General features: G+C 46.9%; 1 protein-coding gene and 1 long non-coding RNA gene across 3 annotated transcripts; one reads left to right on the top strand and one right to left on the bottom strand.

Annotated features, from left to right (window-relative positions):
* Positions 1 to 44,847: 44,847 nt before the first annotated feature.
* On the bottom strand, positions 44,848 to 61,541 carry Sall1 (spalt like transcription factor 1). Of its 2 annotated transcripts, none has more exons than XM_087900562.1 (4): positions 61,400 to 61,541; positions 59,729 to 59,821; positions 47,543 to 50,988; positions 44,848 to 46,426 (listed from the first exon to the last, which is right to left on the bottom strand). In XM_087900562.1, the coding sequence occupies exons 2-4, from the start codon at positions 59,802 to 59,804 to the stop codon at positions 45,986 to 45,988; spliced, it is 3,963 nt and encodes a 1,320-aa protein (XP_087756688.1). In that variant the 5' UTR covers positions 59,805 to 59,821; positions 61,400 to 61,541; the 3' UTR covers positions 44,848 to 45,985. The 2 variants fall into 2 exon arrangements, with proteins under 2 accessions (XP_087756688.1, XP_087756689.1); XM_087900563.1 differs by lacking the exon at positions 61,400 to 61,541 and adding an exon at positions 60,861 to 60,899.
* LOC125395406 (uncharacterized) lies at positions 60,593 to 117,940 on the top strand. Its single transcript, XR_015736022.1, has 3 exons — positions 60,593 to 60,736; positions 116,948 to 117,058; positions 117,733 to 117,940. It is a non-coding gene; the product is annotated as an uncharacterized LOC125395406 (long non-coding RNA).
* Positions 117,941 to 144,179: the final 26,239 nt, after the last annotated feature.

The raw sequence follows: 144,179 nt of genomic DNA on the forward strand, positions 1-144,179 counted from the left end.
GATAATGGTGGCTTCCCCTAGAAGCCCTGAGCCATTTAACCAGGCTGGCAGAAATCTTCCCCAGATAGACAGGCAGCATCCAGAATATCCAGACTACTTGTGGCCATCAGCCATAGCATCTAAACCAGGCCCACGTCCTCAAGACAGCTTGCCATTATGCTGGTTGTTAAATAATATCCTAAGTCACCAATATCAGGTAACTGCTTCATCCATCCAACCCACATCCACTGGCCGCCTACTTCCTTCCCTGGCCTGATATTTTTGCTTGTTAAAGATCTATTTATTTGTGGGTTTTCTATATGAGAGGTTTGCCTGTGTGTACATCTGTGTACCACGTGTGTGTGTACAGTGCCCATGGAGGCCAGGACAGAGCATCAGATCCTCTGGAACTGGAGTTACAGATGGCTGTAAGTAGCCATATGGGTGCTGAGACTCTAACCCAGTTCACTGCAAGAGCAGCCAGTGTATGAACGCACAAATGTGTGAGTGTGTAGACTCTAACCCAGTCCACTGCAAGAGCAGCCAGTGTATGAACGCACAAATGTGTGAGTGTGTAGAGTCTAACCCAGTCCACTGCAAGAGCAGCCAGTGTATAAATGCACATATGTGTGAGTGTGTAGACTCTAACCCAGTTCACTGCAAGAGCAGCCAGTGTATAAATGCATATATGTGTGAGTGTATAGACTCTAACCCAGTTCACTGCAAGAGCAGCCAGTGTATGGATGCATGTGTGTGCGTGTGTGTGTGTGTGTGTGTGTGTGTGTACATGCATGTGAAGATCCAAAGTTGCCATTTGGTATTGGATGTCTTCCTCCCTCCCTCTCCCTTTTATTTATTGAATCAGGACCTCTCAATTAAACTCTGCTCATTTATTCCACAAGTCTAGAAAGTCAACTTGTTCTAGAGGAATTGCCTGTCTGCCTCCTGGACTTGGATCACAGGCAGCTGTCATGCCTCCCCGGAGTTTTTTCTTGGGTTCTGAGAATCTGAGCTCCATGTCTCACACTTGCAGGACAAGTGTTTCTCCATGGAATGATCTCCCCAGGCCAAACTGTCACACAGGGACCCCTTATCTCTCCTTTCATATGCACATCCTGGCAAAATACCGTTTATGTGTCTGTGATCTGCTCAGCTGTGAACAGCGCTGTGCTGTGGAGCTTTCTGATGCTTTCTTTTCCACTAAACTTCATGTCTTTAAGATGGCTTATCCTGCTCTTACCATTGTATTGCTTGGCCTCTGGATCTGCAGCATTTTCTCATCAGGCTACCCGAGGGATGGGCAATCAGACCACCCTGCATCAGAAGCAATGCTGCCCTGAGCATCTGTGAGTCCACAATGACAAGGCCTCAGAGTATGTGGACTTCAGTCACCCTAGCAGACGGCCCTCGTGGGTGGCTGCCACCTACGGTCACAGGAAGTTTACAAGAAGTTCCCAAGGGCTGAAGAAATGGCTCAGTTGGCAAAGGCCTTGCTGCCAAATCAGAGAACCTGGGTTCCACCCCAGGGATCCACACAGTAGGAGTGAGCGCACCCCTGTAAGCTGCCCTCCCACCTCCCCACCTGCACCGAGGCACATGCGCCCAGGTGTGCTTGCTAGAAGATCTAATTTCCTGTATGCTGCAATTTCCTAAGCCAAACTCCAGAGGTACAGTGTGACAGCACACAACATGCACATACACACATGCACGCACGCACGCACACACGCGCGCACACACACACACACACACACACATGCGCACACACACACAAATAAATAAATAATTTTTCAGAAAGAACAAAACAAAGAAGAGACAGCCCTGTGGCGGGACTCATCCCAGGGCTGCTGGGTGACTGCCAACACTTGGTGTTTTCATCTCTTTTCTTTCCCAGTCTGGTGAGTGTGCAATGCGACTTGTTGCTTACATTTTTTTTTGTTTGTTTGGCCAGTGACTCAGAGTCCCATCATGCCTCCCATCAGTGGCAGGCTGTATGGGTTGCTGATTACCTGTGTTCACCAAGGTGCTGGATTTGGGTGTAGCTGATGCATCCCCAACAGATTCCCACCTGGGTCCAGCCCCTTTAGGCTTCCTCTCTGCTGGCCTCTCCCTCCCATGCTTTGAAATCACAAAACTGATCTCTTCCTATGGCCAGACACCTTTGTGCTTGCAGTTCTGCTTAGCATTCATGGCTTCCTGTATCTTCCTAAGTGGGTCCTGGTGGCTTCCTCTCTCCCTGGCAGGTGGAAAGTGCAGGAAGGTAGAAATGGACTCTCCTGCCTTTCCACCCCCAAGCAGGTGGTGTGGTGTCAGCGCCCAGTGGATGCTCAGTAGGTGCCTCCTACACCAATTCTCCTGACTGAGTGTCATCTGCTGATGGAGGGGTGACCACGCTTTTGACCGTCTGTGGATATGCGCTGACACTAGCCGAAACTCCAGGGGCAAGGTCACTGGGCGTCTCCCTTCAGTCAAAGGTAGAAATCATTCGCTGATCCAAAGCTTCAGACTCAACTGTTCTCCACGCAGCTCGCTTACCCACATGTGAGAGAAGTGAAAATGGATGAAAGAGAAGATTCTGGATCTTTACTCCGAGGATGGAGGGTGGTTGATTGCATCCCGTCACGGTGTGCCTACCTGTGTGTATTCCTGGTCACCCACCGCCACGGAATAACCAACCACTACAGAACGGTGCTTTAAAGCAATAGCTGTGACTAGTGATCTGCCATTTCCTGCATCGGGCAGGACAGCGTGGGAAGTGGGCTGGTTTGTGTTGCCCTCTCCCAGCGTCGGAGCTGGAATCAGCTTAGAGGAGGCATCTTCACTCATGTGCCTGCTGCCTACACCCTGGGACTAAAAACCGGGGCGCCTGGGTACCTCTTTGTCTAGTTGGTCTCTGCGCTGTGGTAACTTATAGTAACTGGCCCACACAGCTCCTCGGGAAGAGGTATAGAGAAAAAAGAAGCTAGCCTCTTAAGTCTTCCACCACTGGGGTTGTGAAAAAAAGTACTACTCAGGTTCGTGAGCAAGAGAAAACAGCCTGCATTTTGACAGCGAGTGTCAAAATTTGCGAGAGTATGTGGGATTTGAGGTATTACTACAGCCCTTCTTAGAAGATAGAATTGCCAGGACCTCCTAAGCCAAGTCCCAGAAAGAGGTGTGGCAGCATAGGCTTCAGAGATGAAGTCCTGTTCTGTCACGGAGGAGGCTGAGTCATGCCCAGGTACTTCAAATCTGTTTAGAGTAACTTTTATCGAATAGAATCCTTCTAGAAACTAAAATAAGAAGCAGATAACAGCAGAGACAAAAGCCGACACACGGCGCTTTGCCTTCTTTTGGCAATGGAGCTATGCCCGCCCCCAGGTGGGGACCCTGTCTCAAGGAGGAATGCAAGTTTCAGGACTGGGGTTTCCCCTTGGTTCCCCAGTTTGTGCCTCTTCCTGTTTGCATCCCATTGTATTAGCAGCTGACTAATTGAACTTAGCAGAGATGGATTGGGGAAATGGCCCTCCCTGCAGGAGCCGAGAGTAATGGTACCCGGGAGGGACAGGTAGGCAAAAAGAGAACAAACCCAGGCAATTTTCAGACATCTCCACTGTCCATTACTTTGTTCGCTTAAATAAACAAATAACCCCCAGGCAATCAGCAGCCAGCAGCCAGCAACTGCAGGAATGATTTCCTCTCATTCCCCTCAAAGGCCAATCGATGCTCCTTAATCGCAAGCCACATGCCTAGCCTACTCTGCACAAGCAGGGTCCCCATTGCATCCACTCTGCACAGCCTCTCCTGTCCTGCAGAAGTTCCAAAGGAGGAAGACGAGAGATGGGCTGACCAGTCCTGCCCAGTGGCTGGAGAATCATGTAGAAGATACAGATGAGTCAGCTGGCTGAAATGGAGGGGGAGGTGGGAACAGCTTCCTTCTGCTCTGGTCAGCAGTCTGGGCCATCAGGGTGGGAAAGAAAGAAAGAAAGAAAGAAAGAAAGAAAGAAAGAAAGAAAGAAAGAAAGAGGGGGAGGGGAGGGGAGGGGAGGGGAGGGGAGGGAAGGGGAAGGGAGGGGAGGGGAGGGGAAGGGAGGGGAGGGGAGGGGAGGGGAGGGGAGGGAAGGGAAGGGAAGGGAAGGGAAGGGAAGGGAAGGGAAGGAAAAAGAAAAAAAGCCACAAAAAGAATGACTAGGCTCCATGCTGACCCTTAGCAGGTGATCAAAAAATGAACATCATAGATGATTTGAACCCAGCATGACATGACTTGGCTGTGCTCCTCACTTCAGCTGTGCCCAACATTTGCACACCAAGAGCCTACCTTGGAGAGCATTTTAGGTTGCATTTTCTCAGATGCATGCTTAGCCCACTGGCACCATTTTGGATTATGTGCTCAGGGCACGGGTCACAGAGCAGTGGGGACCCTGGGGCAGGGGGATGGGCTTCCAGATGTTCTGGCAGAAGCTGCAGATAATCCCGTTTATCTGCTACAGCCTGAGAAGTTGGAGCTGTCCGATTCAGCAAGCCTCAGTTCCATGCCACTTCCTCAGTGTTGTCAAGGTTTGGGCCATGTTTAACACTGTGTACAATGTGTACATTTTTTTCATTGAATTGACTCACTTTAATTAGAAAAAAAGGGTGCATTTTTTTTTTTACAGAAAAAGTTGTATCACTGCCTGATCTAGAAATCCAATATTGCAGGCCATAAATAGACTCTGCCTATAAAAATCGGCACAATGGGAGTTCATGGTAGATTAGACACAAACCTTTTAGTCTGCTCATTTTTGAAACCTTCATAAGGCGACGGTTAAAGGATCAAAAACAAAGGCATAAGCCCACAGGACCAAAGGAGCAGAGGAGACAGACAGCAACTGACAGGTGTCAGGAAAATTTGAGGAACTGGGAAAAAATGGGTTCAGATCAATTGGAACCTAGATGTGGGAACAATGAAGCAAAGAGATGAGCTGGGCCATGAAGTGGTGCTGGGAAGGACCTGGGAAGAGGGGTCTTCAGGTAGGGCTGAACCCAGGAACACAGCAGAAAGTTCTAGTTAGAATCTGCCAGCTTTTTAGTTTTCCTCTCCCACCATGCCCAACCAGGGACCATCTTCCCCTCCACAGAAGTCCACAGGGTATCAGTTCTTCTACTATGGACAGCATTCTCTCTCTCTCTCTCTCTCTCTCTCTCTCTCTCTCTCTCTCTCTCACACACACACACACACACACACACGCACACTGTTAAAACTGAAGATACAGCTGAGTGGCTAATAATCCACGGTGTCTTGTGACCCGAATATCACAGTCACGGTCTTTGGGCAGTGAGAAGTTGGCCTAGGGATGGAAAATGGTGAGGCCAAAGACACTCGGGACACTATAAATTGTGCTAGACCTAGACAAGAAAAGGGATAAAATAGAAACACAGAACTATAAAAAGGAACACAGACAAAACAACAACAGTAAAACAAACACCAAAAACAAAAATCAAAACGAAACAAGAAAACTTAAAAGAAAGCAAAGAGAAAAAAAAGATAAGAAAATAAGTGAAGGTTAGAGAGAGGGCTCGATAGTTAGAGCACTAATTGCTCTTTTAGAAGACTGAGGTTTAGCTCCCACCATCCACATGGTGGCTCACAAACATCTGTAACTTCAGTTCTGTTGTCCTCTTTCGACATCCTTGGGCATCCAGACATGCACACGGTATACAGACACGCATGCGGGCAAGATAATCATACACAGAAACTAATCTACAACAATTTAAAAATGGAGAATTGTTTCAGGGCAGTTATCTTAGTAATAGACATGCTGGGCGGGAAAGGGATGCAGACAGAGGGAAATCTGTAAAGTTGCTGAGGACTTCGGTGTTCTGGATAATGGGGCCCACTGAATGCATACTGGAAGGAACGAAGAGCCATTTATACCAAGTGACATCACCACAAATAGAGAGAGAAGCCTAAACTCTTCCGAAGATAAACCCAAAAGCAACAACAACATCAACAAGAATCTAGGTCCATGTATACAGAATTCACAGTGAGGCCTGGGCCTTCTCAGCAGAACTAAAAGTCAAGTGAAGTAAGCCGCTGTTTTCCAATTTGCAGAGAAAATTACTGTAACATTTGAATTTTATAAATGGCCATAACTATTAGCCCAATGTAATGGGATAACAGAGTCCTTTTGTGAAGTATGTAAGATGTCAGAACTTTGCCTTCAAAGAACCCTCACTCAAAACCATTTCAAAGAACAAATGCTGAGAGCCGATGACATGAAGCCCAGGATAGGCGCTCCTGCCCAGGACGGCAGGAGAGGGAAGAGCCCACCGACAGCTGTGCTGGAGGCTTGGGCAGCATGGAGATCGGGTGGAGCAGTAGTTACGGGTAGCTCTAGGAGGGATGTCTCTTGAAAAAAAATAGGACTGACAGATTAACTGACGGGTGTGGCCAGGTGTAAAATTGAATTGAAAGCTTTTGGACAGAGCTACTGGGGGTGGGGGGTGTGAGAAGAGTCACCCAGACTAAGAAAGCTAAGCGAAGAGAGGCAGGAGTCGGCGAAGAATGACATTGGGGGGCACTACTCACGGAAGCCAAGAATCAGGTTTTCCCACTCATAACAACAAAAAAAATGGCAATAAAGCTCTGCGGGGAAGGCAGAAGGGGGTAGATGGAGGGTGGGACAGGACACGGCAGCCTCTCACTTATTGCTGCGTAGAAATATATAACGTGAAATTGTTGTATAGTAACACCAAGAAGCCAGAACCCAAGTACTGTCACTGAAGGAACAAATCAAAAGAAATTGCTAAGGGACTGGCGGCAGCTGCTTCAGAAGCTGGCACTCTGGGCCTGGAAGGGGAGCAAGGACAACTGTCTGCTGCAGGTGCATATTAACCCATGCTTATGTCCTCTTTTGATGCGATCTTTTAATGAGTTGAAATACGGTCAGCCTAGAAGAAAACTGTTGGCTTTTTAAATGAGTCTGCCATTTCTCCAGACCTCTGCGACTGAGCCTGTGTTCCACTCCACACTGGGAAAAGCAAGATGGCGAGGATACACAGAAACTCGCGGGCAGATGGTGGAGATGTGTTGAGAACCGGGAGGGTAGGTCAAAGAAGACCTGTGAATGCCAGGACTCACTAAGGATCGGCTGAGTCGGGCTTATGAGCCCAGGGTTTGTGGGGACAGCAAGGTGAGGATTTCGAAGGCGTGAGTTCTGAGGAATCTTCAGGGCACACCTAGCGATGCTTTCTTGGAAACTTGATGTGTCTTTGGGGAAGTTCTTGGAGTAAACCATCTGTGTGTGCTCTCTCTACCTGGGGTAGAATAGAAGAAGCAGTGTAATAAAGTGTCATGAATGGAATTGTTGACCGCACTCCGACAATTATTAGACTTAAAAACTGAAGAACACAGGCACTGTTGAACTTATTGCTCATTACGAGAGAGAGAGAGAGAGAGAGAGAGAGAGAGAGAGAGAGAGAGAGAATAATAAACTTTAAACAAATCTTTTATAAAAATCTTCATTTTTGTTTTTTTGCTTTGTTTTGTTTGTTTGTTTGTTTGTTTTTCAAGACAGGGTATCTCTGTAGCTTTGGAGCCTGTCCTGGAACTCAGTCTGTAGACCAGGCTGACCTTGACCTCACAGAGATTCGCCTGCCTCTGCCTCCCCAGAGCTGAGATTAAAGACCTCACCACCACCACACCCAGCAAAAATCAACATTTTTTTTAAGTTCACTGAAAAACACTGAATGGAAGCTACACAGTGGAAGACAAAGGCTGCCATGCAGCTCCCCACACTTAAACTGCACCAGACTGACTGCACCAGAACTGGGAAGCCAGCCACACCAGGGTTCCTGAGTCGCTATGCCTTCAGGGCTACAGTTAGATGCCTCTGCTTTCTCAGGGGCTGCTAGCCCATGCTCACAGTCCTGCTTTTAAAGTCCTTGCACCTGGAGGAGGCTGTGGGGAGAAACAACCTTTCTCCAAAAAGAACTTTCCTGTTGAACTGAAGAGGCTCATTTCTTTTTCAGATCCAATCTATGATCTAAATTCTGCCGCCCGTGTCTTTAGAGGCACATACCCTCCTCTTCTGTGTTCCCTAGAGAAAGCCTCCAAGGTCCCCACCTGCCCACTCCATCTCCCTTCCCTCCCAGACTATGTGGGTCAGGATAAAGCATACATCTGGTGGGACTTTTAAGCCATCTCTAACAATCAGTGAAGCAGGGCGGTTTCCAGAGAGTCACAACCACCAATCTCTAGGTGCCTCTCTGTCTGTCTGTCTGTCTGTCTGTCTGTCTCTCTCTCTCTCTCTGTGTGTATCTGTCTCTCTCTCTGTGTCTGTCTCTCTCTCTGTGTGTCTCTGTCTGTCTGTCTGTCTGTCTCTCTCTCTCTATTTAGGTCTAGGTCAAGAAACTAATAGCAAATGTTTCAAAAGTTCAATCCACCTACAATGACCAGAGAGAAAGGGTCTGGAGCAGCTCAGATGCTCTCTGTCATCGCTTGGAATAACTATATATATACACATTATATATGGATAAACAGCATATATATGTGTGTGTGTATATATATATATATATATTTGACACAGTGTTTCCTACACCAAGCAGGCCTTTTATTCTTCCCTTCTACCTTGGAGTGTTGGAATTACAGGTGTGCAACACCACGCTAGGTTTTACGTAGTGCTGGAGATCAAACCCAGGGCTTTCTGCAAGCTGAGCAAGCACTCTACCCACTGGGCTACTCTCCCAGCCCTAAAGCCTTGATGGAAAAACAGCCATGTCCACATTGGGAGGATGGACCAGGGTGGACAGAAACAATAAATCTGTAGCTTCGGGTAGTGCTATTGTGGCCTGGAAGTCCCCACAGGGCGGTGGCAACTTGTTCACCTCCTCGTCCCCACCCCCACGCCCCCATTCCCAGAACAAGACAGGAGATTTGTTACTGCTGATGTGTGGCCTGTCCCAATGAAGGGGGCTTTTCATTAACAAAGTAACGGGCGGTGTCATCTTCCCTTGGGTCGGAATCATTCACTATTTGCACAATGTGTTATTATTGTATTTTTAATTGAAATGTAAATTCTGGGAACACTCTGACCCAATTTACTCCCAGGGAGAAAAAAAAGGGCAAAATTCTCATTTTCAAGGCTCCAGAAGGCAAGTTAATGTTAGTAGTGATTAAGCTCCTCTTCCTCCCCTGCGATGGGGTGGGGGGCCGGATGGGACCTTCTTACCCGGGCACAATAGTAACATTACCCCATCCTCTGGGCGCATTTGATCGGGAAGGTAGCCGGCTTGACTCGCAGGGGAGGGGAGCTCACATACTTCCCTCAGTCATCCGTCCTGGGGTTCACACCTGGGCCAGGGAAATGGCCAGGGTATATCGATGGCGTTTCAGGTTTTAAATGAAAGTGATGACTGAAGCATGATTAAACGGTTGATTTCGAAGGGGGAGATCATTGTTCCATTTATTCCACAGAAACTCTCTTTGTGAAAAAAAACCAGAACCAACTGGAGACAGGGTGGCTCGGGGACTCGGTCGGTCGGTCCACACACATCACACACTCACACTCGTCTGACTGGAGTTTCTAGAGCTCACTCGAGAGCTCAAAGGGCAAGGAGTGTTTGCAGCAGAGTTTCCTTGCATAGCAGGGCGGGGAGGGCCCACCAGTGGGCAACAGCAACTGGGTGCCCACGAAGTGCCAAATAGTGGAGACTGGTCGCAAGGAAAACACGAAGTAAGCATTGTTATGTTTCCACCAAAGTTTCAGTGGTTGCTCAAAACTCACCTCCCCAGGGAGGTGTCCCCAACTGTCATGTCTGTCGAAGACACCCCCCACCAGACTCAGTCTCTGCTCTTGGTCCTGTTGATATTTTCCTCATGGTGTTGATGTTTACTGTTGGAGATTAGCTTACTGGTTTTTTTTTTTTTTTATGTCTCCTTCTGTAGCTCTACTCCCACTAGCTGATGGGGATTCCCAGGTCTCTGTCCCTGACTGCTGTGTCCTGCATTGTATGGTCATGCCATAGCCACCTGGCACCCCATAGGGACTAGCAAATATGTCTCAATCAGAAGGTGCAAGTGTCCAGGTGGTACAGAGTTCATCTGGCTCAGAAACCTGCCAGGTCCCCTCTTGTGCCGTTGATTCCACACACGTACAGTGTGTCACGGGGTGAAGAAACACAGGCGTGACCCAAGGACAGTGAGAGACAGAAGGCCCAGCCCTTGTTGCAATGTTCCAGACTAGGGCTCTCTGAGGACGGTCCCTCCTTCCTATCTCCGTGCGACACCTGAAATACCTGGAGACAGTTCCGGTTCTGCAGCTGGCGAGAGTTGCAGTTGCCATTCAAGAGTAGGAGGTAGGAGTTCAGCTAAGGACCTGACAACGCACAGGGTGGCTCCAAATGAGTCGTCCCGCTTGAAGAATCCACAATGCTAACTGTCAAGACATAGACTCCGATGGGAAGGGTATATGGAGTTCATTACAGAACCAAAGTTGGACTGATGGGCACACAAAACTCCAGTGTGGGTGGGCACTGCTGGAGGGGTGGGTGAGGGACCTAAGAAGGTGTCACTCCAGTGTGCACACGAATGTGATTTCTGTATGGCCGGGACCTCTCAGCTGTCAACCGAGGTAGGCAAACTCTGGTAGGAATTTCATGGCTCGCTCATTGTCTTGGAGAAGGGAAGGGTGACTAAGAACACAAGATCACCTAAAAGTCTTTGCTTAAGGAGCAGGTCCAAGTCCCTGGATAGAAAATCACTTTAGAATTGGGGGGAGGGAGTCTCATTCTTTCCTAAGTGGCGGAGGAAAAGAGGGCTGTGCTAATGGGGTTGCAAATACCACCCAGACAAAACTTTCTCCACCCCTCCATCTTAACATGGATCCACCTCTTTCCGGGAGGAAAGGGAGACAGGAGAAAGAAGAGCCACTCTCCCTGGCTTTTTGTGCGAATCAAGCAGGTTCTTTGTGAGTTCCTACCATAAGATGAAGATCAATTAATACAAATACAAGTCAGGGGATTGATGGACGACACCAAGCAGTGGATGGGACCGTGAGACTTTAAGCAAACGGCATAGCAAAGCCAGTTGACTTGCTTTCCGCTATTGGATCTGCCCCAGGTCAGATCTTCCAGGCAGGGTATGTGGTTTTCTTTTTAAAGTAACTTGGCGTTTTATAGCATCTTCTTATAGCACACAGACCAGACAGACGGCCAAGGCAGGAGTGTGGTGGGGCGGGATGAGCTAAGAAAGACGTGTGGAAGGTCTGGGTCTCCTCCTTCTCAGGACCCAAGGCTCCGATGCTGTGCGTTCACAAGCCAGGAACTGCTGTCAAGTTAAACCTGCCTCTGCCTTCTAGCAAGAGGACCCTTGGGCGTCAAAGGAAGGGCATTTTGGGTCTCTTTGGAGGATCACTTCCATTATCGTGTCTCATCCACATGGATTAAGACACAAGATCCTATTTTTGTAGACACTAAAGACAAACTAGAAAGCCCTGGAACTTTCTCTGCAGTCTAGAATCTGTCCATTCATGGAAAAGCCAGTTGGCAACAGACCTTAGTCCTGTGAGGATATGGATGGAGGGATCAGCCCTGCCACCCAGGAGCTCACACTAGAGCTGAAGCAGGGTACACAGATATCAAATGTTCCCTTTGGGCCACAATTACAAAGTGACTCCCATGGAGAAGTTGGAGAGCCGGTGGGAGGAGCTGCCACTTGTTCTTTCAACGGCCTTCTTGGAGGCCAGGCGGGATTTTCCGGGCCTGTCCTGAGGAACACGCTGAGGAACAATTATGCTTCAGGATGAGAAGAGCGTCTAACACAGAGGAGAGCAAGAGTCAGCCCCAGCTTTCCATGCACCTGCAGACCGCTTCAGGGAACGAGACTGCCGCCAACCCAGTCACTAGATCAGAGGTGGAGCGTCCTCCTGGCGTCCTCCATCTTCCTCATCTGCTCAGCACTGCTGGCCCTCCACCATCTCTACTTCCTGTTGCCTCCGTCCCCTGTGAAGCCTTGACTCAGGTTTCTGCCATGCCTGCCAGAGGACCCTCTCTGTCCTAGCTCATCTCCTGCGGGCAGCCGCGATTCCTTCCAGTGTAGTCTCCCAAGAGGAGTTTTCTGAAATCTTAGTCTGACTGTTAAGCCAGCTAGTGGTTATTTAGCGCCTACTGTATGCCTGGCTACAGTTTGAACATGCCTCCTCCCCTAACCTTGCAGCTGCCCTTTGGAATGAGTGCAACTTAACAGATAAGAGCTTAGAGACTGACGAAGGAGAGACAGGCACTCTTCAATGTGAGCAGGCTCTCAGCAAGCTAGGTGTTACCGCTGTGAAGAGACACCATGACCACGGCAGCCCCTGTAAAGGAAAGCATTTAATTTAGGTGGTTTACTGTTTAGTCCGTTATCATCAACATGGTGGGTGGCGTGCAGACAGACACAGTCCTGGAGAAGAAGCTTTGATTTCTACCTCTTGATCTGCAGGGAAGAGAAAGTGAACTGTGTCACAGGGTGTAGCTTGAACTTAGGAGACCTCAAAGCCCACCTCCACAGTGACACGCTTCTTCCAACAAGGCCACACCTACTCCAACAAAGCCACGCCTCCTAATAGTGCCACTCCCTAGGAGCTTATGGTGGCCAGTTCCATTCTAATAACCACAGGTGCCTTGGACCTCCGGTGCCTGTGGCCACAGTCTTAGCTTCTATCTCCTACTGCTGGCACGCTTGCAGTTTTTCCATGGATCCCTAGCACCTTCCAGAAGGAAGTCAGCCAGTTTCACTTCCTAGAGCTCTCGCCCTGCATCTTCCCCCACCGACCACCATGTTTCCGGGCCAGGCACCAGCCATTCTACAGCAGCGGGACTGACAAGCTGTGATCACAAAGAAACAGGCCAGCTTGGAGCATCCGCCATCTTCCACCCACCTCGTATCACCGTGCACAAATTTTAAGGTTTAAGGAGAACGCTGCCTTTTCCACGTTTCTCCTGACAGGCATACTGTCTGGAGGCCACCACAGCCTGCCAGGGGTCTGCCACCAGACTTGTCTGAAGCTGCCATTGTCATGACGCACTTGCTAAAACTCCTTGTCAGTTTTCCAGCTGCAGGGGCTAGGACTACTCTTTTGCTCAGCACTGGGTGGCAGATGGAGGGTCCCTAGTGACCGACTGTTGAGTTGAAGCGCTGCTTTGAATCATGTTTGGTGAGAATGTGTGCTCAACGGAAAGGTCCAGGGACTGCTCAAAAGTGGGCGGGGCAAGTGGGGAAGGGAGAGAAGGTGAAAATACACAAGTGGATGAACGTGGGTTATGACTGAATCCTAGGTTCCAAGGTATTAGTCTTAGGAGATGGGACCGTTACGGGTTTTCACTTAGATTATGAGAGTGGAGACTTCATATATGGAATCAGCGTCCTTAAAAGAGAGGCCAGAGAACCCCTTTATCCCTGCCACCATGTGCCAGCCTGGCCAAAAGGTACTATCCGTGGGCCAGGAAGTAAACCCTCAACAGATACCAACCCTGCTGGTGTTTTTACCTTGCACTTCCAGACTCGAGATTTGTAATCAACACATTTCTGTTAGTAAGCCATGAGTCCATGGTATTTTATCACAGCGCTAGAACAGACTAGGACAGTATCCCTAAAATATTACTAGCTAAGACATACACTAGGAATTAGGCTTGTTTGTGAAACCCAAGCCTTCCATACTTAAGCCTGACATCCCAATCACAGTTTCTTGCCGAATGTGCCACCATCTACACAGCGGTCAGGACTGCGGGCCAGGCTGACAGTTGCTGTACGGTCACTGAGCCACTTAGTATTTCCTGCCCTCTGTAAGGCCTGGCATCCTAGCCTGCCAGGAGCTAGCTCTGTGACCTCAGACATGTTCCCTCGCCTGTCTGTACTCAGCATCCTCATTTCAAATACAGATAATAAAAAAACCATCAACTCTTCTGAGTGTCCTTTACTGTAAGTGGAAAGTATGTTAGGGAAAGAGCCTAATATTGTGGTTACATGCAATATCATCGCCCATTTAGAGGGCCTTTGTTGGTGGTGGTGTTTTAAGATCTTCCTAATGCCCCTCCAATTAGCAGAGACCTTCCTAGAAACTGCAAGGGTTCGATGGAAAGTCAGGAAGTTCTATATTATATGCAAGAAACTATGTCTGCTCACAGATCTCTAGCCCAGCAATTAAAGTCAATCTCCTAGCTTGAAGACAAGCTGGCCAGCACCTCGTTTTCTTGCTGCAAGCTCAGGAATCACTGAGGACCCTCCATCTTGGGCAGAGAGCAAACTCAACACTGGATAACTCAGGATTAAAGACTATCAATAGCTTGTGACAGGCACTTCCTGAGCAGCTCGCCCTGGTCAAATAGCAGCAATCATTAAATATATGAGGTTCGCTCAATTTAATCTGTTCTTTTCATATAGATTGATTGGATCAGCAGAGCAATAGAACCAGGAGACAATTGACGTTTCTGCATCCTTTTCAGACAAGCTGGAGGGGGGAGGAGGCAGGGAGTCCTGTCCCGAAAACCCACCCAGCCGCACCCCACACTGTTCCCATCTGTAGAAGACTCAAAGTAGGCGCTCAGGGGTCCCCAGCTGGGGGACATTCAAAGGGACAGGGGCCTAATATATGTGCTTCTGTCTCTGAAATCTGACAGGGACACCACGGCAATCTCCTCTCCTCTCCTGTCCTCTCCCCACCAGGACCGGGCTGCTCAAAGAACAAATGATATGTAGACAGTCTTACAACCTTGAAAGCCAACAACCTGAGGAGTCCCCTCTACCCAGGTGTGTAGCAAATAGCACATGATCTTGGAGTCAACCTCAGATAGACAGTGGACTCTGGCAGGCTACACCAAAGTTTCTTAGTGGGCAAGTATGACTCATGTGTGTAATCTCCTTGTGAGACAGGAGGGTTGCCGGTGCCTACAGTCAGAGCTAAGGGATGAGATCCTATTAAAAAGAATAAAATAAGATTCTTGAGCTAGCGTATGCCTAGGAAGATGTAGCGTGGTAGGGGTTGCTTGAAAGACTTGTTGGAACAGGTGCAGCTAGGTTAGAGGGATCCCAGACAACCTCCATCACCTCCATGTTGGGGCAGCTTCTTGCCTGACTTTCCTGTGCTCATATGTCTCACAATTGGAAAGGACATGTCCCTGTGTCCCCTGGGCCGCTTCTGAAGGCTTATTTTGGGTGATGCAGAGATACTCAGCCTCTGAGGCCTAACTTGCACAGTGAGCAAAAGACTCCCTGATTTTCGGTTTTCTTTGAACACTGTGGAAACAAGCAGAAGGGCCCAGCTGGGGACTACTCAGTCTTTAACACAAAAGTGTCCCCAGGCTTAAGCCAGGTCTGTTTAACAAAGACAGTAGTCCTCACTGGGCAATGGTCTCTGGCTAGAATTTCAGGGTTATTTCATTTTTTCAGGGCTGACTTCCAGATTTTCTTCTTTTTGTAGCAAAGAAGGGACAAAGTCAACACATGCAAATAATGCAAACTTCCCTCTGGGGAACACTTATTAAAGTTAAAAGACAAGCATTCACTTAGACGTGTGACACGGTGACTCTCAACACGTGGGGCATGACCCTTTTGGGGGTTCCACAACCCTTTCATACCGGAGCCTAAGAGCACCTGCATATCAGATATTTACATTACAATTAGTAACAGTAACAGATTTACAGTTATGAAGTAACAATGGAATAATTGTGTGGTTGGGGGTCACCACAACATGAGGGACTGTATTAAAGGGTCACAGCATTAGGAAGCTTGAGAACTGCTCTATTAGGGGCTTGCTGCTCAGTGCTTACCTAGCTTGTCCAAGGCTCTAGGCTTGATCCTTGCACATGGAAAAAAGAAACCTCCTATGCAACCAATCGTTGTACATTTTATGAGTTCTTTGACCATATCTGAGATCTGGAAATCATGATTGGGAACTGTCATCCCTATGATACCTCCTCTCTGTTTCGTAGACAAGCAGAAAACTTCCCAAAGCAAGAAAGCTGTCAGCCTGAAGAGGATTTGGAGACTGTTGCCATCTCTCTTGGACTCAGTTTCCCAGTCTTTAAAATAGGTGTCTGTTGGGTAAAATCCTGTTTCAACTCTCCTAACTCTATGCCTCTGATGGTCTAGCTTCACTGAGATGTCCTGGACCCCAGCCTCACTTCTCCCCCACTGAGCCCTAGACCTCAAACACATTCCTCTCAGATTGGTCCCTGCCTCTTTTCTTCCATTTCTCCTTGTCCTGGTCCTGGGCTTATAGAACATTCTTTTTTTTTTTTTTTATAGAACATTCTTGTTGGATCCAAACATAAATACGTCTGAGACACAAACCTTACTGGGGTCTATGAGAGCTGCCATGGTCTGGTCTCCGTGGGTCTGCCTCTTCCATCTCTGCCTCTGCTTGCGCTACCCTTCTCTTGCCTTCACCTCTTAGCCCAGCCAAGCACTTTTGCTCACCCTGGAGGGATCCTTTCTCTCAGCATCACCTCTTCTGTGAGGCTTTCTCGATCAGCTCACGTCTTTAGGCTGAGACAGGCCTCACTCTGCTGAGCACCTGGGCCACTGTGGTTTTTGCTTTTATCGAATAGCATCATCTCTGAGTGTTCATTTCCCACACAAAAATCCCAGCTTCTTTGTGTGCCCAGTGGTCACTGCAGGGACCAGCATGGAGTGGGCTCTCAAGAATACATGACCAAGTCTTGAATGAACTCATGTACAAGTTACCTTTATCTCTATGTCATGGCTTATGTTCTCTCTCTCTCTCTCTCTCTCTCTCTCTCTCTCTCTCTCTCTCTCCCCTCACTTCACGGTCTTTCTCATTGTATCTCTCGGTCTCCACGGGCACTAGCATGTGAGAACATAGAATTTATCATCTAGTCTCATGCTGTATTAGTGACTTTTGCCTCACTGTGACGAAATACCTGACAGAGGGGACAAGGAAGGAGAGAGCTCTGCTGGTTCCTGGTCTCAGTTTCAGTCCAGCGCAGCAAGGAAGGTAGGGCGTTGGTCTCTGTCTGTGGAGAAGAAATTAGAGGTTATTTATATTATGGCAAATCAGGAAGCAGAGAGGGTACCAGAACCAGGCTAGGTGTAACCTTCAAAGCCCTAATTGTAGTTAGCGACTTACTTCCCCTGATTAGGTCCCACCTCGGAAAGGCTCCCCAACTTCCCCAGCTGGGGAAGAAGCTGTGGAAACGGGAACCTGAGGGGGATCTACAGATTCAGACCAAACAGGGTTCCTTCCAGGAGACCCTACGCTTCTGCCTCTCTCTCCCCCACTCTCCTCTGGGCAAACAGCCATTTTCGGAAGGGACTCATTCTTCAGAAGCTCCGGCAGAGCACGCAAAGCCCCCGGAACTCCACTGGTCCTATTTTGTGCCTTCCCCAGTCCGGTGCGTTTCTCCTTCCCTGTTAGGTCCTCCACCCCAGCCACATGGTGCCATGTGCTAGATCCAGGGATATATGGAGGAAAGAAGTGTCTATTTTGGTCTCTAGAAAGTCATGTGATTTTGCTTAAGTTCAATTTTAAAGCATGGAATATGACTGAACTTAATGTTAGTACTTAGGAAAAATGTTCACAGTAATTATAGATGAGGATACATATATGCAATTTATTTCAAATTTAGTAATACAAAAAAAATTCTGGATCCAAACGTAACTATTTATAACTTGGCCAGGAGAACTCTGAGAATCCCAGTTATTTCCCCAGAATAGGTTATTCTTCATTATTCTTATTTAAGCAATAATGCATGACAGAGCATGAATTATGGCATATTAATTCTCACCTAGCGTGCTATTAGGCTAACACTGACGGCCGGAGCTGTCAGTGCAACTAGGCATGAATTAATATCTAATAATTCCCCTGCTGAAATGTCTTATTGAGATTATTTTATTAGGAAAGGTTATTCCTTTCGAAATGTTTTTAGATGCTTGTTGGGGAAGGGGCTCTTAGACTGAGGGGGGGGGGATGTCGCAGCTTCTTACAACAGCCATTTCTGAAACTTCTGGCATCTTCAAAAACTACCTCTAGTGACATACACATTGTCTTCTGGAACCTGTCTCTAGCTGGGCGCGGTAAAGGCCCCCAGGAACAGGGAATGGACACCATCTTTTCTGCCTCAGCTTGAGCTGAGGCACAGCGGTAGAGTGCCTGCTGGAGTGCTCAATGCCCTGGGTTCCAGCCTTAGCACTGAGAGAAGGAAACCAGAAAAAGGAAATTCAGCCTGTGGTCATGAGCACAACACAGCCTGGTGCAAATGTAAGAAGTGAGATGCCAGCAACCCTTCCAGCACCAGCGAGGATGCCACCGTGGCATGGAGGAAGCCACCGTGGCATGGAGGAATGGGAGCCAGCGAGATCTGTATCTGAGGGACAGGATTCGAATCCTGACTACCACTTCCTAAGAGCAAACACCAATGAAGCCCAAGTAACTGAGCCCTCTCTAGCCCATACTTCTTCAGCAGAACCGTGTAGGAGACTTCAGGCAGCCCCCTGCCTCACAAGCCTGGTGTGGTACATAAAATTCAATTATCTGCAGTTCTGTGGTCTATCTCCCCATCCAAATATTCCCCTACTGAAGCGCTTCCTTTCTCCCTCCCTTCCCCTCCCTCCTTCCCCATCCCTCCTTTCTTCCCCTCCTCCTCTTTGCCCTCCTCTGTTGCGGATAGATGCCATAACAAGTCCTCCACCTTTGAACAGCACCCATAGCCTATTCCTTTACACTTACAGTGAAGTATCAGGAGGTCCCCACAGACGTCAGGAAGGTACCACCTCTACGCTCTTAGATTCCCTGGCATTGGGAGCAGCAGTGTGAAAAATAAACCTCTAATTTTCAGACATCCCCTGTTCTTGGATATTGTGAGACTGCAGCAGGGGAATGGACCTCCTTCAGTTTGAGTGCTTCCGGTGAGTTCTTTGTTTGTTCAGTTGGTGACAGAGCTGAATGTTCAAAGGAATCTGTAAACAGAAGTTCTCTAGAGTATACTTCCCCAGTACGAATTTAATAGTTCAGAACACTAGTAGATCAAAAGATGGGTTCATCCCTGAGCCCCAGTCCTTGTTTAGAAATCACTGTGTGGCCTTGAGCAAGAGTGTTTCCCTCTCTGGGCTTCAGTTCCCTTTTCAGTTAGAAGAGTTGCAGGCCATCTTGCTTGGGACCATACCTAAGCAAACCATGCCTAGTGGTGATGGGAGCTAATAGCAGCTTTACTCATGCCCCTCCAGGCTTAAGGCAGTGGTCATGTCCAGATGTGCTAATCACAGGCTCTGCTGGCTGGCCTAGTCCGTCTGGCACAGCACCTGCCAGGAAAACTGCATCAAGATGCCTTGCTGCAACACCTGCCCTACAAAGCTACCCACTGAGCCCTCCCCACAAGGCACAGATTCTGGCTTAGAACATGTGCACTAGCTTCCTACAGCAAGCGAGGGAAGAAGCCTGGGAGTGTGCGCTCTTTGGAGCCCAAGACATCTTTCTATTCCTCCCACAACTGGAAAGGCTCATAGGAGCTGACCGGGGGAGGTCTTTGTGTGTCCCACACTGCGGGCCCTCAGTATTAGGGTAGTTTTGCGCCCACGCGTGGGCAGACGCTGAGAGGTGCTATTGCCCCCATGCGCGGTACAACTCTTGGCTCTGGTCTTGGCAGTCTGCACAGCTGTGATTGGCCAGTGAGCACACCCAAGAGAGCTGCAGGGAGGGAACAGGCGTGATGAAGGCTGGGTGGGGACTGGTTGTTGTCGGGTGACCCGAGGTGGCCTGAGGCCACAAGCGAGCCAGACAGGTACACCACGCAGAGAGAGCTTGGGTATAGAGTTTATTAGTGAGTATTGGGAACAGCATAAGAATAAGGGGTTGGCGGGGAGGAGGGGACAGAAGAGAGAAAGAAAGAGAAGAGAGGAAGGAGAGAAGGGGAAGGGGAAAGAAGCAAAACCTGCCCCTCTAGAAGGACCTAGAGAGAGGAGGCTGGAGAAGAGGCAGGAGATCTGCTTGCTTGGGGAAGGGAGGAGGGAAAGGCGGGAATTGGGAGTGGGTGGGACTTATCTCTTAAAGGGACAGAGTACCCAGGTGACATGCCAGCCCAGCAGATCACACTGGTCATCTGCTGAACGCTGCTGGAAGGGCCACCTGCTTCCCCATGGTGAACTTCCCTGGAGCCTGCATCTCAGGGCTGATGACGATCTCCAATAAGTCCTTGAGGTCCTATCATCTGGAGCCTCCATTTCTGTTCTGGATTCTCACAGGACTTCCCGTTTGACTCAAAAGTTGCTAGTCTGTGTCTACTTTCCTCTGTAAACACCAAGAGACTCCAGTGTTCTTTTTGGAAGTCTGGGGGCTGCAGGAGTCTGAGCTTTACCCATCCTTGATCTGGCTCCACAGGAAGCTGCCTTGAGCTATGACAAGGCAAAACTCAGTCCTCCTAACTCCAGTGGCCCAGTCTTTACCTGTGAGACGGGTTTGGTTCAGTTCTGATCTTAAAAGTGCCGACTGGTGCCTCGGGCATGCACTCTTTGACACAGTCCAGAACCGAGCCTTGGGTTTAAGTTGACCTCGCGCTTTTGCAATGTGCACTCAGCTGAAGTGATTCTGATGATCCAGGAAGTCCAAGAATCTCTGTAAGAGAATGTCGTCCGCACCATCATTCAGGACCTCAGAAGAAGACAGACTTGGACGTTGATACATTTAGCTCATGTGTACTGAAAATGCACTTTTTAAAAGTACTGCCTTTGACATGGCATTTTTCTGGTGGGGCTTTTGGTTTGTTAAAATTCCTTGTCCGAGCAAATGCCTTTAATCCCAGCACTCAGGAGGCAGAGGCAGGCGGATCTCTGTGAGTTCGAGGCCAGCCTGGTCTACAGAGTGAGTTCCAGGACAGGCTCCAAAACTACACAGAGGTACCCTATCTCAAAACTAAATAAATAAGTAAATAAAATTTGTCTATTCATGTACAGCGAATCCAAATCCAAGACTGGCCCAACAGGAGGTGGCTAGGACTTTGCAGTTGTTAGACTACCTTCTTAAAAAGGTACGGTGTAGAGAAATCTGGCCTGCCTGGGTCTTGTTCTGGTCTCCAAATGGGGACTGTCAATGTCTTCTTCCCTGTCTGGAGGTACTGGGCTTCCAGGAGCGAGCCTCCTTGGTGGTATGTGTCCCCTCCGGTAAACAGCTGGACCCTCCTTGGCAGCTGCTGCCGATTAGTAAATTACAAGGTCAAGATTAAAAAAGAAATGACTAAAGAATAAAACCTTTAGTCGGGCAATTGGAAGTCAGGCTGGCACAATGAACACCTGTTGAGAAAGCCCATTATTAGGAGCTGGGGCTCCGGGTGGAGAGAGCGCTGCGAATTCATTTTGATTGCCTGGCAGAACTTTGCATAACAAATGATCTCCGACGGGGGTGTCCAGGGACTTGGGCTTGGGGGAGGGGGGCAGATTTCATTTCTAGCAAGGTAACATAAGCTCTGCCAGGACATTAAAATCTACCATTGACTGCCCTTGTCTGTAGCCCTCTGTTTGAAACAGATTGTGCATGCTAAGATTACCCTGTATTATGCTTCTGGGGGAAAAAACGTAACAATTGATATCAAAATCTTTTCAAAGAAGTTGAGAAAGCATGAGGTCAGAGACTCGTGACTCCGGGATTGTTAAATCATTTATTTATGTCTGTGTCTGTGTAAGTGGAGATTGGGGGATATGCTGTGTGTTTTAAGCAGCCTGTGTTTTAGTTTTCAAACACCACACACATACACACACAAACACACACACACACACACAACTAATACCTTTTTGTAAGAGAGGAATAGTGAAATAGATTTGTTAAAAGTGGATTCGCTTGCTGCTAGACGACCTTTGTACTTTGTAATGTCATCAGAAATGAAAAAAGTAAAAGTTAGGCATTAGCAATGCCGAGGTGCCGCGGACTAGATTGTGGGGGTGGGGCAGTGAATGTTCTGAATGCCGAGCAGTTTCATTCTTTCCTGAAAAGAAAGAGACTTCAACTCAAAGACATGGTGTCCTTCCTACCTGTCTGCCAGCCCCCCGATTAAATCTAGAAGCAGGCATCCCATCTGTTGGCCCAAATGAAAAGTGCAATATTCTACTAAGTACTTTCTATTATCGTTCAACTTAAAAGTTTCTTGGGAAAATGATCCTCGGTTCATTTGAAATTTGTCTGCCACACAAAAGGAAGCTCCCGAAAGCTTAATGCTGCTCAGCTAATAGACAGATGGTGAGCTGGCTCCAAGCGGTGTTCTCAACACCTGACCGGCCCTATCCCAGGGATGCTCATAGCAGTATTCCTACCCCAGGCATGTTCATAGTGGTATTCCTATTCCAGGGATGTTCATGTATTCCTACCCCAGGGATGATCATAGCAGTATCCCTATCTCAGGGATGTTCATAGTGGTATCTCTATCCCAGGAATGTTCATAGAGGTATTTCTACCCCAGGGATGTCCATATATTCCTACCCTAGGGATGATCATAGTGGTATCCCTATCTCAGGGATGTTCATAGCGGTAGACTCTTATTTGTTGAGTCAGAAAACCAAGAAATATCCCAAGAACAAGACCAAGAATATAAGCAAAATTAACTTAGAACTGCCGTGAATTTCTGTCTTACCATAGTCCAAATGACTGGCCTCATGAAAATATCTAATGCTGTTGAGGGGCCTGGGGGAGGAACCTTTAGACAGTACTGGTGGCATCGTGAATTGGTACAGTTCCTGTAGAAACCAGTTTTGGGGTTAAGGTTTCACCCCAGCCCCTGGCATTCATCTATCCAATGAGTCTGGAATATTTGGGTGGAAGTTCTATCCCAAGTCCCTTCCCCTGGGAGTTGCCTTAATCTAGACTCCACCCCCACGAAAGCCCACCAAATGATGACCCCTCCTCAGAGATGCTCAAGACCACTCCCATAGGGTATTTAAACCCAGAGACCAAACATGTAGTTTTCTGATCTTCCTGCCCAGTCTCATCTCTCAGGGACTGTAGTGTTGGTATCCATTAAACATGGACTTTTTCTAATTCGGTTTGACTTGGTCTGATTCGGTTGATTATGTCAGCGGAGAGATTTATTGGGGTGCAAAAACTTTTCAATCAGTACTAAGGCTCCTTAAAAAACTTCAGAATAACCTGTCAGATTACTGAGCTATCTCACACCTACAGACATACCAGAAGGAATCTAAGTCTGCTTCATTGAGATACTCGAGCATCCATGTTCGCCAAGACAGAGGAGCAGCCTCCGTGCCCTCCAGCCGATGAAGGGACAAAGAAAAGTATGAGGAATAGTAGTTTTTTTTACTCAGCCATAGTGAACAAAACTATGTCATCTGCAAGAAAATGGGTGGAGCTGGAGGTCATTGTGTTAAGTGAAGAAAGCCAGACTCACAGACTGATATCTTGTACTTCCATATGCAGAATCAAAATTTTTTTAAAAAGAAGACATTAAAGTGGGCAGAAGATTTGGGAAGAGGAAGAGGAGCAGTCTGATGAGGAGGCAAAGCACATGACCTACGTGTGTGAAAATGTCATGATGAATATGCACCAGCAAAAAGTAATAAATTAAAAACTATAAACTAAGTCTTGATTTTTTTTTTTTCTTTCTGTGAATAGGGGTGCTGAAAGTTACCGGTGGCAGTGTTTTTTCCCACTGACGTCACATTTTACTAAATGAATCAAATCCGTTTTTTTCAACCGGGTTGCAGCTTAGCCTCCAAATGTGAGCATCACACACACATTCCCCGCCCCACACTTCCAAGTCCCCAAGGGGGTGAAAGTTTGAAGTTGGGTTGTTCCTCTTTCTTGCCTTTGTTTTTTATAATCGAAACGATGGGATAACCCAGCTGAGGGCAAATCTACCCAGCTTGCTTGCAAATGCTCTCCCCGTGAGCACCTGCTTCGAAAAAGAATTCCAATTTCGGTACAATTCGGAAAGTCTTTGGGGGTTCCTCAGCGATATTAGATAATTGAATATAGCTTTCTCTGGTTGAGAAAAAAAAATCTCACACATGCAACCCCCCCCCACGCCCGCCCCGAACTCCCAACTCCCTCAGCGCACTAGTCAATTCTTATGACAAAGTTAATCTGGAGCGTGACTTATGGAGTCCCAGTGGGAGGTCACTGGGGCCGGTAAATATGTAAACAGGGCTTTTTCAGTTTCCGTTTCGCATGAATACAAAATAAACTGCGGCCCTCCGCACGCTGGAAAGTTCTTCCTTAAAGTTAATAAAATCTGTCAACTTCCATAAAGGCCAAGAGGAAGGGGGTCCACAGGTGCAGCCGGTCGGCCGAGGCTGGGGAAGTCGGGGCAGCTAATACAAAGCCCTGGGCACCGCGCGCCTCTTTCCATCAATTCTCATCAAGCGTTATTAGTCACCCGCCGCCTCGGAGGTGCGTCCGCGCTCGCCCCGCAGAAGCGACAATGACATTTGGCCGCGCTGCAGGTGCGGCTGTGTGTGGCCGCGGCCGAGTGGGGCCGCCTTTGTGGCGTTCTGGTTCTTTGATCTGGGCACAAAGGGCGGCGGAGCTGCAGCCCCTTAGCTTTCTGCTCGCAGCTCCGCCCGCGCGGGAGGGGACGAGCCGGGAGGAGTGGCAGGCTGAGAGAAGGGGCCTCGGGAGGAGGGGGAATCCATAATATTTATTTCAACAATAGCTTCAAATCTTTTTAAACATCATAAGAACACGGCTCATTAAGCCCACAACAGCCTTGAAATTGTATTATAAAACCGCAAAACAGAAATCAATACATTTGCTAGAAAGGAGGTAATGAAATATATTGAGTTGCCTGAGAAGTGGTTTGTATGAATCATAATATTATTATGTGCGCATCAATTCCATTCCAATACTTAAAGTTAACCAGCTAGCGAAGAGCACCCTGAACCCTCGTTAAACAAACTCTCTCTGCTACTCCCCCGGCCGGCGCATCCTGTAATAACCGAGGGAGGGGGCCAGATCAATGTTGCCCACCCTGGGCTTCAGCTGCTCTATTGCTTCCTGGCCTGATCAATACCGCCTCACAATGGCCCGGGGAAAGCCGGGGGCAGGCCCGGAACTTCAGGCTGGGGCTTCTATCCCCGAGCAACGCCACCGCCAGCTTCTCGAAGGGGCTCTGGCCAGCTGCTCAGCCCCTCCCAACCCAGCCCGCAGCTTCCGTCCTGCGCACCCCTCTGATCAGGAACTTCTGGTGTCTAGGCTTCCTCTACCCTACTAGGCGTGACGTTTCCAGTGGCCCTCAGCACCTGACACTTACCCCATTCAAGGGGTGATCTTCAACTTTTTTTTTCCTCCTTGCTTTTCTCTCGCAAATAGATACTGCTTTCTTCCTTGCAGCGGGCGAACTGAAACTGACCGCGTTTTTAGCCCTTCTCTTTACTTTTTCTCCCAAAGCAGGACCGGATTCTGGAAAGCTCTGTACAGGAGTCTGGAAGTCGCACGGTAACATGGTTAGAGGGTTGTGGGACCTAAAGCTTCTGCAAGTTGAGGAGGAGGTTCTTTGGAATAAGAACTGTTTGGCTTTTCTAAACTTAAAAAAAAAATAAAAGAGATCTTAGGAGGGCTCTAAAGATGGAGGTCTGGGAGCTGGAGCCTCTTTCGGGAATCTCACTCAATAGACAGTCAAAAACCACAAAAATAAAAATGTCCTATATACAAGCAACTCAAAAGAGCCTCCAAACCTAATAGCTGTCATTCGGTCTGGTTCTCTTGCTCGGGTGACCCTAGAGCTAGTAGGGTCAACCAGAGACAAGAAGAAAGTAGGAAGATCCAAAAGGGTTCAGCTTTGCAGAGGTAGCCAGTCAGCCCCCCACTCCCCCCCACCCCAGGGGGTTGTCTGAGGCTATAAGATAGGACTCCTCTTTGTCCATCCCCTGACTTCACCTGTGGCCCTCGCTCTGTGCATTGGAACCAAATGTTGAAGCAGGAGGAGCTGTGGGGTCCAGGGACACTGGCCACTTTATGAACACAATCACATATAAACGGACACACATGCACACAGAGACAAAGCCTCATCCATGCACAGAGGCACACACACACACAGCGAGGTCCAAGCTCTGGGACAAACTTTTGCCTCAGCGAACACCTCAAAAGTACAGCTGGAAGGCCCCAGACAATAGTTCCCTGCCTCTGCAAAACATTTGGTCATGTTTGGGGGGTATTTTGGGTTGGCATCACCTGGGAGGGAGGGAACAATTGATTTCTATCGGGTTCGGAAAAGGTACGCTAGTCAGGCACAGGGAAGCCCCATCCAACAGAACCAGTTTCAAATGACAAGTTGAGGGGTGGAAGTCAAGGCTGAAGCTGCACCCCACTGTTTTTTTTTTCATAGTTCACAATGTTATGATTACTGTTTCAACCCCAGTGGCTTTGACATTCTATCCAGAGAAGGGATCACTAACGCTGAGACCCGATGTTTCTCTTTTGCTCTTGCCTGCGACACAAGCTTTTACTTCAGCCTCTGTAGCTAACCATCTCACAACCATTGTCCCCGCTGTGGCTGTGGTTCCAGCCTGGGCTCTCGAGGCAGGGACACTTGTACACAATCTCTTTCAAATTCACTCTTACATGGCTGTTATTGCCCAGCTTGCTGGGGTTGGCTGTGGGGCTGACAGTCTACGGCTAATCCAGAATCACAGAAGAGACAGACATGGAGACTCGTTTCCCCATGCTACACCTCCCCACCCCTTCCCTTATTCCTCTTTCCCCACCTCCTTTTCCTTTCTTTTCCCTCCCTGTGGCCTGCTGTCTCCTGCCCCTCCCCCATGGCCTGCTGTCTCATGCCCCTCCCCCACTGCTTATCCCAGAATTGATCACTCCTGCCATCTTGCCTGCTTCTAGAGACAGACTTTGCAATGACCCGTTTCTGCTCTTCCTGGCTGAGAAAGAACAGGGGTCATACAGACAGCATGAACACCATGTCTTTGCTTGGAGAGGGAGTGCCGTTCTTACCACACAATCCCAGTTAGACACAATTCGCTGGCTGAGGCCAGTACTGGCCACCCATTGACCAGGCAGATGACTGAGTCACCTCAAAGCCCCAAAACTGGTTTATTTTGAACCCAGAACACTAAGTAATAGCCCCACATTTTTGCATGAGCTAAAACCTACGTAAAATGTCCTGGTTGTTTTGAGAACCAAACTAGGAAGTAATTGGTTCTGTGTTGGGTTTTTTTTTTTTCTCAGATTTTCTTTAAATAATTTTTTAACATTGTTTTCACGTCAGGCATGCACCCGAGGAATGAAACACGAAGAAAAACTTAGTACAAAATTCTCTGCACTGCAGTGCAGAAACGCCTACAAAAAATTAGCCCTGATGATTTAATTTTGAAACTTCAGAGGAAGAAGCTCAGTGACAAGAAAAAGGATTGCCCAGGCCTAACATATTAAACTAACTTAAACAAAATAACTCAATCATCCTGGGAGTTAGCATTTGCCATAATTTGGTTTATGGAACCAATATTGAGTAAGAAAGTCAAAATGATTTCTTTCTCTGTAAATTTTTTGGGGGTTTGTTTATAAATGCAGAGATTCCACCATAAAATACATGAGTTTTCTTTAAACCAAGCATGCAAAACATTAGGAATTCCTCCAAAATGGCAAGCAATTTATTCTTGTTTACTCTATTTATTGCCTCCAGGGTGTCCATAAAGTCTGGAAACATAGGCAAATATAAACAATGTGATCAAGGACATCTTCTGTCATAAAAAGCAGCTAATAATATCTAGATCCCCAAGCCTTGCGGACATATTTGATTATCTCTGTCGTATAGGCAGTGCATGTGAAAATCCAATTCACATTTCCCAGGTTATATTCAAATACACAGTGTAATTGGGAGTAAATATGTCTTCCTCTACATAATAATGGATTCCATTTGTGCAAAGTTTTCTGGAGGGCAGAGCAAATTGAAAATGGGTAGTACAGAAGATAGTTTTTTTGTGAAGCGAAGAATGATCGCGAAAATTGATGGTTTCTGACGTGGTTTTCACAAACTGGGATTTCTCCAAATCCAGACACAGGATGATGAGTTAATGAGGATGATGAAGATGAGGGTGGCAGTCCAAGTGCCTCGGCCTCTGTTGTGTGGCAGATGCTCAGCTGTAGACTCGACAGGGTTCATCTCAGCGGAAACACCTACCTGTTCTGCTTGGATCAGGGACGGCTGTAGGCACAGCGACAGAAAACAGCAATGCCCTCGTTTTGCTGGAGTTGAGTCTAGGCCTGGGAAGTCACTAGGGATGAAGTATGCCAGATCAGGAAGACTACAGAAAGAAAAACATCTTTAGGTTGTGTGACATTGTGTGGAATGTTCTTTCTTACTTCCCTTTAGTGTCAGACAAAATTTCTGTAGGTGCAAAAGTCCTAGAATGAATTCCTGTCAACTCCATTGTTAGGGAAGCTCTCTTAATTTCCAAGATTCCAAACTCACACATGCTGCCATCCAAAGATAAGAAAAGTGCTCGCCACAGGGGCTGGCCACTCTACTGGAGGCTTGGTCACACTGAAACTACTTGAAAGATACTTTTGGAGTGGGCTGGTAGTGGTGATGGACACCTTTAGTTCAAACACTTGCAAGGCAGACGTAGGCACATTTCTGGGAGTTCTAGGCCAACCTGGTCTACAGAGGGAGTTCCAGGATAGCCAAGGTTACACAGAGAAACCCTGTCTCAAACCCACCTCCTCAAAACAAAGGAAGAGAGAAAAATACAAAAAAAGAAACCTTTGAGCCACTTCCGAAGTTCTGGCCCAGAGTTGGACATCAGTCATATGCCTCCTTGGGATTTTTCATTCTTGAGAGTAATGGTGAGATCATCTTCATGTGGCATCTAAGGGACAGACAAATGTGCTTTGAGACGTTTTGAGTCAGTGATGATATTGATTGCATTAATAAGTCGGGACTTACAGAGCTGGGGTGAGTATTCTGTATTGGGCGGAGCGCTTGTCCCCATGTAGAATCTTATCCCCTCAGCCTCCCTTCTTGCCACTGACCCCACGCTCACCTGCTGCACATCAAACCATCTGAGAGTGAGTGTGAGCAAATCTTGTTTACCACACTGCCTGAGTTAGAGCCTACACACACATCCATACATGTGCGTGTACACACACATACACATACCCCTGTTGGGAGGGCCCAGGTCTGAGTACCTGCATGTTTTGGGGGCATCTGTGTTTGCAGATGTGTGTGTCTTGCCAATCACAGAAGGAATGGCTTGTCTTTCTACACCCCTGCAATTCTTGGAAGCATTCTATTTATTATTTTCAGCAACCGAAGCAATATTTTGATAGAAAATTGCAAAGGAAACAGTATTTGGGTACCAAAAGTTGTGGCTGGGAGCAGGAGGGAAAAGTCGCTATCATCTAGCAGAGAAATGACTGGCGTCCATCCCTGCAGCTCCTGCCCTGACTTCATAGCCAACATTCTTGTTCAGGTCCTAATGGCTGGTTTTAACTATTCTCCAGTCACAAGGCTCTGGCTTCTTGGCTCTTTGCTGCCCCCCCTCACCTTCTCTGAGGCATGCGTCATTAACTGATGCAGCTTGTTGGATGGCTTCTGTCCAGGAAGCAGTCTCTCCAGATTGCTCCACACAGGACTAGGGCTCTGGAGCAGAGGCAGGTAAAATGGGGAAGACAAAGCTGCCAACAAGCATTGCCTTCAGAGGCACAACATATACACATCCTGGCCTGAGTCTTCTGACTGAGCCCAGGACCAGGGCTCTCCGCTCCTCACCTGTGGAAGTAAAGAGTGCACCCCTCCGCTGTTAAAACCCAGAGCCCTACTTCTGATTTTGCTGAGTTTGACGACTAGACCCGACACCTCCTTGGGAAGGCTGGAGGTTTGATATTTTCACTATCTGAAATGCAGTTCCAAATATCTCCTAGTTACACGTCATCCACCATGAATCCAAGAAAGGCCATTAGCCTAAAGGGAAGGGATGGCAGATGTCCCCTCCTTGGTTGAGCAGGTGGTGTCGGGATCTTGTAAGGCGAATGTGGCGCCATCATAAATTGTCTCTATACCAATTTTGGTCTGCAAAGTTCAGGCAAAGCCTCAAAGATTTCAATCTGGGTTAGAGGGCATGTGGATTTCTCAACTGAGGGAAGGAGGCTGCTTCAGAGAATGCTGACTAGGGCGGGGTTCCCAGTACCTTCAGGCTCTGCAAAAATTAACCAAGATTGCATCTCCTCTCCTCAAGAAAACATTTGGGCTGGGGGCTGGGGACATGATTCCAATCACCCACATTTCACCAAAACCTCTCTTGGAATTTAGAAATTCTACTTCCATGCGGGCCAGAGCACTTCTCTGCCTGAAGGGAAAAATGCTTCCTGGGTTCAGGTAATTTCTCAGAGTTTGCGACACCCACTCTGCGTCTCAGCAGTTACAGGAAATCATGGCCCTAAAAGGAAGAGCTCTAGACATATTGCAAGTCCTCCCTGAAGCTTAATAGTTGCAAGACATCGCCAAACTGTGGCCTTGGCTCCCCGGTAGACCTACTGTCTAGAACCCTACCCTTGGTTCCTAGCACAGCAAAACAAACAAACAAACTGACTCTGCTTCCACTTTTTGTTATTCTGTTTAGGTAGCTGATCAAACAGGCATCATGGAGGTCAACCAGCTGTTTTCCCAGATTCCTGTGGCAGTCATTCTCGATCCCTGAGACCTGATTGTGAGGCAGAATCCCAGGGCAAAGTCCCGCAGGCTGGCGGCAGAGCGCTGATTGGAGTTTTGAATGGCTGTTGAATATTAACCCTGACACCGTCCTGGACAGTAAGTCTCTGGCCGGCACTGTTGACTTTGGGCTGGGCAGTCCCTTTAAACGGCCTGTGTCTTGGGAGGCTGGGCAGCATCCAGAGACTATCCTGTACCCATGTCCTCTCTAGTCATGACAGCCAAAATGTCTCTGGGTGTCTCCAATGCCTCTTCTGGGGTTAGTGTTAACCAGTTGAAAACTGTAGCTCTCTTCAAGGGGAAAAGCCACGTAGTAGTAGATATTTCTGCTCCTCTTGAGAGAGGACTCATGCAAAGAGTGTCTTTCTGAATATAAAGTAAAAGAAAAAAAGTACAACGTATTCTCACCATGTAACAAAATGTTAAACAGCCACTAAAAGTGTTTTAAAGACACTTTGGAGGCTCTACCCTGTGTGATGTGAATCAGGGCAAGACAATGTGGGCGCCACCTGTATTTCTGCATGATGTCCACATCTGAAAACACTAAAAATGTCCCCAAAGGTAAAAACACAACAATTAAAGCCATAGTCATTTCTGGGCAGTAGGCTAATGCAGTACGTACTTCCTTATTAAGCCTTTGTTTTTCCAAACGATTCACCTCACGGGCGTCTTGCATTGCACAACACCAGCTATTCCCAACCCTGGGCTGGGAAGCCGCACACTGCCCTCCTCCTCGGCTCTAAGTCTGGCTTCCTTCTGCACCTCACCGGAAGCAACCCCTGCTTCCCCATTCCTGTGACCATTCCGCTCATTAAACATTCACATCACCAGCTTCACTCTGGGGCTGAGGTCCCAAGGTCAGAATTGTTTACATACACCTTGCTTCTCAGTTGGAGCACTATTTCACTCACTCCTCCCTGACCCCAGCACTGCGCTGGCCTCCGGGGATTGGGACATTCAGTGATGGGAAACAGAGAGGGAGTCCCCATCCGTAGGAAGAAAAGGGTGAACCAATAGACAAAAGCAGTAAGTACAGACCATGAGGTAAGGCAGCTACAGTAAGAGAGCCGCGGAAGCAAACAGCAAAAACACGGAAAATACGAAACCAAACAGGTGTTGAAGCCGGTCACTGGGAGAGAGTTCAGCTTAATTAGGTTGGACGGCCATCCAAGGCCTGCCTCTCTTAGCAAAGGAGAAGTGAAGAGTGGAAAGACTTGTGGGAACAAACTGACAAAGCCTGAAGTGGCAATTTTGCAGACAAAGGGGACAGTAGTGAGGGATGGGATTGGGGTGTGGGTTGGGATTGGGGGTTGCCAAGAAGCAAGAGGTAACTTCCGGTTTCCTGTGTCGGGCTTGGGTTTAACCAGAAAGTGGCAGAAGTAAATCAGATTTTGGGGCCAGGGGCCCTGGGATCTGTCTTCAAGGTGATTCGGGATACTAGAAAATTGTCTTCCTAAACTAGTGAGACCAGCGTGCCAGACCGTATTTCATCAGTGGCACCTCAAGTGGTCTAATGTTGGGCAAAGTATGAGAAGTGCTGGCCTCAACCAGTTCATTGCACCTCGCAAAACAGTATGGACAATAGGCACGAGGGGACATACCTGTAATCCCTCATTCTTGATCTATAGAAGGGTCTCAAATTCAAGATCAGCCTGAGGTATAACGTGAGAATCTGTCTCAAAAAAACTAAACCCAAATTAAATATATACACTTAGAGGAGATGGGTACTATGTGATAAAAGATGACTGAACAACAAAATATCTAATTATACCATCTCTTTCCTCTGGGATGAGGGAGCCACGGTGTAGGAGACAAGTATAGCAACGGTTGTGTCCGTGGCTCTTTTCCGTGGACTGAATGAAGTATGGCCTCGAAATCTAGATGTGACTTTACAAAGGTTCATCTAGGGGGCAATAAATATAGAACTTTTCCTTTTTTTCTTTCTTTCTTTCTTTCTTCCTTCCTTCCTTCCTTCCTTCCTTTCTTTCTTTCTTTCTTTCATCTTTCCTTCCTTCCTTCCTTTCTTTTTTTTGTCTTTAGTTGTTTTGCTTTTTAAATAAAGGAAAATTCCAAGCCAGTACTCCTTTAATCCCAGCACTTGGGATGCAGAGGCAGGTGAATCTCTAAGTTTGAGGTCAACCTGGTCTACAGAGTGAGTTCCAGGACAACCAAAGTTACTCAGAAGAACCAGTCTCAAAAAATAAAATAAAACAAAAGAAAAAACAAAAGCAAACAAACAAAAACAAAAGAAAAAGAAAACAAGAAGGAAGAAAGGAAGAAAGAAAGTAAGAAAGAAAGAAAGAAAGAAAGAAAGAAAGAAAGAAAGAAAGGAATGTTCCTTATTAAAATAGCCTTTGTGAGCATGGTGGTTCACACTTTTAATCCCAGCACTGAGAAGACAGAGGTAGACACATATCTGTGAGTTTGAGACCAGCCTGGCCAATGTAGCGAGTTCTAGTACAACCAGAACTACATAGTGAGATCCTGTCTCAAAAGAAAGAAAGTAAGAAGGAAAAGATACTTATAAATATTTATGATGCTGAGTTAGTGCTCCACATTTTTAAAAACACATGTGTCCTGGGAGCTGATGAGAGAGCTCGGCAGGTAAATACAATTCCACCAGTCCTGAGTTTGATCCTCAGACTCGACTTGATGAAAGGAAAGAACTGAGCACTAATCCTCTGACCTCCACACTCATGCTCACCTTTGCCTACCCACTCTCAGCCCCCACCCCTGCAACCAAAATAAGTTTAAAATCCCCCCCGCCTCCCTCCCTCCCTCGTGTATCTGACTTCTCACCTTTCTATGTGCCAGCTGTTGCTGGTTTCAGGACAGATTCTGCCTCCTTCCATTCCTCAGGGAAAAGGCTGTGCGCCTCTGTCTATCCCGCGGGTCTCGCTACTCAGGTACTTCCTTCAGCTGACCCTTGGCTCCTAAGGGCCTTGTCCTTTGAAGCTCGTGGTCTGTGGTTTCTAGAAACCCTCTCTAATCCTGGAATAAACAGTGTGTTCCCTTCAGAGTGTTTCAGAAAGACCAAGAGTTAGAAAAGGTCCCATCTCCATCAGCACTCTGCTGTAAAAGGATGTGGGTCCATGAGGGCAGAGAACACAAGCCGGCGGATTTCGCCAAGCTTACCCCATGATGGTCAAGCCCACTGACCCATAAGCTCTCTCAGCTCTGTGTCACTCTCAAGGAGACCTAGAAAGGAATGGCTTGCTTCCTTTTCTCCGAGGAACAGAGAAAATCACTGTGTTACTTTTCTGCCTGTATTATCACTGAGAAATTTTCTGTGGAAGGATGCTACTAGTTCAGGGATGGCCTTGGTTGGCACAGTGGATGGCCTCACTGGCTTGCTCTGCTCCATGCTTAGGGTGTAGATGCTAGCATCTCTCAGCAGCCACCCGTGTCCTCAGCGTTCATCCCTGCCAGAGCAGCAGCTCGTACTTGGAGTCTGGGGGCCACTCCCCTGGGCAGTCTGCAGGACAGTAGGCATCAAGAGCTGGCTTGGAACCCCAGACAAAGCCCTGAGCAGGGGAGTTGTTGAATATTTGTCATTCCAGGATTGAGGAAGCTCTGTCCCAGGGTGTGGCCATACGCCAGTGTCCTTTACCTCCTTCTGGACTCTTCCCTGCATGGTTCAGACTTACACAGTGACCTCCGTAGTGTTGGCTGTTGTGAGCACCACCGGGGAGCAATCCTGACGCTTGCCAAACTGCCTGGTATTTAGGAAGTGTTTTCTGTTGCTATAGGAGAATTCCTGAGAATAGGTATTTTATGAGGAAAAAGGGTTATTAACCTTGAATAATGGCCCTCCAGGCTTGGAAGGTGCTCACATCTGACCAGCTGTCAGGGAAAGGCTTTGTGGTAGAAAGAAGAAGAGAAGTCAGAAAACAAGAGAAAGTCAAAGAAGTCACACTTCTGTCCTCTCTGTCTGTCTGTCTGTCTTTCTGACACCTGCTTTTGTGCAACGAATCCATTCTTGAGGCAACTGCATCCATCCCTTCGTGAGGGCAAATTCCCTACCACTCCAATGACTCTCAAAGGTCTCCGTACCCTGAGGACCTCACAATACCTTTATGGGGACTGAGGCCAACCTGTGTTTTCGGTGGGGACAAACCACTCCCAAATAATAACTCCTATTCTTTACTATTTGATGTAGCAAGGCGAGGGCTGAGGACAGACGGAAGGAAAGTAGGTAACAGGCGGGAGGGGAATTCTGGGTGGAACCTGCTCTTTCGCTGTGACCATGTGGATTCCCCCACATAGAAGGCCGGGCCTGGGTCTTGCACTGAAGAACACAGTTCTTCCTGGATTAATGCCCTTCTGTGGGAAGGTCGCCTGTTTATGTCTTTGTTGTGACTGAGCCTGAATCGAACCTTCTAAGGACAAAGATGATAGAAGTTTCTTGCCAGAGGAAAAGTGCAATTTCTGGAATAGCGATTTGACTATCCCCTGGAAGATACTAAGTTTGTAGAGAGAAATCTCAGATACTTCATATTTATTGGATGTCTTATTTGTGTGAAACAATGGCTTCCATTAGAACACTTCCATGTTTGATCGATACACCGCACTTTGATCGTGGTCACCCTCTCTTGCTCTCTTTTATTCCCTCTGCTCCTTCCATCGGTCCCTTTCTATTGCTATGTCTTCGAGATAAATCTAGATTACTCATGCAAGACAGATTGTACAGTATTTGCCTAAGTCCGACTTATTTTGCCCGATACGATTACCTACATTTCCATTCGTTTTCCTGCAAATGGCATTATTTCGTCTTCTGCATGGTTGAATCGTACTCTAGTATACTACCACATTTTATTTATCCTTTTTCCTAGTCTGAAACATCCTGAACATAATTCTTCCAAAAATGTATTATTATGTGAGGAAGGGGCTGCGCAGGCTCCGGTGAGGCCAGAAGACAGCTCTGTGGAGTCAGTTCTTTCCGCCCACCTTGACAAGGGTTCTGGGGATTAAACTCAGGTGAGCAGGCTCACACACTAAATGCCTTTGCCACTGAGTCATCTCCCCAGCCTAGAGCCTGAATATCACTATCCTGTGCTGTTTATTCGGACGCTCCAGGCAGATCTTAGAAAAGTGCCAATTCTCCAGACCTCAGTTTCTTAATCTGTGGTGAGGAATGGTGCCTCCAAGCGCTGCATCCCCTTCACCAGAGTCAGAGGAAACAGTTTTGAGAAGCGCAGCTTGGGGGCCCAGAGTGATCCCAACGAAAGGCCTGGCTTTAGGAGTCCTGTTCTTTTCTGAACATCTCCCTTCTGCAGGAAGCTGAGGCTCCGTCTGATTCCTCTCAAGGCAGCCTCATGCCATGAACGGCCTTGTTGATCTGTCAGGCAAGCTATCTTGGACAGTTTGGGGAGGAACTGTAGGAGTCCCGTAGGAGCAAGAAGCACTTAGCTCCCTCTGCCACACCTGTTGAGATGTGGGAAGCAGACAACACTCAACTGACTGAAAAATATCCCTGGAAACTAGAACGTTGGAACGAGACCTCCGAGTTTTAAGTGCTGGCGAGACTCTCACGTTTGTTAGCCAGGCTACAGGAGCCAAGTGAAACACTCAGTAGAGCGAGTGCCGGGAGTCTGCAGGCTGTGGCCGGCTCCCCAGGCACTTTTGGAGCTCTGAACATACTGCTTGTTTGGTTGGTAGAATCTACTGGAAGATTCCCCCAGGGTTCATCGCCCTTGGGCTTTTTCTCTCAGGTCCTAGAGACTGGACCTGACACCTGGACTTCTGTAACAGACAACGGGTGGTTGTGCCTAGGACCTTATTTGGAAGTAAGCTCTTTGCAGATGGAATTCAGTTGAAGGAGGTGTAGCTACTTCAACATGGCGGGTGTCTACCTAAGAGAAGAAGGTAAACACAAGCAGGGGAATAAAGGCTTGTCATATGGCGGTGTTGAGGCAGAGGTTAAAAGACCAGGTCTACAAGCCCTGAGGTGCCAAGTCTTTCTGGCATCAGCAGAGGCTGAGGAAGGCAGAGTAAATGCTCCCTCAGGGACGGTATGGCTCTGCCAATGTGAGTTCAGGCCGTGAGTCTCCAACCCAAGACAGCCCCACTGCTGTTTGACCTACTGTCAGTCTACAGTGGGGGAGCCGTGGATGGGCACACCTTGCCATGCCTCAAACTACCTGTTGGTGCTTTCCTGAGAGGCGGAGACTGAAGAGAAGATCAGGTCCTCCGGAATAAAGTCCTTGTCTCTCGAGGAGGCTGTTGGAGGATGTCTGTCACATCTGCTTGTGCAATGGCTGACATCCTGACATTCTGCCCACCGTGGCCACACAATCTTGGACATCCAGCTCCGGGAAACACAAACTAAATGAACTTGATAAACCTCCATTCTTACTGCTTCTTGTTTTTGTTGTTTTGTTTTGTTTTGTTTTGTTTGTTTGTTTTTTGGTTTTTTTGGGGGGGTTTGGACTGAGATCAAGGGTCAGTGTTGTTCGTGAGGGCTTGCCTCACACCCTGACCCCCCAAAATGCTCTCAGTTTTGGATATTCGGCTGTAGCAACAGCAAACAGATCATGACTTCCCCACCCTGCCAATCATCTCAGGGCCTGTCACATCCCATGGCCCATCCTAGACAAGGGACCCAACCCCACTCTCAGAATCCCCAAATTTCCTAAGCTTGAATGAATGACTCCCCTAGGCGTATTCTCGATTTTCCAGGACTGTTCAAATCTAGCTTTGGGTAACGGAGAAAGTGTGGATTGCAGAGATTGTTTTCACACAGAGTGGAGACACAGCAGCTGCGCGTGCCTGCAAGTGTTCCCCTCCCAGGGACAGCCGCTTGCGATGACTGGGTGGGTGGCTTGCAGCCTGAAAATACACAGGAGGAAAGAGGAGCTCGCGAGCAGGCACAGCCCCACACACTTCTAGCTAGCTGGAAGGATCATTTCCTACGTAATTTATCTCTAAATTTTAGTAAGGTTTCTGTGAATAGGCAATAATTCTCACATGCAAAAAAGCACCCCTGCACCCTAAAGGAAGATGCTGGAATTAGGGGGAGAAAGGGTCTTCCTAAGTAGTCCCAGCTGGCCTGGAATCCGGGATGCTACTGCCCCATCTCCCGCCTTCTGAGATGTCAAGCCGGCACCACTACACCCAACTGAACCTCTGCGTCTTCAGTCCTCCACCATGGGTCCCACTGAAATAGGAAGTTTCTTCCGTGGACAGGTGTTTGCAGAGCAGAGTGTTTGTTTGTGAGTCCTAGCGGAGTCTTTGCCGGATACTTAAACGCAGTGTAAGTAGGAAAAGTGAAAGTCAGACCAGGACGCTGACGTCTGATATCTCTCTGCGCCTGAGGTCTAACCAGGGAGGGACAGGCAGCAGGTTCCTTGGGAAGCTGTGTGACAAGGGAGACCAGCTCAGTCTTTAAGACCTCCATATGTGTTCTGGAGTCAGGGACTTTGAGTTCAAACAGTTGTCGCCTATCAAACGCGCGTCTTTAAGCACTTAACGTAAGCTCTCTTTGCATCAGTCTCCCCTTACCCACCGAACGGCTCTCCCACTCTATGGGATGACGTGTGGCATCACGTGGGTGCCACAGAGTCAAAGAGTTAATCCAAGTAAAATGTCTAGGGTGGTGACACTTGGAGCCACTGAACACATCTTACAGAGGGAGGTGACTTGTCAAGGATGTTGAGCAATCACTTCCAAAATCAACAGCATAAAACACTCTGGTGCCAGTGTCTGTGGTTGGCGGCTGCAGGGTGGGCTCGGCGAGGGAAGGCTTCTCCGAGGAACATTTTTCTCCTTTCCGAGGCTAGCTGGCACTGTGACTAGCAAAGGCACAAGAGCGCATGCCGAAACATGTCATGTCCTGAGGCCCAGGCTTGCAACCAGCACACCACAGCATCTACCTTCTCTCCTGGCCAAAGTAAGTTCCTTGAAACCTGGAGGCCACCAAGAAGCATGCATTACAGAGGGAAGGGCAGCATAGAGGGAGAGAAGAGCCATGGTAACTGACTTGTCCTTTAAGAAAGACTGCGTTGAGACTCCAGGCTGAGAAGCTGTACGCAGACCTGGAGTCTTCAGACTGACTTTGGTATCTCACTTCCGCTCTCAGATCTTAAGGGTTAAATCAAAGAAAGTCAAGCTCTGGACCTTAGATACCTATCCAGTCAAACAAGTTCCTTGCTCATCACTCAGTTCTGGAGATCAGGGAAGTGGACAGATGGGGTGGCGCATTCCTGAAAGCCTGTCTTTCAGGAGGCCAATGCACAAATTTTGTCAGTTTGAGACCAGCCTGGGCTACATAGCAAGACCTTATTTCAGAAGAACAAAAGTGGAAAAAGAGCAATTTAAGTGACTGTGTTAGAATCGTACATGCGGGCGTCCTCAGACAACCTTCCTATTGGAGCAGTGTCTTCTTTTCCTTCCCCCTTTGTGCAGTGCTGTGGGGGATCTGAACCCAGGGCCCCTGCAAGCTAGGCAAGCACTCCACCAGCCCAACCCTGCTGAGGAGTTGTCCCTAAGGGCCCTTCCCAGCATGCCTTTGAAGGACTTTCTGCAGTTAGGCATGGTAAACCCCACACGGAGTCCAGCGCCTGGGATGCTTAGAAATGGTAGGATTTGGAAGGGATGTTATCTTAGTTACCCAAGAGCTGGGCCCAATTACCAATGGGGGAGGGTTCTTAAAGGGACAGGGCAGCTCGCTGTGCAATTAAGCTTCCCGCCACTCACAGTTACTGTTCGCTCCTTTACAGTAGTGTGTGTTCAAGGAGAAATCCCCTTGACAACAGAATGATGTTAAAAACCTCCGAGTGGAAGCAGCCTGGGCAAGGAGAACATACACAGGACAGCACTGGAGTCCAGCTGATGGCCTCCTTCTTAGGGGCAGAGGAGAGCCTAGAAGATTCTGCCTACTGGACGAGTGACTGCAAGAGAATTTAGGGACCTTAGTCATCACTCCCCAAGTTCTGACGGCCAGCCCTTATTCTAACGTGTCAGCTGAAAAGCAGACAGAAGACCTTGTTGATGACCTTCTAACTTTTGTTGTATTTGCTTACCCCCTCCTTTACAGGGTCTCCCTGTGTAACACAGGGATGGCTTGTAAAGAGTGATCCTCCTGCCTCAGTCTTCCGAGTTCTGGGACTGTAGGCACGTATGACTGTACCTTGAGGCTTTAAAACGGTGTGTCTTTTAAACAAGGTCTCACTCTGCCACTGGCTTGGAATTTACAGCGATCCCCGTCTGCCTTCTGGGTGTCTGGATTACAGGGTCTGTGCCACCATGCTCGGCCCTTGAACATTTTTGTGCTAACGACCATACTAACAGATGTGATGTAGGGCACACATGTGTGCACACGGACACAGTTGAGACCAAAGCTTCAGGAGATAGTGTCCCATCCAAGCCAAACGCTGTGGCTTTGACGTCACCACATCCTGCATCACAATCGGGGTTGAGAAATCCTTGTCATTTCAAATGTGTGGGGTGCCTAGTAAGGAAGTAGGGATGAGGCCCAAGAAAACCTTTTTGATTCGCGTCTACAGCAAGTGGCAGTGGTGTAGGGGAAAATGCAGCCGACTGGCACAGCAGGGTGTGCTCGGGTTATTTTATTTGGGGCGTGTCACCGGCTTGAAAACGTCAGCTGTCCACCAGTTTCTCCTGTGCAGGATCACAAGATTGGTGGGGGAAACTGAAGCTTGTGCTTCCCATTCCTTAGGGAGTGGATCCACTAAAGCTTTAAAAGGGGCACCTAAAGCACTGAATTAGTAACTGGAGATGTTTCAGTAACAGGAGACCATGACAGTGGCAGGAATCCAGAGGGAAGCGATGGGTTGATGATGGCTGTCTCGCCTTGTATGGAACAGAGAGGGAGAAACCAAACTATTGTTCAGACCAACACCCAAGAATGCCCAGGCAGGCTTTCAAGCTAGGGACAGCTCTAGTTCCGTTGTTCTACTCACTGGTTTTTGATTTGTTTGCTTGTTTGTCCACATGGCTGTGTGAGGTTGTCGGATCCCCTAGAACTGGAGGTGCAGAGAGCTGTGAGTTGTCAGGAGAGCAGCCAGGGCGCTGAACCGCTGAGCCATCTCTTCAGCCCCCAAGTCGCTGCCTTTTGGACCTCAGTTTTATCATCTGTCAAATGGACTTTGGTGACTCAGATACAAGATGAGGCACTTAGAAGTGCAGACGTGCAGAAGTAACACCACAGGCCCATCAGGTCAGCCTTCCTTCTCCTGTTGTGAACATCGGGAATTAAGTGGCTGCAGTTAGTTCACAGGGGCCATCTAGGCCTCCTACCAAAGGGAGCCATGATTATGATCTGTGTCTCCAGTCTCATCATGCCCTGACAGACTTCTGTGTGAGGATTTAGCTGTGCTTCCTGAAGCTGGGAGGTCCCCTCTGCCTCCTACAAAGACAGACTTATGTGGAGCTTCTAAGTTTGTGATCTGTGCATCTACAAAGTCCTCCACAAAAAAAAACTAGGTAAAAGCCTGATCCTGGGGTTGCCCTCTTTGTGGAAAGTGTAGAGCCCTACACAGAGGAGTGCCTGTTCCTGGGGTGTCTATAAGATCCTCACGTTCACTACCCCAGTGTCCTGAGTCACAGAGGGCCCAGCCAAGACAACGACGCGTCTTCTACGCGTCTTTGTTAAAACTTAAGCTCAGAGGGCTGCAGAAACCCAGGGAAGCCAAATCATATGTTTAAACAGTTGAGAGGAAACCAGACTCAGTAAGGATCTAGGGCCCTGGATTTAGCCCGGGTTCATTTTTCTTCTCTGGGATTTCCTGTCCCTTTTCTGGATGTTTCTATCTACCCATGTTCCTTGGCAGTTGGTTTAAAGGCCATCGGCTCGGCAGTGAAAAAGAACGCTTTACTCAGACTTGGGCTTAGTTGTTAAACTATCAACCACTGCTGAATTGTGTGGATCTAAAGCTAGGTTTATAGACAAACACTCTCAGCCTCTGTCAATCTCATCTTTCAGTGGAAACAGAGGAAACTCTGGGACTAAGCTTAAAAGCACACCCACAACCAACAGCCACTTAGGGGGCAAGTCACCGGGACAGGGGGCTCCTTGGGGAAACAAAACAGAGGTGGATCCTTAAGAAATGTAAAATAAGTGAGCCCCAAATACGGCCTGCAGTTTTAGCCGGCTGTTAAAATTTAACAATATTTTAAAATGTAAATTATCTGGCATTCTCGACTGCACAGGATGGGGGGCAGCAAAGCAAGGGACAATGGGTTAGGAGGAGATAATTTACTTGGTGCTAACATTCCAGGAAGTTTGTGTTGATCTGGGCCTGCATGTTGTTTCTCTTTAGTGCAAATCTAAGCCTTTATCTTCCTATTACAGTGGAGAGGAGATTTTTCTACTTAGTCATTTTTACAGTTGGGATTTTTACCTCTTTCATCAAATAGAGCTGGTGAGATTGGCGGCTCTTAGGGCTGAGATGAAAATATTGGGAGGGCTCAGTGGGTCCTGTTTTGTTTATTCTAACAGTACAGTCTTTGATCTAAACATATTTCCTGGGGTCTGGACCAGATGACCTAATTCCTGTCTTATCCTTTTCCACCTTTTTTTGTGCATCTCAGATTGTTGCCTTTTCCGAGGGACCCTTTGAAATACACTTTATGTTTTTTTTCTCCCCGCTTCGGTACCCCCTCTGTCATTTGTTTCATTTGGGGTGGAGTGTGTAACTCCCAGCGAAGAACGCATGGCTTTGTTTTTCTAACAGAACTGCGAAGTTCTAATGGAGTGGGAGCCCTTTTCCTTTTTTCCTTTTATACTTCTCTTTCTTGACATTCTCAACACGCCAAAAGCAATAAGCAAATAACCTACTGCTAGAAGTCCATGTTAACTGCAAATCATTTCAGACTTTCTGTTTGAACACTTTTAGAAAGCAAATATATAACTTAAAAACGCTGTTGCCTCCCCATGCCCTAACAGCCGATTATAAATCTGAATTGGGAAGCCGGGATGTGAAAAGCCAAAGCCTGCTTCGGTAAATCTGTAAGGTCCTTCCTTCCATATCCCTGCGCTCTCCTCCTCGCTGGACCCCCCCACCCCCACCCCTCCACACACACACACACACACACACACACTTGAGGATCTTTAGGTAGCTTCCACCAGCAAGGGTGGTAACTTCTTTTTCTCCCCAAGTCGCTGTCAATCATCAACTGTTTTTCCAAGGGTGTTTTCCAGGAAGGGAGGCCCTTATTGGGGGAGGAGAGGAAGCAAGGCAGGGGGAAGGGGTGGAGGGAATCAAAAAGGAATAGCAGGGCAAGACCCTGACACAAGGGGTTAAGAAGCAGAAACAAGTCCTTAAAGTTGGTAAATTTTGGGCCGTTGGCACCGCTGAATTTTTGGGTATCTTCACCAACCACATTTTTAAAAATGTCACCAAAGTGAGTATTTTTAGTTTTAAAATTTTATGAACTTAAGTGTCTTTCCAGTCTGCAGCGACCTTTCTTAGTTCAGCCAACCTGGTTCCAAACAACCGGGTTGTCTCTCAAGTTCCAAAAGGTAAAAGAAAGCTTAGTGGCAGACTTGGAGATGGGTAAGGCACGCTCCCATCTTCTGCCGGGAACCCACCCAGTTGCTGGATGAATATCAAAGGCCAAGCATGTGTTTATCCCTGGGCTCTGCATTTTCTGGGTTTGGAATGGACGTAGAGGGAAATGGGGCAGATAGTGATCGATACATTAGAATGATAATCAATCGATATAGATAGGTCCGAACAAAAGGCGGGAGGAGGGGCGCAGGGGCGAAGGCCTAGGAGGCCTTCGAAAATCTGGCTGAACCCAAAGCTACTTTAGTTTGTCTTAACTTGCTTGCAGAAAACGCTAGAAGGGAGGTTCGAGGGCTAGGAGAAAAGCGCCCGCCCCTGCCCCCTCGCGGAAACTGCCATGCAGCCCTCTGGGAAGAGCACCGCAAGCGAAACTTGGGGACCGGGCGGGCCTGCAGCAACGTGGGAGCGCGGGCATAGTTGCCGCGCGGTGGCCGGGGAGGGTGGCAGAGGCGCTGTCACTGCCTGGCCCCTCACGGTGGCCACAGCCCGGGGATCGCCCCGACGTCCCCAGGCTTCCTGCTGGGGCCAGGAGCGCGGGGCCGGCCCCTTTTTTGCATGCGAGACCAGCGAGACCGTCGCCTATCGGCGACCGGGCATCTGACCTCTTCATTCGGTGACCACTCCTGTAGAAAAAAAAAGTCGCAGGCAGGGCAGCAAGATCCCGGGGATGAATGGGAGCCAAGGTGTCCGCACAGTACCCCTACTCTGCCCACTCCCTTTGGTTTGGGAGCCCCGTCCCGAGACGTCAGATCCAAGAACAGGGGCTTTCCCTAACTGCCGGTTGGACGCTGAAGCTGAGTTGGCGCTTTAAGCACCCTCGTGGTTTTCTGGGCTTTGGAGTCTAGGGACAAATAAGGGAACTTCTGTTGGGAGTCCTCACCTGGGCACAGTCAGGTTTAGTGAGATTCATCTCCTCCCTGAGACAAAGGAGTTCACTGGCCCCCCCCGTGCAGACAACTTCCACCCTTTCGACTGCTTCCCCTAAAATTGTGCTCAGAAGTAAAGCATGCCCCCAGAACAAAAGAGAGAAAGAAAGAAGACTCAGGTGAACTTGGGTGATAAAATGTTTCAAGTTGCTCTCACAGATCCGAATAATAGACTTTCTCTCTTTTAAATATGCATGTGCTTTTAAATGCCTAAAAGACTAATTAAATAAAAAAAAAATGTTGACCTCCTGGGTTGAGGCCCAGTTTCTGAGTCAGGTTATATAACCCTGCTGCATGGGGAATTCTCCAGCAATGTGGCTCTGAGTTGCCTGAAAAAAAACAGGCCACAGAATCAAGTGAAACGGAACTAGAATAGTTAAAGCTGAAATCTAAGTCCACAGATCACGTTGGAGGGAACTTACCTGTCAGGATGAGGTCTCCAACCACAGCTTAAAATTTCCCCCCTCTCTTGCGAGGTGGAATGGGAGAAAAGTGGAAACTAATACACATTTCCAAACAAGAAATGGATATTGAAGAAATAGGTAGATTTCCAGATCTCAAAAGCAAGCAAGCAGCCAAGCAAACAAGCAAGCAAGCAAACAAAAAAACAACGAAACGGGGGGGGGGGGGGGGGGACCTAAACCAAAACAAAATGCAGGCCCATGCATGCCCGTTTCTGTTATGCCTTTTACTATGTCTTATTTAGAGGAGATACTCGCTTACACACACAATTTACAGCTACCTGGGGAAATGTTAAACTACCTTTAGGGGCCTGGCTAAATGGAAATGCACTCTAAAAACACAGACACGGCATGTTGTTTTATCTGTTGCAAAAAAAAGGATGTATTTGATTACTTGAGCAAAATTACAGTATCTCTGCTGTTAGTAAGTATTAAATGTTAAAGAAATCAGAATCCCCCCCCCTCCAACTTTCCAAGAAAGTGCATGTAACAGTCCATTTTTTTTCTCCTTCCATACCTAATACAAAATAAACCAACACTATACTTGCTCTCGGTCGAGAAGCATTTGCTCTTGTAAGGAACATATGTACATTTGAATGAAAGTGATATTTCTTATTGTATATACAAGAGCATCGACATTTCTCCACTGAATGTTGTTCAAGATGCTATCGTTAGCAGCATTGTGAAATTCCAGCACACGTTTTTCTACTGTGAATATACCCTACAAGGCAAAAAAAGCTACGTCTCAGTTTCAACTACCAAAACAACACTTGTGTTTTTTTTTCTCTAAAGAATTCTGCGTGCTTATTACTGTACAGAAACTTATTAACATTGAAGACAACTCAAGTAAAAAGCACAATACGAATAGCAGTTCAAAACGGAAATGGTTAACTCTATAAAATAACAACAAAAAAAAGCAGGTTGAAGTTTAGAATAAAAATGAAAACAAAACCAAAAACAAACAACAAACAGACAAACAAAAAAACCCAACCCCTTCGAATGCTCAGCCTGTACTTAAAAGTCCTTCCCTTCAATCTGTTTGGAAAGATCAGACAATGTGGTGGCTGATAAAATTTCCCAGCAGGATCAAAGTGTACATTTATATACAGACTTTATTAGAGATCTACGCATCACGGAGGCATTGCATCAACACCAGATTCATATTAAACTGGATATAGAAAATAAGTTAATGCCAGATTAAGACCGCCTAGCAGGGCAACTTGTGATTGCCATAAATGTTACAGCAAGCTTACAGCACTCTAGTCCATTAGTATTTAGTCCAAAATACAGAAGACCAAAGTTAATGCTTGCATTCTGTTTGCAAAGCAAGGTTATAGCACTAATAAATAAGCTTTCTTAGAACTCTAGAGGTTGAATAAAGTACAAAAGAATGTCTTCATAGTGTAGTTCATAGTCCCAGGGGCCAGAAGGGAAGGGGCTGGGGCAGGAGGCAACCTCGGGCAGCATTCTGAGTGGAAATGCTCCGGCAACTTTAGCTCGTGACTATCTCTTTGCTGTCTTCCACGAAGCGGGTGAAGCGGAAGTTGGTTCCGTTCTCGCTGCTCGCCATTTTCTCCAAGCCGGCCAGAGGAGCGCTGGGTTCGGAATTCCCCAGTTTTTCCACGTTCCCTGTCAGCCCGCTGATAGGTGAGCTGCTCCCGCTGCCCAGGCTTCCAGGAATTGGAGGGATGCCACCGTTCTGAATCACAGAGATCTCGTTGGCCTTCATGGCCAACCCATTGGACAGTGCTGCCGTGTACTGGTTCCAAAAACTGGACGGATCCCCGCTTCCTGACCTCGTCGCCAGATCCTTCTGGAACATTTCTGGGAACTTGACAGGATTGCCCCCTAGAAAGGTCATGGGGCCATCCACGGAGAGCCTCCGGCCCCGGCGTGCTGGGGTACTGTTCCACATGTGTGTGCCCATGTGGACCTGCGGTTGTGGGTTGGGGATGAGAGAAGGGAAGAAAAAAAAAAAGAGTCAGAAGCTTAATAGCTGAATCTGTCTCAACTCATATCCCAAACCTCGACATAGCAAGTGGCTTAAATGTCTATTCTTATTATGTGACAGACAGGGGGAAAGGCACCAGGAACCATCCACTCCCAAGGTCTCGTAATAATGTGTTCGCTCTCTGCAGCCCTGGGCTGGCTCGCTCCTTCCTGGGCAAAGAAACCTTAGTTACTCTTTTTTTATTACCCGTATTTAGCTTGTAATGGCCTCAAGCAAGCCAGGCGGTCGCAGATCGCGCCTTTCTGGGTTAGAATTGTTATGTCCACTCTCATTGCGGTGCTAAGTATTGTATCTGACACCCTTTACCCTGTAAATGTCCTTCTCAGATGGGAAGAAAGTAGCCCGCACTGATTGCCCATTGGAGGGCCCGCACAGAGAGAGAAAACCCAGAAAGTAATTATTCATTTCACATTACTGGCAGCAACCTCCAGAGAAATACTCTGTCAACAGAAAAATGTACACAGCGAGAGTGTGCGACTGTTGCTCTAGAAGGAGCGTATTTGCTTTATTTCCAACACATATCAGTAGGAAGTGTCGTGTAATCAATTATCATAATGCCCATTAGCGGAGGAGTGAGGTTGCTGCTTCTAGAAAAACAAGCCAAGCTGGACTGCAGTTATGAAAAATAGCTGCATATGCCAAAGGAAGCCGTAATTATTAAGTGATATGGGCAGTATGCAGGCCACATGGAGGTCTTTAATCAATACCCCATGGCAACGCCAGGCTGTCTGATTTGGTAGGTAAAGCAATTCATTTGGTGCACTTAGCGAGACAGCAGAGAAAGGCTGCTACTTTGCTTAGGTACCAAATTACTCAAGGCGTGGTGACGTGCAGCGAGCTACAGGCTGCCCTTGTCCCTGCCATGATCCTGACCTATTAAGGCTCCTTCATATCCCCCCACCCCCCCCCCCTCCCATCAATTGCGGGTAGCAGGTCCCCTTTCCAGAACCTTCTCCCTGACTATGCAGCTGAGGGCTCCAGGAGCATGCAGCAGCCAAGGGCATGAGAAAGGGTGGTGGGCACAGGCAGAGCAGGTACCTTCAGATTGCCTTTTGTTGTGAATGCTCTTCCACAGATAGTGCAAGCAAAGGGCTTCTCTCCAGTGTGAGTTCTCTCATGGATCTGCAGGGCACTCGAGGAGGAGAAGGTTTTACCACACGTGTTACAATAGTGCTGTTTGGGAGTTCTCCGGGGCAGAGCTGGGAGTAGAACTGGGGATGTTGAAGAGGATGACAGAGGCCCCGAAGGGACGTGACCAGTGGGGGCATCCTTACTGTCCTGAGGAGAAACGTGCACGAAGCCGTTGACCTCTGTTTTGATGAGAGATGACAGTGAGTTGGCGGGAATCACCGCAGAGTTCTGATTGGGGCCGAGGCTGGAGCTGGGCTCGAAGAGCTGGGACGGCAGGTCTCGCATCTGATGTGTCAGCATGTGCTGCTTCAAATTACCCTTTGTGGAAAAGCCACGATTGCAAACTGTGCAAATGAACGGTCTCTCTTTGGTATGACTTCTGTAGTGAATGTCCAAGGCACTCTGACAAGCAAAGGTTTTGCCACAAATGTCGCAAGCAGTGTTTTTAAATTTACCCCGGTCTCTGAAAGGGAAGAGGATGCCAAGGGAGTCTTCTTTGATGATTTTCTCGGCATGACTCGAGGTCAAGTCCAACGCGCCCCCATTCACTGGGGTGGGAGACAGACCATTGGCAAACTCGCTCGGCCCCACTCTCTGTGGTTTCTCCTCCACACTGGGTGACTTGTGAAATTCTTGGGTGCTGTTGGATGGGGACAGAGCCTGCATGGAAGAGGTAGACTCGGAGATAGCCGGGCTGCCGGCACTCTGGCTCTCCACGTCGCCGCCCACGGAGGATGAGTCGTTGGTCAGCACATCCCCTTCCACCGACCCGTTCTCCACTGACTTTAAGCTGGCCTGCAGCTGCTCTGCCAGGCCAGCATTGATCATCTTCATCTGATTCTCCAAAGCAGCGATGCTCGAAATCTCGAGGGGCAGAGGCGAGGAGGACAGGCTGTCTTGGGAGGCATCAGCTGACTTGGGTGTGTCCGGGATGCTGCCCTCAGGACAATCTTCCATGTTCTCATCCGAGAAGTTGTCTAAGTCATCGAAATTTTTCTCATCAAAGGAGCCCGTGTCGGACTCCATGGACTCGGGGTAGTTGTCAGGAACAGGGGTGTTAGGGATCTGACCCCCCATGTGCATCCGAATGTGCTGCTGGAGGACCACTGCATTGGTGAACTTCTTCTGGCAGATTGGGCAAGAGTGCTGCACTCGGAGTGGGGGCATAGCCCGGTGGACACTGTAGTGGGTCTTCAGGTTGCCTTTCGTGGTGAAGGCCCGGCCACAGATCTTACATTTGAAGGGCCTCTCCCCGGTGTGCGTCCGGTAGTGCATTTTCAGGGCACTCTGACAGCTGAGGACCCGGTGGCAGATGATACACTCGTTGGGGTCTGTGGCCTTCTTGTCGATGTTCTCCACCAGTTGCTGCAGTTTGGATGTCTCTGAGGCCTGGGCTGAATCTAAGAGGCCCCCAAAAGGAAACTTGGCCTTGAACTGCTCAGACATGAGTGGTAACAAAGGGTTGGTGAAGGCAGCCCCTCCTGGGCCACCATCAGCTACTGGGGAACTCAGGGCACTGTTGCCTGCTGTTGGGACTGAGCCGGTGGCCACGCCAGCCTCTTCACTTTTTCCACTGAAAGGTGGCACAACAGACCCTTCGGTTTCCTCTGAGAGCCCACTTGGGTTTCTTGTGGCCAAATCAGGGGCCCCAGAGTCACTTTTGACTGAGCCTTGGGGGCTGGCTGCAGAATGGCTAATAGGGATGGGAGCTGGCTCCTCCGTCTTGATGAAGGGCGTGAGGCTTGGGAGGGTCGGGGGCAATGGCAGGCCAACGGAAGTGGTCAGAGTGGGCAGGACTGGCTTGGTGTCTAGCCAGCTGGTGGCCGGCTTCTCTGGGGGGATGGACATCCCGTAGGGGATGCCGGTACTCGTGGGGATGTTGTCCAAGTGCTCCGGTACGGGGTAGGGGTTCATCTGGATGTGGGGGTACTTCTCTTTGTGGCGTTGGAAGTGAACTTTCAGGTTGCCCTTCGTGGAGAACCTGTTCCCACAGATGTTGCACTTGAAGGGCCTCTCTCCGGTGTGGGAGCGCAAGTGGATTTGCAAGGCACTGTCACTCCCGAAGACCTTCGCGCAGAACCTGCACTTGTGTTTAAAGAATGCCTCATCTGAAGTACTTTTTGCTTCAAAGGCAGTGACATTTGGTGGCTTGCTTTTTCTTTGCTGGGCCAAGGCAGACAGGGAGTTTAAATCCTCTGCAGTTGTTCCAACGTTGGGCAAAGGGTTGGGGAAAACAGCGTTAGCTGGGGTCGGCTGAGGTAGAAGTGGGTTAGATGCAGGACTTAACAGACTGCTTATTGCGAATGCTGGTGACGATGACGCTGAGACTGCCGGGGAGCTGACATGGGAGGCACCAGCACTGGAAGCCACTTTCTCTGAGGATGGGGTAGGAACTGCCGCAGTCACTAGGCTCACGTTGGGAGAAGTGCCACTGCTGGGCGGGACGATGGTGCCGGAGCTGCTCTGAGGTAGCTGGACTGGGGGGAGCGGTTTCACACCGCTGATGCTGGCAGATTGGCTAGCAAGGCTCTGTGCTAATCCAGCTGCCGCCGCCAGCTGCTGAGACAAATGGGAACTTAGCGTGGACAAGGGGTTGGCCGATGTTCGTAAAGGACCTTGAGAAGGACTAGAAGATGCTGGCAGGTCTGCGTTCTGAGAAGCCAACAGCAGTATTTGGTGACGAATCTGCTCTATGAGCTGCAGCTGGTGGATCTGCTGCTGCTGCAGGGCCAGGAGCTGCTCCATGAGGGCTGGGATGGCCAGCTTGCCTCCGGAGGCCCCCCCACACCTCGCTTCCTGGGAGAACTGGGCCACTGCCACCTTGGTGCTCTGGAGATTCTCGATGATGACGTTGCTGTTGATCACCGAGAAGTTGCCCAGTGTTGTCAGGTCCCCGAGTTGAGGTAGAGAGGTTGTGATCGCTGAGGTACCCGTGGAGGAGCCGCTGAGGCAGCTTGGGGTGGTGATGTTGGTGACGCCGCCCAACGTGCTGCTGCTGCTGCTGCTGCTGCTGCTGCTGCTGCTGCTGCTGGTGACCACTGTGGCCTCCACCTCCATGGACTCTTCCCTGTCAAGTCCTTTGTGTTCTGAAAGGTCGCTGCAATCTTCTTGGTCTGTTCTGGCCACCGTGTCTTTCATCTGCTCATTAGGATTATTGAGAGACGGGCCAGGGGGGAAGGTTTTGGGTGGGGAGGCTGGACTTTCGTTGACGATCAGAACTACTTGATTCTTAGTGCAGTTCTTTTTGTGGAGCAGAAGATCTGAGAGCTCAAAGAATTCCGCGCAGCACCGGCCACAGACATGGGCATCCTTGCTCTTAGTGGGGCGACTTGGTTGACCCTTCTCTGTGTCCCCTATAAACATCAAAAGGTTCAGGGTTAAAAATGGCGCCAGGACAGGCTGTCAGCGATGACTTGAGAAAGAGAGAAGGGGCCGTAAATGTTTTCTGTCTACAAAGCTCCAAACGGAAGCCCCGGAAGTCAGGTAGTGTTACCTGGGCGTCGTGAGATTCCTATCCAGCAGGCATCGTGGATAGTTATGGCCTTTAGATAATTCATCAAAATATAAAATACCACGAAGGGAGGACACTGGTACATAATGAAATTCCATAGCGAAATATTGATTTCCAATATTTTATACACTGATTGTCTACTTGCCGGGAGAGGGTCCCTCAAGCAGGCTGAGGACTTATTAGGCTCTTGAGTTCCTGTCAGCCTTATTCATTCTCAACGGATGCAAAGATATCTGTGACAGTTTGTTCTGTCACTAAACTAATTTGTAGTCATTCAGCTTCCAATCAGTTGTTGACAAGAGGGAAAAATGCATACACATCACCTAGCTGGGGACCAACAACTCTAGAGTCACCTCAAAGCCCCTGCCTGGAACCTGAGCCCAGGCCGAGGAGTGATAGACACAGTACAATCACATCAGCAACAGACTACACACACACACACACACACACACACACACACACACACACACACACACACACACAAGAACACAGGCGCATAATCCTTCACAGGTCTGTCTGGTACCTATGTACCATCCCTACACACACATTTGTCTTTCAGATTCAGGAATGAGCCCTGGTGTTCATTCTCCTTGCCGAAGAATATATGTCACTGTGCTCCAAGTGGCGATGTTCTAAACGCCTCCTCGAAAGAGGCCTTTCTGTGAATAAAACCAGCCATGCCATCTCCAGTCCTGCTAAACAGGAGCCGAAGAAGAACGTGCTGAGAAGTGCTCCATCCTGAAGGAATCGTGCTTATAGGAGAGTTTGCCAATTCTTGCCTGAATGTCTTTAAAAACACTTTGTTCCTTACTGTTATCAGTTGCTTAAAAGGTTGTATCAAGCATATATATGTATATGAAAAGGTTTCATATATGAAAAGCCATCATTTAGATACACCACACACACACACATAAAAATTTAAAAATCCCTAGATTTCTTGTTTGTCTTCTCTGGTTGCTTGGATGTCTTCTCACTAAGACCCATTTGAAAATTAAACACCAAAATCTCCAGGTCCAAGCTAACATCCTATTCAAAGACAGGATGGCGTTTCCCCTTGTTTGCTCAGCATGGGGAACACCAACTTCTGTCATACAAATGGTGTGTGGTCATCTCCGAAGGCTATGGAAAAACTGTTGAATTCAAGGATTACCTCCCTGCATGCTTTTCTACCAAGCTGAATCAGATAATGGGTAGTTTCCATGGCTTCCAAATTGAATCTTCTAGAAAACTTGCAGGAGAAAAGAGGGGGAAAAAGGCAATTGCAGATATGAATACATACAAAATCAAAATGTTTCCTTTCCTCCTCAGTCAACTCTGTGTCCACTCAAAAGAGCCAGAGGTTACCTTTTTGGATTAAGCATCTAACAAGCTGGAAGAGTTTTGCATTTCAGAAAATACAATTAACACCTAAACAGTCACTTGTGAAAATTCCTTAACTCTATCTGCCAGGAGTGATGCGGAAGTCGATTAGGGCCTCTGGTGAAGTATGCTGAATGTATGCACACTCTCCTCACTGGGAGAGTTATTTTAGTAGCTAAGTTATACTTAATAAGCCAGCTTTCCTAATCCCCATCTTTAAATCTACACAGGGTTATAGTGCAAAATGCGTTAACAACACCAAACAAATCGCGGTTGTAGCAGAAAATACCGATAATGATCCAGTTTTAATTTAATGTTTAATCATCCTAATTGGCACCAGATTCCCATGCACACTGAAGGTGCTGTTTTAAGCACTTTCTGTCTCTCCTCCTGCCTTGAAATAATACAAACAAAATATTAAATGAAATTTGCTAAAGTTACACCCGCTTCACTTGGGACAAAAATGATGTGACAAAAATTCTGTTTAAAGCTTCGTATTTTGACAACTGATTTTAAATGATGCATCCATCTCAGATGCTTATTTTAAACTAGGAAATGCAATTCCTAATATATTCAACAGAAATGTTATTTCTTTCTCTTTGCACATTTCCATATGTAATGGCTATGTTTCCATCTACTTTTACAGCCAATTATGAAGGAACAAAAGCTATTCTGTTTGTTCACACATTTTCAACAAAATGCATTAAAACTATTATGTCAGCATGTTCTATTAAGCTCTGCATTCAGTGGAAAATACTTTTCAACCAGCTCACATTTATCAAAACATAAAGCCACTTTAAAACACAGTTTTGCTTGGTCAGCTGGGCTTAGACAAATAACGGCAGATTCAGAACTGAATAACTAGCAAGGGAAATCAGAAAACTGACTTCATCAATTGTGCACATTACAACGTGGTGGCTTCAAATATTTAGCACATCTGTGCTCACGGTTAAAGGGCATTTTAATTCTTTATAACTTGCAAGCATCTGATATTCTCATAATATATAGAAAAAAATAAGAGGAGGTTCCTTTGGGGGGCTTAATGGATTATTACTTGCCCGCACTGGGATTCTGCACTGGTGCCGCTTCAAGACTCATTTGAGAATTTTCAAGTTGTTCAACCTGAACATTTTTATATTTAGGATTATGCTAACAGGACGGAGAATAGAGACGCTTAAGGATAAGTGCCTGCTGGCTTCTAAGAGAGCGGAGACCCTGTCTAAAAGTTGGCCATATTTAAGCTTTGATTCTCACAATTTAGTAAGCTGACATTTGATCTCACTGTTCAATCAACTTGTTTAATTTCCTGATGTTTGTGAACATGCTGTCCCTCACCCCCCCAAATCCTGGTATCTATTTTTGAACTCTCTTTAGAAGCAGGTGTTGCTACACTCTAAAATGCCTAACTTTAAGCCCATCTGCATTGTGAACACAATTCCAGTGCAGCAGCTTAAAGAGAAAGAAGACAGGCCAGGAAACCAGCACCAATCTGGGGCTCCAACTGCTAAAAGAAATACTTTTAAGTTGTAATTAGATAGCAGGCAGACAGGCACGCTGACACACACACACACACACACACACACACACACACACACACGCACGCCTGTGTTTTAATTCATTTTTTTTCCTGATCCTATCCTCTGTTATCTTGTATCTCTCTCAATAATCTGTTAGACGGGATAGTAGCAACTGGTGACCTCATTATCCTAACTACAGTAGCCTTGTTCCTCCTATTGTGGTGAAAACTGCATTCCAGACCCTTTTCGATGGAGTTTGCATTCACATTCATTTTGTAATTCCAGTCAGGTAGGAACATTTACGAAGCAAGAGTTTTGTTTTTTTTTTTTCCCTCAGCAAACAGAAAAAGATGCTTAAAATTTCTGTTGTTTTTTTGAAGGAAGGAGGTGTATACCAAATTAACACTAAAATTCCAGATGTTTAAGCCTTTGGTTAACTATTTAGGCACCCAACTCAAACTTGTCACTTTTTCATCCTCTGCACCAAACCCAGCAGACTCGGAAGCAGAAAATACAAGTGTTGCAGCCTAGCTGTCTACTCAGAAAACAAAAATAAAACTTCGCCTCTCACGGAAAGGCTCAGCCAAGCAGGAAAGGAAGAAAAGGGAAACAACACAAAACAAAACAAAAAACTAGAAACCAACCACCAGGCTCTACCAGATTTAGTTTTCCTTTTTGGAGCTCTGTAGAAAGGGCCTCTACTCACTCTACTTCCCATTACCTTAAGACTACATTAGCATTTCTTAATAGAATTCAAACAATAGTGACGTTGGGGCCCCTAATTTTTAACAGGCTGCTCCTTCCCATGGACCTACTTGCAAAGGCGATCACGAACATATTTGATTGAATGATTCTGTATATTTTTAATTTATTTTTTTAAAAAAAGACATACTCTAAATGTCCAATGTAAAGTTCCAGAAAAGCCCACCATATGCTGGGCATATTTTCAGGAATGCCTGAAGTTCCCTTTATACTGTATGCAACCAAACGACAAACTAAACTGGCCTCCTTCAAGTTTACAGTGCCGGCCCTGATTACGTGAAAGGATGCAAGAGTAATCTCTGAAAAAAAAAAAATCACATGGACAAGACACTCTCCATTGAAAGCACCGGTCCCAGCCCACTTCTTGCTCACGATAAATAAAAGGGGAAAATGTCTTCCCCATGGATGAATCAAACTGAACACTAGATGGGGTTCCAACTGCAAGGGTTTGTTCAAACACTGCTTGGTGGCTTTCCCATCCCAGTGACGCGTAAAAGAGAGACTCCTTAAGGCGAGATCTAAACGCTGACTACACAAACATTGGCAAAGTCACAAGAAACTAAATCCCTGTTGTTGGAGGGTGAAGCTGAGCTATGGGAATTACCTGTCAATCTTCCCCTTTGGGGGTCTGGCATCTGGGGGTGGCAGGGGAATAAGGTTAGGAAAAGAAGCCAAGCTGATAAGGAGAAACTAAAATAAACTACTAACTTCCTGCTAAGTGACGAGCAAGACTCAAATTGGGGGTCACTGGGAAGACACTGAAGGACATATTATGATCTGGACCTTGTCACCTCTGCATGGGAGGAGGCTGGCAAAGGTTAAAACAGCTCTAGCGTGCAGGTTTTCTACAGCCTGGCAGGAACTTTTTTCTTCTTGGGGAGGAGTGTCAAGTCTTAGGTTAATAGTCTCTTCTTTCTCCTCTAAGGATATTTTGGAACGCAGGCTTTCTGCACTAGGGACTGTGTTAGAAAAACCATGTTTAAGCTGTAGAAGAATTTCGATTTTCTGGTTCCTACCCACTGAGCTTGGCTAAGTTTGGAAACCTGGAACCTGCCTGAATCCCCTCCCCCCCATCGCCCTCCAGATTCTCAACCAGAAAAATGTGGGCTTTTGCCTTCTGAAGGAGATTGCTGGTAAAAAAAAAAAAAACAACTTGAAGCCTCCAAACGTAGAGAAAAGACAGCTTCCCAAAGAGCAACCTATAATTTGGTACTTGTGCCCATGAGCCATGGCAGAAACTGGATAGAAACGGCACCACCACATGCTCAATACCAAAAGGCCACCTTCACGTAGTTATCTCCTGCCCGATCTCCTGATCTGGCTTTGTTGTTTGTTTTCAATATTTTAGTAAGTATCTGCAGCCTGAAGCAAATCTCGAAAAACAAACAAAACAAAAAAGCAGTTCACTTTTTATCATACAGAATCTTCTACAGAATCTTCTATTTCACCAAACTTAAAAAAGGTTTGACTAAACACGAATTCTTTCCAACTGCCTTGTCTTGCAGGTGTAAGTTCCTTTTTTCTTTTCTTTTTTTTTTTTTGTAAAGCAATTCATTATGGTTCTCTCTAACCTTTTGGGCTCAGAAATCAATGTGTGGCCATTAAGCTGCTTACACTGGGTAAATTACTTTGGTAAATAATAGAATTTTTTTATTAATATGAGTAAGATGGGGTTTTCAGGATATTTCTTAGGAGAGTCAATATTTTATTTGCAATTCCTGATGTTTTAACTTTCTTCCAATATTATCCTTAAAAAAGCTAAGCAACAAAAGTACTTAAACGAGTAAAGTCAGTAAAGTCAGTCTTCCAAGTAGCTGTAAGAATATTGAAACCATCGCCAAAAGGAATGAACACACACACACCCTGGAAATCCAAACTCACAGAAGAGTAATCACATATTAAAGCATAAGAGTATATATTCCCTTTTCCATGAATTATCTATCTTGGTAAATAATCATTCCAAGGCCAGTTATCTTTCTACAAGTAACTTGAGACTTGTTGAATATCTTTTAAGATATGGATCCTATTTACCATAATCCTGGTTTCATTAAAAAAAAAACAGAAAAAAAAACTTATAAAAATGCCCAAGGAGAATAAACTACCAATGTTCTAAGACAAACTAAATAATCCTTAAAAAACAAAGCAAAACTCTGAATTAAGCTGTTGGAATGGCTACTTAGCATGGCATGGCTTTCTTTGTACAACCCAAAGACAGCATATACTACATATACATGACCGAGGACATACAGCCTACCAGGAGAATGGCTGCTTCAGGGTCTCTGTGGCTGGGTCTGCAAACTTTTCTATGTTTTGCTCTAGGTCAGACACTTTGAGGGACAATATGGAAGAAGGGCATAAGTCAGATTTACTTTGCTAAAATCTGCTGTTTCGTTTTCTACAATCAAACCCTCTTGTGATAGGAGAAAAAGTAAGGCTGGCATTTGAGTAGGGGACTGCCGTCCAAAGTAAAAATCCCAACCGCCCAGCAGCACCTTCTTAGGCGCAGGTTCTATGTAGGGAAATAGGTGGAGATGGCTGGACTCAGAGCAGAAAAACTGAGCTTTTCAAGCAAACTTGAGCCACGTCATGGACTTTTCATTTCTATCTATCTCACAACTGTGCCCGAATGGAGAGAACGGGGTATGGGAGGGCATCCTGACCGTCAACTGGTGGGGAGGGCTCTCGTGGAGGAGTACTATCACAGCACACTAAATCCTGTAACCCTATTACAAAACCTACCCTCTAGGCAACTTCTTCCAAACTTATTGTTACACCATGTAAAAACAGTCATAACCTAAAACCATTACTCCTGAAGAAAAGGAGGGGGCGAGAAAAGGGCCTGGGAGGGGTGTTTCCTAGGGTGCTCAGAATAATCAAGACTTGTGGGCAATGAACTAGCTTTCAGAAAGAAAAAAAAGGAGAATTAAGTGAAAAAAAGAAAGAGAAAGAAAGGAAACTTGATTCAGTTCCCTAATTAACTTACCTCAAAGCTCAAATAAACTAAAGAAAATTGTACTAATAAATAATAATAGTAAGAGGTAGTGGAGTCCTTTAATGCTATCGCTTTATGAGAAGTCTTAACTATTAAACATTCCAGATCCAGGCTGAAAGCGGAGAACTAGCAAGCATCACTTCTTCCAAAGCCCGACGTGGTGATCGTTGCTTTTGAAATTTTTGCGTGGAAAGTGTAAATAATCAGTACAAATTTGCAAAGTAAAAAAACCTCTCCTCTCTACTTGGGTTTTTTTTTTCGTATGCAAATTGTTAACTTTAACAGTAAGCCTCATTAGAAACTTAAGGGAAGATTGGTGTGGGGGCGGCAGGAGGCCTTAAAAAAAAAAAAAACTAGTTGAGAAATCCCACAAAAATAGTCCGAGTGGTCGCTGCGGCCTTGGCTAATCTCATCTGGTTTACCCTCGAACCAGTTCTTTTGGGGTGGGAAGCCGGGTGTGTTTCAAGGGATCTTTCCGAAGAACCGAGAGAAGGAGACACTGATAAGGTTTCGAGCTTAAAAAGTGCTGGACAAACAGTTGCCTTAATGGGTCTTTGGTCTCCCGAAAAATGTTCAGGTATCTTACGCCAGGGCTGCCCTCTCCCAACAGCGAGGAGGAAAGGAAGCGCTGGTCCCTTCTCGCTGGGGCTCCGCCTGGTCCCTGCACCCAGAGCTGCTCAGAGTCAGGCCTCTGGGGAAGGAGCCTGCGACGTGGGGCTCAGCCGTTCGCAGAACGGAGTGGGCAGAGGTGCGGATCTCAGGTCACGCCTCGGAGCTCTGCTGGGGTTTAGCTCCCACCTCCACACCCTGCAACGCGCCCCGGGATCGAGGATCCCGAGAGACACCAGCAGCCGCGGACCCACGCAGCAGAGTCGGACACAGCGCCGGGTGACCCGGGGACCGAGCGACACCTCCGGCCTGGGAGCTCGGAAACCCTGCCCCGAAACAGTTCAGGTCACGCAGGGGTAGGAGGGGTCTTCCCTCCGTAGCCCCAGTTCCCTGCCCGGGTGTCTCCTACCCTAGGCCATAGTTCCCGCACACAAACTTTTCCCGACTTGTCCATTCCCTTCCGGACCCTGCCTTCGTCGCCTGCTCGCTTCAGGGGTCTGGCGGGCTAACCCCTAGACCCGAGAGAGGGTACAACGAATGACCCTTTCCAGGACCGGTCCCGAAGGAGGGGACTCCTCAACCGGTGGGGAGCACACACCCCAGCCCGAATTTGAGGGATTGTGGGTGCAAATGTTGGGAGAAACATGTGGGGGATAAACTTGGGAAGCCGGACCGCGACACTTCCCGATCACTAAGCCCAGTCTCCAGAGCGACCGGGAGCACACTCTGGCCGCGACTCCAGCTTGCCACTCCTCCACCCCGGTCCCCACTTCTCACAGGTCGGAACCCCCAAAGGCACCACATTTCGCTCGCTAACCGGGTGGGAACCAGAGTGGGGAGGGGGTGCAGCGAGCTCCCCACGCGCTCGGCGTTCAGGCACCGGCACGAAGTAAACTTCTTCAACGCTGGCGGCGGGGCTGGGTTGAGAGGCCCAGGAGACCGAGGCCCAGCCCAGGGACCCGCGTGCCGCGCGGAGAGCACGAGGGACCTCGCGTGGGAAGCCACGGCCGGTCTCGGTCCGCGCGATCGCCCTGGGGTCGGCCGTGTTGTGGCCTGGGCTCCTCGGACCGGCGGGGCGGAGGAGAGACGCCAGCCGACCCTGTTCCGCCCGGCCGAGGACACGGAACACCGGAAAGCTCCAGCCGGGATGGGCTGGCTCTCCCGGGGCAGGGGGAAACCCGGCCGGGCAAATTGAAATCGAGGAAGCATGAAATAAAATCAGACGCGCCGAGAGCAGAAGGCGAGAGCGGCGGTGGGCGCGGGGCCCGCCGCGTGTGCGTGGGTCCGAGTGTGCGTGTGAGTGCGTGTGTCTGTGTGTCCGCGGCGCGGGCCGGAGCACTCACCATCTCGCCGGGGGAGCGAGGCCACTTCGGGGTCGGATTGGAAATGTTGAGGCTTCGCTTGCTTCCTCCGCGACATGCTGGCTCAAACATCAGCTGGGGCAGAATAAAAAATTACTAAAAAAAAATCTTCTCAAAATTACGGAAATCGAGCGGCGGTGGCGGCGGCTCCCCCCGCCCGCCGGCCCGCCCGCCCCCTCCCCGGCTCCCCGGCCCCGGGCACAGCGCGCATGTGTCCTGCTATAATTATGATTATCAATAATGCATTGCGATTAATCATAGAGGGGCTCTTTGAAAGGCGATTGGCACCGGGCCAGCGCTATTCAAACCCGCTCGCCTTAATCAATTAGTTCGTGATTTGCTGCAGACCCCTGTCTCTCCGCGCGCTGGCCCAATAAGCCGGCCGCGGGGCTGGCTCTGCGCGCCGCGCCGCCCGACTCTGGGTTAACCCTCTTGGCGACCGCCCGGGACTCCGCGGCCCGGCCGCCGGGGGCCTGCCTCCTCGCCACTGCGCGCCCGGCGCCCCGGCCGGCGCCCCCCTCTCGTTCCCCTCCCCCCCCCTCCCCCGCCCTCCATCCCGGGCTGGGCCGACCCGAATTAGCATGCCCGCCCCGGAGCCAAGCAGAGCGGGGCCGCGTGGGGGTGGGGCTGGCGGCGGGGGCTGGGGACCTAGGCTGCGGGCGCGCGACGAACTTCCCAACTCCCGCGCTGCGTGCCGGCCCGCGGGGGGAGGGAGTCCCGTGGCGGGATTGGGGGTGGGGTGGGGAGGGCGTCCCGTTTCGTGAGTGTTCCTCCGTTTCTTTAAGAGCTACCAGAAAGCAGCCCACCCCCACCCTCGTAAAAAAAAAATAAGCGAGTGGGGAAGAGCCAGCCCCACGCCGGTCCGCCTCCCGCCCGCTGCCGGGCCTCCCTCCCGCCTGCCCGCCGCCTGGCTCGGAGATCCTTCGCCCAGAGTTCTCCATTCCCAGGATCGCGGGCTCGCGGGGGTGCGGAGAAGAGGACCCAGGAAAGGTTTGGGAACGTGATGGGTTTGGGGCCTGGGGGGGAGGGGCCGGTTTCTCGCCATCCCGTCCTCTCCCTGCTGGGAGCAGCGCTCCTCCAGCCTCAGGCTGGCTCCTTAGCTCCCTTTCTCTACCTCGGACATTCCCGGGACAATTAAGGCTGAAGTTTTCGGGAGAAGCGCCCTGTGCCCGTGGGATAAGGGGGCGGCTCGGCTCCGCCCAGGACCCCTCCCGAACCTCCCCCCAGCTGCCCCGGTTGGCTGCAGGGCGCGTCACTCCGCGGGGAGGCGGCGGCCACCGTGGCGCCTCCAAGCCCGGGGCGGGTGGAGAGCAGGGACCTGCCTGGTTCCGAGTTCAGCTTCGGCGGAAGGGAGGGGAGGGGCGCCTCTAATCCAGGGCTAGGCAGCGCGCCCCCGGCCTGGGAGGTGCAGTTGAAGCCGGACCCTAGGCACCACCTCTACCCAGGAACCCTTTGCTCTCTACCCCAGCCTCTTCCTTGTCTGCGACAAGGTGGCTTCCCTAACCGTAGGAGTGAGTGAGAGGGGAGGGGGTCCTGTCCGCTGCCCCCTAGCTACGCCGCAACTCGCCTTCACTTTTCCGACACTTGCCAGCGCGGTCCCCAAACTTTTCGCTCCGTCTCCATCTCCCAGAGGGGGGTAACAGCCTCCCTTACCCGCGTTCGGGACCCAGGAATCCGGACCCTGCTCTCCCTCTTCCGGGGTTAGGCGCCCGCGAATCTGGGGCTGGTCCTGGGCTTAGTCTATATCTCCTCTCGCCTCGGGGTTTCCGCTAGCCGAGGTTCCCGAAGTCTTGTGCCTGAAGGACTAAACTAACTAAACTTCGGCTGAGTAATGGGGGTGGAGGCGGGGGAGGGGTGCAGATACACAATCCTTGCCCTATCTCGCGATCGGGAGAGGAGAGGGCTCATAAGGACGCCCCAATTCTGGAGCGCCTTTGAGTCTGGATCGAGCCACAGTCGGCTCGCGCGAAGTGGGCACCAGCCTTCGCGGCAGAGCCTCAAAATTCAGTACCCATAACGCACTCTCCTAAATGGCCTTTTTTTCTTCTCCGATTTTTTTCTTTTTCCCTTAATTTTTTGTGTGTTAGTTGAAAGTATCTTTTCCATTTGCTGTCTTTTTTCTTAGTATAACTTCTCCCTTCTTTCAATCTCCCTGTTCACTCTTCCTACCTCTTCTTAGTTTTGCCCTTGCTCGCCCACCCCTCGCGTGTCTCCCTGGCCTCCTGCTCTCCTCTCTCGCGTCTTGCTCTTTCCCTCTCCACAGTTTCTGTTGGGTACTGTAGATTTTGATAAAAAGACAAACGAAGCTATCAGTGGGTCTGATGTTGAAGAATGAAGATAATAATGTTTCCATAGGTGGTGTTTCAAATGCCATTATTTCTCACTGAATATTTAAAGAGATCCCTCAGCAAAGATGGATTTGCGCGCTCCTGGGGTGTGAGCCTCTCACTTGCCCCAAACCCCTGGGAATGTGATCAGACCTGAGCATTTTTAAACCCAGCACTCGCCCCCATCCTGTAAATCGGCGCGCTTGAAAACACACCAATGCGCACCCTCCAGGGTGCACCGATGCTTCCAGGCGCACTTGCGCCCGTGTTTGGAGCCGTCCTGAGCAATCTGTAACATTCTTGTCTTCTTGAAAGTTCCTACCTCCGGGCAATCCAGTGGCCAGAAACCCAGTGGACCTGGCCGTCCCACAAACCCTTCTCATGGTGTGCTTCTCGGGAAGATCCGGGGAGAAGCTTAACACGTGCTCGCTGTTGGCTCTATGTGTGATTAAGGGTGGGGGGGACGCCCCACACAAATAACGAACGAAAACGCAAAAACTGCTTCGCTCTGTTTAATTAAAAATGGGCGAGCAGAGACGAATTAATTGGGGGTATCTAAACTTTTATAACTTTTTTCGTTTTTTTGAGTGCTCGACGACATAGAGGCGGGCGCCTGACTCTACGAGCGGCATCCCCCGCTAATTTCTTGTTTGTTTTCTTTCCCTTTGGCCGGGAGAGAGATGAGGGGAGGTGGAGGAGGGGGGATGGGAGGAAGGGGACGGTTGGAATGGCCGGGAGAGGAGAATTGGTCTTTATTGTTGGTGGCGATACATCAATTACAGGCCATTGTCTCGAGCCCAAGTTACGCGGTTCGCTGGTGCGGTCGCCAAAGTGTCAGCAAGCTGGCAAGGCCCCGCGTGCCGCGGAGCAAAGACATAATTAAATCAATAAAAATGGACATAGAGTGAGGGTTAATTTTTATTTTTGAACCAGTCGGGAAAGCGAAGGCCAGGGAGGTGCCACAGCTGGGGTCCCTCCGACCGCTCAGCACACCTCCAGGCCAGAGCATTCCATGGGGTCCTGTCCTCCCAACCATGGATGGGGGCTGCTTCTGGGAAATACGGCGAAGAGATTGTGGCTTGGAGGTTCCTCAGGAAGGCCTGGTATTTGGGGGTAGATACCCAATAGGGAATGGCAGTGGCCCGAAGTGAAGTGACAGCTGCGCAGGGGTCGCGACCTCTCAGACCAAGACGAAACGCACCCTGGGGAGGCGCTTAGCAGTTGTGCAAACTGCCTTTGGGTGTGTGTGTGTGTGTGTGTGTGAGGGTCTCTGTATCACCTCCGTTTCCCGATGTCTCATTTGTCCTCCGTGAGTTGGCTGACCCGAGGGTCGTGGCCTAAGGCCGCTGCCACAGCCTAGTTCCCAAGGAAGGGATTTCCGTGTATCTTTTTGTTCGAGCTCCTGTTTTAGGACGGGGTGGTGGCATGAAGTCCTTCCATTCTGAGGCCTGGGTCTTCTGTCCGTAAAGTTTTTTAATTATGGCCCAGTCCGACCCCGGCGTTGGATGGGGCCTGGGTTGAGGCCTTGTGTGGGCCCCTGACTCTCGGGTTCCATCGGTGCAGGTTGAACACCCTACACCCGAAGTGGAGATGGTCCCTAAGCGCGATGGCTATGCCCCAGCTTCCGAAATCTCCAGCCCAAGGCCCCAGGCCGGGACTACAAGGGCAGTAGAGGAGGTTTCGTTTTCCTGCGCCGGGCAAAAAGCGGCAAAAAGGCCGCACCGGCGCCCTGGGGGCGGGGAGCTAGCGCGTCGATGGTATCAACATTATTGATGAGAAAACGTTCAGGGCAGGAGCCGGGAGATCAGGTTCCCAGTCCCTCCCCTCCCCGGAGGTGGGTGGGGCCAAGTGGGTGGTGAGCTTGCTGTGCATGGTGTGTGTGTGTGTGTCTCTGTGTCTGTGTGTGTTTGGGGATGGGGCGGCTGGATGCATCACCATTAACCACCTGGGGTTTATTTGTGTTTTTCTTGCCTGGATGCCTGCCGAGTGGGAGTGGGAGGAAGAGGGAAGAAAGATTGAGGTGACTTGTTCTTCTGCCCGTAGGGTTCTTTTCTGGATTTGGGGTTTTGGGTTGTTGGTGGTGATGATGACATAAAACAAAATACAAACTTGGAAAGCATTCCGTAGGTTCGGCCTTTTTCCAGACTTGAAACTGCGCTTGTCCTGGGAATTTCACAGACTCTTTGCTTAAGCGAACTGCCGTAGTTCAAATACTAACCTTCTCTAAGATCTTGGCGCAGCTTCGAACTCGAGGCCTTGGGGGAGCGAACTGTGTCCTCTGCCCAGCAGCTCACTTCTGGCGAAGTGGAGAAGGGCACAGATTGGGGGTGGGGGAGACAAACCCGTGTTCACCTGCAAGGACCTTTTCTAGACTTGTGTTCCTGCGGCGCGAAGACAAGACGCCCAGGAGCTGGTTCTAGAAGGAAATTCCGTCGCGCGCAGCGGAGGCAGGATTCCACCCGGGCAGTGGAACCCAGTGAATGGAAAACTTCGTCTTCCTCTCCTTAGACGGTTATTTTCACACCGGCATTTATAAACGAAATAGGCAGGGTACCGCAAATGCTCCTTCAGGTTGCGCTTAAGTTCTCCGTGCCCCTCATGCAACAGTGCCTCGCTAAGGGGTGTCTGGGTATAAAATTCCTCCCAGAGGAAATGTCCCGAGGCAGAGAAAGTGGAAAAGACTAATCGAATTTATAAAAAGAAAACCTTTGCTTCCTTTTGGTTAAATCCTTTTGCGGTTTTCTGAGTGAGAAAAAAAATTACCACCAAGCAATAGCGTGTGGCTAATTCTTGGAATGAGTAACCAAGACGTTTAGAAAGCCCAGCAGGGTGCACAGATGCCCCTGAAGCGCAAAAAGTAGGTCCCCAGGATCCAGCGAAAAGTGATTGGTTCTCATTAAGTGCCTTCGGTTGAGACTGAAAGTAAGGTCTCTAGGGCTCCCGCTCTGGTGTGGGGGTGCGTGTATTTGGGGATGACCCGGAACCTACCAAGGAACATTAAAGGAAATCGTCTCCAACCGCGGAGCGCCCACACATGGACGAAGCGAACCTCCTTCAACACCAATTTATTTTCTTTCTTCAGTTATACTGTCACTTTTCTTTTTCACCAGCAAAACTTTCTAAACAACAGGTTAAACGTGTTCAAAGATATTGGCTTTATTAAAAGACTCTGTGCCTTGAAATTCTTCCCGGTGAGGGGCTTCTCCCCACTAACTTTCATGGAGGGGCAGAGAACCTTTTGGTTTCATTTTGATAGAAAAACAGAAATGGCAAGGTCTGGTTTTAAGACGGGTCCTGTCGGGAAGGCCTGCTTGTCACTCACATGGGTGGGGATAACAAGTCCCACGAGAGTCAGCCGAGCCCTGGCTTTCACAGGCAAACTTTGGCTGGAGCCCTCCCTGTTTCTCAGGGAGGTTTTTCTCCTCACAGTGTCCCTGGATGTCAGCTTGACTCAGCTTTCCCTCTCCTTCAGGTCTAATCAGCCTCTTCTAACGTGCCTTTCTAAACGGTATACTGGTGCATTCTAGCATCCAGCTCCAGCTGCAGCAACAATATGCTTCTCCTCAACCTAACATCCAGCGTAATATGCAGTAGGGGATTTGAGATACTTCCGTTTCCCACCTCCAAACCTGAGCCACCTTGCTTTCTCTCAGGAGAGAATTCTGAAACCATCCACGTTCAGAAGGCCATGTGAAGAAGGAGCTCTTGTCTTTTCTTCTCCCCTCACAAGCTGTCATTCTGATCTCTGTCTGCCTTCAACATTTCCCTAACGTACCCTAGACTGTTTGGCATATTTTGTATTGAAATACAATCCCAAGAGGATCGCCCCCTGAACGTTGCTGAGTTTGTAACATATCTAATCTTGAGATTCTGCAAAGATTCGTGTAGGTCTGGCTCCAGCTTTTACTTGGGCTGTGCACATGCTCAGAACCAAACACCAGGCTGCCAGGGAATGGTTTCTTCTGCAACCCAAGTACGTGATTTTGGAGGGGGTGGGGTTGGATGAATTCCCTGTTTCCCAGGTTTGCTTTCATTTTTTCTTTCCACCTGGGACCTCACAGCACCTTCAGTCTGGGAAAACCATCCTGAGCAAAATCAGCACCCATGCTCTGTCTCCCCTCCCAGTCTCTGTCTGGCTCATCTCGGCTCTTTGCAGGGTAGCCTTTTTGCACGTGTGCTGTTTAGGGGTTGAGCATGTGGGGTCAGAGCAGGCTATTCAGGTTTCCCAGTTTGGGTGTGTCCTTTAACAGTGACCAGGGGAGATAGCTCGAGGCTTGGTTTGTATTCATATCTTAGCTAACCTCATTTAAAATAATACCATGACTCTCTGCTCCCTGCTTTGTTAAGTATAGAGCAGAGAATCAGAATAATGCTGGCCAGTGTCTAGCAAGGAGGCAGCTTTGCCTCCTATAAGCAAATCTGCTTCCATGAATTCCTCCATTTGCTAAATGGAGATAATAATAGTCCTTATTCCATAGGGTTCCAGCGTGGTAAAGGAGTTAATATGTGTGAAGATTTTTGGATGATGCCTGACATGTAATTACAGTGTAACTGTTAGCTGTTGGCATTGACCTCACAGGTTTACTGTGGGATCAAATAATACGATGTGGTCAAAATAGTCCCACATCACCGGTCTTTCCATTCATTTATTCATTCACTTCTTAGAGAGAAATGTTGGGTGGGCATGGGGATACCACTGTAAGAGACTCACATTCATGTCTTTGCTTATAGTAATAAATCAAAAGGATTATTATTTTGACCATGCTATTGCCTGGCTTAGTGTTAAGGGAGGGAACAAACAGCGCGGTGGCCAGAGTAAAATTATGCTCAATCTAGGAGGTCTTAGAAATCTAATAAAGAAGTTTGAGACTAGAGTAGATTGTCCATGAGCCCAGCCGACTTACCCATGTGGGTCCTGGGGCCAGAGGCAGGCCTTCTTCATGTTTCTGGAAGGTTGTGAGCCCTGTAGGCACAGGAATCGCTAGCTGCTCAGGTGCCAGGCTGTGCTTTCTGGCTATTTGGTTTTGTTGCATGGAGTCTCCTGGGTCGTGTCCAAAACAGAGCAGAACAAACAGGACAATGAGATGTACAGTGTTTCCCTAGATAATAGCAACCAGTTATCATGCCCTAGACCTTGCTTTTCTGGAGTTTGCCCCCACCCCTTCTCTTTTTCATTGTCAAATTATGAAAAATGTCCCTAGCCATTCCAGTCGAGCATGGTCCCTGGTGCCCATCCTGCCTTTTGGTATAGACTCAGACCCTCCAATGAGTGCTGCTCCTTCTGCTGTTAAGATTACAGCCATGTTGTGGCTCACTGTAATCAAACACCTACAGACAGGATGCAAAGCACCCTCGTGAACTCTCTTCCTGTGTGCCATGAGATTAAAATGGTTTTTACGAATGGAATCGGGGAAAGGAATCCAGAGTGTACAGCTGCCATACTTGCTAGCACAGCGTTGCTGGCACCGCAGGTGTGCACGCTCCTTGTGATGCTGGCTTCCTCAAGAGCCGCCTGGCAGCAAATGGCCTTAAGAAACTCCCAGATGTCAGCTTGTGGAGGATGAGACTTACCCCAACACCCTCTTTCCAGTGAAGAAACAGATAACATTTAATCTGTCGCTTGGTGTCCTTCTACTCAAAAATCATGCCTAAGGGCCACAGGGCCTTTTCTTTGGAGGCTCTCAGGAGCTTGGCAGTATGCAAATTATATGTGAGTGTCTTTCTGGTTCCTGTGGCCACAGTTGAGGAGTGAAACATGATCTAGCATTTCTGATGATTCGTGGGACCATTGCAGTGGAGGAGAAAGGGCACGGATACTCCTGGCTTTGCTCACCATAGGCTTCCTGGTCGCAGTGGTTCTGTCCATCTGGACCTTCAGGGAGTGAGAATATGAGCAAAGAGGTCAAGACCATGATGAGGATACCCACTGAAACAGTTTACCTGAACTAATGGGAGCCCACCAGCTCTGGCCTGACAGCAAGGGAGCTAGTATAGGACTAAACCAGGTCCTCTGAATGTGGCAGAAACCCACACAGTTGTATGGCTGAGGCAGACTGTGGGGCCATTGGCAGTGAGACCAGGATTTATCCCTACTGCTTGTTCTGACTTTTTGGAACCCATTCTCTTTGGAGGGATACCTTGCCCAGCCCAGATACAGTAGGAAGTGCCTTGGTCCTGCCTCAAAGTGATATGCTAGACTTTGTTGACTCCTCATGGGAAGACTTATCCTCTCTGAGGAGTGAACATGGGGTGGGATTGGAGGAGAAGATGGAGGGGATGGGAGGAGAAGAGGGAGTGGGAACTGGGATTGGTATGTAAAATGAGAAAAGATAGTTTTTTTTTAAATAAATGAATAAGAAAGAAAGACCTCCAGTGTTGGTGGGTGGCCCTGTGAACATCTTTATTCCTTTGGGGAGCGCCAGGATTTTCGGAGGCGGAAAGGTTTTGTAAGTTAAGAAAGCACAAGTCTCCAGTGACTTCTCACCTGCTCACCATTCATCCCCTTTCTTACAAATCCATGGCAGCGACAGCAAGAAAACTGAGCAGCTTAGCTTGCCAGTGATGGTTTTAAGCATGCAAGATGTAAGAACGGACACCAGGACAGAAAAAGGTCATGTTCAGTAAAAACAAAATCTGTCACCCAAAGGGTCCCTACTGTAGAACTTCACTTATATGAAACTCTAGAAATTCAAACTGATCCGTGTGCCAGATAGTAAATGATGAAGAAGGTAATCACGGGAAAGTGGAGGGGCTTGGTAAAGGAAATGAGGGAACTTTTAAGTGTTAGAGACGCTTGTGAGTGTGAGTGTAGCCAGCAGTGCCCTAAGACTGATGTGGCCCTTCACTTTAAGTGGGCTCTTGGCAGAGCACGCTAATTGTGTTAGTCAAATGGAAAGTGTAGGGCCTATGAGATATCTCAAAAACAGTTACAGGACCTGCCACAAGGCTGACAAGCTGAGCTCAGTCCCCAGAACCCACATAAAGGTGAGAACCTACTCGTAAGTTTTCTTCTACTGCCATACACAGCTCATAGCGTGCACACCCTTTCTCCTCTGTGCACGCATCTACACTGATAACACCGAGATTGAAAATTTTTTATTTAACATTTACAGGAAGTTGCTATGGTCTATTAAGTATTTAAAGGGGGAGGGACATTAAAAGTGCCACGTGCTCTTGAACCTTAAAGGTCGTCTGGGGCTTCTCACATTTGGCTTGAGGACAGCACAGTATGGAAGTGGGACCGGGTTGCCACCAAGTCACCTTTCTTGGTTCAAGAAGGAGCGTAAAGATTTGCTCAGGCGTAGCTTTTTAGGGGTGTACTGATGCTTCCTGCTGGTCTCCTAGAAACAAAAGACTCCTGAGTGTCAGGAGTTCTTGGAGTCTGACAACTATACTTCCTACTGGGAAGGCAAAGGTACAGCCTCTTGAGGCACTTGGGTCCAGAGAGAGCTCAGGTCTGTGGCTAGACACACTCCCAGTCCCAGCCTGGTATGCGGCTCCCTGAGCACATGGTTGTGTTGGTGTGCAGTCACCAGTTGTAGTGAAGGGGGGTCATCTTTGGTGGGAGACCAGTAGGTTAGTTTTTCTCCCACAACCTCTCATGGACCAGTATTTGTGCAAACGTAAGAAAATATATTGCCATAAAAGTGAAATAGAAAACAGTCGCACAAAATATAACCTCAAATTATCTTGTATTGTCCACGTCTTGCCAGAACCCGTTGTTTACCATGGACTCTGTGATGGGCTGTGAGAAGTAGCCATGGTGCAGAGTAGAGAGGGTGGCAGTGGGCTCTCCTGTGTTCATGTCCTTCCTTCTGTGAGAAAACAAACCTTGGGACACTTTTATTAGGATTCTTAGTTACCTACTGTAGTGAATTTCATTTGTATTTTAATAAATAAAGCATGCCTGAAGATCAGGGAGTAAAACAGCCCCACTGGTCAGCCTTACAGACCAGGCAGTGGTGACACACACCTTTAACCCAGTAGCCACACTAGTTTGCATAGAAACCGGGCGGTAGTGGTGCACGCCTTTAATCCCAGCACTAGAGACGAATATAAAATGGGAGGAAACAGCTCTCAGACACAGCCTCATTCTGAGATTCCTGGAGGCAGGCTCACCATTTCAGACTGAGGTAGAGGTAAGAGTCAGTAGCTGGCTGTTTTGCTTTTCTGACCTTCAGGTTGAACCCCCATTTCTGTCTCTGGGTTTTTATTAATCGTGCTACAACCTACGGTCACAAAGTCCAGTTTAAACAGAGAACACTGGGGAGTGCACAGGTTCTACTACAGGCAGGTCAGGGAATCAGGGCTAGCCTGTCCAGAATTGGCCCCAGCATAACTCACAAAGGTCCAGAATAAGCTCGTGATTGTTTCTGGAAGCACATCTCACTCTGGCCACACAGAAACCAGAAGCACAGCATCTGCCCCATGATGCTTACACACAGGTCTTGGATGCTGAGTCCAACCTTGCTGGGAAGCCTTTGTTGGTCATGTCATAGCTGCAAGGGAAGCTGGGACCGTGGATGCATGACATTTTCAGCTTCAGTTCTGGGAAGCATCTCAGGTGCATGGGGTAGGCAGCTCCCTGGGCTGGATGAACCAGAATGAGGTCAGACATCTTTCAGCCCCATGTCCCACCAGAGCATTTCAGGGCCCTCTGAGCATAGCTGGGGGCTTCCTCAGACAACAGGACCAGCACCCTTCTCTCCACTCCCTGTCTTTTGGTGGGCCATGACTCTGCCACACTCCTCAGTTCTGTCTGCTGGGTTTAGGAGTCTTGAAGCCCTTGGGATATCCGCAGGAAAAAGGGAATGAAAGGGTGCCTGCCATTCACTGCTCTCTTTCCTGAATCTAGAAGGATGTGGTCCAGGGTTAGCTCACTGTACCCCCAGAGCCCTTTAAAGTGTTTCTGCAGTTTCTAGTTCCAAACATGGGAGTGGAGGTATGTGGCCATTTCTTTGCGGGTCTCTGAGCTGTGGGACTGCTTACTGCCTATAGTCATGTGTCATTTTTATCAGAAAAAGAAATTCAATCATGGTGGCACCTACCCTGCACACTATAGGCTGAGATAAGGACCAACAATTCAAAACAACTTGGGCTGCATGACATCTGCCTCAACCTCTACACTTCTCCTAACAAAACAGTGACAACCTTAGAACTAAGTGAAGCTAAATGACATCACCCTCAGGAATGATTCGGGGTGGGACTCACACCAGAGGTGTGAACTGGACTCTTTCCATGTTGGTAAAATGCACAGCAGAGGTGTGATTTGAACTCTTTCCATGTTGGTAATATCCAAAGCAGAGGTGTGATCTGGACCTTTTCCATGTTGGTAATATCTATTCAAGGGTACAGATTTGCTAGGCTCGGGGCTGTGGCTGCTCTGTGGTTTTGCTGTGTGGTCTGTAAATGCCTTTGACTGTGACCTGATGAAATGGTAGAGAGCTTAGAGTAAAGCTAAGCCCGCCCCGGTGACTTAAACTGTCTTTGAACCCCTGATTCCTGATGAGTTGCTAGCTGGTTCCAGCTGTCAGTTGGTGCGACCCCAGCCCCCACCAGGCTTCCATTCCTTAGGACAGGCAGAAAGTTCCCAGTCTGTTTTTTTCACCCCAGTGAGTGTAAAGCAGGGCATGTGTTGAAAGAGCCAGGATTTAGGGAAAGGAAGTCTGCATTAGCAGGCTGTATTGTGCCATTAGCAGAAGGATTTGGCTTGAGTGGTCTCACCTGGTGGAAATTCACAGTCATCCTCTGTGGACTGAAGGACTTCATCTGAACACTTACCTGCCCAACAAGTGTGAGGTCACCAGACTGTCACCCCCCAGGGCAGGCCATGGTTGTTGTTGAATGGATTGAATGTTGCTGAAGGTTGGGGTGTCTATGTGTGCATACTAGGACAGTTTGCATTTGGAATACCCTTAAAGACCTGTTTGTTAAATGTCTGTTTGGTCCTCAATGTGAGGCTACTGGGAGGTTGGGAACCTTTAAGAGTCAGGGCCTGGGGCAAAATGTGCAGGCCACTGGGGACTTTTAAGGGACCCAAGACCCCTCTGTGTTTTTTGTTTGTTTGCTTTTGCTTTGATTTCTGTTTGTTTTGCTTTGTCTTTTCTTCTTTCTGGTTGTGAGGTAAGCAGTTTGTTTTGCTCATGGCCCCACGATGGCACCCTACAGACCAATGAGCAAGGGGTGAAGAGATGGCTCTGAGGTTAGGAGTAGCTCTTATGAAGGGCACTTGAGTTCAGTTCCCAGCACCCACATTGGGTAGCTTATAACTGCCTGTAACTCTATGGTCTCCCAGGGCATCTGTATATGTCCTCCCTCCTCTGTCCCTTTCTTCTTTCATCCTTTCCTCCTTTTCTCCCTCTCTTTCTCTTATATACATCCTTATACATCCATATACAGACACACACACATACGCACACACACACACACACACACACACACACACACACACACACACATATTTTTTTAAGAGCCCAAATAAACTTTTCATGTTGCAAGTTTCTTATCCCAGATGTTTGCTCATGGAGCTGATAAATGGGCAATGCCAAGTGCTGATGGATGCTGCTTATTAGAGGCTGCTGATTACAACATAAGCTGCCATCACAGAGAGGACTGCAGACTTTAACGCCATCTCAGATAACCCGGGGATCTTGCTAGGATGAAGATTGTGAATTAGAAGGTCAGAGGTGAACCCTGAGTTTCCAAATTTCTGATGAGTTTCTCAGCGAGGTTGTATGTCATGGACCGCTCTTTGTAAAGGGTTAATGGCACGGAAGTGACAAATGCAATCGGCAAGCAAGACTAGGTAGGGTAACAGGGCAGTCCCCTTAGCTGGTGACCTTACAGTAGGATGTGATCCACTCCCCACCTCTTACTGTCTGAACTATTCCTATGGACATGAGCATAGCCTCTTTTTCCCCCCACTAGAAGCCCTGAGAGTTGCCTGGCCATGGTCTCTTATGTTTTCTGTATTTGGTGAACGTGATGGGTCTAGTGGCTTCTTCTTCTGAGTCACCAGCCAGTGGTATGACATCTGGGACTATATCAAGCACCTGCCACATGCATAGCAGGCTTTAGGTGCTGCAGGTGGCTGCTCTAATGTTGTGTTATGAGGTTCTCTGGCATCTGCTGGAGTTCTCTAAGCAGACCTTAGACACTGACTGTATAGGCCCTGGTGGTGTTTAGGGCCTCAGCATGCCAGCTCTATTAGTTAGTTTTCCTTGCTGTGACAAAATATCAGACTAAAACAACTTCAAGGAGGGAGGACTGACTTTGGTTCCCATTCTCAGAGGTTCTTAATCTGTGTTAGCAGGCTTCCTACTTAATTCCATCGGGGGATGGGAGGGATGCTATTTACATTCAGGGCAGGTCTGCTCCCTTTACTAACCACCTCCCGAAAACACTCTCTTAGACACCTCCAGAAGTGTGTTGAGGGATAATCTTTCTGTCCACTGTGAATATGTGTCTGTTTTACTTCATTTGCTTAAGGAACCTTCTGATTAGTTTACTAAAGAACTGAATGGCCAGGGCTGGAGAGATGACTCAGAGACTCAGAGATTAAGCACAGTGACTGCTCTTCAAGATGTCCTGAGTTCAATTCCCAGCAACTACATACATGGTGGCTCACAACCATCTATAATGAGATATGATGCCCTCTTCTGGTGTGCAGACAGAACATTGTGCACATAATAAATAAAATAAATCTTTTATTTTTTTTTTAAAGAGCCGAACAGCCAATAGCTAAGCAGGAAGGATGGGTGGGACTTCTAGGGAGAGAGAGGAACTCGGGGGAATAGTCTGAGAGGGGGGTTGCCATCAAGAGGCAGAAGAAGTTGGATGTACAGTACTGAGGAGCGTATGTGGCAGAATGCAGATTAATATGAATGGGTTAATTTAAGTGTTACAAGCTAGTTGTGAACAAGCTTAAGCTAAGGCCAGGCTTTCATAATTAATAAGAAGCCTACGTGTCTGTCATTATTTGGGGTCTGGTGGTCCAAAGAAAGTCCAGCTACAGAAGTGTACTTCACTGGTCTCTCAATTCGTTCAAGTTGGCACTCAGGATTAGCCACTCTACCATCCACGTTCCTGCTTCCATGCCTTTGCTTGGCGCTGTAATCTTCAGCGGAGGTTAATTTCCAGCCCAGGGTCAGTGTGCAACATTTGGAGATTTTTTTTTATGGTTACAACTGGTGAGTGCTAGTGGTCCTTAAAGGTCTGAGACTCGGGAGGATGCTAGACACCTGTCGAGCACAGGACAGCTTCCCACACCAAGCTGTGTAGGCCAGTGTTAGTGATGCTGGGCAGGGTAGTCTTTTGGCTGAAGTGTCCATCCTTCAGGAAATTCTTTCCATTTCTGTGGAGGGCCGGACCACATTCTCCATTGCTTCTAGGAACAAAGGTAGAGATTGACCTCTGTGACCCCAAGGTGTGGCGGTACACGCCTTTAGTCCTGATGCCTGGGCGGCAGAGGCAGATTGACCTCTGTGACCTCAAGCCGTGGTAGTATACGCCTTTGGCCCCTATGCCTGGGAAGCAGAGACAGGCAGATCTCTGTGAGTTCAAGGTGATGTAGCACACGCCTTTAATCCCAGCGCACGTGCTTGGTAACTCTCTACCACTGCTGCGTCCCTGCCTACTCCCGAGGCATCATCTGGGATAATGGGCAGCGGACCAATCCAAGAGTGACACGTCAAAAGCGAGGCCTGTTTCCTTTATAAGGGCTGGGTTCCCCTCATTCTGGGTCTCCGCCATGTAAGCTTATGCTCTCCCTCTCAAGACGCATAAAGCTTTACTGCAGAAGAATCCTAAGTGTCCCGCGTCGTTCTTGCGGGCGAGACGGTAGCGCGGGGCACATTTCCACCTTGCAATCTCCTACAGGTTCTCTGACCTGGCTTGGGAATGAAAGTTTTCGATGTTATTTTCCTAATTTGTATTCTTTTGAGTCTAAATTCAAGGTCACTGAGGGGCCTTTCCTATTTCCCCATGCTGCCTAGCTGCCTTCCATAGGATACTGTGACTGTGGCATTCCACGTTCTCTTCATGCAGTGTGTGTCGGGGGGGAAGGGAGGAAAGGAGTCCTTTGGTTGTATGTTTGTGCTGTGTTAGAATTGGACATTGCTGTATTAGTTACTGTCTCTCTCCTTTCTGACTGAGATCAGTAAGGGATGCCCACCAAGAATTTGGAATAGGCTATCTAGACCCACTCTGGTTGCAATATCCAGACCATTTACTCAATGTTATCCAACACAGGAGAAAGGATATTCAAAGCATAAAAAGAAAGAAAGAAATGTATTCTAAGCAACTAGTTTGGCAGAATAAGCCCCACCCCCCCAGCAACAACAACAACAACAAACAAAACAAAAACTTGAGGAAGAACTGATAAGATGTGGCTTCCTTTAAATACTTTAATTTGGAATAGATCTCACTCAACAGCACACAAGACTTCAAAACACCTCCCCTGGCTTCCCTGGAGCCAGTATTCACCATGGACTCCGAAGGAGCATTTTGTCATACACTGTGTACAGGCACACAATGGATCAGTCCTGAGAGGAGGTCCTGCGTGCTGCCTCCTGAAATGGTTTCTTTGCTGTAGGCCTGTTCAGGAGATGTTTATCAGAGAGGGTGGACAGGTCTGCAATGGACGGGCCTCCATTCTGTCTCCAGTGGCCTTTTATTGCTAGTGATAGGTGCCATCAGTGTCTTGCCTGAGAAATGGCCATGCTGCAGGCTCCTCTGTCAGAGCATCTTATTGATCTGTGCTCCGCCTCCTTCCAGAAGACAAGAGTAGTGAAAAGTCAGAGGCTGCTGGCACGAGCAGCCATGGCACTGTGAGCTGCAACTGATCTCTGGGGTGAATGCAAGTGTCTTCATCCCTTACCGCTGCCCGTCCAGCATCACAGAGCCTAGCTCCAAACACAGCGTAACCTGGACTGGACAGTCACCATCCTGCAAGATGAATGCTGCTTCTGAATTTTTCCCCCATTGAGGCTGTATGGCTGAGATTCATCTTCCCACCATTGACCCATTGGACCTCCATAAAATAGGATTGGAAGCAATTAATCTGGGGCAGAACGCCCCTAGAATCTCATTCATAAATAATCCTTCTTGGCCTCCAGCACTGGTGTATAAATAGAGATTTATAAGCTCAAACCTGCAGGCCAAACTGCAGGAAGCAGGGTGTACCCAGCCTCTGGCTTTGCACATGAGATTAAATGGTTGTGATCAATATATTGCCATAAGCACCAGGGAACATTTTTATGGTGTTTACGTAAGATTTTATAATGTAGAAGACACAGGATCTGCCACCGGCTCCAACCCGGGCATAAAATGTACCTTCAAAATAGAAACACAAAGGCACATTGGCAGAAATTCTACTGTGTAGCTGTGACAGCTGTGGAGACAGATCTGTAGAGAGAAGGCTGGGAGAGGCTGAACTCAGACTCAGAATGTGTAAAGGTATGGCGTAGGTGGGGGCAATGGCATTGAGGAGTTATAGCTGTGTGACTAAGGGCTCTGGTAAGAGTCTGGGGGCTGATCATGACCCCCTTTTGAGCTACATGACCTTGGCTTACTCAAGTTCCCTCTGTTTTCCCTCCCATCAGTTTGTTGATGATAACAATAGTATCTGCCTTCATTTGGTTCGGCTTTTTTTTCTTCTTCGATGATACAGAGAGTTTTGGTGATCTAGGATTTCAAGGCTGCTAAGCCAGCATTCCACTACTAAGTGACAACTTAGCCCCACATAAGCTTCCTCTAAGGATTCAGTGAAGTAAAGTGTATAAAATGTTTAGCCCAGCCCAGCAGCATATCACTTAATAACAGTTAGGAAGGAGAAGATGCTGATGGTGGTGATGATGCCGGTGATGATGGTAATGACGATGATGGAGATGGGGATGATAGTAAAGTATAGCCAAGTAGCTTTCTCATTGGCCTCTCATCTCTTTTGGCTAAGAAGCAGGCTCAGTTAATGTGATAGTTTGAATGTAATTGGCCCCCGTGAGCTCATAGGGACTGGCACTATTCGGAGGTATGGCTTTGTTGGAGGAAGTTTATCTCTGTGGGAAATGGGCTTTGAGGTCTCTTATGCTCAAGCTACGCTCAATGTCTCAGTTCCCTTCCTGTTGCCTGGATCAAAATGTAGAACTCTCAGCTCCTCCAGCACCATGTCTGCCTGCATGCTGCCATGTCCCACCATGATGATAATGGACTGAACCTCTGAAATTGTAAGTCACCCAAATTAAACATTTGCCTTTAGAAGAGTAGCCATGGTCATGGTGCCTCTTCACAGCAATAGAAACCCTAAGTAAGGCAGCTAATTACTCCCAAGCACGGCTGGTGACAAAGAGGCCCAGCAAAGCAGTTACAGCTATGTCTCTGAGATGACTGTTTATCCTGCAGAGCTGGCCTTGGATCTTTGTCCTCGCTTTCTCTGGCTTTTTGCACTGCCATTGGCTGTGTGTCCGGAGACTGCAAACTCATTTTTGCTATGAAGACTAGCAAGCTCTGGCTCGCTATGCCAAACTTTGACATGCCAAGAAGGGAAAAGTTTTACTAGTGTCACCATTCAATATTTCTGTGTGTTTGATGTTGGTTTTAGAAGGTCCAAGTCTTCATATTGTTGTGTTCATCCAACATTGCCAGTTTACTGTGAGTATGGCAAGTGGGAGAAGCAAGGTAGCCAACATCTAAGTGTAGAAGTTATTAGATAACCAGAATTCTCGACACCCTTTCCAGGAACAGAAACCCATGTTTGACCCTAGCCATCCCTTCCTGGGACCATGGGAGTCTGACACCATCTTAATAGTTAACTGAGTCTGATCTAGTGCCAGACATTCAGAGGAATGTCTTACAAGTGTGACTACAGTGGAGCTTGACAACAGCCTGCAAAGACAGCCCCGTATCTGTCAGCATCCTTGGTTGTAAGCAGCAGAAGCTGGCTCACTGTCACAGGGAGAGGAGGTTTATTGGGAGGGTATTGGGAGCATCTAGAGCTGTCAGATGGGTGGAGGACAAGGCTCTGAAAAGAGTGGGTACTCAAGGGGCCCAGAGAGTCAGGTGGGCTGTAGTTTCTCTTCCGGAGATGCTCAGATCTATCTGTTCCTTTGCTACCCTGTTTAACTGCTAGGTGGGTCCGCCCTCATTGCTATAATCAACTGGACTGCCAGCTCTCGCCATGCTGCCTTCAACAAGATAGGCTGAGTATGCATCAAGACCTGCCCTTCGGCCGAGAAAGAGGTCTTCTTGGTTCCTTGTCCCTAGGGTCAGGCAGGCTGTCTTTTGCCAGCATAAGATGCCCCTAAGGAATCACTAAGAGGGATTTTAGAGATGGAAGACTAAGATGGTCCATATGGGTATGCACCTGTGCAGCAACACACATCTTCTTCTTGTATAGATTAATAATAGATGCTCAGAAGGGTTGGTACATCGCCCAATTTCACTCAAAAAACACGTATCAGAGCTGGACTTGCATTCAGGATTTTTATATTCGACCGCTACCCAAGGCTCTGTCTTTGATTAGAGAATGTGTCGGGCGGAGCAGGCCAGCTGGCAGTATTGCAATAGCCTAGGGATTAACGGATGGAAATGTAGTGCCTCAGGTGCCTGGGCTTCTTTAGCCCGTGGCTGTAGGTGTGCTCTCAGGGGCCTGTTCAGGTTGGGCTTCCTTGTAACTGCAGGGCTAGTTCTGCTCCTCAGGGCACCTGTATGTGTCTCGTGTTCCACTGGAGAAAGCCAGAGAATATTTTGATAATCACTGTAAAGCCCACGAAGAAACTTTCTCAGATGCCTCCTATGAGCATCTCCTGAGTCTCATTGCCTAGAAGTGGGACTTGTGACTGCCATTCAGATACCTGTTGGATACAAGAAAACTCAGCTTTACCCCTGGTACTAGGACAGAACTCCAAACTACATGACCTATAAGGGTGGTGTGGAGAGAAGAGGCAGGGGTTGCAGTGATTCAGGACATGGTTTATCTTTGTACCCTGCTTCCTTCCACCTGTGACTCCCCTGACTCCCCGAGGGAAATGGGCCATCTGGAATAATCCACGCTTCACTGAGAACTATTGGATGCAACTTTCACCTTAATTTCTTGGATTCCGGAAAGGTGTCTGCTGGTCCAGGTCCCACCCCAGCCCAGAAGCTATATTGAGCTTGCAGATGGCTCTCTGGAGGACCCTGCAGGGTAATTCCAAGATAAGGAGTCCCCGGACACAGTCCCACAGAGGGGAGGGGCAGCTGTGGTTCGAGCAGGGACGGGGATCTGCCTGGTCATTTGGGGTTTGGCTTGGCTGCTGTCTTCAGGGAATCCTGGAAATCTGTTCCCTCACCTCTTGCTCCAGAGGATTCTCTGAGAAAGGTGTAGTACTGACGGGTCTTTCAGTTGGGAATGGTTCCAGAACTGTATAACATCGTATCTACCAACAGAAAGGCCATAGGTGGAAATGCAAGTCAAAGTCCTACCACCAGGGCCGGAAGGCCATCTACTGTCATTCTGTACATTGTGGAGCGCCACCTGCCTGAGCTCCCCGAGGTCAGGACTGTGTATGAACCAACTCTGTGCTCTGGAATGGAGTTCTCCTGGCATAGCGTAAGTGGAGGTGGGTGAAGGACTCTCTAAAGGCTCTCCCTTCAGGGAAGAAAGGAAAGTGCTCAAGAGGGATGCAAGATGCTTACTTGGATTTTGAAAGGTTGGCTCTTTGGACCTGGTGAACTGCAAAATACATTAGCTATGTGTTCCTGCTGAACCGTGCCACGAAGGACCGTCCGAAAGTCTTCTGTTTCTGGATTGAGCCTCACAACCAAAAGTGAATTCCTAGAATGTCATCATATTGTGGAGGGTGAATGAGAATGTCCCAAGATGTCGGCAAGTTGGCCGTGGTTTTATTGGCTTTCTAGAACTCCATGCATTCCAATCAGATGGCCTCATTCTGTGTAGTAACCAGAGGATCAGGAGACACACACATACACACACATACACACACATACACACACACACACACACACACACACAGAGAGAGAGAGAAAGAGAGAGAGAGAGAGAGAAGACAAGGGCAGGCATGCTTCAGACAGCATCTATATGACTGTGCCTGCCACATACCATGTGACCCTAAGCAAACTTATCCTTGTGTGTAGAACCCGTGTTTCCATATACACACGAAGAGATACATTTCTTATCCCTGTAGACTTTGCAGCCCCAGCATTTCATGCTCCCACTGTGCCCCACTGGTTGCAGTGAATTCCTGGGAAGGACAGGGTTTTACTGTGTCACTCAGCAGGTTGGGGAAGCAGCTGAGAAGTGGACCCACTGTAAGAATACAACCACAGAGTTTCCTGCTGCCATAGTCAGAGTGGATTCTGGGTAAAGACTTGCCATACAGGCTGCTCACGGTTTCCTTCTAGCTCACTTTATATCCGTTCAGCTTTGTCACCTTAGCTGTCCCAGCTCATTGGTGGTTCTCTCCAGGACCTCTGGGGGTGCTGGCCCCTGCCTGGACAGCTCTTCACCAGCTCTAACATGACTGGCTCGTGCACCATGGGGGAAGGGCTCAGATGCCTCATCAGGGAGAGTTAGCTTGCCTGACTGCAAATGGCAACTTTGCCACATCAGCTGTAAAGGACAGCCCCTGGGATGTAGCAAACCCTCAAGGTAGAGCAAACAAAAGCGGAGTGACCCTCCGTCAGAGGGACAGGCATACACCGGAATGGGAGGTGCGTTTTCGGGTCACCAAGCTTTGCCCCACCCTGCACCTGGCATGGCCTTTCCTTCATCGGGAAACCTTGCCATAGTGATGAAGGAACAAAGACTGGATTCCCTCCTGTAGGTCTTTCTTGGCTCCACTACTTCCCATAAGTAATATTTTACATTTATTTGAGTACCTGATTCGAGAGTCACATAGGCTAGAACCTAAGAGAATGCCAAGAACGCTGGTTTTTCTTTACAAAGGTTTTCCTTTCCTTCTAAGGTGTGAGCCACACCTCCAGACTCAGCCTTCTGAGTAGAAAGTGGGGGTTGGGGGGGACTTGGGAGTCCACTGTGGGGCGTGGAAATAACATCTAAAAGACCCTGGGTACAAACAGGGTTCGAGTGATTTGTATAATGATTTGCATAGGGTATTCGAGTAATCAGAGCTGGGGTTCCCTCCTGCAAGCTTCCCTGGCCTCTGCTTGCTCACACCTCACTGCTGGAGCCCCTCCTAGGCCGGTGGTGACTTTGGGTGGTCCCTGACACTCTCCTCGCTGTTCTTCTAGAAGCACGCTGGGGGACACATGTTGGTGGGAAGACTTCCTACCGTGCTGTTTGCTGGATGGCGTTGTGACTGAGCCCTCACAGCTGGAACCATTAAGGGCTGTCCTCCTTTTAATTCCCCGTGGTCGCTCTCATTCCTGCCTTAGAGAAACCGCTGATTTTCGCTTGTGAGATGCTCGGCTGAGCTTGTCATACCCTAAAAGGTGATTTCAGTTCTCTGATGCCAAAGAACCCTTTTCTGCTAATCAAAACACAGCTGCAGAGGCCCGTGTGATTTGCTAATGGGCACCCCAACTCGGGGGTATGTCTGTCTATACCTGGAAAATAGATGTAATTAAGATAACAGATATCATAAGAATATGCTAATGCATCAGGTAAAAAACGGGCTGGAAAGGCGACAGGCTCACGCTGCCAAATCCCACCAGGCGGGCTGGCTGTGCAGCTTAACCAGAGGCCAAGGCCATCACCCCAAGCCTGCTCCAGTACCAGTTCTAGAGACTTCTCTGCATCTGCTTCATCCCTTCTGCTGAGTCCCTCATACAAATTACATTTTAAAACATTTTTTTTTTAGATTTTATTTTAATGTCTGTGAGTGTTTCCTGAAGTATCTGTTCTGTGTAGCACATGCATGCAGTGCCCTCTGAGAGTGAAGAGGTCCTCAGCTCTCCTGGGACTGGAATTACATATGGTTATGAGACACCATGGGGGTGCTGGGAATTGAACCCCCATCTGTTATGATAGGGCGTGAATGGGACCCTGGTGGGTGAGCCCATGATGGGCGAGAAGCAAACATGGCTGGGCAGATAGAACTTAAGTGAAAAGTCTTACAGGGGGAAGGGACAGGAGTAGGAAAGGGGAGGGAGAAGAAGAGAGAAAGAAAGAAAGGAAGAAAGAAAGAAAGAAAGAAGGAAGGAAGGAAAGAAAGGAGAAGAAAAGGTAGGAATAGTCCTGCCTACCCCTTCAGAAGAGTAGCTGGAAAGAGATGGGGAGTGGGCAGAACTTGTCTCTCAAAGGGACCTTTGCACCTGCTTAGTGACGTAGCCACCATAGAACCCTGGACTGGCTAGGGACGTGACTAAGTTCATCCTGCCAGGGGGTAGGGCTAACATAATGTCTGAATCTTAGTACCATCCACCAGCCAGTGCTCTTAACTGCTGAGCCCCACATTTCATTCAACTTAGGTACCCCTAATTTTCTGAAGAGAGAATTTTAGTAGCTTTGGGTTTGATGAAGTTGCAGACATTGCAGCATCTTAGAGGCATGTGAGGCCAAGAGGGCCAAGAGAAGAGAGACATTTCAATGTTTTGCCGTTAATAAGCATCCTATCCCTAGTGTGACTGGAGAAGACCTGGCACCTCCTACTGATTCAGGCCCTCCCCTCACTGTGGAAGGAGGACAGATGGGGAACTTGCTGGAAGGGGCGGGTTAATCTGTTGTCACCTCTCGCTACTACGTGCACTTGGGGAAGGGACTCACCTTGCTGTCCTTTGCGACCCTCAACCTTAAATGGGTTTAGTCCTGTTACCTCACTCAAAGGGGCTGGCATGGTGGAAGTTCAGATAACATTACTTTTTGATATAGTGTGTGGAGGGGTCAAAAGAATCAAGGAACAGCTCAGGGCCCTCATTCCACGGTATTACACCATCTCCCTGCCCTTAGATGATGCTTCCCTGGTCTGAACCTCAGCTTCCTCATTGGTAAAGTGGACTAATGGTGCCCACTTTCCTGCACTACTATAAATAGGCAGTCAATCGAAGTAGATAGGGGACAGATGTCCATCACTCAACAGGTACAGTCGTGCATATTTGGGCTCTGTAGCTATAGGGAGCTGAGTCTGATGTACTGGAGAGACACTCAACCTGGGTGTTCCATTTCTTGCTCATATCTCTACACAGAGTGCCAGTTTCCTACTGAAGGGCTATACTTCCAGCTTCCTTTGTAGACCATGGAAGTCATTACAAGACTTCCTCCACTACAAGAGGCCAAATCTTCCCCGTAGGCATTTTGGCCATCTGCACAGATGGCCCCTCAATGTGAATAAACATGATCCCACCTAAGGTCAGGCCAAACCTTTCTTTCTATCTTCTCTCTCTGCAGCTGTTTTTTTTTTTATGGTTCATTTATTTTTATTTTATGCGCATTGGTGTTTTGCCAGTGAGGGTGCCAAATCACTTGGCGCTGGATTATAGATAGTTGTGAGCTGCCATGCGGGTGCTGGCAACTGAACCTGGGTCCTCTGGAAGAGCAGCCAGTCTACTTAACCACTGAACCATCTCTCCAGCCCTACAGCTGGTTTGAAAAATAATGTAATATATGGTGCCAAAGGACTTGGGATGGAAAATCTGAGCCTACTAGCCGTTCAAGTCTACCCATGAACCAACCTCCCTGGCTGTTATACAAGCTCTGGGCTCAAAAGTGCCCAGCAAGGCCATCTCTTGGGCAGTCTCTCCTTTTCACTCTGTCTCACCTTTTCTCTGTCACCTTACTACCCTGACACACAGTCTGACCTAGGTGGGGGGGGGCGACACTACTTCAATCAGAACATGCATGTAACATAGGAGAACACAGAGACAAGGTAATCTATTGGAACTAACTCAGAGGCACCTAGTTAGGTTTCAGGTCTCATTGGAGTTTCCTTAAGATCAGTTCAGTGAAAGCACCCGAGACTGTCCACTGTTGCAAGACTACTTGTCCAGTTGAAAGTTCTGACAATCTTCCACTAGCCCTGTGGCTCCTTAACCCTGAAACTGTAAGAGCTGGGGACTCCCACTTAGCACTCCAGATGTCTTTGGTCTTCCCAGAAACTAGAGGATGCTCTAAGCAGCTGGATGCAGATCTCTATTTTTACCTTGGCCCTGGGCCGAGCCATGACTTCCAAAGTCTCCATCCAAAGTACCCTGAGCCTGGCTGCAGGCTAATCTAAAAAGCTTCATTTGGGAGACCTCATATCCAATTTACTTGTTTAGCTCTGGGTCCAAATCAGTCCTCAGTGTACATTGGACAAATGGCCACTGCTGGCCCAAATTGGGAACTTTCAACTTCTAATACCTAAACTGATTTAGGTAACTATAATATGGAATGGTAGCCTGAGCCTCATTCCCCACAAACCCCACAGTTCACTTTAATCTTTCTCAGTGTTCTGGCTTGCAGCTGCATCTGGAGCAGGGATGACATAGCCCTTCCTTCCTTCCTTCCTTCCTCCCTCCTTCCCTCCCCCCTCCCTCCCTCCTTCCCTCCCTCTTTTCCCTCCTTCTCTCCCTTCCTTCATTCCTTCCTTTCTCTTTCTGTTTTCTTTTTTTTTTTATTTTTTTTATTTTTACCTTTTCGAGACAGGGTTTCTCTGTGTAGTTCTGGAGCCTGTCCTGGAATTCGCTCTGTAAATCAGGCTGGCTTCTAACTTACAGAGATCTGCCTGCCTCTGCCTTTCGAGTGCTGGGATTAAAGTGTGTATATATACGGTGACTATATTCATTTCTGCTGGACCTCCGAACTTGTGCCTTTCCTAGCCGAGACAGCACAGAAGGCATGCTTTTGCCTACTTGTGTTTCTGCCTCTCCGAGCCTGGAAAGTCCTGCCTGTGTCTTCAGAGGCTAAGAGGTAAAAGCATTCCAGGTTGTCTGCTCCCATCTGCAGACACACACACACACACACAAACTGGTTATGGATATGTAGCTCACTAGGTTCAGTCTTGCAGAGATTTTAGTGTCTTTTGAGTATGAATAATACTGAAAAATGGTTGCATGCTATTCCATTCTACTGAAAAGGCTGGCTCTTAAGTTGGAGTTTGGATCATTTACCCTGGACTCAAGCATGTTTGTTTAAAAGTTTCTTCCAAAGTCCCTGTCCTGGCTCAGGCTGGCCACCTGACTCTGTGGCAGGGAGGAGAGAAGAACAGAACATCCTAGGGACAGATATTTAATTCTTTTTTCCCCCAAGACAGAGTTTCTCTGTAGCTTTGGTGCCTGTCCTGGAACTAGCTCTCGTAGACCAGGCTGACCTTGAATTCACAGAGATCTGCCTGCCTCTGTCTCCCAAGTGCTGGGATTAAAGGCGTGTGCCACCACCACCCAGCAGATATTTAACTCTTGAGAACACCTAAGAAGTAAACTGTTTCCCGTAGAGGTAACAAGTGGCAAGGTGTTTAAGTCCTGAATTCTCCTTCTATTTCTTGGTTTTGCTTACTATCTTTAAAGCTTTTGTTGAGCCGGGCAGTGGTGGTGCACGCCTTTAATCCCAGCTCTCAGGAGGCAGTGACAGGCGGAACTCTGTGAGTTCAAGGCCAGCCTGGTCTACAGAGTGAGTTCCAGTACAGGGTCCCAAGCTACAGAGAAACCATGTCTCAAAACAACAACAACAACAACAACAAAAAGAAAGGCTTTTGTTGAAACTTTAATTTGCTGTATTTTAGTATTTCCAAGTTCATTGAGTTTGATTTTAAAAGGATATATAGATAATCTTAATTTGCTATCACACACCACGTGACTTGGATTCAACTCTTGCCTTATGGATGTCCTTGAAGTACCATGTCATTAGCCGCCATCTTGGCTGATCTAGGCTCACCTTGGAATGCCGCGTGACTTGCTGCTGTCTTGGAAGCCTTGTGACTCAGCCACCATCTTTATTAAGGTTAAAGAAAGGGCATGTGACTTTACCATCATCTTAGTTAAGATGACCAATCAGAGCAGCACCCATAAAACGACTCCACTCACTGAACTCTCTGCTTGTCTTGTATCTGGCAACATCAGCTTCCATGATAAGGTTTGTTTTGAATCTGAGTTATAGAAAAAAATGGCATTTTGTAAAACTAGACTAAAAAGATCAATTTCTCTGTGGATTGTATTTATGGTTTTAAGTTTATTGATACTAATAGATTGATCTTTGATTAAAGATTTATAATTTATAAGACTTAAAATTAAAAGGGATAAAATTGTAAAATGCCAAACTTATAGAAGAGTTACTTACTAATCGTAAATTGTTAAAGATAATTAAGATACACAAGCTAATGGTGAGTCATGCTAAGTACAGATGTAATTTACAGAGACAAGACTGGAAGGAGAGGTCAGTTTTTATCTTCCATCCTATAGCTCCTGTTACCTCCTATCCTATAGTATTCTGCATGTGTTATCAAATTAAGTTGAAAGCAAGGGGTAAAACAAGTTTAAAGGAAACTTAAAGTTTGTTTAATGTAAAATAATACTCAAAATTGCTGGGTACTGATGGCTCATACCTTTAATTCTAGCACTTGGTAGACAGAGATAGGTGAATCTCCGTGAGCTCAAGGCCACCCTGATCTACAGATTGAGCACCAGGATAGCCAGGGTTAGTACATGAAGAAACCCTGTAGATCTCTGTGAGTTCGAGGTCAGCCTGGTCTACAAGAACTAGTTCCAGGACAGGCATCAAAGCTACAGAGAAATCTTGTCTTGAGAAACAAACAAACAAACAAAAACTCAAAATCAAATATATTTTTAAAAATGATTATTAAAAATGAATGCTTGAGTAAAATGGGTTAAATTTACATTACATTGGCATGACAGGAAAGTCCAGACTCAAGTAGTTTCCTCAGATAAGCACAAGCTCCCTCAGATGGAGCACCATCCCACCAGAGTAAGTTGCACGCTAGCCTTCTGACAGGACCAGGATGCATGGGAATACGACTGCCTAACCAACCAACCAGCCAACCAACCAACCAACCAACCAACCAACCAACCAGCCAGCCAGCCAACCAACCAACCAACCAACCAACCAACCAACCAACCAACCAACCAACCAGCCAGCCAGCCAACCAACCAACCAACCAACCAACCAACCAGCCAGCCAACGAACCAACCAACCAGCCAACCAAAACCCTCCTCCTTATCTGAAGAATTACTCCTCCTGTTTCTCATGAGAGGGAATGGATGCCCTTGCCCAGGGAAAGATCTCAGAGTCTGCACCCACATCCTAACTGTCTCAAACAGCAGAGAGGCAAACATCAATTCCTCTGCCCTCAGTGTCTCCTGAACTGACACGTGAGGCTGCTGGGAACAGGGAGCAAACCTTGTATGGAAGCCTACCAGCGACTAGGATGGGGTCTTCATGCTAGTTCAGTGAGTCATGCCTGATGTGGGATGGTCTTCTGTATATGCGTTGCTTTTATTGGTTGATGAATAAAGCTGTTTCGGCCAATGGACAGGCAAAATATAGCTAGGCAGGAAATCAAAGCTACAGGGAGAGAGAAAGCAGAATCAGGGAGACGTCATGTAGCAGCCCAAGAAGAAAGATGCCAGCAGCAACCTAAGGAGAAAGATGCCAGAACAGAGGTAACACCATGGCCATGTGGCAACACACAGATCAGTAGAAATGGTTTAATTTATAGAAGAGAGAGCTAGCCATTAAGAAGCCTAAGCCATTGGCCAAACAATTGTTACTGATAATAAGCCTCAGAGTGGGTTATTTTGTAAGTGGCTATGGGTGCCCAGTGGGCAGAGAGAAACTGGTCCAGTGGGACCACGGGATAGAGAAAAGTTTCTGTCTATACACACCCTTTACTTGGGCATTCAACCCTCCCCTTAGCAAAAGCTAATTTCACAGTCCGCAACCTAACTACCTATGTTCCCTGACCAGTCTCACAGTTTTATCTATCTAGCTATTTATTTATTTATTTTTTGGTTTTTCGAGACAAGGTTTCTCTGTAGCTTTTGGAACCAGTCCTGGAACTAGCTATTGTAGACCAGGCTGGCCCCTAACTCACAGAGATCATCCTGCCTCTGCCTTCTGAGTGCTGGGATTAAAGGCGTGCTTCACAACTGCCTGGCCCAGTCTTTGGAAAGTTTTGGAAAGTTATTTAGAGCATCCAAATGGTTGTTTCCAGACAACTCCTCGACTGAAGAATGGATAAGGAAAATGTGGTACATTTACACCATGGAGTACTCCACTGCAGAAAAAATAATGACATCTTGAAATTTGCAGGAAAATTGATGGAGCTAGAAAACATCATTTTGAGTGACAAAACCCAGACCCAGAAAGACAATTATCACATGTACTCATTCATAAGTGGTTTTTAAACATAAAACAAAGAAAATCAGCCCACAGATCACAATCCCAGAGAACTTAGACAACAATGAGAACCCTAAGAGAGACATACATAGATCTCATCTACATGGGAAGTAGAAAAAGACAAGATCTCCTGAGGAAATTGGGAGCATGGGGATTTGGGGGGAGGGTTGAAGGGGAGGGAAAAGGCAGGGAGGGGAGCAGAGAAAATTGTAGAGCTCAATAAAAATCAATAACAAAAATATCCAAATGGTATCTTTGACAGTTGGTTTTGTGTCTAGATGGTCAACAAATGATTCTATGAAGTGATTTCCCAAGCCCTCGGGTTCTTCAGGAGATGACTCAGATGAAGGAGTTTCTTTCCAACCTGGGCTACCCTGTGGTACTTTGAGATTATAATCCAGTCTCTACCCAGACAGAGAGCTCCGGGGCCATGCCTGTGCTCTCCCCTTGAAGCCTACATCATAAAGGCTTTGGCAGTGAAGTAAAGCACCGAGTGAAACAGAGACATTACTGCTCTCCAGGTGTTCAACGAGGCTTGTGAATATTTTCTTAAACAATTCCAAAAGCCAAAAGCTCATTTAATTTGGTTATCTTGTTTATAAATTATGCCTCTAAAGAACCAATCTATTTTAAATAGACTGATGTTAAGAAATATGCTTACCGCTGTCAGTGTGTGGTGACCTAGAGATTTGTCCTTCCACAGAAGGAGTAGAGAGTTGGCTTTAGCCTTCTTTGTTAATTCAGACCATGTTACATGTAAATTATTTGTTACAGACTTGATGTGACTGGCCGCTTTCATCTGTTGGTTCAGTGTATGGAATGAGAATGCAGAGTTCCTTTTTCTTTCTTTAAGGTCTCTGTTAATAGGGTTAATTTTACAAAACTTTGTGAAGTGAATCATTTACTCTCGACAAGCCAAACACTGTCTTTGGGAGTATAGTTTTTAAATTGGAAATCATTTCTTTCTGGGGAATACAACTTAGAATTAAATTGTCTCGTTATGCAGCCTGCCAATATAAAATATATTCACTATATAATCTTAGAATATAACTATAACATTTTATGTTAAAAATGGGTATTGTCATGTTGTCAAATACTGGATATGGTCTTTTAAGGTAATAGTTCTAATTTTTAAAATTTTACGTTGTCAATTTTTTTCTAACAAAAGTTTTGTTTTACTTGAGATACTGTGTTTTTGCACATCAAGTAGCAGCTGGTGCTGTTAATATTTGAAACAAATATACAAAGTTCATCATACATGGACGCAAGAAGTACCACCTGCCGCTTTCTGTTCATGTTTGTCTCTTAGATGCTGGCTTTAACTGACGTCTTTTACAAACCTGCCAGGTGCTGGTTCCTCGTGCAGGAGACTGATGTAACAAACAGCTGGTTAGTCACCTTGTCCTTCTACGAAGTCTGGTGCATGGTCCAGCCAGTTGTACAACTGCATTTCACCTATTTTAACTTACGTTATATTCACCCATGTTGATCTTGATGTAAACGTTTTCCCCATGTAACCCTTTCTCTTCATGATCCCTACAAATTTGTACAGTTGTTCCCTCCTGATCTCTGTTCTGGATCTTTGCCAACTGTCTAGTTCTGTCATGGCCTCTTGAATGGACCCTCTTCTGAGGCGTTCTAACTGCTGCTCCCCTCACCACCCTCTGTCAGCCTTGAAGCGGTTACTCAAAGACTGATGTCCCCAAGCCCCTAAAAGTAATTCAGGTGACCTCTAAAAGGACTAATGGACCATGGCAACCCGACTCATCCTTGTTCTTGCCACTCTGGACATTGTTTTGGGGACTCAGAACTGAAACAGCTGGACTGAAGCCACTTATGCCTTAATTCACCTCTCTGTCTCACGGGCTCAGATCAGCCTAACGGCCTTCAGGACCAGCTGGACGCAGTGCCCGCTGCAGTACTTCAAGGTTATAGGACCAGATCTGACTCCTGCTAAGGATGGGACCTGTGTGTCCCTGAACAACCCTGCTTCCACACCAACAAATCCTATCTGGTTTGAGATGGGGCCTAAAGACACAGGGACCAGGCACAGCCTCCCTCTGGTTCCCTCCCGCTCTGGCTCCTCCCCTGGGTCACTCTTTCCTCCTTATTATCCACACACCTGTGTTTTCACCTGTCTGTTAAATGCTTCACTTTCTGAGCTTCACCCTAGACCCAGACAAATGTTCCACATCAGCTCTCTTGATAGCTCATTCCCTACAATACAGCAGCTCCATTTGCTCCTGATGCATCTGCACCAGACCTTTTAGATGCCGTGGAGAAACTGACTGAAAGGGACCTTCATCCCTCTCACCCCAGGCCAGATACAATCCTTTACGTTCACCCTCTAGTCTCTCCTGTTCCCTTCCTTTGATGCCCTGTAGCCCCGGCCATATCTGCTGACTCATCTGATGTAACAGTCCTGGCAATGGGACCATCACTGTCACCCTGGATCCACTCTAAGCCCACTTTTTCCCACCTCTGTTCCTCAACTCCTCAACCTTCCTAGAAAATCTCTCGGTTTTACTCCAAAACCAAATTGCCCACTTTCATCATTCTAAAAATTATTTTCCAATTCTCTTCAGGAACACAGGACAGCAATTACTCGAACATCACAGTGGATCAAATTTAAGACTCTACTGCTACGCGACCAGAGGTCCTCATCTTCGATGGAGCTAGACATAGACCCTCCTCTGCAGAGAGGAGCTGTGACATCCCTGCTCTGCATTTGTATAGCCTTTTAGAGTTGGGATAACAGCTTCCTGATGAAGGACTACACTTCCCAGCTTCCCTTGCAGAATTCATAAGTCATTCCTGCCCCTCTAAGGGGCCTCGACTCACCTTCCCCTGTGGGCCTTTTGACCTTCTTCACACAGGAGTAACAAAGATGCCCCTCGATGTAATAAATATGGCTCTGCCTAAGGTGAGACCAGGTCTCTCTCTTTCTGCCTTTCTCTCTCCACCTGCTTTATGAAATAATCTAACGCAAAGGGCTACCTAACCCTTTGTGTACACTTCACAGTATAACTTTTACCTAGCCAGCAGACCCTTGGTGTGGGCATTCAGCTCTCAACAAGCCATGAGGGCCTCCATGTGCACATTCAACCTGGGGCCAGAGACAATGCTACCTTTGTTGTTGTTGTTGTTGTTGTTGTTGTTGTTGTTGTTGTTGTTGTTGTTCTTCTTCTTCTTCTTCTTCTTCTTCTTCTTCTTCTTCTTCTTCTTCTTCTCTTCCCTTCCCCTTCCTTCCTTCCTTCCTTCCTTCCTTCCTTCCTTCCTTCCTTTCTTCTTTCCTTTCTTTCTTTCTTTCTTTCTTTCTTTCTTTCTTTCTTTCTTTCTTTCTTTCTTTCTTTCTTTCTTTCTTTTTGAGACACAGTCTAATATGCCTCCTAGGCTGACTGGCAAATCTCAATTCTCCCACATAGCTTCCTGATTGCAGGGGTGTACATGCACACAGCTCAGGCCTTTACTCTTTTTAGCTTTTCTTTGTTTTGTGCCTGTGAGTCTGCAGACGCTCAGGAAATGTGGATGTATTAGTGGATGAAGACACGAGCCATCCGAGTGAGTGAATGGCGGGGAGGTAAATGCTACCGTAAGAAAGTTCTCTCTCCTGTGGTACAGTGTGGGGGCTAATGAGACCTGCCCCACCGACAGTGAGTGAGGGTGGCCTAGGCTCATCTAGCTGCATTTCAGGATCCTTGCTTTCAGCTAGCCTCCGTGGCATTGATAGGCTGATAACATTGTTTGACTTTGGGGTCTTATCTTGGTTTTGCCTTCATTATTTCTTTATTATTTAGTTGTAGTACTGAAGACTTGAACCCAGGATCTCTCCCGTGCTAGGCAAGCGTTCTACCACTGAGCTCTAATCCCAGCCCTTAATTTATTTTTATTTTTTTCAATTTTAAAACCTGGTCAATAGGTTGTGCTGACTTTGAACTTACTGTAGTTCCAGGCTAGTCTTGAACTTGGGATCCTTCTGCCCCTCAACCTTCTGAGTAACGAGCCTGGTTTTTGTCATATCTTAGCTGTGACTCTGTTTGAATTTCAGCTTCTAAAACTGCCTGACCTTGACTTCCCAAGACTTGGGTTCTGTTTCATAGGTTGCTGTGTCCGAACCTGGCCCGCGCTCGGGGGAAGGTGGAGGGTGTCTTCTTCCTTTTCACACCACAGCGCTAGGAGCAGCCTGCTTCAAACCCCAGAAGAGAGCGCCATTCCTCATCACCTTGATGGCTTCCTTCTGCTGAAGGCATCAATGTTTGCTCAGTGGTGTAAGTCTTAAATAAGCATCTACGTGACGTGCTGCAGATGATGAAAGCTGTCTACAGAAAGATCATCTCGCGTGGTCATGTTTCCATCATCATCTGGGGCCTCCGCAGCTCCTAAATGATGACATTCGTCCTCATACCACGTAAAATGACTAGCTCCTCCGGGTAGGTTTATTTTTAATAGTGTATGTCAGCAGCAAAGAGCTGGGAAGACCCCAGAGGAAAAGCCCCTGCTCTGGCTCTCACGCTTACTGAAGTGATGATATGAATACATTTAATATCTATATTAAAAACCTTTTAGGCGCCCTGGTGATATTGAATTGGATAGCTAGAAGCATGCGGGAAAAATCCAGGGCTGTTTATAGGCACTCAGTGGCGTGTACTGTACAGGCTCTTGATGTTGTTCACAGTCAATCTTGGGCTTCAAAAATCTCTGACAGACATTTGACTCCTGCTGGGAAATGGACGGAAACACAAGTCCAGTGGGTCAGATCCCTTCCTCCCACGCGGCTTTTCTATAAGAAGGTTGGTAAGTTTGCAGCGCTGTTAAAATGGTTACTCACTCACATTCTGCAAGGGTGCTGTTGCCTCTGAGGCTGGACTTAATTTGCATGTCTGCAATATACTTTGTTTCTCCTAAAGATGGTCAAGGATTCTCAGCAGTGAAAATACTCCTCCCTCACCCTTTTGTTTTGAGACAGAGTTTCACAATGTAGCCTTGACTAACCTGGAATCTACTATGTAGATGAGGTTTGTCAGCCCAGGCCTCTCCAGTGCACCACCCGACTAAGCAACAAAAATCCTTAATTTTTTTTTCTTCTTTATAGCCCAGGCTGGCCCCAAACTCTCATGCTGCTGTTTCAGCATCTTTAGTGCTGGGATGACAGGCTTGAGCCCCTGCCTAACAGACCACACACAGAGTGGTGGATGAACATTGTTTGGGGTTGGTCCAGAGGAGATGGACCTGCACTGCTCTCCCATCCCATCTGCCATGGTCTCTAGACTGTCCTTGCGGCCTGTCTTTCAGGCAGTCGTTGAAAGGGTGTCAGGCTGGCCCAGAAAGGAAGAAGTACAGGGCTGTGGGGGTGGAGTGGGGGGTGCTGCTTGCCATAGTTCCTCTCTGCCTGCAGCTGAGATACTCTTTCTCCCTCTATGGCCCCGACACTGGCTTTTCAGCTTTAACCTAAGGTAAAGCAAATTCTGGCTCTAAGGAGGGCACACTAGCAGGCTATGGCAGACGATGTGTAATGGTCTGCTCTGTCCCTTTAAGAGACAAGCCATGCCCACTCCCTCCCTGGGCTGCTGAGGCAAGCTGACCTCCAGGTCCAGGAAGGTGACCTCTTCCTTTCTATCTCCCTCTTGAAGAGGCAGCTTCTGTCTCTCCCTTCTCCCCACTTCTCCCCTTCCCCCTCTCTGTTTCTTTCTCTCTCTGTGTTCTTCTTCCCTTCTCCCCTTTCCCCTCCATAACCCACTAAATAAATATCCAACTTCACTCGGCATGGCGTGCCTATCCCTCTGTCTCTCACCTGCCATGTTGCTCCCTACCCAGGACCAGCCGCCTTCAGAGACCTGAGGTGTGGTCTTGTGGTGTGCCCCTCCATCTATCTCTAATCATGGGACTGACTGCCCTGTCGAGGTCTCTCATCCACCACGTGGCTCTCTGCCTGGGACTCGCTGCCCCTCGTGGCCCACTGCAGCCACTTGGGGAACTGTCTGGGACTGGCTGCTCTCAAGACCCACAGCCTGCTGCCTGCTGCCACTTTGGGGACCTGTGGCATGGTCTCGGGACTACTGCCCGCTGCAGCCACTCGGGAATCTGCAGCATTTTACTTTTACCATAACACCATGGCCATCTCATCTGTGATTTTGTCCCATTTGGATTCTGTTGCTCATTGTCAACACCATCCAAACCTAAGAAATTCCAGAAACAACCAAACTATAGTTTATCCTTGAAAATTCAAGTCAATTAATAAACTTTAAATCATGGGCTATTCTCTGTAGGGTGAGGAGTTCTCACAGTATTGGACTCAGTTCCTCTGGGGCTTATGAGTCATGCTCTTTGCCATATTTTCTGCTCTGTTCACATCATCTACCCACAGGCCCCTAGAAGCCATCCCACAAAGGGGGAAAGGATCTTGTGCCCATAACCTAAGCCCTAGACAGATCTTAGGAGGTGGCCAGTGTCTGCATAGGAATGACTTGATCCAGTGAAGTTCTGTATTCCCTCTCTGGCTTTGATGGCAGAGGGAACCTCATGAGAAGGCAGGCACAGTCTTTCCTACCCTCTATAAGGATTTTGTTTTTATTTACTGTTTTAAAAGCATCATTTTATTTATATGGGTGGGGGGGGACACATATATGCTCATGGAGGTCAGAGAACAACCTGTGAAATTGGTTTCCTTTTTCCACTTTTAGCTGAGTTCTGGGAATTGAACTTGGGTCCTCAGTCTTTTGCCACAAGAACTCTTACCTGTTCACCATCTTACCAGGCATATGTTATTTACTTTAATTTTAGCATTTTTCAGACAGGCGCTGCTGTAAGCCAGGTGATCTGGAACTCCCTATATAGCTGAGGCTGGTCTTGAACTTTTGCTTCTTCTGCCTCCACCTCCTGCATAGTGGGGCTGACAGGTCTTTGCCACTGAGCTTGCTTTACAGGATTTTCAGTGTAGCAGACTCTGCCCACCGACGACAGCTCTCATCCATGGGCAGAGCTACCTGCCCCTTTCTATGGGGGGACTGGCTAGACCCGAAGACTAAAGGGCTCGCCCAAGACAATAGGCCAGGAAACAGAAGGCAGGGGGGTCTTGAATGAGGCTTCTGGGTGTGTGTGGCAGAATTTGGGGTTTCCTCCACTCTCTTTTGCATTCGAGTAGAAAAACCATGCGCATTTGGCGAGATTGCTGTTGGGAGTTTGTAAAAGAGGTAAGGAAAAGAAATCCAAGAAGAGGTCTGGTCTTCAGCAGCTGGCTGACCTGACCAGAAAAGCTTGTTAGGAAAAAGTGTCCCAGCTGCAAGACTGGAGCAGCATGTGGGGGTGGGGCCAGAGTAGTCCCGGAAGTACCCTGCTGGGATGCTTGATTTGGGTGAGCCAGAGAAAAAGACTTAGCCTGTGATACTGAGAGGAGCAGTCTCTGCAGGCCACTGCCTGTCCTGATAGGTATTGGCAAAAGTGGGGCCTTGGCCCCATTTCTTGGGTCCGACTTTCTCTGGGAATACCAGAAGTCTCACCATGCCTACCTGGCGTCCTCCAGCAGTGTCCTCACGTCTGTCACGAGAAGTGGAGACTAGATCAGGCTCACTCTGTCTCTGTGCACATGCGTGTGTGGAGGCCAGAGGTTGACAGCAAATATCTTCTGCAATGGCTCTCTACTCATTATTTTTCTTTTTTGGTTTTAAATTTACTTATTTATTTGATTTTGGTTTTTCGAGACAGGGTTTCACTGTGTTGCTTTGGAACCTGTCCTAGAACTCTCTCTGTAGACCAGTCTGGTTCCAAACTCAACAGAGAGCCACCTGCCTCTGTCTCCAGAGTGCTGGGATTAAACAAAAGTGTGCGCCATCACCTCCGGGCTTTAATTTATTTTATGTGCATTGGTGTTTTGCCTGCATGAATGTCTGTGTGAGGCTGTCGGATCCCTTGGAACTGGAGTTACAGACAGTTGTGAGCTGCCATGTGGGTGCTGGGAATTGAAGCTAGGTCCTCTGGAAGAGCAGCCACTGAGTCATCTGTCCAGCTCTTCTCCCTCCCAGATGGTACATAGCGGTCACTGTGCATGGCAGTAGGCAAAGACAGTGTGCTTGAGACCTTATAACCCCTGATACAAACCTGAAATGCTGAAACCAGGCTGGTGACTAACCCACACTCAGTGACACAGCCCAGGCACAGTCGGACAAGGAGGGAGCTACTTGGGGTCTGAAGAGGCTTTGTAGGACCGGAGGACCACAGTGATATGTTCAGTGCCTAGGAAAGAGAGACAGGGATGAGAACATTCCTAGGCTGGGATGGAGGTCAAGCGTGTGTGTGTGTGTGTGTGTGTGTGTGTGTGTGTGTGTGTGTGTATACAAACCTTTCCAAGGACTTAGCCACACCCTGACTTTTGAACTCTCTTATGTGTTGTCTTTGTCACTCAGGGTCCCTGAAGATGCAGCAGTGTCCCCTAGGATGGGGTCCAAAAGTTTTACTGTTGCTGCCGTGAACTTGTGGAGATGGGGTAGACGATGGCTGAGCATCCCTGTACCAAAGAGAGATGAGGTTGTCACTAAGCATGGCTTCCTGGAAACAGGAAGTGTCCCCCTGCCAAAGGAGGGCTGATGTGTTTGCCTCAGCAGATTCTTCCTGGCACCTCAGTGTTTCCATCTGACTCAGCATTTATCTTGTGGGGCTCCACTCATTCTTAGGGAGCAGGGAGAGTGGCCCATTGTTAAGGCTCTAAGAGTTACACTGACTTGACACCAGTGTGGACCCAGAACCCGTGACCTCATGCAGTCCCCTCAGGGTCCCGATGCACAGAAGGTGACTTTAAATGCTGTTGTATGTGGGCCATATGCAGAAGTTTTGATTAAGGGTATTTGGAAAAATCGGTTATGCAACAGAGCAAGGTCCTTTGCAGCGGGAATTGGCAGAATCTTAAACCATGCAGTTATTACCAAAGGGCAACCCTGTGACTCTGGAAAATCTTCCTTCCTGTTTGTTGGTTTGGTTTTGGTTTTTTGAGACAGAGTTTTTCTGTAGCTTTGGAGACTTAGTATTTTATTTTATTTTCCTCTTTTACAGTCTTTCCTGAGAGTGTTATCAAGAACATTCTTTGAGATGTTCTGTTTCGTCTTTCCTTAGAGCTCTCTCTTGTTGCCTCTTAACACCATAATCCCTTTCTCTCAAGGGATTTGTTTGTTTGTTTATTTGTTTTTGAGTTTGAGTCTCACACATCCCAGGCTACCCTTGAACTCTAGATAGTCAAGAAGGATGAGCTTGCGAGCCTCCTGTTTCTATCTCCTGAGCACGGACATTACGCCAACATTGCAGGTGTGCACCTGGCCCTGGTGTCTACTCTACGCCCTGGGCTAGCACTCACAGATTGAGCCACATCCCTAGCCCTCCAGGGGCTTTTCAGAATTGTGGCTTTCTGTTTTCAGGAAGTGGGTCCTTTCTCTGGATTGGTTAGTTTGAAAACAGAGGTGGTTAATGAAGAATGGGGGAGGGCGCTACGCATCTGCCACTGTCTCCTTCTGTCTCTGGGTTCCAGGTTGGGTAAAGATATCCAGCCCCATCCTGAACTCAGGGTGACTGTGAGGGTTGAAATTTCCAACCTGTATTGACATTTATCTTCAGGCAGGAGTGGGGGGTGGGTGGGTGGAGGATGGGGGGGGCAAGGGAGAAAGTAGCTTTCTCAAGGAAACCATTGCTCATCTGCCTGGGGACACTAACTGGAGGAGGAGACTGCCTAGGGACACCAACTGGGGGAGGAGACAGAAGAGGAGGAGGAGGAGAGAGAAGCCCCTGAGGGTCTGAGCAAAAGGGGCCCCTTTTATGGCCTTCCTGTTTATGGTAAGGAGTCAGCAGCTGAGGAGCCAGGTTGTCTCCCACAACAGCTGGCTGGGGACCTGCTCTCTGGATGGCAGTGGGAGTGGGATCTGCCACAGGCCATGCTGCCGTAGGGCGCATTCTTTTAGACCAGCACGTTTTCTCCCCCAAACCAACTTGGTTTGTCATGGATCTGTGTGCACAATTCAGATCTGATCTCAGCTCCACTACTGCCATAGCTGTACGATTTCAGGTGGACCCGTGTGTCTCTGCGCCTCGTTTGTAGCCAGTGATAAGCCTCCCTCAATGGGGTTTGGGAGAATGCACAGCCCGATGTGTCTGACATGTGGGAAATGTCAATATGGTTTTACTGCTAAGATCTTTCATCTCCCTTCCAGACCCAGCCTGAGGTCACGGGATGGGGTGGGGGCTGTGGGTGGTGGTGGAGAGGAACCTGTCTACAGGCGCTGGGAGAGCTGCTCTGGGAGGCACCCTGCCTCCCAGGAAATGCAAGCTGTGATGGACCACAAGGTGCCCAACTAAGATGAAGAACATGGTGTCAGGGCAGCAGACAGTGGGAGAAATCAATAAACTATAATTATCAAGTACAGTGTCTGCAGGGTTGGGGGTGGGAACGGAGACAGAGACAGAGGCAGGGGGATACCAGAGGGAGAGCAAGGCGGAAGCGCGCACACGTACACGCGCACACACAGAGTCATATACAGGAGTGCACAGCAAAAGAAGATAATGGGGAAACGCCAGGTGTGGCTGCCTCTCCTGGTGGAGGAGGTTAGGGTGGGTAGCACACAGGGCCAGGACAGCCTCCCCCACACCTCTCTTCTAAATTATGATCACGGGGACAAAAGCAGGAGATCCCAAATGCAGTATTTAAAAAGGATGCTACAGAACTCGGATGCAAGGGCCAGGTCTGCTAACGTGTGCTTAAAACATCCAATGCAGGAATTTAATCATTGCTTAGATACTGAACCAATGGAACTCATAACTGGTAGGTTAAAACAGGACTTTGGCCTGCCGGAGTCATCTCCATCCTGGAGGTTTTGTTCCCACCGCCACTGACACTCTCCTGCCTGGAGCCCACCTGTGAGACTCTTGTCGTACAAGTACCTCCTGGCTGTTCATGAATACTGCCAGCCTGAACTCTGACATTTAGAGGCAGGCACAGGGGCTTCCCATATACTCTAGCCTCACATGTGACCTGACTGCTTTTGAAAAGCTACCATAGTCCTGATGGCCAACACTTGCCATTTAGATGTCATCCTTGGGGAGGGGTTGCAGGATACGTGGGTTTCCTGGTCCCCATTCCTCTCCTGTAATCTGGGTCCTTTACCAGGCTGCCAGCTGTGGTATTCGAGTGTGAGGCGGCTGCAGGTCCTCTTGGGTCTATGAAAAACCCTCCTAAGGGTGCTCTGAGGATTTCCAAGGATGGCAGGCTCCTGATCTGTTGTTTGGTGGTCCTGGGGAAGGAACCTAGGGCCTCATTCATGCCAGGCAAACGCTCTACCACCGAGTTCTATTCCCAGCCCTCTTTTACTTTACTTTGGGCTCATTCTGTAACCCAGGCAACCCTCCACCTTCAGCCCTAGGCTTGTAAGTTTTGACCTCTTTGACTAACCTCTATCTTCAAAAATATTTACATAGTGATTCATTAACAGTAGCAAAATTACAGTTATGAAGTAACAATGAAAATAATTTTATGGGTGAGGGATCACGCAATATGAGGAACTGTATTAAAGGGTTGCATTAGGAAGGCTGAGAATCCCTGCTCTAGAGTATCAGTATTAAAAAGTGTGCTCCAATGGAAGGGCCACCCCCGCCCCTCAGGTAGATCTTGCATGGAACCCAGGGCAAGGTGCATTTGAGGCAACTGTTATCATTCATAAATGCGGGGTGACCCGAGGCTGGTCCCATGAGGGGTGGCGGCGGGTCACCCGAAGCCTTGGTAGGCCCCCTGGCAGGTGGTCTGAGGTCGCAAGGGAGACAGACAGATATGCCATGCTGAGAGAGCTTGGGTATAGAGTTTATTTAGTGGGTAAGGGGATTATGGAGAAAAGAGGTGAATAGAGAGATAGAGAGGGAGAGAAGAGAAGAGGGAAGGGAGAGGGAGGCAGTAGTTACCTCTTCAGTAGTGGGACAGAATGGTAAGGGGTATTGGGGGGGAGATAAGGAGGGACAGAGAAAGAGGAAAGAGAGAGGAGAGAGGGTGGAGTGGCTTGTTACCTCTTCAGGAGAAGGACAGAAAAAGAGAGGTGGGTGCTATAGAGGAGGCAGGAGATCTGCTTGCCTAGGAGGAAGGGGGAGATTAGGAGTATGTGGGACTTGTCTCTTAAAGGGACAGGGTACCCAGGTGCCAGGCCAGGCGAGTAGATTACAACAGCAACCACTCTATCACCCAGTTACGCTCCAGCTTTGAAGGTCAGTTTTGATTCAGCCCAAATATTCAAACAAAGTTACTTTACATTTGGGCTTTGCTGTGTCCGGGCATTGGGCTCACAGTTTTCACAAGCCTGTTTCATGAGTGGGTCTCATCTTCATAGCACTGTGAAACAACTTCTAGTCCCTTTTGTGGGTTGAGTTGCGGAAGGATGCATCTCTGTAGTCGGACTTTCTTTGGATGGCCAGCTCCCAAATAATGACATGGAGACGTCTTAAGTATGAAAGATTGGCCTTAGCTTAGGCTTATTTCCAATTAGCTCTAAAAACTTATATCGACCAGTTTATATCCATCTACATTCTGCTGTTACCTCGCCTCGGCACCTTACATCCTGCTTTCTCCGTATCTGGCTGGCGAGTCTCTCACCTCTCAGACTCTTCCCAGTGTTCCTATCCCTGCCTGTCCTCTCCTATTTGGCTATTGGCCATTCAGTTCTTTGTTAAACCAATCAGAAGGTGCCTTAGGCAGGTGAGGAAGGACGGACACATCTTCACACAGTGTCATCAAATATCCTGCAGCTCATCCCGGCATTTCCCCCCACACAGAGAGGCCCAGCCTAATGGATGTCCAGGCAGGCCACCAGTATGTCATACTGGTGACCATAGTGTCATGCTACCTTCTCCAGTGAGGAAGCTGGGGCAGTTTCTCTTCCCAGACTCACAATGAGTCTGGCTTCAATCAAGTCCCCAGGTATCAAGTTTAAGAGGTCAAAAGGAAGGACTCCTGTGAAACCTACTCTGTTGGGAGTGTCTCTTGCGTACTTCCTGGCAGCCACTGCCTCTCTCTGCCTGAACACCTTCCTTTTCTAGCTCCAGACTACAGGTTTTACAAAAGGGCCAGCTTTCTGCTGGAACCACATAGCTTGCCAGGTCCCGGGAGGCAGAAGACCGGAGACAGCACGGATGGGGTCCGTCTAAGGTGACAGCACAGGTCGGGTCCATCTGGACCTGCTCAGCCCCAACAGCTCCTGAGAATCCCCTTAGTAGTCTTTTGCAGGTGGGCACAGCCCAGGAAGCAGAAGGGAGGGTCCATCTCTCCATTCACTCTGTCATCTCAGTGCTGGTGAGAACATTCTTCTTCCCATATACACAAAACATCAGATGGGGAAGCCTGGTGTCTCTGAGCCGGGACACAGGGTCTTAGACTCTAATTTCCCAGCTGTGGAGCCTTTTGGAAGGAAGGTGCGTTATTTTCTACTTTGTTTCTTTGCTTTTTTGGTTTGTTTGTTTTTGTTTTTTGAGTCAGGATTTCTTTGTGTACCAGTCCTGTCTGTCCTGGAACGAGCTCTGTAGACCAGGCCGGCCTCGAACTCAGAGATCCACCTGCCTCTGCTTCCCGAGTGCTGGGATTAATGGTGTGCGCCATCACCGCCTGGCTCTTTGTTTCTATTTTTATGTGACTTCAAATTGATATCTGACCTTGGGCAAAGGCAGCTGGGAACTTGCTTTTTGGTCTTATCTTTGTTTTGTGTTTTTGTTTCACACTGTATAAAAGTGCTGGGCGGCTTAATGTGGGTCCAAGGAGCCAGAGAGCAGAGAACCTAACCTCCCCCGTGCATCCCCTGCACCTCTTTCTTCCTCTGAGCACAGCCCTGCATGTTCACCTAAAAAGTTTTTCCCTATTCGATAGAGTATGGCTAGAGAAAGGACCATTTTTTTTAAAAGTGATGATGTTTTTGCACTTTAATTAATGGAAAAGGTAAATCATAGAATCTGGTACAAGAATCCCCATAGTTTGGCCCATTTCATTCCACCCCAGGGCTCACCCAGTAAGGGGACTGGGCTTCTTCCCTTTCTTTAACTTCAGTCCACAATCTGCCTGTTCTTATGTGATGTTCAGAAACAGGAACTTGTGGAGCATGATTAGTAATAACCCAGAGACTGAAACTGGGGTTCAACCTGAAGGTCAGAAAAGCAAAGCAGCCAGTCACTGGCTCTTACCTCTACCTCAGTCTGAAATAACAATCCTGCCTCTAGGAATCTCAGAATGAGACTGTGTGTGAGTCTCCTGTCTTCTAGTCCTCTCTAGTGCTGGGATTAAAGGCGTGCACCACTACAGCCCGGTATCTATGGCAAACTAGTGTGGCTACTGGGATTAAAGGGGTGTGTCACCACTGCCTGGTCTGTAAGGCTGACCAGTGCTGCTGTTTTACTCTCTGAATTTCACGCAAGCTTTATCTATTAAAATACAAATAAAATATCAGTACAAACTTGGGAGTCTACAAATGATTAAATGAACCTTTGGCTACAAGAGCCTTGTCTTCAAGCAGAAGGAAGCTTTGGGTCTGGAACTGGCTAGTCCTGTCTGTTGGTGTCTGTCTGCTTTGGGAAGAAGTCTGTACCACCCTATCCCCCCAACAGTAGGATGCTTTTCTTACTGGCTTTAGGTGAAGGAGAAGCCTTGAATAACGTGGGGAGAACTAGTGCCGATGGTGACTTTGCCTCTACTTTGTCTCTCCGTGGTCCCACTGATGCTCAGAGCTGGCCAAGGAGCTCGCCGGCTTGGATGTTCGTGGGTGGTGGGGTTCAATAGTCTGAGGGGAAGGAGGTCTGGAAAACAGTTTTCCTAGGTAGAATCTGGAAACATCTAAATAGACTCTCAGCTGCGTTGAGACCTGCATGCCCAGCCAAAGACAAACCCCCTGCTTTATTTCTGATACTGAGTGGGACAGTCCCAGACCGGTAGGAGCTCCCATTCTGGATTTGTTAGGAAATCGTTTATAAAGGCCATGGCTGTTGGCATGGGGAATTGAAGAGAAATGAAAGTATTTATTTTCCTGGAATATATGAATCTATTTTAAATATTCTGTAGGAACCTGTCATAGAGACCTGTCAGAGCAAAGGGAGCACCCCCTCCTCCAGCTGCTGCTGCTCCTGAGAGGAGCTGTTTTGCAAATTGGTTTTCTCTTTGGACTGCTAAAATTTCCTTCCCTCTTGTGAGGCTCACTTTATTCTCTTCTTCATATGTTAATGGGCGTTTTTAAATATGTGTGTTGGGGTCATTTTCCTTAGTATCTTAGTTCTTCCTTTTCTCCCCTGTCAAGATTTCATATCTCGGGCTAAGACTCAGGGATTTCTGCGCATGCTTGGTCGGCAAGTGCTGCTTTCTTACTGGCTTGTCTTATGGTCCATGTTCCTCTGTGCCCTCCTCCTACTGTGGGCTGCCTCCTGAAGGATGTATCTGGGTGGCTTTGATACAAAGTTTTAAGCTTGCCCCAGGTTTCAAGACTGTGCCTTTGGTTAATGCTCCTAGATTACTCCTTGTCCGCTAACATGGACCAAGTTCCTACTTTCTGGGCTGATTTATGATTGTATTAGGGAAAACTCTACCAGGGATATAAAATGCCGTGTCCCATGCTTGGGCCCGATCTTCCGCACTATCAGTGATGGAAAGTGTATTTTATAACCCTGTGCCAAATCGAAATCAAGGTGATTTGTGCATCAATCTCCCGGATAAAATCAGGGCATGCTCTATTGCAGTCTGACCTTCCTAGTGCCTTTGTTGGTGCCGCTTGCCTGTGTGCCTTGGACCCCAGAATTGTATCACCCACTGTAACCAAAGGCTTAACTGCTCTCCTGGAGTCTTCCCAGAAGAGGAGGCTCCTGTGGACTTTGTAGCATGAAGGACTGCAGGCAGCTCCTTGAGCCTTCTCTGAGCATCTTTCAAAGCAACCCTGACCTCCCCAGCTATTTTAAGAAGTGGACTCTTACTGCAAGCTGTCAGAAACACATCCCAGAGAAAGCCGGCATGCCGCAGGCTCTCTCTGTCTTGTACATAACCCCAAGAGCTTGGCTGGAGAAATAATTCACTTTAAAAAAGAGCAGGGACAAGAAAATCACCTAGTTTGCTCTTGTTGCCCCTGTCAACCATTGGTTCTTCTTGCAGTTGTCACGGAACAAGGTCAGGACTTCCAGAAAAAAACCTGAGTCCCTCAGTATTGTTCCAGCCCTAGCTGCATGCTCTATGACACAGTACATGTCTGGCTGGGTCACAACAGCTTTGAACAAATTTGTGTAAATTGTAGATTTCTAGGATGCGAAGTCTCTTCGTGCTGCTGCTGGTGGGAGGGGGTATTTAGGGTAAATGTTTTTAAGTTAGGGTTTTATGACTATAATCTGAGTTTCTCAACTTATATTTAACCCAAACTTCTTTTTAAAGTAATTTCATCTCTTTTGATTTCTTAGCCTTTCATAGCCTAGGGAGGAGATCGGAGGTCTCCTCAAGTGCCACAGCCGGCTTTGTGAACCTCTTTAAGATATGCTAATGGATGGGATGATTATTAAGATAATATGCCTTGTGTAGGAAACTGGACTTAATTATAATATCTATAATCAGTCACCAGTCAGAAGTTATAATTTATTGTTCCCTAATTTGCCTTTATTACCAAAAGATATTTAACTTAAAGGGATTATTTAAAAAAAGAAAAAGCCCGATTTGAATGGTATTTAGCCAACTTAAAAACTATTTCTTTCAAACTTTGATAAGCTCCTCACATATAATTTTAGGAAATAATATGCCAACATGAGGGAGTCATTTGTGCTTGTTGATTAAAACATGGGAAAACTACTTTGTAAGAAGAAAAGGTAAAGGTTTTTTTTTTTTCTTCCAGATCCTCATTTTCAGAATGCCAGGTAAACTTTTACAATAGATTCAAGTCGGGGTGGTGGGAATAGGGTGTTTCCATGGCTGGTAGGGTGTCTATTAACAGAATATCTCATGTTCCTCTTTGTAGATGATAATCTCACCCCACCCCTGTCAAAAAGGGAGCAGCATTTGCCAGCACTGTGACTTCATAGGGCTTGTTCCACACAACGCCACTGGCCTTCTAGACAAAGGACCTCTGCACTCTTTCTCCTGACCCCCGCCCTGGCACGACTCTGGGGTCTTTGGCCACACAGGCATGGCTTTCTTGCATCTCTTTGTCTCCGAATTAATGTGGATGTTAAAGGGGCCTTACCCACCCTCCACCCCCGTGTGAGATGACAGTGGCGACTACTCTCCTGCCTCCCAGGAACCTTTGTAATCAGAGCAGCTGCACTTTGGCTCACGCTGCATCGCTCTGAAATTATTCTCCAGGGAAGTGACACTGGGATGTCAGAGACATTCCTCCTGAGATGGGGGATCCACGGGCCCAGGGTGTTGCCTGTATTGTCGGCGTGAGTAAACTTCCCATTTCCCACATCTTGTGGCTAAGATCATTCTTGAGCCATTTGGATGGGACTTTAGAACCCACTAGAAGCAGAGCTCAGAATGCTGCTGTCTGCATTCTGTCTTCCCAGGTCAGACATGTCGTGTGTGTGTGTGTGTGTGTGTGTGTGTGTGTGTGTGTGTGTGTATGGTTTTTGCAAGAGTGCAGCAGTCTGAAGGTGACTTGAATATTCTTTCATAGGATGGAAACTAAATTCTCTTACTGAATTGAGAGTAAAGATGAAGCAACCTTTGAAGACTAAACCGCACATTACCCAGAGTGTTTGCGGGGTGCTAGGCTAGGAGAGAGCTCCCTTGATATGCAGACTGATGTAAAGCGAATGAGATATTTCCTGGCCCTTCCTGCATGGGTTTCTCACCAGGAAACCCTGCTGAGCAGCGGTGTGACCACAGTGGTACTGAGGAGCACACTGGATGCAGACAGCTCTGGGATGGAGCACTACCTAGAAGAGATGGTCTTTGGATATCACCAGAAACCAGCAGTTGCAGGGTTAGTGGTTAGGCACCGGCAGGTTGCAGATGGAACTTCCGTCTTTACACCAGGGTTTTGTGTGTCTATTCGAACTGAAGCCTGGTCAAGAACCCTTTGCTGGGTCAAGGGACAAGGCACTCACTCCCCAGAAGCTCCAGAGGCTCAGAGTGCCACCTCCCTTACAGAATTAGACCCACAGTCCCGAAGTGGCCCACAGTGCACAGCTGGCCCCAGCTGGAGAGGTGATACAAGGAGCACTTGGGGTCTTCATTTCCCTCAGGCCGGGCTTAGGCCATACTGAAGATCACAGCTGTGCTTGACTCTCTCTCTCTCTCTCTCTCTCTCTCTCTCTCTCTCTCTGCCTTTTTCTCTGAATATGAAGTCGGCTACTTCCAGGCATTCAGCTTCCTGTCTCAGGCTATGGTGCTGAAATTCCCTCCCCCACACACACTCACTCCCCTTTCCCCTCAAGTCCTGAGACCCTAGGGGCAGGGATTTTCTGAACCATCAAACCTAATCTCTAGTCTCCCTAGCCCCAACTCTTCAACAGGCCAACACCAGATCCCCAAGTGTTTGCAAATCTGATTTCTTCTTCCTCTTTGCTTTCACAACCAGATCAATTTTACAGGTTCACTTATTATCATCCACGAGTCTGAGTTACAGAACTCTAGCCCACACCACAGATGTCACAATTTCTTACTCGGGGACTCTGTTTAAAAGTCACACCTAGCCTCTGGGAGGCAAGATGACATTTGCATAGTAGCAGATCTGGGTTTAGCCTTAATTGGTGCTTGGCTCCTATACTGGACAAGAAAGCAAGCCGAGCACTCAGCTAGTGTTCTAAACCGAAGGGAACTGCTCCTGAGTCCCTGCTCTTAACCTCTAGCCTATGTAAGGATGCCATAGTGACAATGTGTTCGTCCTTGGCTACTCAAAATGGGGGTAGTGGAAGTGATTCTCTGTTGTGTGTCTCTCTGTTGTCTTTTGGGACAGAGTTGCTTTGTAGGCTGGTCTCAAACTCTTGATCCTGCTGCCCACTCTCCCAAATGCCGGGACCACAGACATGTGCCACCAAGGCTCCCCAATGATTGCCTCTTGATGAGCTGGTGGAGAGGGTGGTTGTGATGATGGTGACAAGGTTGAGAGGAGACTTGCACATGCAGGTCTGGGCTGCAGCTGAGTGGTAGGGAACGTGTCTGCCGTGCACGAGGCCTCGTGTTTAATCTCTCAGACCCCAATCCCCGAAGAATCCAACTTGAAGCAAAACAAAATCTTTGCTTATTTAATCGGCAGAGGATGGTAGACCAGAGACTTCCAAATTCTCCCCCAAATGCTTTTCCTGATACAAAGAGCAAAACCAAGCAAAAATCATCTGGAGGGGCTGAAGAGGTGGCTCAGTGGTTAAGAGCACTGGCAGTTCTCCCATAGGACCTGGGTCCGATTTCCAGCACCCACATGGCAGCTTATAACTGCCAATAACTCTACCTCCAGAGGACCTGAAACCCTCGCAAAATACCAATGCACATAAAGTAAAAATAAATAAATCATTAAAAAAATCATCTGGAACCCAGAATTAGCCCCAGTAGGTCTTGGGGTGAGGTAACTCCATGGACCTGAGTGTGCTGACCTTGGGTATGTCCATGTCAGGATAAAGAAGGTGGATCTGCTTCATACTCTGCCTGGCATAGAAGGAGTCTAGCTGGTGTCTGGGGGAGGAAGGCCTTATGTCATGGGAGAGGACTCTGGAGGTTTGTAGAAGGCAATAGTGTGTGGCTCCCCCTCCGTATTATTTGAGCTCTCTCCCCGGAGCTGTTGGGAAAAGCTTGCAAGAATTTCCTGGACTCTTGCAAACAGAGGTCTGCTCCACCAAGAGCAGGGTTGGCTGCCACTCCCCACAGAATCAGATCTTTGGCATCCTAGGCTCCTTTCGTGTCCCCAGGTCCTATATTTGACCTCACTGAAAGACAGCTCCAGAAACCAATGCCCAGGAGAACAGGGGGTTTAGTCTCTCTCATTTGTTACTGTTTCCACAGTGACTGGAACCGTCCTTAGCACATACTAGACAGTAAGAAAAATATCGTTGGGGAAAATGAATCTTGTCAGGAGCCCAGAGGCTTTACTATGTATTTGCTCTGTGACTGAACAAAACTGTGGACTTTGTTCCTCTAGCCTGCTACTGCCACCAGCTCTGTCTTACAAAACAGAACAATGTCAGTTGAGTTCACTGGAGCTTTGAAGTGTAAAAGCTATGAAATTGATTTGAAAAGGACAGTTTTAGGAAGTTCAGCTAATTTTAGAGTTCACAGGAGATAGTGTTTCTAGAAAATACGCTGCAGACACGCTTTCTTAGACACTTCAAACCATCCTTCCAGTTACTCTTGGGCTGAGAAGTGAAACGAAACCAGCTAGAAATGAGTACTACCACACACCAGAATCTTCGGATGTGGTTAAAGGAATATCCAGTGGGCAGCTTATAGCCTCAGTGTAACACTCAGACAGGGAACTGAAAAAAAGATAAACCAGCATTCAACTCAAGAGACCAGAGAACACCACCTCCCTGAAATATGAACATATGCACACGCATGTGAGCTCTCCTCCCTCACCGCACGCATGCGTGCACATGCACACACATAAAGAAGTAAGACATTTTCTTCCAAACTTTTCCATAGATCACGACAGTGGGGTGTGTTTTTATTAGGGTCTTTTCTGAATGCTGTCACTAGTACAATTTCCACTAGCCAATAACTGCCACTCTGTAGAGGAGAAATACAGTCTCAAAAAACCGGGGGGGGGGGGCGAGAGGGAGGGGGGAGAGAGAAAGAGAGAGAGAGAGAGAGAGAGAGAGAGAGAGGGCAGCCAAGCGTCTGTTTCCTCATTGTGCTGGACTGTGTGTCCTTGAACTGTAAGTCAGCACACACCCTTTCTCCCCCAAGTGGCTTTGCCAGGGCATTTTATCTCAGCAACAGGAAAAGGAGGAAAGACACCTGGTGATCTGACCTCTACGCACGCAGACCTGGTAGCATCTCGGATGGGACCTGGATCGCCTGTGACAGACAGAAAGGGCAAAGGGGACACAGCTGGCCTTCTTTCCTGTTTCTCTGCTTGTTTGGGGGTGGTAACTCTGATAATCAGCAGAAACCAGATTCTTGATCCTGAAATGGTGAGGAGAACCCCCTGCCCTGGCTGAAGCTGAGACTTCCTGTGTCCATTTCTCTCAACAGGTCCTAACTTTGGGATCCTATTTAGAGCAACTCAGAGAGAAGGCCAAACCTTTCGCTGTCTCTAGTCAGGGTGCTGGTCTAGCCTTCCCTACTGCCAGGAAGGACTTTAAAGCCCAGATTTCAGCCCTCCTGAGGCTGCTGCCCCCCCCCCCCCCGTACCATCGACTTGCATCGGGCTCTGGGTATATTGGGGGTTCTCTCATGAGCGTAGGTGTTCAGGTGGAGGCTCCCCTGGACTTGCTGGCCACTTGAAACCTTGTTTGAATCAGTTTGGGTCGTTAGGTTTTCTATAATGGGTACCTCATAGGAAGTTTTCTCATAGGAACTTAGGAGAGGTTTATGCGCATGCCAGCTATGACCTATGATTTGCCTTTCACGCCACTTTCTTACTGAAAATAAAGTAGACAGAGACCGTGACGCCCCATTTCAGAAGGGAGCTTAAGTACATAATTTTGAGTCCTATGAAATTGTCAATATTTGTTCATTTCTTGACCTACAAAAACAGCAATTTCATGCTAGTCGGCCTGCTAAAACATGGTCTACTGAGTCATCCCTTTAGAGACTTACAGCCTGTCGTAACTGTGAATTGTTCTGTTGCCCTCCTCTGTCTACTTCTCCGGAGGAGTGGGAAGACAGACACCTGGAGCTTTCTTTCCCGTTGTAGTATTCTGCTCTCTTTTCACCTGGAATTTACTCAGTATCACACTCTGCACAGTGCAGGAGGGGCACGTTCTGTTAACCAGAGATCCCCTGTAGCAGCTCACAGATTTGTTCATTTTTGCGTTCAGTCATGTCAATTGATTTGATAATTGCCAGGGAGACAGACACAGGCATACAGACACACAGAACTAATGTCGGGCCGCAGGATTTTTTTTTTTTTCCTCGACGGTAGGATGAAGATGTTTTAGTTACTGGAACTCAAATGTCACCTGGAAGAATAAGAGGAGGTACTGGAGAGAAAGAGAAAGGAGTGGAGATGGCGCGGCGTGGGAGGCAGGTGGCCCCTCTTGGTTACCAAGTGCAATGACTCCCGAATATGACAATAAATCACGGCAGGAATCAATCTGTCGGGAGGCTACTGCTCCGTGCTGATAATGCATCAATCAATAGTTAATGTTTACACTTTAATTAATCCACACACGGGAAGCATTCTTTCAGTGACAAAAATAAAGGGATGAGAAATAAAACACCTTTTATATCAAGGAGCCGCGAGTGCACGGTATGTCTGGTGGCTTTGATTGGAGCTGTCATTGATCACTGGGGGTTCTCTAGCCTTCTGGCCGCATTTGGATACCAAGCTAATGTGGAGGAGGGGCACGAGGGGGTCAGAATTCAGCTCGGGGAGATGGTGACGTCCTCAGAACTGCTGCAGAGCGTGGATTCCGGCAATGGCAGCAGAACCAGAGACAGTATTGGATTCTAAGCATTGGTGGCATTTCCCAGAGAAGACTTTGGATGACAGATGACAATCTATTACTCTAGTGGGAGCAGGGTGATGAACTTTAATATGAAAAGCATATGAGAAGAAGAGAAGTGGCCAACGAAAGAGAAGTTTTCACTGTGAGGTTGGGGTTCAGTCAGAACAATCATTTCAGACTTGTCTCTCAGACAGGATGAGGGAGCCAGTGTGCACCCACTCACCTCAGGCTAGGGGTGTTGAAGACACACTTCCTCCTACTCCTGAGGTCAGAAAGGTTCCTGCAGCGTCATCTCCTCTTTCCAGCAACGTCAGCAGCCATGTTCAATGGAGAAGGGCATGCGCACCTGTCAAATGCCGCTGCCACTCCAGGTCAGGAGAGTACTGACTGACACCCACCGATTGTGGAGTGTTTGAAAACAACTGCAAATGCTTTTAGGCCCAACTGTTTCAATTACTTTCCCCCATCGTATCTGGCAATCCAGCCCTGTTATTTCCCTCCACGCTGGAGGAGAGGTGCTGTCAGGACGCATGTGCCCGTCTATGGTATGCTACTGTGACAAGTTAACAGAAGCTGGGAGCTTTACAGAGGTCGGCTGGCCCGAGTTCTAAAGACTTACGAGCGTGGAGTTGCTATGTGAGTGGTTCGGGTAAAGGCTTCATAGAGACCATCAAGACACGAGCAAACTGGGCATGGGGCTCAGACCTGCAATCCCAGGACTTGGGATGCTGAGGATCACTACAAGTCAACCTGGGTTTGCAGAGTGAGCTCTAGGCTAGCCTGGGCTATAGAGTGAGATCTTGTCTCAGAGCAAAACTTCAAATAATACAAAAAACCCAAGAAAAAACAAACCAAACAAATTCTTCCAAAACCAACCAACCAACCAACCAACAAAAATCAAATCAAACCAAATCAACCAAATAACCATCTGGTCAACCAGCTAACCAGTCAACAGGAGATATCAAGAAGTAGCCTATGAATGCTGGGGGAATACACTCCCAAGAGGAGAAAAGTATATTCCTGGTAAGGGCCTAATTACTTGTCCCCAGTCCCCAGTGCCCACAGGCTCCAAACCACCTTGTGACCACCACAGCCTGCTTCTAGCACATGACCTTTAGGGGGTCAAGTCATGAAGCAGTTTAGAGGCCACGAGTGAACTTCCTAGGGCAAAGTGTTCACTGAGACCCAGAGAAACTGAGGCTGGTAGAGTGGCCAGTAGATTCACATCACTCTTTTGTTTTGTTTTAGAGACAGGGTTTCTTTGAATAGCTTTGGAGCCTATAGACCAGGCTGGCTTTGAACTCACAAAGGTCTGTCTACTTCTGCCTCCCAAGTGCTGGGATGGGATTAAAATACCGTGCAACCACTGTCTGGCTTTTTTTTTTCTTTCTTTTTTTCCACCCTTTCATCTTTTCTTCCCTCCTTTGTTTCTACCAGACCTGACTATCTCTGAGCCAAACAAATTCTCCCTGTGACTCAGTTCTTACACATTTATACAGTCTACTTTATAATGCAGGAATCACATTGTACCCCACTAGCCAAAAACAGCTAGAATGATATACTAAAGTTGATCCATGTAGAACACAAACTACAGTCACCCAGTGCAGACTATTAATCTCCCTTCTCTTGTGCATTTAAACTGCATGTGACCCTCCCCAGTTCCCCTGCAGCTTACTACATTTATTCCGCTGACCATATTTCTAATTGGATGGGTAGAATTGAAATGTTTTAAAGCTGCTGGTACAGGAAGCTGGCCTAGTCTTTATCATTCTGAGTCTTAGAGACTGTTAGGGAGTCTTTGGATACAAATAGTCGCCTGGGCTTTGCTAACTCTTCAGTTGGAAGCTAGCTCCAGCCTCGCTCTCCCCATTCTAAACCTTGCCCAGATGTTTGGCTGGGAAGCCAACTTCACTCCTCCCATTCCAGACCCCATCCCTGAGTAAGCCTGTCAAGGGTCAGCTTTTCCCCTGGAGTTGCTCAAGACCATGCCTACAGGCATGGAAGACCCGGTCACTAGATCTGCCCTGTGCCCTCTCTCCTGCCTTCCTGAGAGTCACCTGGGAGTTGTCACTCTGCTTTGCTTTGCTCTGTTTATTAAACTTGGATTTATTAATTCGGCTGGATTTGGCTTATTGCATTGGGAGAGGAACTGTCTACCAGGGATTTTTCAACATACTTATCACTAACAAGTGAGGAAAAGGAATCAAGAGAGGGTTACTGGCTGGCCCGTGGCATCTCTGGTAACCTTAGTAAAAATGCACTGAGCACCTGTGGTGTGGCAGGCTCTTGGTAAAACCAGAAGCCCTGCCATGTCTAGTCAAAGTCTTTGCTTCTTGCACCCCTTACCACCAAAGTGAAATGCTTTCCTCGTCTGTACACTCTTTACATTGTGTGAGGACCTCTTAGGAACACTTTAATCCAGTGTTGCAACTCATGGTGACTTTACTTCTTAGAAGGCACTTGGCAGTGTCTGGAGTTGGGGTGGGAAGGAACCACAGATCATACCTTAAGTAGAGACAGAAGGACTCCAATGTAACCTACAGTGCACCTGCCAACTTCCTGCAATAGTGTGTTCTCCGCTTCAACATCTCCACAGTGTCAGATTTTAGGATCTCTGTTTTGATCCCTGTGTCCTCCCTAGGGAATCACTTCCAACTATAACCCAAGCATCCATCTAGTAGAACAGGGATGCTGAAGATGGTTAGTCCCAAGCATCCATCCAGGAGAACAGGAATGCTGAAGTCCCATGCATCTTGTAGCCTCTCCTTTTGGTACCCAGCTCTGCCCTTGCCCAGTGATGCCCTGTATTGATGTAGTTCACACACACACACGCACACACACACACACACACACACACACACACACACACACACACACACACATCTTTCAAAGTTCTCCCTGGAGATTGACATTGACCCAAGCCCTGACCTGAGCTGTTTTTATTGAAGCCGTGGGCAGATCATTGCGAAAAGAAGGAGCCTGAAATCTAGAGTCTGGCTATCTTTGAAGCTGATTGTTAATTCCCGAAGCAGAATGAACCCCGTAGACAGATTCCCTAAGTGGATTCCGTTTCACCAGGTTTAGAATTCCCAGGGCCTTCTCCTTTGTCTCCCCAGCCCTATCACTAGAGCTTCGCCATGCTCGTCTGGGCCGGACACCATATTCCTTCTACCCCTTTGCCTGGGAGTTGGCCACGTGAACTGAACAAGCAGTACCTGGGTTCTACACACCAGAGAGCAGATGACCTTGCACTTGGCCTTAGCCCTTCCCTGGTGCATGTGCTCACACTCACCAGACTGTCATCCCCACCTGTGTTAAATGCCTGGGAGAAGCAATGCAAAAGGAAGAAGGATTGGTTTGGGCTCATGGCTTTACAGGTCTGAGTCCACTGTCACTGGCACTATTGCTACAGGAAGTGGACAGAGCATAACAGTGGTGGGGAAAGCAGCCCAGCAGAGATGTTCTCTCCATGATGGCTGGGAAGAGGTGTATACGGGAGAGACAGAGAGGACCAGGAACAAGGTGTAACCTTCAAAGGCAGGGCTGCAGTGGCCCACTTCTCTCGGCTACACTTCACTTCTTCAAAGGTTCTATTACCTCCCAAAGTAGCATCACCAGCCAGTGACCAAACCTTAACCACGTGAGCCTGAGGGCCATTTCCTATCCAAATCATGGCTGGGCTGGTTAGGGTTTTCCTTAATACACTGAAGTCATGTGTGTGTATTGTTCTTAGGAATTTTGTCATGCCTAGGAACCTCTTAGAATATTACATGCTTAATAGTTTCCTTCTGATTCTCTAAATTCATTTTATACATTTTATTCATTCATAGGTAGAAATCAGTTTGCACAAAAAGGAGATAACAGGAAAATAAACATAACAGAATAAAAATCTTCCTATTATTTTCTAGCTGAATGTTGCCATTCCTTGAAGGTTCTAGGTATTGTGTACATGTCTCTATTTGTACCCAGGAGAGTCAGAAGCTCAGTGCCATCCTTAGCTACATTTAGGTCAGCTTGTGATTCATCAGGCCCCATCTTATTTTAAAAAATAAAGTCTAGCACAGAAGGGATTACCCATGGGGTAGCAGGCATCTCCTGAGATCCTGGGAAGGCAGTGCCAGTACCACTGGAGTTCCAGATCTCTGCTCCTTTACATGGTTCTGGGTGAGCCTACTGATGGGGCCAATAAATCTTCTGTCCCTTTAGTTCCCAGGGAGCCGGACACTTCAATCCCCCTTTAATGTGCACACAGGCACATAGTTGGTCAGGCAGTGAGAACACTGGAGTGTGCTGGTTAGCTCGCCTGGCTCCCCATGGTGAGATTCTCTAGCCCTCTGGCCCAGGGTGTGTGTTGCAGCTAAAATCCTCTCGCACACATGGCTGGGGATGTGCTACAGTTTTTACCTGGCATGGGACCCTGGGTTCAAGTTCCCATTTAAATAACACAAAAGAAAATAGCCTAAAATGTGCATCAGTGGCAGCAGCCAGGTCCATACAGAAGCATCAAGGAAGAGGCCTATACCATTCAAGCTACATTCTCACAGCCAGGCTGTCTCAGGGCCACAGTAAAAAAGCCATGTGTCTTCTCTGACTGCAATGGCCAATTTTGTCTTTACTTACTAAAAAAAATCAAACTAGGGAGAAGATAAATTCTAATCCTATTTTGCATTGAAGTTTCAGGGTTTTTTTCTTAAGTTTTTTTTTTAATGGTAACTGAAAGAACACTCCCTGCAGAATTGCTATAAAGTTGTTCTTCAAAAAGTGGAATTAAGGTACAGATGATTTTAGCCACAGCATTTCTAGAATAATAAAAATGAGTCTGAGGGGACTAGTGGGAAAATGTCTAACTTTCTTACTTAATAAGTCTGATTTGCCCTTCCTTAATGAGGGTTATGCTTTTTTTTTTTTAATTTCACGATGGCAGAGTTGGAGGACTTATGGTCTTTATCATTCCTAGAAAACATATTATCGTACAAAGTAGACTGTTGCCTCAATAGCCAGGAAATTAAGTAACTTTGGGAATCTGTGAACGAGTGTTAAGTGATGGTCTTGCTCTTTCCTTTGGGTACTGCATGGAAGTCAGCCCTGCTCACACCTCTCATGACTGAAGTCAGAATGAGAAATGAATGAGTGTCTGAGTCAAAAACAAAACAGATTTAAAATTCTGAAATGAGCGTAAGCCATTTTCTGTGTTGAAATCTCAAAGAACAAATCTAATTTGGGACTAGAATATCTTAGAAATGAAGAGTCAGGGATGAGCCATGAGTTCCCTTTCTGTTATGCAGTGATATTGATGACCAGAAGAAATTGCCATGCCCATTTGCTGCCCAGATGGCTATCTCTCAAATTCTAGGCACCCATAAGCTCCTATCTACAGCATCCTTTTCTATCAGTAATAAAAAACTAAATGTAAGCTGGATGGTGGTGGCTCTCACCTTTAATCCCAGCACTAGGGAGGTAGGTAGGGGCAGGCGGATCTCTGTGAGTTCGAGGTCAGCAAGGTCTACAGAGCAAGTTTTAGGACAACCAGGGCTACACAGAGGGGCCCTGTCTAAATTGTTCCCCCCCAAAAAAGAAAGAAAATGAAATTTAGGGTAAGTTTCCAGGGCGACAGTTTATTGGGGGAAGTGTGAGTACTGATGGATGCTGTGTAAACTTACAAAACAGGCCTTCAAGTTGGCTAAGGTGTTAGATGGGATATTGTGTTTAGATTCCGCTGGTTAGGTTGTTTTGAAAGATTTGGTGAAGAGTTCTGCTAAACTGTCTTTTAAAATATAGGGCTAATTCCACCACATGTACTGGACAAGGTTGGACAAACCCCCTTACTTCTGGGATAACAGAACCTAATGCCCAGAGGACAATTAGATGCTTGTGGTAGTATGAATGTAATTGGCTCCCATAAACTCACAGGGTTAAGCCCTGTCAATTAGGAGGTGAGGTTTTGTTGGAGTAGGTATAGCCTTGTTGGAGAAAGTGTGATGCTCTGGGGGTGGGCTTTGAGGTCTCCTGTGCTCAAGCTATGTTTCATTGTAGATAGACTCCTTCCTGTTGCCTGCAGATCAAGATGCAGGATTCTCAGCTCCTTCTCCAGCACCATGTCTGCCTGCACACTGCCCTGATGATAATGGACTGAACTTCTGAACTGTAAGTCACCCCAGTTAAATGTTTTCCTTTATAAGAGTTGCCATAGTTACGGCACAGCAATAGAAACTCTAAGACAGATGCCCATTTATTACAACCCAAGAATGCTCAACTTGATATTGTTGGTAATGCTGCCATACTAGTTAGATGGGGGTACTTGGAGGAGTTGGAGATGGAGGTTTTTGGATTTTCAGTTGAGTGGGTTTTTTTTTTTTTTTTGAGAGGGAGTAAAGAGGTAAGGGGTTAGCCTTCTAGGAAATCAAGCTGCCTCATCCATTGTACAAAGGCAAATTATTCCAAAGCCATCACTCACCCACCCATTCATGTATCACCTGCCCATCTATCCACAATGTTAATGATTATTTCTCTTTGGGCATTTTTTTAGGTCCTAGGGATATGAGAGGGAAAGATGTCATCTGTGTCTTCAGGAAGCAGGCAGTTACAGAATGCAATGCCTCCCTACAGGAAATCTGCTCTGATTCATGTGGGAACTGGGAGAATCTGTGTTGAGAGCTGGTGGGACTCACAGCCAATCTGTGTTGAGAGCTGGTGGGACTCACAGCCAATCTGTGTTGAGAGCTGGTGGGACTCAAAGATGAACACACAGCCAATCTGATCCCTGAAATGTCTTAGAGCAAAAAAGCATCATTCCTTCCTCTCTGTCTTTCTTTTTCAAGATTACTGGCAGGCACTGGAGAGATGGTTCAACAGTTAAGAGCACTGGCTGCTCTTCCAGAGGACCCGGGTTCAATTCCCAGAACCCACTTGGCAGCTCACAACTGTCTGCAATTCCTATTCCAGCGGATCCAATGCCATCATGCAGACATACATGCAGGAAAAACACCAATGTACATAAAGTAAAAATAAATAAATAATTTTTAAAAAGCTTTGTCTACTATTCTTTATTTACCTTTGCACTTAGACTTTAGAATCAGCCTGAACCTGTGGAAGGTAATGAGTGCTGTACTTTTCCTGGAAGGGAAGGAGCAATCAATCCTCACTGTTCCATTCCTGGCTCTAGCATTTGAGTCTTTTCTCTTTTTTTCTTGATAGTTTGGCTAAAGGTTTGTCAAGTTGGTTGATCCCTTCAAAGACCCAACCTTTGATTTCATTGATTTTTTTTCTGTTACTTTTGAAAGCTGTGACTCAGTCGTTTTCACCCTAATCTTTATTCCTCCTCTCCTCGTGCAGCTTTGGTTGCATTTGCTCCTTTCCTAGTTTTGTTGTCTTCTCAAAAGAGAAGCTTAAGTCATCAATTTTAGACGTTCTTTTAAGATATTTTTTTAAAAAAACTATATGTATGTGTATTTGCCAGCATGTGTACCACATATGTGCCCAAGGAAGACAGAGGATGTTGGATCCCTTGGTACTGCAGAGCCAGACCTGAATCCTTTGCAAGAAGAGCTGGGTCATCTCTACATCCTCTGAATCTTTGAAAGATTATTTTTGTTCTCTATTTTTAAGATTTGTTTATTTGTGTGTATACTTGAGTGTATAGATACTCAGGAGGTTGTGAGTCATCACATGGGTGTTTGGAGGTGAAGCAAGAGAAGTAGGTGCTTTTAGCCACCAATTCACCTCTCTCCGGCCCTACACTTTGTTAAGGAGCTGTTTATAACCATAAAGTTCTCTCTCAGTAGCTTCAGCTCTGTCCTGTAAGATTCTGCAGATTGTAGATGAATCCATTTTTTTTTCAACTCAAAGAGTTTTCGAATTTCCCTCATGGTTTTACTAGTTGGTCATTAAGTCGGGAGAGTGTTGACTTCTGAACACATATGGCATGTTCAAGTCTGTTTTTGTTACTTATTTTTAATGTTATTTCATCAAAGTCCGAGAACATTTTGCATGTCATTTCAATCTTTTTAGAAGTTCTGCAATCCAGTATAGGAGCTAGCACATGGTGTACCTCAGTCTACCTAAGAATGCATCTCTTGTCGTCTTGGGGTGGAGAGTTCTGTACAGATGTCTGTCAGGGATAGCGGTTCAGAGTGTTCTCTGTGTCTCCTAGCTCCTTATTGAGCCTCTGCTTAGGCCGTTTTATACACAATGTAAATACGTAAATAATAATATTATTATTCTGAGCTGTCCTCAGATTTATTGAAAACATTCCAGAACAGATTCGACTGGTGCCACATGGCATTTTGAAATTCTTCCCAACTGCAGGTGGGAGAGGCTGTGGCGATCCAGAAGCTTCTGCATTTCCTTAGTGTCAGGGTCTGCCTCAGTGATCTCCTGACCCGGGGATGAGAGACCTCAGGAACATAATTATCCTTTCTCCTCTCTCCCCCTCTTGCAACTTGACTGAGCCAGGGCTCCCAGGACCTATCTGAATCTGCCTCTTCAGCTGTGTGACATTGCCTGCTAGCTTGACATGGAACTTCATGCCGGGGAGCATGGCGATCTCCACATACACGTGATTGTTGGTGTGGAAGTCCCTAACCAGGTGCATGCAGTACCTTCTTGATGATGGTCCAGGCTGCCTTCTGCACAGTGCTAGGGTAGCTTCACAGCCTTGGTGTGGATGTGTCCCATGTTGGCAGATCCTGTTGAAGGAGAGACACAGCCATTATTATCATGTTGCCTGTTTTCTTTTCAATTTTGCCAGCTATTGCTTCTGACATTTTAGGCTCTCTTGTTAGGTTCATATATGTTTGTGGCTGCATATTTTCTTGCTGCATCAGACCTGATATTCTTATTGGAAAGGTCCTTCTTGTGCCTGGAGACTGCCTGTCTTAGTCTGTGAATGGGGCTGCCACCGCTGAAAACTGTATCCTAACACACAAGTGCAGCCACAATCCTCAGCACTAACGGCTTGCTCCACAGCTTTCTGAATCAGCCATTTCAAGTTCTGCATAGGAAAGCGTTCAGAACTTACTCTGCTAAGCTCATACTCCCGAGGAGAGCCTCTCTCTTACGTGTTTTCCCTTAGCGCTTGTGGTATTTGAAGTGTTTTTAGGCTTCCGTTCTCCTAAACTAGCTCTGTTGGTTCAAAATGAAGTATTTGAGAGAATCTCTTATAAAATGAGAGCCCTTACACTGATTTGAATATATCCTACTTTTTTTTAATCCAATAAGTAATTTTCAGGAAAAATAACCTAGTACTGAAGGATATGTCAGCCCCAGCTGAATATGCAGTTTTCATTCTACACCATAAAAATTAATCTAGCCATATACCATGGCATATATACTCCTCTGGTTTCCTGGTGTTTTGAACCTGCCCAGCCCAGGGCCCTGAATCTTACTAGTGAAGTCTTGTGGAGTAGTTCATGGCCTGCAGCTAGACATGTAATCGGGTGGTCAGGCACCCGAAGGCCATTGGCTGGGTTTGCTGTCCTTCTTCACTCCATTCAGCACGGTCAGATAACCAACAGGGGATCCTCAGAAGCAAGAGAAAGCACGGTTTTGTTCTTCATAGGATTCCTTACTTTTCAGACACCAAGGATGTTGAGTCATTTGGGATGGTGTCATCATCCCGGGCCTGCTGATCTGGGTCACTGGCTCTGTACCATTTAGAAGCATTTTCAGAGACATGTTTTTAGAGAAAAAAAAAAGGCCATCTTTATAACCAAACAACATGCATACACACACACACACACACACACATACACGCATGCACGCATGCACATGGCACCTGATGTTCTCCATGGAGTCTAGAATCCTAGGAGGGAGTGACAGGGGCCAAGATATTCTCTTGTCACATAGCTAATGATTGCATTCCCGTGGAAATGTGGCTGGGACCAAGGATGCTAGCTTTTTATTTTGTCTGTTTTTTATGTGTGTATCCAAATGTGACCAAGAAAGGCACATCTTGGAAAGTCAGATCATCTGGCTTTAAAGCATGCATTGAAAACAAGAGTGCCATCAGCGTTGTTAGCTGTGTCCTGTGTTCAGGACTTCTGAGTTGAAGTCTCTTGTTCTCTTTCTACTTCTCTCTTACCCCCGGGGTACCACTGTCTGATTTTAGGAGACTGAATAAAGAATAAACGTGTTTGACCTTGACTAATAAAACCTCTGGAAATTCAAAGAAACCTGATGCTTGTGTGCTGGAGGCTGTGACTTGGCAGATGGATGCAGGCTCAGTACGTGTGACTCCATGAGATAACCCCAGTCCTGATGTAAATCTTCTGGCTTCAGATCTGTGTTTGAAGAGTAGTCTATCTGATAAAGGTCTCCAGAGAAACAGCAGGCTTCTTCAGGAAGCCCTGGACTTCCTGGTTCTGCAGACACTGCAAGGCCACCTTGACAACCATTCCTCAATTGATAACATTTCTAGTCTCTGGGGCCCAGAACCCCACAAATGAGAACTGACTCGCAGCACATCCAGTGGCCGAGCAGATGGTGCTGGTAGACTCAAGGATGAATCAAAGCGTCCACCTTTGAGGAGGCTATGATGGTGCTGCTGTGTGCCGTCACCCTGTGGGACCACAGCCTTTAGACGTTTTTCTTGGCTGATATGAGGCCTAGGACTCAGCTTTGGACAAGGTGGGCAAGGGTTCTGGTCTTATGGAGCGTCCTTTGTTAGTTTGTAGAAGGTGGACAGTAAATGAGGAAGCAGAACTAGGCGTCCATCACAGACCGAGATGGCTGCTGGGAGGGAAGGGCACAGAGAGACTCCTGTGGAGCCGACACTCAACTCCCTCCATTTCTAGAACCATTTTGGTGGAAGCCATGACCCCTCCTGGGTATTGGTCTCCTAACAGTTCTGGGAAAGCAGCTCTCTGACTCAGCCGTGGGAAAAGTCTGACAGCTTGGCTGCCCAGGAATTGACGATAACCAGGGCCTTTGGGGTTCAGCTACCTGGAAAGTTGAAACAAGCAACACAAAGTTCTGACCGTCATACTTTACACAGGGGTGCTGACTCCCGGAAACAGCAGGACTCTTGTTTGCTCTGGTTTTTCTGCTCAACCTGGACTTCCTCAGGTTGGGCTAAAGGTTATAGTATTGATTTTTAGCGGAAAGAGTTACAGTAGAACAACAACAGCAAAGGGACTGGAATGCTTTAACACTCAAAGTTCTTCAGGTGACATTCTATGGTTAGTTGAGGATCAGGGCTCTTTATCTGGCCCTGGGTTTGTGAGGAGGGCAGAGCTCATCCTAAACAGGTTGTTGGCTCGGCCTACAGTTTTTTGAGTCAACCTTTAAAAATGTGAGGTTTGACCTTTTAAAAAAAAAAAACTAAATTTCTGGTACTTCTTGGAAAATCTGGAGACCTGTCAGCGAGGGCCGGCTTCCTGCATGGTACCATCACCTAGCAACATGAAGCAGTCGCTTCCTCGGAAGGTGGCTGCTACAGTTCATCCGTATCTATCCAGGGCAGTGCACTCATCGTGGCCACCAGCTCTGCCATGGGAGGTGTTTGAACATTCGGACATGCTGTTGAGTTGCCAGTCCTTGACAACCCCAGTACAGTGTTAATTTGGAAAGCAAAGGTAGCAGTGAACCTTGAACTCTAGAGCTGAAAAGACCTTTAAGGAATCACCTCCACCCTTGTCCAAATCAAATCCAAAGAGGACCCTAGCCCATGGTCGTGTGCCCTCGGTGGCATTGGTGACAAACTGCTCACATATAGACATCCCATAGCAGCCGTTACACCGGGTAGAATCCAGAGCAACCGAGGAAAGCATTCCTATATTCTGAAGACATTCCCATCTTAATGGTCTTGGAAAGCAAGAAAGAAAGTGACGAGGAGATCTATGTTCTCTTAGGTCTGGGCACATTTCATCTTAAAAACCTGGTGCAGATATTGACCAGGTCACCTGAGCGCTGTCTTGTTGATCTGTGCTTCTCCGCAGTGAGGGTGAAATTGTCAGAACAACGTTTATCCCTTTGGGCAGGAGTCTGGGTGGGGATGGCATGAGGTGGGAGGAAACGCTCTTATCTCCTCAGGCACTGGAAAGGAGGAAGCTCCAGAGACTTGTGAAAACGTGAATCATTCCTTGCTCACACAGGTTCCCCTTTGACTTTGGAGTCTGGACTCTCATCATTCCACTTTGGCGTTCAGATCAAGAAAATGGTCACTATACTGCTATGGTAACGCTTCAGGTGCTGGGGACCTGGTGTAACCCCAAGATGATGACATGTGCTGTCCTCTTACAGCTCTGACAGAGTCGGGCTCTGCTCAGTCATTCGGGCTGTCACCATCTAATGTCACGTTTAGTCCTTGAACAACCTCGCCAATGGGGTAACCGTTACTGTCCGCAGCTGGCAAATGAGAAAACTGAGGCACCAACAACCGATATGCCAAAGTTGAGGAGTGTGCCTTGTTCCCAGAGACATCTCACTGCTATATCTTACTTCAAGTCAGATCTTGAGGCAAAAACGCACGCACGTTCTGACATTCTCAGTACTAATGCAAATAGACAGGGCATCCCGCCTCCTAACAGGCGAGAGCTGCGCTACTCAATACAGTACTCACCAGTCACATGGGGCCACTTAAACCTAAAATCATTAAACTTACTGAAATTAAAAATCTAGATCTTAGCCACACTATAGACTTGTGCCGGAAACTGCAAAGCCGCATGACACTGAATCCCACAGTCCATTTCGGGCACTTAAGATACAGAGCGCTGGAGTACTCCATAGAAAGGGGATGGGAAAGCAGTGTGGCAGATGAAGGACCAGAGAGACGAAAACTCTTCAACAGAGACCCAGGTTTTGAAAAGCACACAGTTCAGCTGTTGCATCTAAGTCCCTCTCTAACTTCCTGCTCCTGCTTCCCACTCGACTCTTGTTCACTCTTCCTCGTTTGCAACTAGACCTCACCTCGCTCTCGGCTCTGAGGGTTGGTGTGTGACTATCAGTTGGTGGCTATCAGGGCCTGCACACTCACTCAACCCCTGCAGGAATCTTTAACAGAGACACAGTTGAGAGTCCTTGGGCAGTTTATGCAAACTCGGACCCTGAGTGGGATCACCTGCAAAGGGGGTCTTTGACCCCGGAAGGTCTGCAAGTGTCTGCACAAAGGTCCTGGCCAAACACTCCATAGCCAGAGCTCTACTCAGTACCTTGCTGGAAAGGACTTCTGCGTCACTGCCACTGCCCCGGAGTGATGCTCCTAAGATCACGCTTCTGGGTACCTCCTGGTCATTACTGTATCCTTCAGGTTAGCTCCCATGATGATAAGTTCTGGAAAAAAAAATCAAGAAGGAGTTTGGTCTCAAAAACAGTTTTCTATAAGTTTTATGGTTTATATACCTGTCCCCCTTCTTTTGAGTGGGTCTTTATTTATTTTAATGTGAGATCTCACTATATATGTGGTCCTGATTCACTTGGAACTCACTGTGTAGATCTGTGTAGATTAGGCTGATCTTGAACTCACAGCATGCCTCTGTCTCTGGAGTACCAGTATTAAAAGTGTGTACCCCCATTGCTGGCTTGGGAGAAATACATTTCATTTGTGGGTGCCTGAAACGGTGATAGAATGGAGCTCCAAAGAGTCTGCATAGCCCTGTGATGAAGTCTGATCTATAGGTTAAAGTGGTAAAGGGTAACTCATAGGACAGGTCAGCTGTAATGATGCAGGGTAATCCAAGCCTTGTGAACGAGCTCTCTGCCCGCTCCCTCTGACTACACTGCACGCATCCTTCTTCTGCCTAACGGGATGCCCACATGATGGGATGAAGTGACACAGCCTTGTGCTCTGTGTGAGGGCCACTCCAGCACAAGTCCTGAGGTGTCCTCTTAGGGGTTGTGATGAGCGAGGTGACCATGTGGCTAGCCAACAGGATTAGCTAGAGCAAGGATAGCTGATCTGAGGATGATTCATGAGTAGCAGGCAGCAGTGCGATTTCCTCCAATCAGAAAGGCATGCAACTTAAAACTTGCTGGATTTTTCTTTCTAGAATTTTCCCTTTGAAATTTGATCACGGGTAACTGAAACCAGGGAAAGCAAAAGTGACACACAAGGAGAGAGCAGTCTAGTTGGGTGTTCCCACCGGAAGCACAAATCTCCAGTAGTAAGTGCCGTTGTCATACCAGTCTGGACGCTGCTTGGACAACCAGTAACCGGGAACTTATTACCCAAGGACAGTGCTTGGCAGCCTGGAGCTCCTTGCTGGATTGACAGTCACGTGTGTCTGGCTGAGCCACAGACAGGAAGGGTCCTGAGCTTTAGGTCATCCTTCCACGCCACTCAGCCATCTGAATCTCTTGGTCACTGTAGAAATACGGCAGGGCAAATTGTGTCTCCAGCTCACTTTGGGAAGTTGCATGACTATCCCTGGGGGTGGGGCCGGGTGGGGAGAGGTGGAAAGTGAGCCGAGAGAATCTGGCTATTAAACACATTACCTGCATTTATGGTTCTCGTGCCCCAAGGCCTGGGATAAATCGGAGAAGGAAAAACATTCCACTCTGGCTCTCAGTGACCCCTGAAGGAAGCCCCCCATGGAGTCATTTAGGATAGTAATTTGAGCATAGACTCCAGCGTGCGTTCCTAGCCTTCCCTCCATAAACGCGGGAGCCTCATGATAATCGGCACCAAAGTGCTTGAAAATGTGGCCCAGAACCCTTCCAGATGAGAGTCGGGCTCAAAGAAATAAAAAGTTAAGGGCACGTTGCTATGGCATTAACGTTGAGGGAGTGTGCAAGGACTTCAAACTGTGCTCTGAAAGTGTGTTCTTTCTGCATGCCCTGCCCATGAAACGCTAAACCAGCAAAACCATTAAAACGTCAGACAGGGAGCCAGGTGGAAGAAATGCATGTTTAATAGTAAACATGTAACCCATGGTAATTGTGTCCCTTGAAAAGTTAAAGATGGGGGAGAGAGAGGAATTGAGAAGAAAGCAAGCTGGGGGGCTGCTGGGCTCCTTCTGCCCTACGCCAGCAGGCAGGCCTCCTAACTCAGCAAAGCTCACGAAACCATCCCCATTCCTTCCCTTCATGAACGCTCTGCAGCAAATTACCAAGTCCTGAGTTTCAACTTGCTTCCAAAACATTAGGTTGAGTTATACAAAGTGGCCAACATTGCAGCTTCTTGGGTCTATGAAAAGTGTCGACTATGTGGTTCAACCTCATCGTATCTCAGACTAGCTCACTTGTCCACACCCAGTGTCACCATCTGGGTGCAAGTGGCCTTGTTCTCTTATTCAACAAGTTCAGGAGCCTACCGCATACACAGGCAAGTGCCACTGTGAGGGAGAGACGGGTCTGGAGAAGGTGGCATTCTGGTTTCTAGTTCTGTCCTCTTAACTGGAAGGAACAGATTTCTTTGCTGGGTGATGGTGGTACACACTTTTAATCCCAGAACTTAAGAGGCAGAGGCAAGTGGATCTCTGTGAGTTCTAGGCCAGTCTGATCTACAGAGCTCAATATTGGGATGGTCTCACTCTGATTTAAAGATGGCAAATGTCACTGTGGTAGTTTGAAAGAAAATGGCCCCTAAAGGGAATGGCACTCTTAGGAGGTGTGATCTTGTTAGAGAAAGTGTATCACTGTGGGGGCAGGCTTTGAGATCTTATATGCTCAAGATACCACTCAGAGTCTCAGTCTACTTCCTGCTGCCTGCATATTAACATGTTACAGCTCCTTTTCCAGCACCATATCTGCCTGTATGACACAATGCTCCCTACCATGATGGTAATGGACTTAACCATTGAAACGCTAAGCTAGGACTTCAATTACATTTTCTTTTATAAGAGTTGCCATGGTCATGGTGTCTCTTCAAACAATAGATTTCTTTTGCTAACGAAGATAGTCATGTTATGCTCTGAGGATAAAAATCCATTGTACATTTTCCCTAGCTTTTATATTCTTGTTCTCTCCCTTTCTGCAATGTTTGATGAGGCTTGGAGAGAGTGATATAGATGCTCCATCTAGGACTAACCATTCAATAGTCAGTTACTTTTAACACTTTGACCACTTAGCAATCTCTACAGAAACAGCTTCCCTCTCCAAAAAGAAGCCAGTGTGACTAGTAACAATGGAACAGTTATCTACGTGAAAAACATGAATGTTTAGAAGAAAATTTGATAGGCATGTCGGATCCACTCAAGAAAACAATAATCGTTTGCCCTTAAGGTTTATCACCTCTTTAACCAAGGACTTTTGCCCTGAATTATAGTACTAGACACCAGTTTGCTCTGTGCAGTAGGCTTTGAATCCAGAAAGCAGTTGGTTACACCTGTAACTCTTGTGCCAATGTTGCGCAAGTGGACACATTTCATCTGGAATGTTGATGTTTCAGCACTCAGGGTCCATACTTGACTATTGGTTACAAATACCTCTTAGCAGTTTACATAGTATCTTTTGGTACTAACAAAGTCAGTCACCAGGGAAGACTTAGTCACCTTAGTCCCGGTTTGATTATTTTATTTCATATTTTAAAATTCATTCTCTCTCTCTCTCTCTCTCTCTCTCTCTCTCTCTCTCTCTCTCTGCGTGTGTGTGTGTGTGTGTGTGTGTGTGTGTGTGTGTGTGTGTGTGTCTGTGTAATGCACATATATAGAAATCAGAGGAGTTAAATTTTCCTTCTACCATGTGGGTTCCAGAGATAGACCCCAGGTTGTCAGCCTTAGAAGCAATCACCTTTACCTATTGTCCCCTAGCTTGATTTCTTCATGTCTTTCAGCCGAAGCAAGTGATGTCTTCAGCAATAGGTCTTGTTATCTAATTCTGGCATGCAATTGACAGTAGTGGTAATAGCCTTTATGGTTTGTGGCCTCTCTGGCCATTAGCTTATGTCAGTAAGGAACTTGGGCACAATCTTGTGGCTCCTGGAAAGTGCCTTCTGCCCACACAGTGTCAAGTGTGCTTTATTTCAAACCCTTCAATTTTTTTTAAATGTTCTTGCGGATCTTTCCCAAGATCTATAAGACAGTCAAGAGTTAGCACTACAGGAGAATAGTGGGTGAATATAATATAATATAATATATATATATATATATAATAAAATATCGTATAAGGAATTCTTAAAGAATTAATAAAATATTTTTTAAAGCAGCTAGCATTGCATAACAAAACCTTTTTTACAGAGAGTAGGCAGGATCTCTGAGAGCTCATTGGCCCATTCCAAACAAATGTTTATTGGTCTTGGGAAGCTAAGGGGATACTAACATCAAACATTAGTAAGTATTAAGATAACATGAAAAATCCTATCCCTTGTATCAACTGTGTCCTTGAAAGAGCACACGGGGTATGAGATCTCGAATGAGAGACACTATCTCCATCCATGTTCTCCATGACCAGTCTGGCTTTCTCATCGTGGAGTGCTGCCTTGGGGTTGCCATGCGTCTCGCCACTCCTCACAGACTTAGCAGGAATCATTTTTACTATGTGGCCTGGCCCAGGGCCAAGGGGAATAAAACTGTGCTCTGCTGGAATTGATTCGTGGGGTCTGACAGGCTCTGCCTGTCACCATGGCTGCTACCTCTCCTGAAAAGGTTGCAAGCAGGGTGAGGTCTCCACCCTTAGAGCTCTTTCCTGCTGAGAGAAAGGTGCATAGCTCTGCTGAGGAGGGAGCTCCCTGCCCACCCCTGGGACAAGCCCGACCTTTCTCTTTCTGTCCTTTACTCCTTCCACTCATTTGGCCAATGGTTGCCGAGACCCTAGAGGCTCATCTGCAGGGTATTTGGCTTTCTATTAAACTTCCTGAAGGACTCTGAAACACAAGTCTCCTACATTTGAATGACCTGGATAGGCCCTTTTCCTGCTTTTCCTTTTTGTCATCTCCCCACAATGATCTACTGCCTTGCTGTGGTGGTTTGAATAGGAATGATCCTCATAGATTCATGTGCTTGAATGCTTGACCCATAGGGAGTGGCTCTCTTAGGAGGTGAGGTCTTGTTGGAGGAGGTGTGGCCTTGTGGGAAGAAGTGTGTCACTGTGGAGGCGGGGCTTTGAGGTCTCATATGCACAAGCTATACCCATTTGACAGTCTCTTCTTCAGCTGCCTGCAGATCAAGATGTAAGACTCTCAGCTCCTTCTCCAGCATCTATCTGCCTTCATGCTGCCATGTTTCTGGTCATGAGGATAATGGACTAAACCTTTGAGCTATAAGCCAGCCCCAGTGAAATGTTTTCCTTTTTAAAAGTTGCTGTGGTCATGGTGTCTCTTCACAGCAATAGAAACGCTAACTAAGACACTTACTAACCCAATTGCATAGAGATCTAAGCCGTTCAGACATGCCAGGAGTCTCCTACCTTATAGAGAGTATTGGCCCATGACAAGGCTCTGCAGATTCACTGAAGCTTCATATCAGAGGTCCCAAGATGCTGGCTGACTCAGCTGACTTTTCAGTTCTCCTGTGAACTCAACCGTACAAGTCCATTTAATGGGGCATCAAACACTACTTCTTCTGTAGCCTGTTTGCTTAGTAATACTTGTCCCTTCTGATACTCAAAGGGACGTCGGAGGGTGGTAACCAGATGGTACAGCCCATTGGGGTTTGTGCAAGACTCTTCATTTCTTATGTAGAAACCTTTTCCAGGCCAGCGAGATGACTCGGTGGGTAAGAGTTGCCTGTATTCAAGCCCAAGGATGGGCCCGATTTCCAGAACCCATTTAATAGTAGGAGAGAACTGACTCCCACAAATTGGCCTCTGATTTCTACGGGTGCTGTTTCGTATGTGAACTCAGACACACAGGCAAACAGGTGTGAACATGTGCGTGTGTGCCCACAGACAGACAGACACACACAGAGGCACACACACATACACAGGCACACATACACTCACAGAGGCACACATACACAGAGGTACACATACATACAGAAACACACACACACACACACACACACAGACCCCTTAAAAACCTTACCTAATTCAGAAGCAGTTCAGAGGCCAAGTATTCCCTCATCACCATAATTTTCTATGCTTGGCTCTGTCCGCATGATGAATCAAGGACTTTGGACTTTCCTTTCGTGTATATTAAAGGTCAGCTCCAAGAATTGGGATGTTCCGCCACCCCCCCCCCCCCACCAATCTCTCCCTATTCAGTCTGATTTTTTAGTTACCTTTCCTGTCAAGGTTCTAAAACACCCTGACAAACGCAACTTAAAGAAGGAAGGCTCCATTTTGGCTCCCAGACTGAGGTAGTGTCCATCATCCCGGGGAAGTCTCAGAAGCAGGAGCCTGAGGAGCTGGCCCCATTGCTTCTACAGCCAAGAACCAGGGGAATTTGTTTTAGCGTTCAGTTTGCTCTCCTCTTTTTATCCAGCTCAGGATCTCATCCTGGTGCCGCCCACAGTGGTCAGGTTTTCCCCCTCCGATTAACCTAATGAAGATAATTCCCCCAGACACACCCGCAGATGTATCTCTCGAGCGATTCTAGAGATCATTAAATTGACGATTACTTGAGTTTAGGAATCAGACTTGTACTTTCTGAAGAAATGAGGAACTGGAGCTGGAGAGATGGTCCGGTGGTGAGGAGCACATGCTGCCTTTCCATAGGGTGCAGGTTCCATTCCCAGCGCCCTCATCGTGGCTCACACACATCAAAATTCCAGCTGCAGGGAATCCAATTGCCCTCTTCTGGCCTCCAAGCACACTAGGAATGAAAGTAGTGCATAGGCATATAGTCAGGCAAAACCCTCATACATATTTAAAAAGAAAGAAATGGCAGTGGTATCTCCATCTCACCCCACCCAGCCCCAGTCTTTTGCCTCCTAATTCAGAAGCTAGTTTGTAGACTAGCAGCCACACGTCCTAATGAGCAGGCAGCCCAGCATCAGCTTCATGTCTTTTCAAGAACAAGGGCTATATAACTAATGACACATTTTGATTATTATCTCATTCCATGTGTGTTACTTTCAGGTACTGTAATACATTCTTCATACCCATCCACTGTTTAGGGGAATCCTTGTATGCATGTGATGGACCCTATTCATCAAAAAGGCATGACACTCCGCACTATGTAGAGGAAAATGGCCACTCTGGGATTCTTCCAGCAAACATTCCTCTTTTAAGCCCAGAACCTTTTTACCCGACAGTAGAGACAAGGCAAGTTCTTCTTTCACACTCAGCTTTGGATGTGTCATGCTCTTGTTGAGGACAAATAAGGCATTAATGTTCCCCGAAGACACAAAAAAATAGGGCATTAAGGACAGACCAAAGAAAATATTCTACCAGAGTTTAGTCTGATGAACCAACAAGTTTAACTGGGGTAAGTGATGGGTGATTATATTCTCCAAAAAAAAAAATCTTTGTGGCCAATAATTACTAACTATTTATACATCCCTGGAGAGAGGTGGAGCTCCTGTGCCTCATAAGCTCCTGTGAATTGAAAGCGCTTGCAAGTACTTCTACAAACCACATGAGCCACTGGGTTGATGCCTAGTATGCTATCCCATGAGCACCTGGTGCATGCCTTCTGCACCGCTAGTGTGCTGTCTTGTGAGCCCTGGTGCATGCCTTCTGCATTGCAAGCATGCTGTCCTTTATGTCCTGGTGCATGCCTTCTGCACTGCTAGTGTGCTGTCCTGTGAGCCCTGGTGCATGCCTTCTGCATTGCAAGCATGCTGTCCTTTATGTCCTGGTGCATGCCTTCTGCACCGCTAGTGTGCTGTCCTGTGAACTCTGGTGCATACCTTCTGTACTGTTAGCGTGCTATCCTGTGAACCCTGGTGTGTGCCTTCTGCATTGCAAGCATGCTCCCTTTATGCCTCAAGAGCTCCGCTTCTACCCGTGAGGGAGATCCTGTGCCAGTCACGTGAGTGTCTCACAACGCTAAACACAGCTTTTCTGATTTCAGGAACAGAAGCCATGTCGTTCATGCCTAGAAGACAGAGGTCTGCGATATTTTGCCCTAGACACGTGCTATTTGGAGTCCTTCAGATTGAAATGAAAGGGGACGGTTGAGCAACTCAAAGCTGTATGAAATATAAAGATCTCTAACAAATACAAATACTTGAGTAGATATAAAGACAATCACTAAACCCGGGCAGGGCTGTGAATGCCGGTGATTTCAGCACTTGGGAGGCAGGGGCAGGAGAGCGGTGAACGCAAGGCCCACCTGAACTACCTTCTGAGCTCTTGCCCCAGAACAAGTCCTCCACATACATGTGCCTCAGGCCACAACAAGTAAAACCTCTGTTATTTTGGTGTGTAATTGTACTTTTTATTTTAGAGGATCCAAAAGATGAACAGAATAATCATAAATATGGAAATTATACGATATGCAAAGATACGATTGGGAGCATCAATAACTAGAGACAAGGAGGAGCGCTACAACTACACAGCTTTTGTACACGGCTTTTGTGACTGGAGTTAATTTGGTATCAATTCAAAACAGACCGATGCTTGTTTAGATGTGAGCCCAACTTCCATGTTAGCCACACGCATGCAAACAACTTGTAGAACATACACACGAGGAAAGAGGAGAGCAGAAATGTATTGTCAAAACATCAATTAAACAAAAAATATCAGAACTAGATTTCCCTAAAAATCCCAGGAAGCTGCAAAGGAGATGCAAGACCAACAGCTACGAGAGAAAACAGAGAAAAGGGCAGAGGTATCCTCCTTCTCGGTGACCACCTTAAATGTAAATGTATCAGACTTCCCAAAGCAAAGGCACACATTGGGAAAATGACTTCAAACCCATGACCTAACTACGTACTCATCACCAGAGACTCATGACAGATCTAGAGGCACAGACAAACTGGAAGCCAAAGGATAGAAAAAGACAGTCCGTGTTAATGGTAACCCGAGGAGATTAACTAGATGTGAGGTGGTTAGATTGATATCGACAAAGTACAGAAAAGACAAATCAATGAAACCAAAACTTGAGGCCTTAGAAAGATTTACTAAGCTAGCTAAGAAGAAGTGAAACTTAGGGGACAGTTGTGAGGCTTGGGCAGTCTGTGGGGCCACTGGCAGTGGGACCGGGATTTATCCCTAGTGCTTGAACTGGCATCTTGGAGTACTTTCTCTTTGGAGGGATACCTTGTTCAGCTTAGATATTGGGGGAGGGCCTTGGTCTTGCTTCCAAGTGAAGTGTCAGACTTCGTTGACTCCCATGGGAAGCTTTATCCTTTCTGAGAAGTGGAAGGAGGCGGGTAGGGTGGGGGAAGGGTGGGACGGGATGAGGAGAGGGAACTGGGTATAACTATGTAAAATGAGAAAAGTTGTAATTAAAAATTTCTTAATAAAAATAGAATGCAAAAAGAGAAAAAGTAGAAACTCATTACTAAGATTTTTTAAAAAAAATGAAGGAAGTCATATTACTACTGATTTGATAGAAATAATAATGATGGACAGTACTGAGAGCAATTGTCTTCTTACAATTTGAGTAACTTGGAATAAACAAATTCTAGCAGAAACATATAAACAAGTAAGGCTGATAAGGAAAAAATCGAGAAAAGACCTCTAGGTAGGGAGAGGGTTGTCAGTAATCAAGCCCCCCAAATAGAGAAAAATCTTTTTCCAAAGGGTTTCACTGTTGAATTCAATCAAGTAGAAGATTAATTAGCACCCATGTGTATTGATTACTTTTCCTGTTGCTGTGACAGCGTCCCTGACAGAAGCCATTTCAGGAAGGGAAGGTCTAATTTGGCTCAGAGTTGATGATGATGTATCCCAACATGGCGGCAAAGAATTAATGGCAGGCTCCTCACATCCACCCACAGAAAACAGAGAGCAGCCAGTGTTCATGCGTAGCTGACTTTCTCCTTTTTATGCAGCCTGGGACCACAGCCCATGAAATGGTGCCACTCAGTTATGATAGCTTTACATCAGGTATCCTAATTTAGATGACCTCTCACAGGGACACCTGGAGGGTTGTCTCTGAGGGGTTTCTAGATCCTGTCAACTCGACATCATTGAAAACTTGACATTATTCCTCTTTCCTCAAATTCTTCCAAAGAAAACTGAAGAGAGGAGAATATTTCCTTAGTCAGTGAGGCCAGGATTAACCTGAAACCAAAAAAATTACAGGAACACTTAAACTTGCATCCCTTATGCTTGTTAATCCTCAAGGAAAGACAGCACTAAGATTCCACAGCACTAAGATGACAATATACTATGACTTGTTGGAAGGAGTGTGTCACTGTGGAGGTGGGCTTTGAGGTTTCCCATGCCTAAGCTACACTCAGCGTCTCAGTTCAATTCCTGTCTCCTGTGAATCAAGATGTATTAGCTCTCAGATCCTTCTCCAGTACCATGTCTGCCTGTATGCTGCCATGTTTCACCATGACAACAAAGGAACTGTAAGCAGTCAATTAAATGTTTTCCTTTATAGAAGTTGTGGTCGTGGTGTCTCTTCGCAGCAATAGAAACCCTAACTGTAACAGGTCCCATCGACCTCCAAATAGTACAGATTATTGTTGCTTTTGCTCTTGTTTACCCTCCAGAAGGTGACAGTAAGACCCGAGTGCTGAAGGCACCACATATGTGAATCCTAGAACATAGAGAAATTACGCTAGTATTGACCCAAAAATCCTCATTCTTAGCAACTAGCTTTTATAATACTTGAAGGTATTCTGCTTGCTACTGGAGGAGAAAAGTAATTATTAATCTAATTCAGCTGTGAATCCTGAAAACTACAGTAATTACTTCCCTGGCAATATATGACCAATGGTGTATTAGTGGCTTGAATGGCATGTGAGTAACCAATCACTTTATGATTGACTTTTCGGTTCGTTCCACAAGTTGGAAACTATACTTTAAATACTTATCAGGTCAAGAAACTGTGGATAAAAAGGTCATAGTTTACAGAATATGACCTATTATTATTTTGCTAATAGGGCATGGTATTAAACCAACTCCTAATGACTTCTCCTTATATGTATATATTAGTGCATCTCTCAAACCTTATCATAGAAACTTCTTTTTGCAGCTGATAGTGACTGACACAGAGACTCACAAATACTCAGTGTGCAAAGAATAAGAGACTGTGGAGTGCTCAGTTTTAAATGGGACATCTATAGCACACCCCCTTTTTCCCAAGGCTCATGAGCACTGTGGAAGAATGTCAGAAAGATCGTAAGAGCCAGAGGTGGTGCATTTATGTCTGGAGCACACCGCCTCCTTGTGATCCTTGGATGTAAACATTATAGGTCAGTTGAACATACAAACTCACAGCGGTTGTGACAGCATGCTCAAGACCTGTGTAAGCTAAAGCCAGACACAATCCCAACATGGGGTCTTGTCGGTGGTCATGAAATCCAACCCCTAGCTGAGGAGCTACTGGAAATTAATAAATGCCAGGAGAGGTAGGGGGCACATTCTTTAAGGGCATGACCTTGGGTAGATTTAGCACACTCCAGGGGATGGTCACAGACCCAAGAGAACATAGGCAACACTAATGAGTTAAAAATAAACAAACATTAAGGACACAAAATTGGGTAGGTATGGGTTGGGGGGTGTATCTGGGAGGAGATGGGGGGGATATATAATCAAAACACAATGTATGAAATTCTTGAGAAGTTTCAGACAAAATAGATAAAAAATTCTCAAAGAATTTCAGTCCAAACAATATAAAGAAGAAGAAAATAAAGAAAGACATATAAAAAAGAACTTAAGGGTGAAAAAGCATATTATCTCCTCAACTGCTGCCACGATGCATTTTGCAAAACCAACACCCACTCCTGACAGACACTGAGCAGGCTAGGAATAGAAAGAAACTGTTGACTTCATAAGGTCATGGTTGACGCGATTTTCCCTGTAAAAGATAAAAAAGACAGAGAGTCTTACCTCTACAATTTCTATTTAAGATGGCATCGTGACTACTAGAAAAAGCCATCAGCCCATAAGAAGAAATGCAAAGCATCCCGATTAGACGGGAGGAAGTAAAATTGCCTCTGTTTGTAGATCTACTTTCACATTTACAGAGGACAGAAAAGAGCCACAGAACAAGCCAGCAAAGATGTGGGAACCAAGAAATGACAGCAACACAGCGGGGCAGGAAGTGAACACATTTTGAGTTTTCATGTACTGGCAGTGAACTGTCTAAAAACTATGAAAGGAATTCATAATAGCATCAAAAATTGTGTAATAGAAGGGAGAACAGGACCACCCATGGGAGAGGAACTCCCAGCAGTGAGACAAAGTTCTAGGAGCTGGGGGAGGAACAGGAGAGGATCAGGACAGAATCCTGCACCCAGGCCGGTCAGTATTTCTATCATGTGTTTCCAGTCCACCCTGACCGTCTTACTCCATGTACCCTACCTTTGTCTAACATCCATTTACCAGGCTCGATTGCTCATGTTATGCTATGGACCTTATATTGCCCCTCTGCCCTCTTTATATTCTCCATTTTCCTTCCCTTTCCCATAGCCTGGCCTGGTTAGCATGATCTCTGCTCCTCAGTCTTCTGAGAGCCAAGACTGTTTCATGTGATATGACTGCGCCTGTTTGCCTTCTTTTAACTCATCTTAGGCCCAAACTCCCTCTTCTCCCATTCTTGTTTATCCATAAGTACCTGCTTCTGTTTATGTTCTTCTTCAGTTTCTACCACCTCAGTACTTATAATCTCATTACATTTTATCTTCCCCTTTCTTTTCACTTACTTTCCATTTATATCCACAAAATTACGTATTAATACACAAAGTATCACCAATGTCCCTTTCCTCACAATGGTGATTAATAATTAACTTTAGATACGACTGACATTACGCTATTTTCACAAATTTATTCCTGGCTAACAACACTTGTTGTAGACAGCATTCTACCTTAGAGGAGGACAGGGACACAGCCTGTTGCCCTGAAAGCCAGTATACTAGAGGAAACAATATCTCATTTCTTCTATAACTCAGTCCCTCTTAACCATTGCACACACTTCTATCAAAAGCAGGAAGACAAAAACAAACGGACACCCCCAAACCAACAAACCTAACAAAGGATCTGGCTCCTAAAACACAAGCAACATGGAAAACAAAGACAACATATTTCCATAAAGAACTACCAGTGCCACAGCATGGGTCACCAAAGAGAGTGACTTTAATTTCAAATGAAGAATCCAAAGGAATAAGCACAAATATATTAAAAGAATAAAAAACAAATGAAAAAACTCTTGGGTGAACTCCAAGAGAATTCAAACAGCTAAATGAAATTAAAAAGGCAATGCAGGGTATGAACATGAAATTCTATAAAGAGATGGAAATACAGACAAATAGAAAACCAAACTGAAATGATACTGAAAATGAAAAAAGTCAGGAAATCAAATAAAAGTCTCTGTAGAAGGCCTTATCAACAGAAAGGATCATGGTGGGAGGGGACAGAGTGTTAAGGGTTGAATACAAGGTAGAAGAACTGGGACATTCAGTAAAGGACAGAGGTAAATAAAAACAAACAAACCTCTGAATGTGACATGCAAGACCATAGGGACCATGAAAAGATTAGGACTATGACTAATAGGAATAAAGAAAGAGAATTGCATGCCAAAGGCACAGAAAATATTTTCAATGCAATCATAGCATAAATTCCCTCAAATCCAGGGAAAGAAGAAAAGAAGCATGTAGGACTCCGAGCAGGAAGGACTAGAAAGAATCTCCCCATTTATAGTTACAATACTAAGTATGGAGAACAAAGAAAAGGTATTGAGATTTGCGAGAAGGGAATGACAAATCACACACAAAGGGAGGGCCCTACGAATGACAGCTGATTTCCCAATAGAAACTTTAAAGAACAAAATGGCAGGGAATGGTGTGTTTTCCAGTTCTGAGGAACATGGCCAGCAGCCCTAACTACTGCTCACATCAAGGCCATAACTGATGGAGGAAGAAAAACACTCCATGACAAAAGCAGGCTAAAGGAATTTATGACCACCAACCCAGCTCTACAGAATATGGTAAAAGAAATTCTTCAGACTGATGAGAATGATAAACACACCCAAGAGGCTACAGAATTAAAAAAAAAAAAGTAGAACATTAGTGAAAACAAGTGAGGGTCAGGAAAACACCAAACATTGCAAAATTTATAAAATGACAGAAATCGACACAAACTTTTCAAGAATAACTCCGAATATTCATTGGTTGCCCAATGGTATAGACACAGGTTGGTAGATGGAATTTAAAAATAGGATCCATCTGCTTGTCGCTCCCCAAAATACCTTAGAGTCAAAGGTAGGCACTATCCTAGGGTGAAAGGATTGAAAAAGGTATTCTAAACAAATGAAACTAGTAAATACATGTCAACATTACAATCTCATAAAATATATCAGACAAAAGTAATCAGGAGAGAGGAAGGTTATTTCATACATGATTAATTCAACAAGAGGAAATTATAACTCTAAATATCAATGTATTGGATACTGCCATGCCCAGTTTTATAAAACACACACTACAAGATGTAAAGCCACAGATTAACCTCAACAAAACAATAGTGGACACTTCAGTCCTCCATATTCACTAGAGGAAAGGTCATCCAGATAAAAATTAAACAGAGAAACATTGTAATTAAATGACATCAGAGTTCAAATGGACTTAATAGACATCTAGAGAACATTCTATCCAAACCACAACAGAATGTACATCTTTGTGAGAAGTCTATGGTCTGTTCTCTAAAATAATAAGACTTAAATCAAATCTCAGAAAATATACAAAATTGAAATAATTTCATATGTTCTACCTGATCACAACTAAATAAAGCCTGGAATCAAGAGCATGGAAAACTACAGAAAATTCACTTGGAAAAACAAGAAGTCAATCCCAAAAGCAATAGATATAAAAAAATTAAGATTAGGGCAGAAATTAATTAAATAGAAATGTATAAAATGATACAAAAACTCAATGAAATAAAGAATTGATTTGTTGAAAAGACAAACAAAATTGACACCCAATAAAATAGAAAACCCGTATTAATAAAAATATAAATGAGAGGGAGACATTATAATAGATAACAACAAAATTCAGAAAACCATAGGGACACGTGTGAAAAACTTACATTACACTAACTTGGAAAACCTTTAAAAAATGAATGAATTTCTAGATACACATGATTTACCAAAATTAAACTGAGATAAATAATTTAAACTTACCAAAATCAAGCAATTAAACTGAAATAATAATAAAATAATTTCCCAGATGGATTCATCAAAGAGTTTTATTAATCTTTCATCAATTTTAAAGAAACCATCAATCTTTCTCTAATTCTTTCATAAATAGAAAAGGAAGCAACACTTGCAAATTCTTTTTACAAAGTCAGTTGTATTACCTTGGTAGCAAGACCAGATAGAAACATAACAACAGCAGCAAAGGAAAACTATAGGCTAATCTCAAATGGAATTCATGAACTTGTAAAAAAGATCATTGACCATAATCAAGTTGGCATCTTTCCAGAGATTCAGGGATGGTTCAACATATAAAAATCAAGACACATAAAATATTACATAGGTGGATTTGATGACAGAAATCACATGATAATCTCAATAATTCAAAAAAAGCCAATCCAACATCCCTTTATAATAAAAGCCATGGAAAGGCTAAAAATGAAGGGAATACATCTCAAAACAATGAAGGCTACATACAGCAAATCTGTAGGCAACATTAAACTAAGTGGGGGTAAAAACTCAAATCACGAGTAAGATGATGATCAAGCAAAGGCGTCCACTCTCTCCATTCTTATTCAATGTAGTTCTTCAAGTCGTAGCTACAATGATAAGACAGAAAAGGGAAATAAAGGGGATACAAATAGGAACAGAAGAAATTAAAGTACAATTTTTTATTGTTGATGTTTTGCAGATGGTGTGAATCTACACATAAAAGACCCTAAAAATCCTCAAGACTCTAAGTACTGAGTGACATTTTTAGCAAATTGGAAGGGTACAAAATCAACATACAAAAACTGACTAATCTTTCCATACAGCAATGCTAAGAACACTGAGGAAGAAGAGAGCCATCCCAATCACAATAACTTCAACCAAAGCAATGAGCGAGTAAACAAACTCTTAGGCCAGACTTACCTATGGAAGCGAAAGGATACACAATGAAAGCTTTAAAACCAACGAAGAATGAAATTGAGGAAGACACTAGGAGATTAAAAGACCTCTCATGTTCAGTATTGTAAAAACGGCTGTCTCACCAAAAGCTATGTGCAAACTCAAATCAATCCCTAACAAAACTGCAACACTATTCTTCACAGAAATGAGAACGAAAACCTTAAAACTCATATGTGGTTAGTGGTAACTGTAGGCTCCTAACTGGGCAAAATGGCGATAATAGTGACTACTAAATGCTCAGCTGGGAGACATCTGCATTATTGTCTCCGTGGTCAGAGACTCTCAAGGAAGGAATAAATAGAATGTAAGAGCTGGGGAAGGAGAAGACCCACCTAGAATATGGACTTCTAGGCATGACAGTGCTTACACTCCTTTAAAAGAGATCTATTTATTTTTTATGCACATGAGTGTTTGCCTCCATACATGCATGTGTACTATGTGGTGCCCTTGGAGGACAGAGGAGCTCTAGTATCAGATACTAGAACTAGAATTATAGCTCACTCTGAGCTGCCATGCTAACTCCTGTTTACATGATCAGCAAATGCTCTTAATTATGCTGGGCCATCCCTCCAGCCTTGGTGTTGCACTCTTGAACTCAGTTGTGACTGCATGCTTACAGTGAGACCTGTCAACATCCTGTCATGGAGAGGAGGCTTCTTGGGTCCTACCCCTCCATGAGGATTTGTATGCAGTTAGTGGTTGGTTGGGTAAGGTGAATTATGGTTTTTGGTGATGTAGTTACTGGTAAAGTATGCATGTTCCTGCAAACAAACTCTCACCCAAGACCCTATAAATAATCCTAATGAAACTCATTGAGTTATTTGAAAGACAAAACCAAAAACATGACAATAGTTGTCAGTCTATAGTTGAAAAGAATGAGAGAATTAGAAGGGGTGTGTGGGAAACACTGCATGGTGGTTGTGCACACCCTTAATCCCAGAACTCTGTGAGTTCCAGAACAGTCTAGAGAGAGAGAGAGACCCTGTCTCAAAAACTAAAAAATTTAAAAAAAAGTAAAAAATGATGGGGAAGGAGGAGGTGTGAGGGAAGCAAGAGAAGGTAATGGGGAGAATATGATAAAAATACAATATGTGTATGTTTAAATATGATAGCAAAATCCATTTTTTTCTTTTAGAGACAGGGTTTCTTGTACCCTTGGTTGTGCTGAAACTCACTCTGTAGATCTACCTGGCCTTGAACTCAGAGATCTACCTATCTCTGTCTCTCAAGTATCTCTGTCTCTTAAAGGTGTGAGCCATCACCATTCAGGGCAAAAATCCATTTTTACATATAGTTAATATATATTAATAAAGAACATTAAAGAATCATTTACTCCTTAGGAGTTAATTGACTATATAAGGAATCTTCAAGACCTTGTAGAAAAGAAGATTCAAGTAGACACATATCTACACTGATTATAAAACATTAAGATATCAGAGTTACCCAAAGCTATCTAAGTTAATGAATGCTTATGAAAATTTTAATTATGATATTTTTGCAACCCTGTTCACTATACTCAACTTATGGGATAGCCCATGTTCCCATCAATGAATGACTGGATAAAGAGAATATGGCAGATCTAGACAACAGAGCATGATTCCTCCATGAAGAAGAAGAAAGGCAGGTAATAGCCGAAAAACAGCTGGAGGCTACCATGCTCAGCAATGTAAGCCAGGCCCAGAAAGACCAATGTCACATTTTCTCTCCTAGGCAGATCCTAGATTGAAATCGATGTAATTAGAAGGAGATTCCCAGGGTGTAGGAAGGGGGAGTGATGTGGAGGTTGATAGACAGACATTACATACGTGTTCAGTACTGTCGTAATCAGACCCATTATTCTGTACAGTTAGTTCTCACGAATAAAAACCCAACCACTTACAATGATAACAGATCAGGCAATTTTAGGGGATTTCTTTCATTATCAACATCTAAATATTTACTTCCAAACAAAAAGGGGAAATTTAAAAGTCTCTTTCCCCACCCATAAATTCCAGAAGAGTGATAACTAAGTAAAAGTCCTAGAGGGCAGAGTGCCCCTCCTCCCACAGCCCCAGCATCTAGAGCAATAGTTCACAGCCTTCCTAATGCTGTGACCTTTTAATACAGTTCCTCATGTTGTGGTGACCCCCAATCATAAAGTTATTATTGTCACTAGTTTCTAACTATAATTTTACCCCTGTTATGAAGTATAATGTAAATCTATCTGATGGTCTTAGGTGACCCCTGTGAAGGGCCATGCAAACCCAAGGGGTTGCGACCCATGGGGTTGAGAACCGCTGGTCTAGACCGTTATTCATATTTGTGAATGAATGCTGTGGAGACGACGGGTGTCTAACTGAAACGAGGAAGGGGCACACAGACGGTAGGTCATATACAGAGGGGGAGCCCACCCTGCCCACCCATCCAGGAGACCATCTAGCAGCTGGCCTTTCCTCAGGAAGATGCTCTTCTTTTATAATGAGAAAACATTCATAACATAGATTTTTTTTTTACCAGTCTCAGCCATTTTGAAGTGTAAATTAATAGCATTAGTTGAATTCACTTTGCAATCAACCATCACCTCTGTCTATGTCTAAAACTTCCTTAACCCTAATGGGGATTGTGTACCCACTAAACACTAGCTTCCGGTTATCCCTGGTTGTTTCAGCCGTCGGATTGCTAGGGATCTTTCCAGCAGTTTTGGAGAAACCGCATCACTCCCCGGGTCTCGGAACCTGTGACTTTTCCAATAGTCTCAGATAAACTGTACCGCACGCTGTAGCCTTTTATGTCTGGCCTTGCTTTTTCACGTTCGTCATGAAGGGTCTTTCTGTCTTCACCAGCCAGCATCCCCTTTCCTCGCAGGGAAGAGCGCCTTATGTTGCTGCACAGAAGATCTTTAGTCACGGTGTCAAGGACCCCGTGACGCTATAGTAGCAATTCCTGGACCAGTGCAGGGCTGGGGAACCAGCATCAGAGAGGATGCCCACCTCCTTGCTGTCTGTCCTTGCAGGTGTGGTCCATTTCTCCATGGTTACAGCGGAAGGGAGGACCCTTCTGATGGAGAGGTGCTGATTGGCCTCTGTGGACCGCTACTGATTTTCAGTCCGTCTCACCATCTCAAATAGAAGGAAACCTGGGCAGGTAGGCGAGCTGTGTCACCATGGTAATGAAAAGAACCCGGGGGACTAAGGTGAGAAGAGGAAGAGAACCCTTTCTTTAGGGGAGGCTGAGTCTCGAAGGACGCCTTCCCTCCCCCTCTGTTCCTCAGAGACTGGCTCCTCGCTCTCCTCACCACCTCATCTACAGTTTGGATGTCCTTCTTCCCCTCTTGTTTAGGACCCAGGTAAGCAAGTGTGACTGGGGCAAACCAGTGGCATTGCCACTTGGCATCGTTGCAGACCTGGGTAGCAGCTGCCCAGTCAGCCCAGGGATCCTCCTGAGCAGGAGTGCGGGGTGGAGGGTGTACAGCACCGGCTTCCAGCTTCCCCAAGTTGTGTTTACACTGCTACGCTGTGCAAATTGGAGTTTCTCTCCGTGAACATCTGGGAGGACCAGCTGGACACGTGTTTCCCTTCGCATTAATTTAGGCTCCTAATTAATCGTGCAAAACCCAAACCAAATAATCAGGAACCGGGACTGAAAATAATCATTAGCCCCCCCTCCCCCAATAACACACACACATTTCAATGAGAACTTGGCCCAGGTGATGGAGCCTCCCTTGGCTCAGCGCGCGGCATGGTGTCCTGGTTCTACACTGGGAGTTCACCAAAAGGAAATGCTGGGAAACAGATGGCCAATGTCCTGTGCAGGGCTGCATCAAAGCCAATGGATGGGGATCTGTGTCCAATAATTCCTAAGAATGCCTTCCCTTAGCCAAGTGTGTTGTGCTCATGGGTGTCAGGTGGCTTGAGTTCAAAGCCTCACGGTGGCAGCAGCGGCTGTTTGGCTGTCTAGCCTGTACTTTTCTCCTCTGTAGAGTGGGAACATGATGCCATGTGTCCCACGGGCTATTGTGAATATTAAGATCATTTATTTCAGGTGCCTAGTTTGACCCTGGCACACTATAATCTCAATAAGTGGTTGCCGTTCTTGTCTTATTTCATAGAATTAATCTCTATTATTGTTATTCACGTTAAAAAGTAGAAAAGTTTAGGAGCTAAGGGAACCTTATCCATAAACCCAGGACATATTTGCATCAACGGTTCATGGATAGAAACATATTTTTCTTGTCTTCCTTTGTCATCTGTCTTGGGCCATAAGAATCCAGCTGCATGTGTA

Source organism: Myodes glareolus, chromosome 22, assembly GCF_982192425.1.
Source record: "Myodes glareolus chromosome 22, mMyoGla1.1, whole genome shotgun sequence".
NCBI lineage: Eukaryota > Metazoa > Chordata > Mammalia > Rodentia > Cricetidae > Myodes > Myodes glareolus.

Bases quoted from the DNA above. Each gene is read 5' to 3' on its own strand.
- Sall1 (XM_087900562.1), bottom strand. From the start codon at position 59,804: ATGTCGCGGAGGAAGCAAGCGAAGCCTCAACATTTCCAATCCGACCCC. The intron at 50,989-59,728 runs GTGAGTGCTCCG...TGATGTTTATAG, and splicing joins CTCGCTCCCCCGGCGAGATG to GGGACACAGAGAAGGGTCAA. The intron at 46,427-47,542 runs GTACCTGCTCTG...CCACAACCGCAG, and splicing joins CAACAAAAGGCAATCTGAAG to GTCCACATGGGCACACACAT.